The sequence below is a fragment of the Dendropsophus ebraccatus genome, chromosome 1, assembly GCF_027789765.1.
Source record: "Dendropsophus ebraccatus isolate aDenEbr1 chromosome 1, aDenEbr1.pat, whole genome shotgun sequence".
In the NCBI taxonomy this organism is placed as follows: domain Eukaryota; kingdom Metazoa; phylum Chordata; class Amphibia; order Anura; family Hylidae; genus Dendropsophus; species Dendropsophus ebraccatus.
Genome location: NC_091454.1, coordinates 23,672,921 through 23,817,099, shown reverse-complemented (window position 1 = coordinate 23,817,099; position 144,179 = coordinate 23,672,921).

The following is a 144,179-nucleotide window of genomic DNA, read 5'->3' as shown; positions in this document are numbered from 1 at the left end:
TCACACAGATTCCGTGCACACTCCCGCTTGACTCTCCATCCGTCGCAACCGACTCCATTCTATGCTAGGGTTGATTCTGTCCTCCACCCAAAGAAGTGACATGTCAACTTTTTGGGCAGACAACAGAATCCACCCGAGCATAGAAAGAAGCCTATGTGATGGACGGAACTTCAAGTGGGAGTCACGGCAAGTTATCCGTAGTGTACAGGTACCCCATGCTTCTCCCTGCTCAATTTCCTAATCAATGTGAGACCTTTTTTGATCAAAACTTTTGACCTTTCCCTTTTACGTCAAAAAAGATTTTTAAATAGTTTTTTTTTCTTCTTTATAACAGTGCCAGTTTAGCTGTTAGGATTCTGTGACGCAAATCTTAATAGTCCCATCAGTAAGTCAAGGAAATGATATGCTTCCTAAATGAGCTTAATGGAAATCATGTAGTTTCCACCATGGGACCCAGCTGTGCAAAAAACAAAAGTAAGGAATAAGATTTTAAAACATGGAGCAATTTTTCATTTCTAGAATATAAGAATTAGCATATTTTAATTACATGAATAAGTAATATAATATCTCGCTAAATGTGGTCATATTATTTCATTACCGTCAGCAGATACTGTATGTCAGTCTTCTGTCTCTTCCTCTGACCTTCATCATCCCGCTGGGACCTTGACAATTTAATTATTGATTTTCAACTACAAACCTGTTTTGTCTCGGAAAGCACCTTCTTAACGTTTTATTGCGCCTTCCCTAAGCGTCCAGCAGGGCTAACAAGATCAGAGGCTTCAGTCATATATCAGTGACAAGTCATAATAAATATTCTGGGAAAACACTTTTATCCTCAGGTGGTATCACAGTCCCATCACTCATCTTTGGAGCCCTATTGTCACTAAAAGTCTTGAAATTGAAAAAAAAATATATACGCACCGATGAGTGAACTTTTCAATAGGTTGGTTCAGCAGGTTTGTCGAAATTGTATGTAAAGTTCGGGTTTGTCTAAACTTAACTTTAACCTCTTAAGGACCCATGACGTACCGGCACGTCATGGATCACTGTCACTTAAGGACCCATGACGTGCCGGTACGTCATCCCTTTAAACGGGCGCCGCGGCCGGCCGGGTCCCGATCGGGGGAGATAGCCTGCTATAATACATAGCAGGCCATCTCTCCCTGTCGGCATGGAGGGTTGTTAACCCCCCCCATGCCGACGATCGCCGCTATTGGCTGATAAGCCCATAGCGGCGATCGGAACCTTTCCGGGCCATCGGTGGCCCGATGACCCGGAAAAAAATGGCGGTCGGTGCTGTCCGAGGACGGCACCGACCGCCATTACTGTAAAAAGTAATGGTGGTCACGGTACCACCGTCCCGATCGCCGTGAACGGCCGGCCAGCCGGCCGGCCGTTCACGGCGATCAAAGTCCCCACAAGTAATAAATACCTGCTCCGGACCCCTCAGCTAGGTAGCTGAGGGGTCCGGAGCAGGTATTTGTACATTACTCACCTGTCCCGGGGTCCTGATCGGCGTCTTCCGGGTTCCCGGCGTCCTCTTCATCTTCGGCTTCTTCCGTGAGTCCCGATCGTCTCTTTCCGGCTCCAGCGTCGTCTATTTTCGTATTTTTCCGGCTCCAGCGTCGTCTATTTTCGGATCTTGCGCTCTGCTGCCCCCTAGCGGCTGATAAGTGTAATACACGTATCAGCCACTACAGGGATGTTCAGAATGTAGTAAAAAAAAAAAATTTTTTCCCAATTTTTTTTTTTTCTATTTTCCGCACCCTATCGCCGCTGAGTGTTGATCAGCATCGCACGAAAGTGCGCTGCTAATCAGCAACTCCTCCTTTTTGGCGTAGGGTGTTTTTTTTTTATATCCTACTGCCACGGTCTGCTTATAAGTGCCGAACATAAGTGCGGCATTCATCAGCAACACCATTTTTGGCGTAGGTTTTTTTTGTATACTTACTGTAAAAAACACGTAAAAAAACACTACATTACACCACACTACATTGAATAAAGTTTTACACTACACCACTACATACCCCATATACCAATCCCCATATAAAGATGGCCCCCAGGGTGTTTTCGGTGTCGGACGCATACATTATTATTGCCTCCGACACCGAAACAGCCAGTGAGGATGAATGGGGGGTCCTTTGTTCCTCCATTCATCCTCATCCTCCTCATCATCCAGTGACGTGTCTGGGAGTAGCGTAGCGTACGCTGCCCCCCAGACACGTCTTTTCCGCCAGTACCGTCCCAATAAGAGATGACGGTATGGCGTGAAATTCTACAAACTCTGTGAGAGTACCTCAGGGTACACTTACAGATTTAGGGTACGTGCACACTGCGGAATGGCGAAGGATAACCCTTCGTGCATTCCGCAGCTGGCACCCGCCGGCGGACTGATGCAGGGGCGCGTCTCCGCCTGTGTCATAGACTCTATCCTATGCATGGGCGGATTCCATTATCCGTCATTCCATCAACACGTTGGACGCAGAGCGGAATCCGCCCGTGCATAGAATGGAGTCTACGACACGGACGGAGACGTGCGCCTGCATCAGTCCGCCGGCGGGTGCCAACTGCGGAATGCACAAAGGGTTATCCTTCGCGATTCCGCAGTGTGCACGTACCCTTAGAGTGTATGAAGGAAGGGACACTCGAATGCAGCCCCCAGATGCCCCCTTCCCCCCCCCATCCTCGGAGTTAGTGGGGAGATCGTCCGGGAACTGATCTTCCCACTGCTGGATAAAGGTCACCACCACCCGTACGGGGATAACCTTTATACCAGCACCCCCTCTTCCGGTCCCTCGCTGCCCGAGTTACTGTAGCTTGCGGCACGATCCGAACATATCAGAAGTAGTAATAGCGCCCTAATATTTAGCAGCCATGGAGCGGACCCAGCGCTTCTGGATATGAAGGACCCCGTATCGCACCAGGACAACATTTTCCAGGTGACGTCCCCCACACTGGAGAACAGGAGACCCCAGAAGAAGTGCAGAGTGTGGGGTAACAGGGGGATCAGGAAGGACACCATTTTCCAGTGTGCGACCTGTCCTGATCACCCCGGCCTCTGCATACTGGATCGCTCCAAGGCGCACTACACGTCATTGGGGTTCTACATTATCTAAATTCTGTCCCTTATTCCTATTTCAGGGGTCACGTTGATCCAGGGATTATTCTGATCGCCATTATGGAGTCGGGAAGGAATTTTTCCCCTGTGATGAGGCTACTGTCGTCTGCCTCACGAGGGGTTTTTGCCTTCCTCTGGATCAACACAGATTGAGTTTGATGGACACCTGTCATTTCCAACCTTATAAACTAATAATTGGCCTAATACCCCCAAATAAATTAGAATTGTCCCTTTTCCCCAGCTAAGTAGGTATGGCCGCCATTCCCATTAGAGGATGCCATGATGCAATTACAAAGCCTCTGTGCGGCCAGGACAGTAGAAACCCCCCACAAGTGACCCCATTCTGGAAACTACACCCCATAAGGAATCTAACAAGGGGGGCAGTGGGGATATGGCCTCCTGGTGACGGCCACATTTGGGACGTGAAAATGAAAAAAATGGTATTTTTTATTTTCACGGCACATGTCCTACACATGTGCCCATCACTAGTGGGGTCCATATGCTCACTGCACCCCTTGTTAGATTCCTTATGGGGTGTAGTTTCCAGAATGGGGTCACTTGTCGGGGGTTTCTACTGTTCTGGCAGCACAGGAGCTTTGTAATTGCGACATGGCCTCCATCCCCCATTCCAGCCTCTAAATGGCGCTCTGTCCTTTTGGTGACTTGCCCTGTGCCCATATGGCAAATTATGTCCACATGTGGGGTATTTTCGTACTCAGGGGAAACTACCCTACACGTTTTGTGTTCATTTTCTTTTTTAACCCCTTGTGGAAATGGAAAAAAATCAAGGCTAGACCAACATTTAGTGTAATTTTTTAAAAATTTTTACTCTAAATCATTGATCTTGTCTTGATTTTTTCATTTTCACAAGGGGTTAAAAGATAAAAAAAAACACAATGTGTAGAGCAATTTCCCCTGAGTACGGAAATACCCCACATGTGGACATAAAGCGCCATGCGGGTGCAGGGTAAGCCTCCGAAGGGAAGAAGCGCCATTTGGTTTTTGAAGGCTGGATTTGGATGGAATGGATTTCGAGGGGCCATGTTGCATTCAAAAGGCCCCTGTGTTGCCAAGACAGTTAAACCCCCCACAAGTGACCCTATTATGGAAACTACACCCCTCAAGGAATGTAACAAGGGGTGTAGTCAGCATATGGACCCCACTGGTGACGGGCACAAATGTGGAACAATGTGGCGTGAAAATGAAATATTAAATTTTTTACACTATAATGTTGGTCTAGCCTTGAATTTATCATTTTCACAAGGGGTTAAAAGAGAAAAAAACACACAAAATGTGTAGAGCAATTTCCCCCGAGTCCGTAAATACCCCACATGTGGACATAAAGCGCCATGTGGGTGCAGGGCAAGCCTCCGAAGGGAAGGAGCGCCATTTGGATTTTAGAGGTTGGATTTGGCTAGAATGGATGATGAACGCCATGTCGCATTTACAGAGCCCTTGTGCTGCCAAAACACTGTAAACCCCCCACAAGTGACCCCATTCTGGAAACTACACCCCTCAAGGAATCTAACAAGGGGTGCAGTGAGGATATGGACCCCTGGATGACGGGCACATTTGTGCCATGAAAGTGAAAAAATGAAAATTTTCACTTTCACGTCACATTTTTCCACATTTGTGCCCGTCACCAGTGGGGTCCATATGCTCACTGCACCCCTTGTTAGATTCCTTGAGGGGTGTAGTTTCCAGAATGGGGTCACTTGTGGGGGGTTTCCAGTGTCTTGGCAGCACGAGGGCTCTGTAAATGCGACATGGCCCTTGAAATCCATTCCAGTGAAATCCAGCTTCCAAAAGCCAATTGGCGCTCCTTCCCTTTGGAGGCTCGTCCTGCGCCCGCTTGGCACTTTATGTCCACATGTGGGGTATTTCCGTACTCGGGAGAAACTGTGCTACATGTTTTGTGTTTTTTTTTTCCTTTTATCCCTTTGTGAAAATGAAAAATTGAAGGCTAGAACAACATTTTAGTGTAAAAAATACTTTAGTCTTTTTTCAAGCCATATTGTTTGGAAAATCTGTGAAGCACCTGTGGGGTCCAGATGCTCACCGCACCCCTTGTTACATTCCTTGAGGGGTGTAGTTTTCTAAATGGTGTCCCTTTAGGGGTGTTTTTTAGGTTTTGGCACCCCAGAGCCTCTGCCAACCTGAAGTGGTACAGTCAAAAATGACCAAAAATAACGGAGCCATTGAAATTCACTAGGCGCTCCCTTATATCTGAGGCTTGTGGTTGCGTCAAATAGCGCAATAGGGCCACATATGGGGTATTTCTATAAACTGCAGAAATGGGGCAATCAATATTGGGGTGCATTTCTCTGGTAATAGGTTTATAATTATGAAAAATATTGGATTACAATAAAATCTCTGCACAGAAAATTAAAATTTTCAAATTTCTTACACACTTAGCTTTTATTTCTGTGACTCCCCTAAAGGGTTAAAAAACTTTCTGGATGTGCTTTTGCAGAGTTTAGGGGGTGCAGTTTCTGAAATGGGGTGCTTCGTGAGGCTTTCTAACACACAGTCCCCTCAAATACACTTTAAACCTGAACAGTTCCCTAAAAATATCTGATTTTGAAATTTTACTGAAAATTTGGAAATTTGCTGCTAATGTTTTAAGCTTCCTATTGTCTAAAAAAAATGAAATATAGTTTAATAAATGCCGCCAACATAAAGTAGACATGTTGCTAATGCTATTTAATATATAATTTATGTGGTATAACCATTTTCTGTATAAGCAGAAAAGTTTTAAAGTTGGAAAAATGCATTTTTTCACAATTTTTCACGCTATTTTGGGTTTTTTCATAAAGATTCGTTATAAGTATCGACTCCAATTTACAAGAAATGTGAAGTACAATATGTCACGAGAAAACAATCTCAGAATCAGCCGGATAGGTAAAAGCATCCCGAAGTTATTAATGAATAAAGTGACACTGGTCAAATTCATAAAATTTGCTCCGGTCCTTAAGGCCATTTCAGGCTCTGTCCTTAAGGGGTTAAACGAATCGCAGTAAAAGAGCTAATGATATAGCTGTTTTACTGCGATTCAAAAAGTTCGCTCATCATACTTACCTGTCCACGCTCCCCTGACGTCCTTCTCCAGTCCCGTTTTGTCTTCTCGGGCAACAGCCCACTTAGCCCATTCCAGTCAGTGAGTAATTGGATGAGCGGGCTGTCACTTTTGCCTCAGGAGTGACAGCCCCCTCAGCCAATCACTAGCTGACTGGGATGCAGACATACTACCGGACCAGTGATTGGCTGAGCAGGTTGTCATTGTTGCCTAGAGAGTGACAGACTGCTCAGCCAATCACTGACCGTGGGTGCTGTCCCACCCCAGTAAGCCAGTGATTGGCTGAGCAGGTTATCACTGTTGTTAGAAGGCTGACAGCCCACTCAGCCGATCATTGGCCACGGCGCTGTCCTATCCCAGTCAGCCAGTGATTGGCTGAGAAGGTTGTCATTGTTGGCTAGAGAGTGACAGACCGATCAGTCAATCACTGGCCATGGTGCTGTCCCATCCCAGTCCACCAGTGATTGGCTGAGCAGGTTGTCACTGTTGCCTAGAGAGTGACAGCCCGCTCAGCCAATCACTGACTGTGGGTGCTGTCCCACCCCAGTCAGCCAGTGATTTGCAGAGAAATTTGTCACTGTTGTTTAGAGATTGACAGCCCGCTTAGCCAATCATTGGCCATGGTGCTGTCCCATCCTTGTCAGCCAGTGACTGGCTGAGCAGGTTGTCACTGTTGTGCCATGGTGCTGTCCCTTTTCTGTCAGTAATTGGATGCGCATGCTGGAGTCACTGGGACGTGGAAGAGGACACCAGGGGAACGCAGACATTAAACAACAAAACAATTGTTTCATTTTTTGAAAGCGGTCCCTTTAGGTTCGGATAGCAAATTTTATGCCAAAAATTAAAGAGGATGTACCACCAGATACATCCTCTTTAAGCTGTACTGACGGATTGATCATGGGGAAGCCGGTGCCCCGGTCCGTTTTTCAGACCACGGCCTGGTTCTCGTGCACGGCGCTGTTCTATGCACCAGAACTGGGCTGTGCTCAAGCACTGGAGGCCGGCCGGGCAAGCCCCAGTGGGAGGGAATTCCCTCCACTGTATGATGCGGCTCCCTTAGAATGAATGGAGCCGTGTCATACAGGCGAGGAAATTCGCACCCATTGGGGGCGGCCCAGCCGGCCTCCAGTGCTAGAGCACCGGCCGGTTCCAGTGCATAGAACGGCACCGTGCATGGGAACGGGGCCACGGTCCGAAAAACGAACCGCGGCACCAGCTTCCCCGTGACGGCGCCGTTCGATCCGTCGGTTCAGCTTAAAGAGGACGTACATGGTGGTACATTCTCTTTAATAAAACTGGGAAACTGAATTTTTCAAAACGTTACCCAATTTTAATTAGAAGTAAAATTACGACAAAGAGCATCTTGATATGACAAATCATTCCCCCGGTTTTCCCAATAACAAGCCACCAGGTTCTCTGCAAACCAACCTATTTATTTTTTACTTACCGTCTGCACATGACGCAATGCTATTGATTATCTATGTCCTGCTTCTATCGGCATTAGCGTAGAAAATATTTGATCTCTTTCACACTGGTTAAATTAGTGATGAAGCATTAGCAAAATCTTTAGCTTCTTCTGAAAGTCCTAATAATCTGAGTCTGGTCCGCTCATTACACAGATAACTGCGGGGAAACCGACAGAAGATAGATGTGCCGTACTAATGCAATGACCAGTCATTTTTAATCATAAACTCTAACTACACACAGAGGCAAAAAGATTGAGTCTGCTGCCCATCATAGTATCCAGGACACAGCTAGATATACATTATCACTATGGAAATGACTTAAAACTTACATCCATCTTTTTTTTATTATTCTTGATGCAGTAAAATAATAAAAAAATAAATAAAAAAAGCAACTTTGCGGTACTCTGGTGAAAATAAACTATTTTCAAATTAACTGCTGTCAGATAGCGATAATTTGTAAAAATTTTTTAAAAAAACATCAGCTGTTGCATGTCCTGCAGGAAGTGGTGTATTATTACCAGTCTGACACAGTGCTCTCTGCTGCCACCTTTGTCCATGTCAGGAACTGTCCAGAGCAGTAGCAAATCCCTATAGAAAACCTCTCCTGCTCTGCACAGTTCCTGACATGGACAGAGGTGGCAGCAGAGAGCATTCTGTAAGACTGGAAAGAATACACCATTTCATGCAGGACATACAGCAGCTGATAAGTACAATCTGGCACCATTTGATTTAAAAACTATTTATTTTTACTGGAATAGCCCTTTAATTAAAATTATTTTCCTATATATGCCTATATGTTTCCATGGTAACAGACAACAAACCTTTTAGTCATACTCCCTTCCACCTGTCCCCTCCTTTTTTCCTGCTTAAATGTATGTTAAGGCTAAGGAGACCGATAGGTGGAAATATATATGCAGTAACTGACTACAAGGGCTTTACTGTCGTCTGTTACCATGGAAACATGTACACCTGTATAAGGGCTGTACGCATTGATATAAACTCATTGATATAAATCACTATAAACAAATAAGTATTTGCTTAGGTGGACTGTAACGACTGGAGTCATGAATCTGCTGTACCACTGTTAGCGAAGGCGTAAGGAGTGGAGTCTTAGTCCAAGTTACTACGCCTAGTTTGGCTTGCTATCGATGGCGGGTGAGGTACAGCTGAAGAAGCATAGACAGGTAGGCAGGAACACAGCAGGACTTACCGCTGGAAATGGGACAGCAGTCACGGGTAGGAACTAGGGATGGTTCAAACCTGGTTCGGACGGGGTTCGTACGAACCCGAACCCTCCGCAATGATTACCGCTGTCTGCCTGCTCCGTGCAGCGGGCGGATCCAGCGGGAGGAACGCCTGGAAAACTGGGATACAGCCATAGCCACAGGCTGTATCCCAGTTTTCCAGGCGGTCCTCCCGCTGTATCCGCCCGCTGCATAGAGCGGGCAGACAGCGGGAATCCGATGCCGAGCGTTCGGGTTCAGCCGAACCCAAACCTCGGCGGGTTCCGACCTTCCCTAGTAGGAACCATGGACACACAACCAATTAGGGACGTATTGTATCTTTAAATTTAGAGCAGCTGGTGCACGCACCAGCCGAGGAAGTAGGAGACCGGAGCCGGGATATGTGAGGTGTCGGGGGGAAAGGGGCTGAAGAGATGGCAGCATCGGGTCCCTGCATGTGAGCTCTGGCATCCGCCACAGGTTACAGTCGCAGGCAGCGGGTGCAGTGATGGCCGTAACAGATGTAGACTTTAAGAGAATTCTATACAGGATTATGCATGACCGACTGTAATATATATTGTTGAAGGTTTTTCCAGAAAAATAAAAAATATTCAAAGGATCAGCTGTTCAACATCCCTACTGCATTGAGAACAGACCATACTCAGTATAGTGGCGGCACAGAGTTTCTGCAACCTCGCCTCCTATTGGAGTTCATAGGATCCTGCAGAACCCTGACATTGCCGCTTGTTCGTCCTTGACTCGCTGTTTTTTTGTTTTTTTTTGCTTGGGTAAGTTAAAGAAGCAAAAAATTGAGAATAATAATAAGAATAAAGAAAATTAATTTATTCCTGCCCTGGACAGTGAGTTCTTGATTGTAATTTTATCTCTATGGGTCTAGGATCTCTTAAGGCATCTCAAAGTTCATGAGAGGAACAGCTTGGTCTAAAAACAACAGGATCGTAATCACAGGATATTGCCCATTTATCCTCATAAGATGTCATGATAAAGTGACGAAAATTTTATTGGTGACATTCAAATCTTCTCTCTACAGAGATTGGAAGTACATATACATATAAACGTAAACGTACATCTGTCTGTTCTTCTGAGGTGTTTGTCTTTTATAGCATTGCCCATAAAATATCAATTCTCTTAACTCTGTATTGTGTTGTTCCTCTATTATTTTTCCTATATATTTAAATTTATTATTCAATTGAGAACCATTGCCCTCATCAAAGAGATTTGTCCCTATACAGTCTATGACCAGCAGCACCAATTGGACAGTGACCTGCTCCTATGTCGTCAACAGGACCAGAACAGTACCAGGTATGAGACAGGAATTATAGTCAGGCAGATGGAGATGGTGAGGGCAGGCGGCTTCAGAGGCAGGACAAACAATCCAAATGGAGAGAGGCAAACGAGCCACACAGGAAGCGTAATCTAGAGGGCCAGGTCAGGATACACAGGAATTCAACAGGAATAGCGGACAAACACATTTGCTACTTATGCAGGATTGCAACAATGCTCAGGCAAGGAGGGGCAGGTGGGGCTAGTTTAAATAGGTGCAGATGGCCCTGGATTGCCAGAAAGCAGTAGCAGAAAATAGAATAGAAATACAGATTTATGAGCCCCGTTGGGGATAAGGATGAATGTGAATGATGAAAAGCCCTGTACACCCCTCTGTAAATAATTATATATATATATATATATATATATATATATATATATATATATATATATATATATATTCATCTGAGCCTTAATGTGGTTCTTGTAAAAGAGTCGTTTTATTTTACTCCATCCTCTTCAGACCTGATTTAAGTGGATCTTTGATGTCGGCCCCAGAAGGAAGAACTGAACATAAAAAAACAAATAATCTTAACTCTATACAGGTGTTAGTAACATTTCCACCTAATATATTCATAGATCTTTTTTTATTGTCCCCTAGTTATGCTTCTATGACAGATGATTGTTATTATACTATGCTGGATTCAGCCTAGCAATACTATTAAGTGTCTTGCTACTTCCCAGCATTCCCTACCACTGGGGAGAAGCAAATGCAAATTTAATGTTCGAGGTAAGTAAATCTTGAATTCAATTCATAGACAAATAAACATCTGGTTAAACACATTACGCTTTGGTAATATTAACCTGTTTTGAGTCTTCATTGGTATCCACCAATGGTGAATATGATAGTGTTTGCATTTATCATGGATCTCTATAGACTATAAATAATTAATTGATTGAGAGCCAAAACCCAGCACCCTTTCCAATTAGATATTTGGTTCCTTCGTTAAACTAGAATAGCTCCATATTCTATGTTGTTACAACCGCGTCCGCGGCCTTCACCTCTTCCGGCGTCCGCGCAGTCGTCCCTGGCGGCAGCCGGGCTCGTTCCCCCAGCTGCACATGGTCCCGGATGTCCCTAGCATTCTCCTCCTTCCCCCACATGAGTCGGCGTGTGCATCCCCATCTCCTGGGGAGTGCACGCGCCGGCTCTGCTTAGACTTAAAGGAACAGTGTATCCCTAATTGGCTGCGCACATAATCACTTCCCTATAAAGCTGCACCTGTCCTCACATTCCCTGTTGGAGCCTCTGTATGCTTTCCATTGTGCGTGGTCCTGGCTCACCGTGTTTCCAGCTTGTGTTTTCAGCCTGTGTGTTTCCTGCTCGTGTGTTTCCTGCCCGTGTTTTCTGCCCTTTGTTTCCTGCCATTTGGTTCCAGCTATTCCTGATTCCAGCTACCTGTCTGCTGTTCTGGTTCCTGCCAAGAGTTCCCTGTCTCCTGCTGCTCCTCGCCCGCCGCTACTAGCAGCCAAGCAAGGGGTAGCAACCTGGGGGTCGCCTGCCGCAGCAAGTCTATCCCGCCTTGCGGTGGGTCCTGGTAAAGACCATCTGCCCCTTAGACTTCGCTCCCTTGTGCGGTTACGTCATCACTAGTGGTGGTACAGCGGATCCACGACTCCAGTCGTTACAGTACGCTTCAACCATGGATCCCGGCAAGGTGCCTGACGTCCGCGAGATCGTGAAAGTGCTCAGTCACAGCAAATTCAGCAGCAGTCACAGCAGATCCAGCAATTGTCAGCCGCCTTACAGCAGCATCAACAGGTTCCACCAATGTCTCCACCTCCAGTGCAAGTTACTCCTCCTCTTGGTTCGACCTTACGCCTTGCGCTGCCGTCCAAGTACTGTATGCTGGAGACCTAAAGATGCGTAGGGGGCTCGTCACCCAGTGCACTATGTACATCGAGTTCTTGGCAAACCAATATAGCACCGAGCGCTGAAAGGTGGCTTTTGTCATCAGCCTCTTGGAGAAGAAAGCCTTGGCCTGGGCAACACCATTTTGGGACCGAGATGATCCCGTTACTACTAATCTCCAGGCCTTTCTATCTGAGTTCCGGTGTGTCTTCGAGGAGCCAGCTCGAGCCTCATCTACAGATACCACCCTTCTCAATCTTCGTTGTAAAAATCCTCTGTTGAGGAGTATGCGGTACAATTCCGCACATTGGCAGCTAAATCGGACTGGAACAATGCCTCCCTGGTGGCCACTTTCAAAAAGGGTCTCTCTTCCCGGGTAAAGGACGTGCTATCCTATCATGACCTCCCAACCTCTCTTAATAACCTAATTCATCTGGCCACCCGGAAACGTCCGGTTCTACAAGCGAGAGGAGGAAGTTCGGCAAGAATGCAAGTCACATTGTCCTGGCCGCTTGTATAGTCTGGCACCGACTTTCCAGAAGCCGTCCACTCCTGAGGAACCTATGCAGGTGGAGAGAGTTCGTTTATCATCAGAAGAAAGAACTCGCCATCGGGAACAAAATCTGTGCCTTTACTGTGCCAGCCCTGACTACTTCTGTCTGGACTGCCCTCAGCATCCAGAACGGCTGGGAAACTCACACACCTAGGTCCGGTAGGAGAGGCCTCCCTAGGTGTGTGTACTTCCTCTCCATGAATATCCTTCCCGGTAACGGACATCTATACTGCCGGTCAGCCATTTCTGTCTACTGCTTTCCTGGACTCTGGCTCTGCAGGCAGTTTCATCGCTGCATCGCTGGTGAAAGCGTGGCAGCTGTTGGTGGTTCCTCTGGCCAAACCACTGACTATATCCTCCGTCACTGGCGAGACCCTCAGTGATGTTGTCCGGTACCAGACCAATCCTGTGACCTTACAGGTAGGGGCACAACACTCAGAGAAGATTGCATTCTATGTCTTGCCCATTCTTCCTCGTCCATCTTGTTGGGTCTACCCTGGCTGCAGCTTCAAGCCCCCAACCTTGACTGAAAGACTGGGGGAATCTTGTCTTGGGGCCCAGACTACCGCAGCCGCTGTCTGAAGTCTCTTCAGATCCGGCCTCCTTCATCTTCGCCAGACTCCTCCAAACTTCTGCCTGGTCTACCGGCTAAATACCAAGACCTGGCAGATGTATTCTCAGAGAAAGAGGCTGACACTTTACCGCCTCTTTGGCCATACGATTGTCCTGTTGATCTCCGTCTGGGCGTCACACCTTCTCTCTTTTGGTCCCAGAGACTGAGGCCATGGCCACTTATATCAAGGAGAACCTGCATAAGTGCTTCATCCGTAAGTCCACCTCTCCTGCCGGTGCCGGGTACTTCTTTGTCAAGAAGAAGGATGGCTCACTCCGCCTTTGTATTGATCACAGGGGGCTCAACAAGGTTACAGTGAACAATCGCTACCCCTTGCCTCTGACTGTGGAGTTATTCAATTGTCTCCGGGGAGCTCGAGTCTTCACGCAGCTGGATCTCGGGGAGGCCCACATTTTGATCAGGATACGAGAGGGCAACGAGTGGAAGACTGCCTTTAACAGCAGAGATGGGCACTTCGAGTGTCTAGTCATGCCTATTGGTCTTTGCAATACCCCAACGGTCTTCCAGGAATTTGTCAATTATATTTTCTGGGATCTCCTCTATGTTAGTGTCATTGTGTACCTGCATGACATCCTGATCTACTCTACTGATTTGAAGACCCCTATAATTCAAGTGCACCAAGTACTACGACGGCTAAGGGCCAACCATCTGTATGCCAAGTTGGAGAAGTGCGTATTTCATCAGTCTAGCTTTCCCTTCCTTGGGTATATAGTCTTAAACCGTGGTCTTCAGATGGATCCACTCAAACTCTCGGCAGTCCTTCACTGGCTACGTTCTGTCGGACTAAGAGCGGTACAACATTTCCTGAGATTCGCCAATTATTAATCGCACCGACTGTGGCTCTTATAAAGAAGAATGCTGACCACCGATGGCCACCCGAGGCTTAACAAGCCTTTGCCAAATTAAAATCAGCCTTCGCTTCTGCTCCAGTCCTGTCTCATCCAGATCCTGCCAGGCCATTTTCGTTGGAGGTGGATGCTTCTTCTGTGGGTGCAGGAGCCGTTCTCGCGCAAAAAGACTCTTCGGGAAGAACTAGACCTGCGGCTTCTTCTCTAAGACTTTTTCCTGGCCAAAAGAAATTACACCGTAGGGAACCGTGAGCTGCTGGCGATTAAGTTGGCCTTAGAAGAATGGAGACATCTCCTAGAAGGAGCTAAGCATCCGATAAATATTTTTACGGAGAGCAAAAATCTCCTCTACTTCCAGTCAGCCCAATGACTTAACCCCAGGCTAGTCTGGTCGTCCCTCTTCTTCTCCCGTTTTAAATTTTGTCATTCATTTCCGTGCTGGGAGAAGAATGTGAAAGCTGATGCTCTCTCGCCGGCATCAGATTTCCTGGGCCACTCCTCGTCACATCATACCACCTAAACGTCTGATGCCCGTTGCCACCCCTGTTCTTCAAAATGTTCCTGCCGGGCGAACCAATGTACGCCCTGTACTTCGTAGGAGAATCCTAAGATGGGGGCATTCTTCCTTGTTCGCTGGACATCCTGGTACCCATAATACCAGACAGCTGATCTCCCGTCACTACTGGTGGCCGTAACTATCTAAAGATGTCAAGGACTTTGTGGCTTCCTGCTCCACATGTGCTCAAAACAAGTCTCCTCGTCAGAGACCAGACGGTCTACTTCAGTCTTTGCCAATCCCAGATCATCCTTGGACTTATATAGCCATGAACTTTATTACCGATTTTTCTCCCTCACAGGATAAAACCATCATCTGGGTGGTCACGGATCGGTTCTCCAAAATGTTCCACTTCATACCTCTTCCCGGTCTACCCTCTGCTCCTCGCCTGGCCAGCCCCTTCTTCCAGCATGTTTTTCGTTTGCATGACCATCCCCGTCATATTGTCTCTGTCAGGGGTCCTCAGTTTGTCTCCAGGTTCTGGCGTGCCCTTTGTTCCTAGCTCCAGGTCAAGTTAGACTTCTCTTCGGCTTATCATCCAGAGACCAACAGACAAGTAGAAAGAGTCAACCAGGTTCTGGGGAACTATCTTTGTCATTTTGTTTCTGCCCACCAGGACAATTGGTCGAGTTTACTTCCATAGGCTGAGTTATCTTCCAATCACCTGTACTCTTCTTCCACGGGCAACTCACCGTTCTTCATCGTCTTCGGTCGACATCCTGTGCCTCCACTGCCTCTCTCTACTTTCTCTGCGGTATTATCCATGAATGAATTGATAAAATACTTTAAGTCCATTTGGGAGCAGACACAGCAATCATGCTACCAATCGGATGAAAGAACAGACAGACAAAAAGAGGAGACCTGCCATGACTTTCACTCCTTGTGATAAAGTCTGGTTGTCGGCCAGGTACGTTCGACTGAAGATACCAAGTTACATGTTGGTTCCTTGGCCCATTCACGGTCCTGAGGTGCATCAACCCGGTCGCTAATAAGCTCTACCTGCCTCCCACCATGCAAATCACAAACTCCTTCCATGTCTCCCTTTTGAAGCCAGTGGTCCTTTTTCCAGTAAGCCCTCCTCTTCTCCTTTGAAAGCAGTCTCCGATGGCATCTACGCAGTTAAGGAACAGTGCATCCCTAATTGGCTGTGCACATAATCACCTCCCTATAAAGCTGTACCATAGTGTGTCATCCCAGCTCACCTTGTTTCCTGCCCTTTGGTTCCAGCCATTCCTGATTACAGCTACCTGTCTGCTGTTCTGGTTCCTGCCTAGAGTTCCTGCTGAGCCCCAGCCTGCCTGTCTCCTGCTGCACCTCGCCCACCACCACTAGTAGCCAAGCCAGGGATAGCGACCTGGGGGTTGCCCACCGCAGCAAGTCCATCCTACCTTGCGGTGGGTCCTGGTGAAGACCAGTAGCCCCTTGGACTCCGCTCCCTGGTGCGGCTTACGTCATCGCTAGTGGTGGTACAGCGGATCCACGACTCCAGTCATGACAGTAGTGACAGCAATGGGTACTAAAACATTCTACTAAGAGGTTCAAAAAAAAGGCCACACCACCGACATCCCCAATGCCGATGCCTGTCTATTGATGTATAAATCTTAAAGCGATGAACCTGCTGGTATATTCGTTTTAAGAGATGTGATTTTTTTAAAAAAAAATCTTTCTACAGTCTTTCTACAGTTACATTCAATAAAGTCATCTCTATTTCCTATCTCTGCCTCCATGTTTTCTTATCAGCCTTTTCCTTTTTAAGAATTCCATTAACATGAATAAGGACGGATGTTTTATATGTGTATTAGGACTGTAAGTGAAGCATCAAAGGTAGCACTTCAATAAAAAAAAACTAACACAAAAAAACACGTTCAAACAAATACAGCATTAAACAAAAACTTTCATGAAAGCTAAAAAAAAAAAAAAAAAAAAGTAATTATTCTTCCATGCATTTCATTGAGGTAAAATGGAACTCAAATCTTGTCTAATAACTTTAATAATACACGAGTCAACAGAGAGAATTAAACAAACTTAGCAATCGCTTCTCTGCCAATCCATATACTGCTGCTCTGATAAAGCCTTCATCTAAATGGAAATATCTGTGGAAAGAAAAAAAATCCTTTAGTGGTTTTCAGGAACAAATGAAAACAGGGGAATTTATCTATTAAGATGCATTTTATTCATATGGGATTTAGAGACCGGGTTAAGTATGTAAAAACACTAAGTTAGAATTCCACTTAACCCCTTAAAACTGAGTCAATTTAAAATTTTGTGCTTTTGTTTTTTCCTCCTCGTGTTTAAAAGGCCACAGCGCTGGCATTTTTACACCTACATGAGCCCTTATTTTTTGCAACACCAATTATACTTTGCAATGACAGGCTTTTTTTTCCCCTACAAAATATGCTGCAAAAACAGAAAAAATTATTTGTGCAGTGAAACTGAAAAAAAGTTCAATCCTTTTTATCTTGATAGCTCCATTTATCCTATGGGAAAACTAACATGTTATCTATGTTCCTTACGTAGGTACGATTACAATGATATGTAACTTGTATAACTTTTATTTTAATTGAAGGCTTTTAAAAAAATTTAAACTTAAAAAAAAAAGCTAAAAGTTCTTCAAATCGCTCTGTTCCCATCCTTATAACGTTTTTATCCTTTGGTCTATGGGCCTGTCTGAGGTGTCATTTTTTGTGCCATGATCTGTACTTTCTCTCGGTACCTTCCTTGCCTATATGCTTTTTGATCACTTTTTATGACAGATTTTTCTGGATTAAGGCTATGTTCACACTACATAAAACTACGGCCGTAGTTCTCGCCGCAGAACTACGGCCGTAGTTTTGCGGTGTGTGACATAGCTTTATGTTGAATGGGATCCCGGCCGGAGTGTACAAACATCGTATGCGCTCCGGCTGGGAGCCCGTGCGGCGCCGGAAAAAACTGACAGGTCAGTTTTCTGCGCCCGGAATTCAGTGAATTCCGGCCGCAGAAAGACCTGTCAGTTCACACAGTAAAGAAAGCGGCACCGGCTGCTCGCTTCACTGTGGGCTATGGGAAGCTCTGATGCAGGCGCGCGCTGATGCGCCCGCATCAGAGCTCCGCGGCCGGAAAGATTACCCGGCCGGTACTTAAGTACCGTACGAGATGATCCGGCCAGAGACCGGCCGTTCTGTGACCCGGCCAGGGTCACGGAACGGCCGGTCTCTTACCTAGTGGGAACATAGCCTAAATGTGACCAGAAATCAGCAATTGTGCACTTTGGCGTTTTTTTTTGCGCTTACAGCATTTATCGTGTCAGATCAGGAATGTGATATTTTAATAGTTTGGCCAATTATGCACGTGGCGATATCAAATATGTTTTTTTTTAATCTATTTTTATAAAATGGGAAAAGGGGGGGGGGGATTTAAACTTTTATTAGGGAACGGAATTTTTTCAAATGAATAAAAACACTATTTTTTACACACATATATTAACTTAAAGTCCCCCTGGGGGACTTCTAATACAATTGCACTGATGTCTCATAGAGATCAGTGCAGTATACTTAATACAGCGTTGATCGACAGCATGACGCATATACTTGTCATGCATCATTAAGGGGTTAAATAGTATTGCAGTTGTCATTTCTGTGGAGTACTATGTTATTATTAGCTAAAAAATGTGCCTTCTGTCATATAAAAAGACCTTATGTGTCCGAGGCTCTATTCGATACCCATGTTGTCTGGAACTTTTGTACAACACAGGTAAGGCTCCATGATTAACATGGTGCTAGGTAGTTTCATTGTATGGGCAGTATGCAACATGGACACAATGGGGGACACTCAGATTGTGGCGGCACATAGGGATTATAGGCCGTATTAGCAGTGGGGATACATCTATGGTATGAATGGTATTATTGTTTATCATTGTAGTTTTTGTCGTTAGGAATTCACAGGCTAGTTCTGCTTTATGAAGCCTGGCAGATTGGAGAAAGATTGGCAAGACCTGCCTGCTCAGCCAATCACTGAACACAATGGGACACTGCTGCAGCCAACGATTTGCTAAAATGGCAGGTGCAGCTTGTTTTAGACATAAGAGAAAACAGTGACCAGAAGAGGGCAAGAAGGAGCTAAGATTGGAGCTGTGAAGGACCAAGTAGGTAAGTATCACTTATTTAGCAACTTAAAGGGAAACTGACAGCATGAATATGCATGTATCCGTGCTGCCAGTGTCACGGAGGTGGATCTAAGACACTAGGGCTGATTTACTAACATGTTCCCATCAGAAAAATTAAGGGTTTTTGTCCATCATTTTAGTGTGCCGACATATTTGCTAAAGGTGTGTGACACAATCTGACAAAACCCAACATTTTTGTCCAAAAATCTGCCAAGTGGGCGTGTTGTGAATGTTTAATGGGTGTGTCCTTTAAAACCTGCCACGAACGACAGACTGACTCAAACTGGAGACAAGAGTGTCGCTGTCTATGGAAGAAAGTGGCCATGTTTTTCTAATGCTGGATAACCCCTTTAAAAACTTAAAGGGGTTGTCCAGCGAAAATATTTTTCGTTCAAATCCACTGGTGTCAGAAAGTTATATAGATTTGTAATTTACTTCTATAAAAAAAACTCCAGTCTTCCCATACTTATTAGCTGCTGTATGTCATGCAGGAAATGTTTTATTTTCAGTCTGACACTGCTCTCTGCTGACATCTCTGGCCGAGACAGGAACTGTCCAGAGCAGGAGAGGTTTTCTATAGGGATTCATAGAAAACCGAGACAGAGTTCCTGTCTCGGACAGAGGTGGCAGCAGAGAGCAGTGTCAGACTGAAAATAAAACATTTCCTGCATGACATATAGTAGCTAATAAGTATAGGAAGACTTGAGATTTTTTAATAAAAGTAAATTACAAATCTATATAACTTTCTGATATCAGTTGATTTGAAAGAAAAAGATTTTCGCAGGATAACGCCTTTAAAATTCTTTCTGTAGTAGAGCAGCTCCCTTCCACTGACTAGCATGTGCAAAGTGGAAAGCTATAGGCCTGCGTAAGTGAATTAGCTCTCCTTTTACTCTCAGTCAATGCAAGGTGCAAACAGCATAAAAGTACAAAAACTGTGTTAAAAAAATACAGTAAAAAAAGTGAAGTGAAAGCTTTGTAACATAAAGTGAATTGGATTTTAGTGACTGTAATGTACAGTATAGAATACACTGTAATGTAGCTACAGTACTGGTTCCTGAATGTATTACTACCTGCAAGCACATACACTGCCTCCTTCTGAGGTACAAACTACATGGGTTTAATCTATATAAAGGATATACTGTATATCTAATAAATCTGCAAAGGTTATCACTTAGAATTTGTCACGTTGCCAGTCTCCGGAGAACAGTCTACCCATGGCTCATGCCTAAGTATGAAAATAACACTTCTGTGAGTCTGGCTACTGAGTACATTATGAATCACTTTCTAAATAGAATAGACCGAACTGTTGTCATGTTAAATTTAGCTTCTCCTTCTGCTAAAATGTGGAGAAACCATAATAAATGACACAGCGGCCGTACACCCGGAGCAGTATTATTCATGCTGGGAGGACATTGGGAACTTAACAGCCCACGGGTCACCATACTGTTCTCCTCCGACTCCTATTACATTGTGCTATGGATCATTACCCTCCAGGAGAGCAATGCTTCTCTCTGTAAGGTCACAATCCTGAGAGCACAGCAATACACATTGTACTGTAACCTTCTCCTACAGGACAACTCAAGTCACTATACAGAACACTCACTCAAATACATATACAGTTGTACCTTGGTTTAAGAGCGTTTTAGTTTAAGAGCTCACAGTTTTCAAAATTGTGACTTGGTTTAAGAGCATTGCTTTGGTTTAAGAGCTCCCTGTACTGGGTAGGAGCGCGAGTGGAGGAGAGACATGGTCTGCATAGTGTGGTTTATAGCCCTGTACTCTGACCCAGGAAGTCTCCCTCACCTTCCAAATCATGGCAGATCCACTTCAGGCTGGGGCTTACATCAGAGGACAGGACTGTGGAGGTAATCTCTTCATAGCTGTAACCCCTCTCTCCCTGGACAGAGAGCGCTGCATGTATGTGCCCACATCTGCCCTGCTCATTCCTTCATGCCCCCTGCAGTCTCTGTCCGCCCTTGTGTTTCCCATCCTCTCCATTACTGTACAGTAACTTATAATATCACAGATTCTGCTGTTTCCGAATGTTTTCTTCATCTGTTTTACATGTTATTCAGAATAATAAATCACTATTTTTGGACGTGGAACCAATTGTCTGCATTTCTATGATTTCTTATGGGAAAATTTGCTTTGGTTTAAGAGCGGATTTGGATTACAAGCGCAGTCCTAGAACGAATTATGCTCGTAATCCAAGGCACCACTGTATACCCTTGTTAACACTTAAAAAGGGCACTGTTAAGAATTACTCGCTTTATTCATTTATTAATTTTTTTTACATTTTTTTTATATTTATCTTAAAATTATACATATGGCCACTAGGTGTCTCTCTTCCTGTCAAACTTTGGTCCATACTTCCTCCCTGACAATATTTGGTCTTTGTTAAAGAAAAAAAAAAAGAAACACACAGAGCAAACACAGGAAGGTTGTATATCAACAGAGGCCAATTCACCTAGGCTAATTAGATTATTAGCTTTTGCTAATTCTACTATCAACTCTGCAGCCTACCAGAAGACAATGCTTTTTGTTATGCAACAATTCAGTCAGTAAAGTACAGAGGTTTTAGTGCTGCGAGACAGGAGAGCTGACCATACAACGCAAGCACACCCACGATTCTCTGCCAATGAATGTAAACACGTAGCAGCTGTACATATGCGCAGAGAAGACTTGTCCTGCTCTATTCTCACTCAGAAATAGCTGTCAATCAATACCAAGCCATGTCTGTGTTTTTTTTTTTTTTTCCATTTTAATATTTTTATTGGTTTCAAACTTTGTACAAACACATAATGTGCCAACACCTATGGACATGAGAACAAGATTATGCTGTGATAACTAAGGATGGTCCGAACCTGCCGAGGTTCCGGTTCGTATGAACCCGAACGCTCGGCATCAGATTCATGCAGCGGGTGGTTACAGCGGGAGGACCGCCTGGAAAACTGGGATACAGCCTATGGCTATGGCTGTATCCCAGTTTTCCAGGCGGTCCTCCTGCTGTATCCACCCTCTCCACGGAACGGGCAGACAGCAGGAATCATTGCCAAGAGTTCGGGTTCGTACGAACCCGAACCTCGGCAGGTTTGGACCATCCCTAATGATAACACAATGAACATACATTATACATGGTATATGGTACCTACGGCCTACGTTAAGTTCTGAGACAGTATTCTCTCCAGTCCTCTCAGGTATACTGAAATTGCTTAACTTCCTCTCTTTCTATAGTGACTCATACGTATAGTGCTGCAGAATTATCTCTAGCCTCATGACAAATGCCGCAGCGGTACAGTAACCCTTGCCCCTGCTAGATTTGGGGTCAAATTTTTCAACCTTTTGGATGCCTATAGAGAACAGGTTGGGATAATGGTTGATAACAGAGGACAGTCAACAAGTGCGGTTTAGTTCTGGCAAAGCCAGCCAATGTACCTACCTACCAAATTTGAGGTCAAATTTTACAGATTTTTCAGATGCCTTAGGCCCCTATTCCACGGGACGATTATCGTTCGCATAATCTATAACGATAAACGATCTCAAACGACCGCTATTGCGAACGACCTGAAATTGTTCACCCATTTACACGGAACGATGATTACTACTTATGATCGCTCTTGCGGTCGTCTTGTCGTCGCTATTGTGTTCGTTGCTACTACGAACGACCGACCGAACGACGTCTTATTCCATGCGAATGATTCGCGAACGAGCAACGATAAAAGTAGGTCCAGGTCTTTTAAAGCGATCATCGATTTCTCGTTCATCGTTAGATCAATAATTGCTATTCAACCGAACGATTAAAGCTTCCTTCCGAAGGATTTAACGATTATCTGAACGATAATCGTCCCGTGGAATAGGGCCCTAATACAGACAACCTGTGATAATGGCTGATAACAGAGAACAATGGTGAGAGCTGTATACATACAGTAAGGTTGGGCGTATACAAAAATTTATCAATATGCCAAGTGACTGAGACATTCAACATTGAAAAATTCACTTACATAATATAGATGTACAATTTTCTCTTGTTTGGGGGAGACTGGTGAATCTGGGGGTGCCAAGACTGCTAGTGTATACACCGCTTTGGAATCCTACAAATATTCTACAGATGTAGCAGAGCTGTAGTGGTTATTTAACCAGCGAATCTTCTCCCTTGATAACAGTTAGATAACCCAGTATACTTACCTGCAGTATTATATAAAAGCAGCCATAACACATGTTGTGCCAATTGACAAACAGCCCATCATGCAGAGGGAATTACGGCGGTTGTATACTATATCACTCTCTGCGCTGTCCCTGAAGGGAGCACAGTGGTATCATAGCAGTTTTAATATAAGTGGGTTAAAAAAAAAAAAAAAAACTTCTATTGTCACTGCATAAAAAAACAAGAGCACTTTACTGTAATGCCGAAAACTGTATGATTGTGCATAAGTAGGTTCATTTGTGTATCCTTGCAATCTCCGTTTTAAGAGAGATCATGCTTGTTCTCATCTGAATAATATCAAGAGCATCGAGGGCCTATTATTCTTATTAATATTAGTATTACGTATCAGTAAAGCCGATGGCCTGTTCTTTGCTATGGATGATGACCTTCTACAAACCTTGTTTGATTGCAGAAAATCTTCAGCGCAGCCTTGCTTAGGCATATGCTTCCTGTCACTTCAAGAGATTTTTTGAAAAAAACTAAATGATTTTTAGATTAACCCTCCAGACAAATGACATGGTTAGTCTAGCGCCTTCAGTGCTGTTACTCGGCCCCTGAGAGTCCCCTAAAAGTCTGGAACTGAGCAGTTTGGCAAGGAAAAAAAAAAAAAGAATACAATTAAAAACAGTTGAAAAATCTGTTCTTTTTATGTAAACTTGTACTTACCTAAAGAATACAGAAAAGATGTCAGTTTTACCACACAGTAAAAGATATTTAAAAAAAAAAAACAACAAAAAAAACCTTTAAGGGTAGCTTCACACGTACCGTATCGCTGTGTTTTTAATGGTGCACTTTCAGTGCGATTTTTACATGCGAGTTTTGATTTTCACATGAAAATCATGTGCAAATCAAAACACGCATGTAAAAAACGCAGCAAAAACACACCGTTAAAAACGCAGCGATACGGTACGTGTGAAGGCACCCTAAGGCCAGGTTCAGACTATGTAACTGTGCGGCTGTATTTGCGGCTGTAATTGTACAGCGGTATTTTTGGTGGTTCATGCGTATGCTGGAAAGTATAGGATATACGGCTGCACAGTGCACACTATGTATGAATCTACGGCCCGATCGTAAACGGACCCGTAAAAAATTAACAAGACCATTGTTTGCGGCTGGAAACGCGGCCGTGGATTGACAGGCGGTCCGTACGGAGTACTTCAAAAATAGCCGGCAATGATGCCGAATGCCAATGCCTCTAATAGTTAATATATTAAATTAATAAAACACATTTTCTTTGTAATAAAGTCCCTTTCGTTGTTCAATAATTTAATTCTAACGAATCCATCATTGTGCAATTAAATATACTGTTAAAATAAATATATATATAAATAAATGTATATTTATATATATATTTATTTTTTGACAGTATATTTAATTGCACAATGATGGATTCGTTAGAATTAAATTATTGAACAACGAAACTGAATTTATTTCATCGAAAATGTGTTTTATTAATTAAATAATAATTAGTACAGGAAGCTCCATAAGCCGTTAATTCATATTGCCGGCAATAGAGCATTCTGTACTAATCATCACTTTACTTTAATGAAAACATCAAATGTTTCTTCTAATTATGTTATCATAATAGCATTATTAGAAGAAACATTTAGAATTATATGTGCGCTCAGCTGATTGGCTGATCGGCTGAGCGCACATATAATTAGCGGGTCCGCAGCACAGTGACTTCATTGTGCTGCGGACCAGCGAAGAGGACACATCGGGGTGAGTATACAGCTCTCCCCACCCCCTCCCCAGCACTGCACCCCTCCCAGCAAGGAAGGGGGGGTCAGTTAACCCCTTCCTTGCTGGGATGGGTGCAGTCTGACATCAGTCTGGCCCCCAGGGGGTTAAGGGGGATGCAATACATCCTCCCTTAACCCCTTGGGGGCCAGACTGTAAGCAGCGATCTGTAAAGATGCTGCATACTGTAAGGAGCACAACACCGCTCACAATGATGGGTGTTGTGCTCCTGTTTGTGTGTTTTTTGTGTGTTTCTCCCTTTTTGTTTTTCAGATATCGGTATCCTGGGGATTACGTCGGATTCCATGGACTACGTCGATGACCAGCCTTTTTTTTTTTTTTTTTAATAAAATGGTCAATGAGGGGTGTGGGGGTGTTTTTATTTGAATAAAATTTTTTTTTAACTTGTGTCTTGTCTTTATTTCTTTACTTTATAGACTTAGTAGTGGAAGCCGTCTAATAGACGGAATCCATTACTAAGTTGGGGCCTAGTGTTAGCGGGTATAAAATGGCTAACACTAACCCCCTATTATTACCCCAGTACCCAATGCCACCAGGGGTACTGGGAAGAGCCGGGTGCCAGTGGTCCCGGAGCGTCAAAATTGGCGCTCCTGGACCGGGCGGCAGCAGGCTGGTAAGATTTAGGCTGGGGAGGGCCTAAACCAATGGCTCTTCCCACCCTGGTGTTACCAGGCTGCTGTCGTTTGGTTTTTAACCCGGCTGGTTATAAAAATAGGGGGGACCCTATGCGTTGTTTTTTTTTAAATAAATAAATAATAAAAAAAAAATGCATGAGTCCACCCTATTTTTATAACCAGCCGGGTTAAAAACCAAACGACAGCAGCCTGGTAACACCAGGGTGGGAAGAGCCATTGGTTTAGGCCCTCCCCAGCCTAAATCTTACCAGCCTGCTGCCGCCCGGTCAAGGAGCGCCAATTTTGACGCTCCAGGACCACTGGCACCCGGCTCTTCCCAGTACCCCTGGTGGCATTGGGTACTGGGGTAATAATAGGGGGTTAGTGTTAGCCATTTTATACCCGCTAACACTAGGCCCCAACTTAGTAATGGATTCCGTCTATTAGACGGCTTCCACTACTAAGTCTATAAAGTAAAGAAATAAAGACAAGACACAAGTTAAAAAAAAAATTAATTCAAATAAAAACACCCCCACACCCCTCATTGACCATTTTATTAAAAAACAAAACAAAAAAAAAACGCTGGTCATCGACGTAGTCCACGGAATCCGACGTAATCCCCAGGATACCGATATCTGAAAAACAAAAAGGGAGAAACACACAAAAAACACACAAACAGGAGCACAACACCCATCATTGTGAGCGGTGTTGTGCACCTTACAGTATGCAGCATCTTTACAGATCGCTGCTTACAGTGTGGCCCCCAAGGGGTTAAGGGATGATGTATTGCATCCCCCTTAACCCCTTGGGGGCCAGACTGATGTCAGACTGCACCCATCCCAGCAAGGAAGGGGTTAACTGACCCCCCCCTTCCTTGCTGGGAGGGGTGCAGTGCTGGGGAGGGGGTGGGGAGAGCTGTATACTCACCCCGATGTGTCCTCTTCGCTGGTCCGCAGCACAATGAAGTCACTGTGCTGCGGACCCGCTAATTATATGTGCGCTCAGCCGATCAGCCAATCAGCTGAGCGCACATATAATTCTAAATGTTTCTTCTAATAATGCTATTATGATAACATAATTAGAAGAAACATTTGATGTTTTCATTAAAGTAAAGTGATGATTAGTACAGAAAGCTCTTTTGCCGGCAATATGAATTAACGGCTTATGGAGCTTCCTGTACTAATTAATATTTAATTAATAAAACACATTTTCGATGAAATAAATTCAGTTTCGTTGTTCAATAATTTAATTCTAACGAATCCATCATTGTGCAATTAAATAAACTGTCAAAAAATAAATATATATATAAATATACATTTATTTTTATATATATTTATTTTAACAGTATATTTAATTGCAAAATGATGGATTCGTTTAAATTTAATTATTGAACAACGAAAGGGACTTTATTACAAAGAAAATGTGTTTTATTATTTTAATAGATTAACCATGAGAGACATCGGCATTAGTGCAGAGGATCGCAAACCCCGGTAATAGCAATTCATGTAAACTGTGTTCCCTGCTTTCCCAGATGCATCCAGAGGTGTTTGCATCACTTTCTTAAGATTTTATTTGTTATTTTTAGTTGAACCAGATTTCCAAGTAAATGACCGTATGTTTTGAGCCGCATGTCTATTTTTTCCCACGGCCGGAGTTTCATCCGCACATTTACAGCCGCATAAAAAATACAGCCGCACAGTTACATAGTGTGAACCTAGCCCCAATGTGCAAAATTTCACTTCACACTGTATTTTTTTAATGGAAAATTGAACAATGTCATTACATAAAATAATTATCTGGCAGCCGGCAAAGGCAAGGGGGAATTTTATCGGGATTATGAACTTACCTCTCCCCGTGCCCACGGTGAGTGGGGGGATCTGCCTTGGGACCCTCGCCAGGCTCCGATATCTCTGGTGCTAACACATCATGACCTAGCTGATGGACTTGCCCCTTAGCCAGTCAGTGACTCGGGCAGGACGCCGCTCCAGTCACTGATTGGCTAAGCCACCAGTCCATCAGCCGGGACAGTCTTCACAACTCGGGGGAAAATGCCTTCTGCCAGGGGTCCGGAGGCTGGTCCTGTTGCTCACCGCGGGCACGGAGAGTGGTAAGTGCGTCTGCCGGCTGTCAGATTTTAAAATTGGCTGGACTCCTCCTTTATGATAGAGATGAGTGAAATTCAGTTTACTGGGTTAGGAAATTTGAATATTTTTTGTGAATTTGCGAACCGCACGAAAACAGCTAAACAATTGTTTAACTGTTTTGGTGCAGTTTAGCTGTTCACTTATCAATACTTATGTGTACATGCTCCCCTGGTGTCCTCCTATGTGTCTCCGGTGTCTTCAGCTGCCTTTAGCCTGCTTCCAGCCTGGGCTGTCACTCTCCCGACAAGAGGCTGTCTAAGTTGAAGCATGGCAGCACTGGCAATGGGTTATCCCGTCTCACTGAGTAATTGGCTTAATGGGCTGGAGGTGGCTGAAGACACCGGAGACACAAAGGAGGACACAAGGTGAGCATATAAATTTTTCTCCAAAATTTTTGAAACAAAGCTTGCAAAAATCTGCTTTGTTTTTTTGACTGGATTTGCATCACTTATCCTTAGTTAAGGCCTCTAACCCCTTGATGCAAATTCACATTGCCGACAGCTATTGCAACTCCATGTACGTATACGGGAATCATTTAAACTGTCGCCTTCCTGCTCTGATCCTCTGTCCACTATTAATGCATCTAATGGTCGCCCCTGTCCTCTGTTGCTGTACCTAATAGTCTTCATTATCCAAAATTACTGTACCTGTAGTCACCCCTGTTGCTGTAGCTTATATTCATCTATGTGCCCTGTTGCTGTACTTGACCTTCACTCCTGTTACTGTACCTAATCATTGCCTCTCTTCCTGTCTCTGATTATTGTCGATGTTAGTGTACACGATTGCCATTCCTGTTACTGTACCCGATTGTTACGTAAAATCAGTAAAAATTTACTTTTACTGCGTTCACACTACGTATATTTCAGTCAGTATATGTATATTTCAGTCAGTATATTTCAGTCAGTATTGCAACCAAAACCAGGAGTGGATTAAAAACACAGAAAGGATCGGTTCACACAATCTTGAAATTGAGTGGATGGCCGCCATTTAATGGCAAATATTTGCTGTTATTTTAGAACAACGGCTGTTATATTGAAATAATAGCCGTTATTTACTGTTATATGGCGGCCGTCCACTCAATTTCACCATTGTGTGAACAGATCCTTTCTGTGTTTTTAATCCACTCCTGGTTTTGGTTGCAATACTGACTGAAATATACTGACTGAAATATACGTAGTGTGAACGCAGCCTTATAATTATAAGGCTATGTTCACACTGCGTATATGTCCGGCCGCGAAAATATTTCGCGGCCGGACATATACGCGGTAAATTCCGGCCGGAGATTTATGCTACTTGCGGCCGGCTACGTACGGACCGCAAATTTACGCCCGAAGTCTACTTACGCTTCCCGAGCGCCCTACGTAGCAATCTGACAGCGGTCTTTTACTTGGAAAGCTTCGGCTAGCCCCGGACACCCCACAGAACCTTTTGGATCGGCACAAAAAGCTGCAAAAATGAAGAAATCACCACTACGTATGGGACCGCATGTAACGCTACGGGCGTAAGTTACGGCATTTTCGTCCGCAAACAATGGTCTGGTTCATTTTTTACGCCGCCGCGTACGATCCGGGCGTAAGTTCGTACGTAGTGTGAACTGTGCAGCCGTACATCGTATACTGTCCATTATACGCAAACCATGTAAGTCCCTGCTGTCATGTAAGTCTCCTGCCGCTTATTCACGGAACGCGCTACGGCCGGAAACTTACGTAGTGTGAACATAGCCTTAGACTTCTAAACCCTATAACATTGTTAAAATCAAAATGACCTTTACCAAATAATGGTGGCATAAAGTAGACATATTGTTAATGTGACTATTACTATTTAATTTGTGTTGCGTGACTATCTTTCAAACCTAGTTAAATGCAAATCTTTCATTTTTTAATGACATTTTAAAGTTTTTCACAAAGAAAGGATTAATGTATCGACCAAAATTTACTACTAATATGAAGTACATTTAGTCAAGAGAAAACATTCTCAAGAAGTTTAAGTTTCACAAAGTTAGCACAGAAAATGCAACCGGTCAGATTTGAAAAGTACAGCCCATTCTTTAAAGTTAAAAATGGTTGCGGAGTTTACGAAAAAAAACGGAGAGTGCCAAAACGAAAAGAAAAAAAAAAGAAAAAATAATAATAAAGGCCTTTCCCTTATAGGATTAAAGACCCAGCTTTATCCATTTATGTAGTTCTACAGACAGAGAAGTTAACAGACATTAATATAGGAATTCTGAAGAGTGGTACTAGACCGTGACTAACCATGACAATTATGTCTGAAATGTGTCGGCCTGTCTGATGTTTCTATACTGACCTGCATTGAACTTTGTGCTTGCAACATTTTTCGGATCTAAATGGATGTATCTTTCATCGTTACACTAAAGAATTCAATTTCTATGAGGAAGACTGCTGGGGTTCAAGATGTTTCTAGTTGCGGTAATAAAGCTCGGAAATCGGTGCGGCGGCAGCAGACGGTGAGATGACACACAGCACTTTGTCTTGATTTACAGTTCTTCCATAATGGCATTGAACATTACAATTTTTTAACAGTGTAAGGCTAGGTTCACACTGCGTTTTTGCAATCTGTTTTTTATTCGTTTTTTTTTTTTTTCAAAAATGGGTGAAAAAAACGGATGCATTTGCGTGCATCCGTTTTGATCCGTTTTTCCATTGACTTCCATTGTAAAAAAAAAAAACGGCTCAAAACGGATCGTTTTTTTTTTGACGGACACAAAAACATAGCTGACACTACTTTTGTGTCTGTAAAAAAAAAACGGATCCGTTTTGATCCGGTTTTTTTTTACAATGGGAGTCAATGGAAAAACGGATCAAAACGGATGCACACAAATGCATCCGTTTTTCATCCGTTTTTTTGCAAAAAACGGATTGCAAAAACGCAGTGTGAACCTAGCCTAATAGTAAACTTTTTCTTCCCCCATGTTATCCCAATACCGACCTCTGTTTGGGTGCTCCATAGACCCTGAAAAAAAGGAGAAGTCCGGCCATTTGAAAAATCCTACAGCCAGCAGGGACAGAGGATAACACTCTATTACTTACCTATCCCTGTAACACAAAACGCCAGTTCACAGGCCCCTGGGCCCCTCGCCGGAAGGCATTTTCCCCCAAGTTCTGATGATGTCACAACTAGAGGGGAAAATGAAGTCACAACTTGGGGGGGAATGCCTCTCCCAGAGGATTCTGCACTCAGCCAATCAGTGACTGCAGTGGTGTCCTGCCCCAGTTACTGACTGGCTAAGCGGACTGTCCATCAACCGGGTCGGGACTTCAGGAAATCCAGCACTAGAGAGACATGGAATGGGATGAATTCTAATAGCCCTGCCAGATCTGACATTTTTCGAAAAGCCGTTCTTCTCCTTTAAGGCTGGGTTCACACTACGCTATTGCAATCCATTGTTTTGATCCGTTTTTGTAAAAAAACGAATGAAAAATGGATGGAAAAAACGGATGCATGTGTGTGCATCCGTTTTGATCCGTTTTTCCACTGAATTCCATTATGAAAAACAAAAACAGATTAAAACGGACACAAAAATGAGGTCAACTACGGTTTTGTGTACGTTAAAAAAAAAAAACTGATCCATTTTGATCTGTCTTTTTTATATTGGAATTTTGTATCCTGGATAACCGCTTTAAAACAATGTAAACGGACATCATCCCAATGTCACACATATACGCTAAAAAGATCACACCACCTTAAGATCCCCCTCCTTAATACTGAGCATTGAGAGACACTCTTAAAGACAAGTGCTGGCTGGTATCTAGTGCTGGTCTATAGGAAGACTTCCACATGCAGCTCTCAATACATGTATGTGAAACCTATTGTGAGAGTTCCTTGGAAACATTTCTAAGGACACTGCAGGGATAACAAGTAACGCTCAAGGCATCTGTGAGACGATTAAAGGAACAAATCACATGGTCATTGGGAAATGCTGATATTATGCTGATAGACTATAATATAAAGCTGCCATCATTAGGAGGGTCTTCCAGGCAAAATATACTAATGAGCTATCTACAGGATAACACATCAGTCATTGATCAGCAGGGTGCCCTCTGATCTTTTTTTTTTTTTTTTTAGGTTCCTTCACTACACAACAGATGGGGCTGGAGGCAGTTTGTGCCCATTTACTACAGTATGTAGGAGAGGTGATATATATATATATATATATATATATATATATATATATATATATATATATATATATATATATATATATATACTTTTTTGATGATCAGCAAGATACAGGAAATTAGTAAGTTTTTATGAACAATTAAAAATCTCACCCATAATAAGTCTTGGCTATACTGTTAATTGTTCATTGCTATCAGGGATGCGTTCAATGACATATTTTCAAAGATTACACATAAAAGGTTCTACACTCTTCCATAAAGTTTAAGATCCTTCTCTTAACATAATGAGAAATCCATCCTTAATTTTTATTTTCCCGGCAGTCTTTTGGTTTGCATACCCTTTAAGCTATAATGATGTGTTCTGTTAGGAAGCTGAATGCAATGTACATATCGCATTCAGCTTCCTGATCATAGAAAGTATTATGATGTAGGGAAAAAGAGAACTATGTAGCCATGAACTGCCTTAAAGGGAACCCATCACGTAAAAAATGAAAAATCATTCAGCACACTTCCCATACATATCCTTATATCCCCCGTCCCTGCAAATGAAAACGTATAATCTTACTTTTAAACATTGGCGCCCTGTATGGTAATCAGCCCTAAGTAGTCATCTGGGTGGTGGGCTGTGGACAGGTAGTCACGGTCCCCTGGGCGGTCCGGCGATGTTATCACGCTCCTCTGAGCGGGAGGGGCGTGATTCAAACTCCAGTGAAGTTGAGACATCCTCCAGAGATGTGCTGCAGCGTCCAGCGGCGTGCCGACGTTCTCATCACGCCGTATACAGTAAAGAATGGGACCTGCTGTACTGTGCATGTGTGGCTTAATAAGAATGTCTGCGCGCAGCCGGACGCTACAGCACGCCTCCGGAGGATGTCACAGCTTCACTGGAGTTTGAATCACGCCCCTCCTGCTCAGAGGGGCGTGATTACATTGTCGGACCACCCAGGGGACTGTGACTACCTGTCCACAGCCCACCGCCCAGATGACTACTTAGGGCGGATTACTAAACAGGGCGCCAATGTTTAAAAGTAGGTATGGTAAGAAAATGCCGAGGTTCGGGTTTGTATGAACCCGAACACTTGGCATCAGATTTCCGCTGTCTGCCCGCTCCATGCAGCAGGTGGATACAGCGGGAGGACCGCCTGGAAAACTGGGATACAGCCTATGGCTATTGCTGTATCCCAGTTTTCCAGGCGGTCCTCCAGCTGTAGCCACCCTCTCCACGGAGCAGCCAGACAGCGGGAATCATTTCCGAGAGTTCGGCGTATGAACCCGAACCGAACTCGGTTCGGACCATCCCTACTTAAAAGTAAGATTATACGTTTTCATTTGCAGGGACAGGGGATATAAAGATATGTATGGGAAGTGTGCTGAATGAATTATCAGCACACTTCCTGAGCTTAATAGCCATTTTTTACGTGATTGGTTCCCTTTAATTTCCTGTGTAGACAAAGCTTTATATAGAACCTGCCATAAACTGATACTATGGCATAGTACCTTTTCCAAAAAGTGCTCCTATAGAAATATTTGTAGATGCACTATGAGAAAATAAAACCACTTTGTATTATGTTTGCCATGTTTGCAACCCAGGACATTATGTTGGAGTGTTCCATTGCCTATCTGCATCTTTTTTCCATGACCATTGAGTCCATTCTCCACCTTCTTCCTATAGTCCAATGAAGTTGGAAGGCCCATATAGGTTCACACCAAGCAGAAGCAAAGTAGATGGGACTAATCAGGTACTTTTCAGCAACTCTAAGCTATATATACCCTGGCAGTCACTAAGTTGATGAAATTCTTTTTATTTCTTGTTGTCTCAGTAGACACAAAGCCTCAGCTGACGGGATTTCATTTACTTTCCAATGAATGTAAGAGATTCTGTGTACAATCCTGTCTATTTCCACATCCGCATCTTGATATAAAAAAGATCAGCAATGCGCCCATGATATTATTAATAATACGGCAGGAGATTCGCTTATGCATTCAGGGCAGTGCACGCCAGCCGCCACTATGTCTCAGCAAGATTGAAGATAAGAGAAAAGGGCAAGACATTCACGGCTCTGCTAGAAATGAGGAGCTTGTTTTAAAAGGCCAATTAACAAGCTGGAGAAATCTGACACTTTTCTTTTGGAGAGAAATATCCAAAATTATAGCGTGTGCGTATTTGTACCAATTATTCCGCTGTGCTAAATTACTAAATTGTCATTGCTAAGTTGCCTAGTAACTCATTCCATGCCAATGGTGGGTTCAGCTCGAAGACATATCTAAGACATGGGTTCAGGTTTAGCCCAAAGTTCATAGCCAAGACTCCTTCCCTCCTTCTTGTCGTGCACAAGGGTGGAACAACATGATACAGTGGAGCAGCTCACTGCCAAACAGGACCAGGGGGGTAGCTGACATTGGTCTAAAACAACATTTCAGTGAACCTTACTGTGTATGGGGCATCAAAGTAGATTGACAAAATTGCATTGGCAGAAAAGGCAGAAAGGGGGGGGGGGGGGTAATTCTATACTTACTAAGGAAGTTACATGGGGTATCTCTAATTACTGCCAGTCAACTCTAACTACTGAGGAGACAATTCCGTACCCATTGGGACAACTCTCTACTTACTGTATTTAGGGTAACCCACCTGCTGGAGAAGCCAATCTACAAAAAGGAGACTTTTAACTACTACTTTGGCCCCTTAATTCCCACCTGAGTGTCTGTGGGACCACTTCAATCATCAAGTTTTCTTTAACAGAGCCCCACCCACCCCCAACCACCCCCACCCACCCACACACACTCCCCATCCAGCAGTTGTGGGGTACAGTCAGCATGGCTCCGGATACCTGCAACAACCCAACAGTACTTTACTGATTCCCTCCAAACCTATCTAGCTGCTTTCCATGCTGCACATGGTTGTTAGTCTGGATATTAGATGCTGGTCATAATGGGTCATAACAGGACTAGGCTATGTATATTACTTGTGGTATATAACCAGTTAGTATGAATATAAGTATAATTATTAATGATTCCAGTAAAGCTTGACTGAAAAAAGAGTGGTGAAACTTTGTTCTCATAATCCTGGAGGACCAAAGTGCTGCACATAATATGTGTTTTAAATTTATTGCATAGTTTTGGTTATTGTTTGCCATGTATGCTGATTGTTTTCTACCCTGCCAGCTTGTTTTCTTGTTTTTTTGGATGGCCATTATTTGGTGCCAACGAGTGGCCGTTTTATGCAACAAACGGCCAACATTTGCATAAGTTAGACACTTTCTGACACCAAAATGATGGCCATCCATAAAATGTATACATAGGGGGGAGGGGGGAATTTATGAAGACTGGCGTACAAGTACGCCGGTCTTATATTATGCTCCGCCCCCTTCTCCCCGGCAGGATTATATCTGGCCGTTCGGGCTCCCAAACCTGCGCTTCTAGCAGGTGTAGATTTGGATCATGATTTACGCCTGTGAACAGGCGTAAATCATGATAAATGACTCACGGGAGGAGGCCACACCTCCTCCTCACCTTAACACGCCCCTCCAAGCTGCCCCAGCCTGCCCATTTGGGGAGCGGGGCATACAACAGGTGTATGCCAGGGAGAAGGGGTGAATCTGCACCTTCTCACTGGCGAACGCCTCGGGCAGACATTTCATAAATGTCCCCCAAAATGTCCAAATAAAGACATTGGGGTACATTTATCAAACTGGTGTTAAAGCGACTCCGTACCCACAATCTGACCCCCCCAAACCACTTGTACCTTCAGATAGCTGTTTTTAATCCAAGATCTGTCCTGGGGTCCGTTCGGCAGGGGATGCAGTTATTGTCCTAAAAACAACTTTTAATCCTACAGCGCTGTGTCTAACGGCCAGGGCTTACATTTGTATATGTATTAGGCTGGCACAACCTCTCCGTCCTTCCTCCTCACCCTCTTCATTATTAGGAATGATCCAGGAACATTTACTGCTGTTTGGGCTTTGCACAGGTGTATTAACGATCCAGCCCGTGTGCCGGGCTGCCACAGGTGGGGAATAGTAAGCAATCTGCCTGGAGTATTCCTTATGATGAGGAGGGACAGAGAGGTTGTGCCAGCCTAATGCATATACAAATGTAAGCCCCGGCCGTTAGACACAGCGCTGCCGGATTAAAAGTTGTTTTTATGACAATAACTGCATCCCCTACCGAACGGACCCCAGGACAGATCTTGGATTAAAAGCAGCTATCCAAAGGTACAAGTGGTTTGGGGGGGGGGGGTCAGATTGTGGGTACGGAGTCGCTTTAAGTAGAATTGTCTTAGTTGCCCCTAGCAGCCAATCAGATTCCACTTTTCATTCCTCACAGATTCTTTGAAAAAAAGGTGGAATCTAATTGGTTGCTAGGGGCAACTAAGACAATTCTACTTTACACCAGTTTTATAAATCTCCCCCAATGTGTGAACTTAGCCTCAATGTGAAGATTTCAGCGAAATCAGCAAGTTTATGGGGCCGTACTGCAATATCAAACACTACCCATGGAGAGAAGGGGTGCTGTTTCTGGAACAAAGGAGCCCTCTATTTTTAACCGCACACAAAGCCTTAGCTATTCCTAGCGCTGGTCTAAGATATAAAATATAATAATCAATTAAAGCGCATCTATTCTTAGCTTAACAAGAAAGCAATGTATTTTCTGCATGGCTTTCAATAACATGACAAAAAGAGCTAATTGATTTTTTTTCCCTTTTTTATCCTATACCTGGTTACAATAGAAATTCTGATGCAATTAGACCCTTAGTTACCAAGGACCAAAAATATCTTGCTCCATTGCTATTATGAGTGAGCTTTTGCAGTCAATACATTTGAGTAGTTAGCAAATTAGCCGAAAAATCTATATCCGTGATTATTTTGTTCACTTCTTCATTCTCCATAATATAAATTACCTTTACATTATTTTTCTATGAGGAAAGAGCTAATTAAAACCAGGTCTTTCTATGTATTTTGGTCTAGGAATAATATAGTTATTATCAGGAATGAATTACTTACTGTGCAGATCAAAAGGTCACATTTCCTATCGGAAATATGGAGTGGTATCCATTTTTGCAGACACTCCAATGTACATCTAAGGGAAAACCATGTTGGCTTTATCTCCTAATTTGCATAAAACCTTTAAAGCTTATATCTCAGCACTGGAGCGATGGATTCAAATAAGAGTTATATTTTCTGATTCAGGGTAAGAAACCCTGTTGTACATCGCCTTTATTTTAAAGGGGATCTGTCACTAGTTTTATGCTGCCTTCAGTGTCAGACTAAGGTATCTGGGGCCAAAGGAAATGAGCCTGGGTGCCCACCAATGAAGGACCAGTGAGAAATGACACGCCAATCAGTGTTAGTGCAGGTTCTTAAGCTGGGGGCCCATCGGAGGATCCTCCAGTCCTCTAGTAGGCCATTCCGACACTGGTCGCCTTTAGTGAGGCAGCCAGTGTCAATGAAGCAGCAGTGCTAACTACTTAGCCATCATGCTGCCTATGCTGCTTGGGTTAATCCAGGAGTTAAATATTGCTTTGTCCCCACTGGCGGACATATATTAAGTCTGACATACTTACACCCCAATCCCCAATTATCGCACCACACAGTGTCCCAGAGAGGGTGTTTCACCACTGTTTATGGCATGTGTAGGTTGGTATTCTGATTTATATATGTGCTCTGGGATGAAAGCTGTAGTTTGCACTCACACCACTGGGTGTCACTCTATCTTTTACTTTAACTAGCACAGCTGAGAGTACAAAAAAAGTTAACTGTGAACATGTGTTTTCTCATGTATTTTCTACTGTATGCCACTGTTAAGTTCAACTGACCGAGAGCCAATTACTGAGCTGGGTACCTCACAGATTCACTGTCTTGGTGTCTCAGGCCTATCAGAAGTGTAATTCTTAGTCTCCTGATGCCTTTCTGCTCAATCATATGGCTGCCTTAGGATATATAGTGGGAGGTGCAGCCAGTTTAGAGCAGTTAGTTCCCGATTTAGTGCGTTTCTAGGGCGAGACTACAGACAACAGTTGCTCCTGCTGGGGAGTGATTTCCAGGGCTGGCCTAAAGGCAACAACCCATTTGTGGGGGACTATATATGAAAGACTACACTCACCGGCCACTTTATTAGGTACACCATGCTAGTAACGGGTTGGACCCCCTTTTGCCTTCAGAACTGCCTCAATTCTTCGTGGCATAGATACAACAAGGTGCTGGAAGCTTCCTCAGAGATTTTGGTCCATATTGACATGATGGCATCACACAGTTGCCGCAGATTTGTCGGCTGCACATCCATGATGCGAATCTCCCGTTCTACCACATCCCAAAGATGCTCTATTGGATTGAGATCTGGTGACTGTGGAGGCCATTTGAGTACAGTGAACTCATTGTCATGTTCAAGAAACCAGTCTGAGATGATTCTAGCTTTATGACATGGTGCATTATCCTGCTGAAAGTAGCCATCAGATGTTGGGTACATTGTGGTCATAAAGGGATGGACATGGTCAGCAACAATACTCAGGTAGGCTGTGGCGTTGCAACAATGCTCAATTGGTACCAAGGGGCCCAAAGAGTGCCAAGAAAATATTCCCCACACCATGACACCACCACCACCAGCCTGAACCGTTGATACAAGGCAGGATGGATCCATGCTTTCATGTTGTTGACGCCAAATTCTGACCCTACCATCCGAATGTCGCAGCAGAAATCGAGACTCATCAGACCAGGCAACGTTTTTTCCAATCTTCTACTGTCCAATTTCGATGAGCTTGTGCAAATTGTAGCCTCAGATTCCTGTTCTTAGCTGAAAGGAGTGGCACCCGGTGTGGTCTTCTGCTGCTGTAGCCCATCTGCCTCAAAGTTGGACGTACTGTGCGTTCAGAGATGCTCTTCTGCCTACCTTGGTTGTAATGGTTGGCTATTTGAGTCACTGTTGCCTTTCTATCAGCTCGAACCAGTCTGCCCATTCTCCTCTGACCTCTGGCATCAACAAGGCATTTCCGCCCACAGAACTGCCGCTCACTGGATGTTTTTTCTTTTTCGGACCATTCTCTGTAAACCCTAGAGATGGTTGTGCGTGAAAATCCCAGTAGATCAGCAGTTTCTGAAATACTCAGACCAGCCCTTCTGGCACCAACAACCATGCCACGTTCAAAGGCACTCAAATCACCTTTCTTCCCCATACTGATGCTCGGTTTGAACTGCGGGAGATTGTCTTGACCATGTCTACATGCCTAAATGCACTGAGTTGCCGCCATGTGATTGGCTGATTAGAAATTAAGTGGTAACGTGCAGTTGAACAGGTGTACCTAATAAAGTGGCCGGTGAGTGTATACCTTAGTTATCAGCATTTAGGTAAGTGCAATGAAAGCCAAGAACTCTGCTGCAACTGGCTCATTTTCCTTAGGGGTATTCCCGATTTCCGCACTAGTTAGAGCCTATGTTTCTGAATTCGTGTCACTTAGTGCCCATGGAGATCATCATCCCACACTGCGTGCTGACATTATCCTCACCCATATGACTAGTTGCCGACAGTGGCACAAACTCTTGATGGCTGCAATTGGTGTGGAACCTCTGTGTTTCAATACAGTCTAGGTGGTGATATATGTATGAACATACCAAAGCATAATGTGAACCTCCTTCTATATGCAACAGCTATAACTCTCTCTTTGTCACTTTTAACTTCACAGGGACCTCAAGATTATGTTAACTTTACACAGGCCAAGAGACAAAAGTGAAAGTGACTCTACTTTTCAAGACATGAACAGGAGAAGGGTTACTACTATGGCCCAATTCATTGAAGCCGTTCCTCAGTTGACTACTGCTTCCACACTCTTCCTCCCATAGCTTAGAATCAACCAACAGCCCTGACCCATTCCCCTAAACTGTCCTATACCCAGGCTGACAACAAGCTAGTCCATGCGCCACTTTGGCAACAACCCACAGAGTTCCGCAAGCTATGCTCCTTTACAGATAACAAAATTTTTGTTCCTGTACACTGAGCAGCTCAGAGGTAAGAGGCAATGCTGTATGCATTGTAGCTTTCAATTACTACATTTGTTGGACTGGGCACCCTTGTCTTTGCCCAGGCACTTAATGTACTGTGCAGGACAAGGAACTCTTGCCTTCTACATATACTTTGCATGGGCAAACGCAGGGCGGTCAAGGCACTTCTGAATTTGAATGCATGTCTAAAATAGCTTTAATAGTCAGATTTGCCAAATGGAAATCAGAACAAATCTCAGGAAATCGATCATCTCTAACAAATATCTATATCAGCTCATCATCTGCTCTTAGTGATACTCTACGCCTTTCTTGGTGATACCCAGATGACAGCAATGGGTTGCTCAACTGCATGCTAGACAACCTACTATATAGTGTCTTCATAGGAAGGGCCGTATTAAGAGCTGCTGCTGCCCTAGGCACTAAACCTAAAGAAGCCCCATCTTCACTCAAAAATTAGCATCAGGATTTTCTTGGGCGTATTGCCAATAATCCTGTAATCAATGATTAGAGCCATCTGCATATTGTCTGAAGGAATTCTCACCACAGGATTGATAGATTGGTAGGTAATAGCTCCAGGTGTCACATTTAACACTGCCACACCAGACCTGAACAACACCACCACACTGTAAATGGATAACACCGCCACACTAGACCTGACCAATACCACCATACTGTGACTGGATAACACAGCCACACTAGACCTGACCAATACCGCCACACTGTGACTGGGTAACACCGCCACACCAGACCTGACCAATACCACCATACTGTGACTGGATAACACTGCCACACTAGACCTGACCAATACCGCCACACTGTGACTGGGTAACACCGCCACACCAGACCTGACCAATACCACCATACTGTGACTGGATAATCCCACTCCACCACACCAGACCTGACCAATACCACCATCCTGTGACTGGGTAACACCACTACACCTGAACAATACCACCATACTGTGACTGGGTAACACCGCCACACCAGACCTGACCAATACCACCATGCTGTGACTGGATAACCCCACTCCACCAAACCAGACCTGACCAATACCACCATACTGTGACTGGATAACCCCACTCCACCACACCAGACCTGACCAATACCACCATCCTGTGACTGGGTAACACCACCACACCAGACCTGAACAATACCACCATCCTGTGACTGGATAACACTGCCTTACCAGACCTGACCAATACCGTCATACTGTGACTGGGTAACACCGCCACACCAGACCTGACCAATACCACCATGCTGTGACTGGATAACCCCACTCCACCAAACCAGACCTGACCAATACCACCATACTGTGACTGGATAACCCCACTCCACCAAACCAGACCTGACCAATACCACCATACTGTGACTGGATAACCCCACTCCACCACACCAGACCTGACCAATACCACCATCCTGTGACTGGGTAACACCACCACACCAGACCTGAACAATACCACCATACTGTGACTGGATAACACTGCCTTACCAGACCTGACCAATACCGTCATACTGTGACTGGGTAACACCGCCACACCTGACCTGAACAATACAGCAATACCACCATACTCCCCCTTTGAAAATGCACCAGATTTACTGGCAAGTCTGCAAGGGATATGGTAGACTAAAAAATAAATAAAAACAAAACAAAACAAAAAAATTGTCCCCCCCCCCCCCTGGTCCCTGCTGCCCCCCTGCAAGGTGCTGCCCTAAGCACTGGACCACAGTAGCCTAGTGGTAATTATAACGCTGTTCATAGGCTCTATGTCACACACTCCAGCCTAACACCCACTGCTTCTCTTGAGGTGGACTCTTCAGCCCGCAGACCATCAATGTTTCCTGATGAGCAAACCCACTTTGGTCACCACTTCACACATGCAGTCCCAATGAACAGACCCCAGAACAAACAGTTTATCCCAAACCAATAGCAGGACTTACAATACACAGGGGCTTCCAAAACACACCATTTTATCTGCTCCTTTCTGTCAGCCTATGCTCTGTGTGGTTTAGTTCTCCACCATAACAAAGCACATGTCCATGTCAGTGTTACGACATGACATCTCCACCTATCAGCTAAAAAAAACAAACAAAAGTATTCTTGATGTTAGCTGTGGAGGAAGGGCATGGTGGTAGTACCAAGGGCCCACCTTTCTAGTCCCTGCAACATACAACCTAAGGCCATGTTCACATGGCGTATTGTACTGGCCACTCTATGACCCGACCGGGTCACGGGAAGGACCGATCTCTGCAAAGATCATCCCGACCGAATGATCTTTATGGCTGTAGAGTTCCTATGTGGGCGCATTGGCGCGCGCCCACATCAGAACTTCCCATAGCACACTGTGAAGCAAGCGGCCTGAGCCACTCGCTCCACAGTGTTCACTGACATGGTTTCCTACCGCTGCAATTCAATGAATAGCGGCCGCAGAAAACTGACACGTCAGTTCTTTGCGTCGCCACTTGGGATCCCGGACAGAGCGTATACTATGTGTATACGCTCCGGCCGGGATCCCATAGAAGAACATGTAGCATAACTATGCATACAAAACACAGCCGTTGTTGCCGATTGCAACAACGGCCATACTTTTACACTGTGAGAATATAGCCTAAAGGCGCAAAATAGCATATACAGAACTTAATATATACAGTAGAATATGCATACTGTACAATGTATTTACACTGAATACACATGGAATCAATAATAAAAGAGTAAAAACAGGGGAGTCATTGTCAGACATAAAAAAATGTAGCCTCTTTACCTGAAAGGGGGAAAATACTTTTAACCACCCCCTTCCTCAACCCCAATGCAAAACTACAGAAAATAGATCATTTACTGAGATCTAAAGAAACAGTAGACTGATATCTTATTGTTCTTTTTGGTGAGATTACAGTATGAAGTGAAAAGTAAATATAAGGCACAGAATGAAGAGAAGAACAGTGCTTCCCGCGTACTGACTCTCCTATAATAAACACAATTGCAACACATATCGCTTGACGTCCTCAGAGGTGAGTATAGCTGAATGTATAGAATGATGCCAAGCTCTTTGATCTTGAATTGTGTAGAATTTTTGAATTTCAGAAAGATGTTAAAATGAAGGTTAAACACAATGAATGAAAGAAAGACATAGTTATTGTTGTGGTATAGTGTCTGCTAGGCATGTGCTTCAGTTCTGAAATCACCAGAAATCCATATATTTTGAGGGGTCTTAGTTCTGACTTTTGTGGTTTTATTTACGGGTTGAGCTGTTATTCCCAAAATATGTTTTTTTCCCTTAGTTCTTAATCACAGTCCTCCCATCCTGCCTACTTCCTTCCCACAGCACTCATGCTAGTTCCTCGCTCAAACCTGTTGCAGAACATCTCATGCCACTGCAGACTATTACAGTGAGGTTGCAGCACCTGCTGCATCATTCAGCACAAGGCATGATGCTGCCCTTACAGCGCCCTTCCCATAATTGTTCCAATAAAAATATAGAGGGACATTTCTTACTCGAATGCTGGTATCCACAATCTGATCCCCCCAAACCGCTTGTACCTTTAGATAGCTGCTTTTATTCCAAGATCTGTCCTGGGGTCCGTTTGGGAGGTGATGCGGTTATTGTCCTAAAAAACAACTTTAAAACTCGCAACTCTGTGTCAAATTGGCGTTGCCTAGAGTACCCATGCCCTAAGATTGTGACACCCCTTCGTCCCTCCTCCCCGCCCTCTTCATCATTAGGAATGCCCCTAGAACAATTTCTCCTATTCATCACCTCTCTGAACACTGCACATGAGCTGGATAGTTAAGGCACCTGTGCATTGTTCATACAGGTGATGAATAGGAGAAAGGGGCATGTTCTAGGGGCATTGCTAATGATAAGGAGGGTGGGGAGGAGGGATGGAGGGGTGTCACGATCTTAAGGCACAGACTCTCTAGGGCACACCAATTTGACACAGGGCTGCAAGTTTAAAAGTTGTTTTTTAGGACAATAACTGCATCACCTGCGGAACGGGCCCCTGAACAGATCTTGGATTAAAAGCAGCTATCCAAAGGTAAAATCTTTTTTTGAGGGTCAGATTCTAAGTACAGAGTTGCTTTAAATTAGGCCCTTCTCCCTCTTCCTCAGCCAGATTCTCTAAGAGCTACACACCTCTTAGTGAACCCAGTCGGCCCTGTGGCCGACCCAGCATTCCTAGATTTGTATCATGATCTATACCTGTGAGCAGGTGTAAATCATGCTAAACGAGGCATGGGAGGAGGCCATGCCTCCTCCCGCCTTGCCGCCACCCTTCCTGCCCGCCCATTAGGCGAGCCGGGCATACGGCAGGCTTACACCAGGGAGGAGGGGCAAATATGTGTTTACTTCCTGGCTTACGTCATGGGCACATTGATAAATGTCCATCAAAGTATCTGTGTATGTGAGGAGATAGTCGTGTAGGCTGGAGGGGCTGATCAGAGATGGTAACATGTTTCAGATGGGTGAAGCTGGAGCTCAAAGACAAGATCCAGCCAAGTCGACCCACATGGGGCACAGATTGTGAACATAATGTGCAGCCATATTCTTAGATTTTGCTCTTGGCCCCTGCCTTGACCTGTACAATGGTCATGCATACCCAATCTATGAGAAATTACGTCACCCACTCTTCATCTTTGCATTTACTTTCAACTGTGCTCACAATTCACACGACTCATAAAAAATCCTCAATGTTTTTGGTGCAGTGGTTTGCAGACTGTGATGTCTGAACACATCCTCAGTTGTACAGTCTGTGATTTCTTTAAAAAAAATGTGTTTAATTTTACTGAACTCCATAGACTCATCTTAAATTTGTCTGACAGCAATTTAACAGAAAACGGCACTATGTTAAGTCCCCACTGTTGCAAGGGACCTTGCTGCTTTACTAAAGAAAATCCATGTTGTATCTCTTCTATTATTTTTACATTGAATGGCAGACATGGTGTGCTATATGGCCAATTACCATTTTATGCAAAACAGAATTGGTGCCCAAACCCCTCCCGAGAGCCACAACGTAACACAAAGATGAATGCAAAGTGCTGTGTGCTGTGAGAGGGTTATAGAAAAATAAAAATAGTGGCTTGCTATTGCAAATCACATTATTTCTGAAGAGCCACAGGAAATGCATCACCAGACCCTAGGTAGAGCTAACGGAGCTGAAAGGAACAATAGAAACGTTGCACACTGACAATCTAAATCACTGATGGTTAAAATCATTTCCCTCCATTTGATAGTATATGGGATCTGTAACATATTTGTGTAGCATTTACATTGCCAAAAATGAGTCCTTATGCCAGAAAAAGTGCTTTGAACTCTTGGCCACTAGGTGTCTCACTTCTCTGTAATCTGCTGTCCATTGCCTATTGTTAGGGAAATTTTGTCTCTAGTAACAGCTTTTATTGGGACAGAACACAGGAAATAGGGGTGGGGCTTAGCATGGGCTTTGTGTAGGAGAGGAAGAGAGATAAGAAGATTTACCCTGGGTTGGGTACATGCGAGCTGAAGTTTTTCCCATCATTTAAAGAAGCTGCACCATCCATGCAAGCTAGATAAAAACTACTTTCTCATCTCAGAAATAGTACAAGGTCAGTGCTTAATACAACCCCCTTTCTTGCTTTGCTGTCCATGAAATGTCAATCAAGGCTTCCTTCTCATCTTAGCAAGCTGTTTCTTTTCTTTCTGCTCACACAGCACCTTGTAAATCCAGTGCATCAGTAACCCCGTCTGCCTCCACATGCCTTCTATAGTAGTGTTTGTGTGCAATGGAGAGAAACGCTCAGCTACAAGCTTCTCCTGACATGTTCTAATATTCGATGGGGTTATAATTATGTAGCTATTTATAATTATATATATTGAAATCAATATATTTTTCCGCGCTAATAGGTTTCCAAACAACATGTTCACTTACCAAGATGTGCTGATAATGTACAAACTAACTAAACATCAATTAAAAACAGTGGGCTTATCCACATGACTACATTCTTGTCAAAATGCTCTCTTAGGGCCAGTTCACACGGAGTTAAAGTGGCGGAATTCTGCAGAGTAATTCTCCACTGTGGAATCCCGCTTGTCTCAGTCTGTCTGTGAGAGGGCTCGCGTGCCTCCGCTCTCTGCCCCTCTCAGCTCAAAGAACTGACAGAATAGACAGACTGTATGACACTGAGGCAGGCGGGATTTCTGGGCGGAGAGTTCCGCTGCGGAATTCCGCTGCTTTTACGCTGTGTGGCCCGTACACCCCGATACAAGGTGAACAGTTTCATTATCTGTTGAACAGTTATGATATGGATAAACCATCCGATGCCCACTAACCTTTATTGTATGAGACTGGTATGTTCCATTTATGTAGACAACCAGGGGCGGTCTTGGCATTTCTGGGGCCCCAAGCGAAGTTATGTCTGCCCCCCCCCTCGACACGCGTTCCAAAACAATAGACCGCTGTGTGTTGCCCCCAGTAGTATATACCCCTTGTGCGCTACCGCCAGTAATATATACTCCTTGTGTGCTGCCCCCAATAGTATATACCCCTTGTTTGCTTCCCCCAGTAGTATATAGACCCCTGTGTGTTCCCCCAGTTATATATAGCCCCCCGTGTGCTCCCCCCAGAAGTATATAGACCTCCTGTGTGCTGCCCCAGTTGTATATAGACCCCCTGTGTGCTGTCCCCTGTTGTATATACCCCTGTGTGCTCCCCCACTAGTATATAGGCCCCCTGTGTGCTCCCTCAGGGGTATTTAGCCCCCCTGTGTGCTCCCCCACTCGGATATAGACCTACTCTGTGCTCCCCCACTTGGATATAGACCCCTGTGTGCTCCTCCAGTAGTATATAAACCCCCTGTGTGGTTCCCCCAGTAGTATATAGACCCCCTGTGTGCCCCACCAGTATTATATAGACCCCTTGTGTGCTGCCCCAGTTGTATACAAACCCCTGTGTGCTTCCCCAGTTATATAAAGACCACCTGTGTGTCTCACAAGTAGTATATAGACCCCCTGTATGTTCCCCCAGTAGTATAAAGACCCCCTGTGTGCTCCACCAGTAGTATATAGCCCCCCTGTGTGCTGTCCCACTTGGATATAGACCTCCTGTGTGCTCTCCAAGTTGTATATAGACCCCATTCTGCTGCCCCAAGTAGTATATAGACCCCTGTGTGCTGCTTCCAGTAGTATATAGACCCCTCTGTGAAGCCCCAGTAGTCTATAGCCCCCCTGTGTGCTCCCCCTGTTATATAGCCCCCCTGTGTGCTCCCCTCAGTTATATAGACCCCCGATGTGCGCTCCCCAGTTAAACAGACCCCTGTGTGCTCCCCCTCCCATATAGTATATAACACAATAAAACAAACACTTATACTCACCTGGGTCCGGGCGTCTCCTCTTCTCTTCACTCTTGTGGCCACAGGAAGGGTTTTCCCTGCGATCACAAGAGACCGCACTCCCCTTGTCCTGGCGCCGATGCTCCAGTGATGTCACTGGAGCACCGGCACCACAAGGACAAAGCTGCTACTTGTGACCGTAGGGAAAACCCTTCCTGCGGCCACAAGAGTGACTGACAGGAAGGGAGCCAATGTCTCCCGCCCTGTCAGTGCTGCTACATGTAACTATGAGCGCTCATTACGAGTGCTCATAGTTACAGTTCAGATGGCAGCAGCGAGCTCGGCAGCTGCCCTGTCCAGCGGTCTTGAGCACAAGAGCGGGGCGTGGGGGCCTCCCTGGATGTTGGGGGCCCCAAGCGATCGCTTGGGGTGCTTGGTGCCAAAGACCGCCACTGTAGACAACCTATAGAATTTTGTTATTCTTCGTAAGTCTGTAGGTCAACCTAAAACCATTACATGTGAGGAGTGTGCCCCAGAGAGTGGAGCAAACTCTTAGACTCAAACTTGGGGTCTGTGAGGAATCTGTCCTCCATCATCATCATCTCTGCCACAGTTTCTCCATAACAGAGAAGCTCACAGAAAGTTCAGCTGCACCCTATGAATTGGCCTTTTAAGGGGTTAAAGGGGTTATCCAGCGCTACAAAAACATGGCCACTTTCTTCCAGAGACAGCACCACTCCTGTCTCCAGCTTGGGTCGGGTTTTGTTGCTCAGTTCATTGAAGTGAATGGAGCTTAATTGCAAACCGCACCTGAACTGGAGACAAGAGTCGTGTTGTCTCTAAAAGACATGGGCTATGTTTTTGTAGCACTGGATAACCCCTTAAAGCTGTATAAGGTTACCAGAAAGCAAGCAGATATCCCAACCAGGGTTATTCAGAACCTGTTCAGGGGTTCTTCAGTAGACAACAGTAAAAACTTTGTAACCCCCCCCCCCCCACTAAAGAACACTAAAGGGGGGATTTATGAAGACCGGTGTACAAGTATGCCGGTCCTATATTAGGCTCCGCCCCCTTCACCCTGGCAGGATTCACTAAGAGGCGCCCAAACCTGTGCCCGGTGTACTAAATCTAGATAAATCAGGTGTAGATTCGGATCATGATTTACATAAATCAGGATAAATGAGGCGTGGCCTCCTACCGCCTTGTCACACCCCCAAGCTCCCCCAGCCCGCCCATCGAGCGAGTGGGGCAAACAGCAGGCGTACGCCTGGGATAAGGGGCAAATCTGCATCTTCTCCCTTAACGCCTTGGGCGGACATTTCATAAATGTCCCCCTAAATGAACAAAATGTTCAACTTTTTCTTTGTCCAAAAAATTTAAATATTTTGAATGCAAACAAATGACCAGGAAGGGTCAATAGTACATAGCAAATGAATATACAGTTGTACCTCATCGTTATTGACATCCTTCTAAATACTATAATTTTAGAAAACCAATTCAAGAAAAAAAGATTTGGAATTATTATTATAGGCCAATATGTAAATTGATTTGGTTGTGGCTGCCATCTTCCCCAACCTCCCAGTCTATCTCTGCAGCAGCTGTTATACATTTCTTCCAATGCCAAGATGACTATTCGGTCATAAAAAACATAAAACATTCTTGTGGTCCAAGTTGAATTTTACAGAAGATTTACTCTCCGTAAGCGTCCATTCCTTTCGGCGTTGCAATACGGTGGATTACATTTTTAATTAATCGCGGTTATTACTGGATGCATTGAGCTGGAGTAACTCAGTGTCTGGTTTTAAAGGCCAATCATTTCATTTCTATTCTTTAGAAAATGTAAATTATAAACACTCAATGAGCACTATTAACACTATGGGATATTTTTGAGCATTGGGGAGCCAAAGGTATTACGATTATGTACTGTTTATGACCACTTAAAACAGACGCTGTCTCATAATGATGTTGTGGTTACATACTCACCTCTCCCTCTTTCCACTGGGGAGTCTTTTAGCTCTCTTCTCCGGGCCTCCTGACACCGCCATTCTTCTGCTGATCTTTGCGCACAGACTTACTCTTTTACATTTAGAGTTCGCCCAAACCCTTGGCATTTGATTACCAATGGCTGAAGAAGTTGGATGCAGCCCCAATGCTACCTGTAAAACATGGATGCAGCCATAGGCTCTTTCCATGTTTTCCAGAACTCTCTTCAGGACTTGTTCAGCCACCGGTAAACAAATGCAGAGCATTTGGGTTTGCTCATCTGTATTAGGATCCAATTCATACTGCACTATGCACCTATATCAAGCGACCCCTTCCTAACACTTGTGTGTGAGCAATAAGGTTCTATTATAGTAATGTCATGAACCGGGCTGCGCACCCAGCTCCTGAGACTACCGTAGCATGTGTTCTCCATAGCTAATGTGTGCCGTGGCTTCTCTGTCCCCCCGGCTGGCCTAGCTGTCTCCTATGATCATGTGCTAACTGGCGGCTGACACCACCAATCAGCTTTATAGTGAGCTGGGGGCTTGAGTCCCAGTACCTGAGAGTGACTAAACTAGTGTTTATCCAGATTGAATTCCTGGTTTCCTGATTCTGGCTTTCGGCTTCCTGATTTTCCCTTCGACTTACGACTTTGTACTGCACCCACCATCTTTTACCAACCTTGCTACCTGAGTCCATTTTATTGTGTTTGTTTTTCTTTGTCCGCTTTTGGGTTTACACTTGTTTCAGCTAGGGACTGTCACCTAGTTATCCGCTGCCACTTAGGGCAGTTCCGGTAAGCAAGCCGAACAGCAGGGTGGGTGTCAATGCTAGGGCCTCACCTGTCTTGTGTCCTTCAGTCCCGTACCTGCCAAGTGATCTTTGAAGATGTACTTGTATCGGCATCTCTTTTGTCTGATCAGCCTTGCTAGTTGACTATTTTGTCTGCTGCCTACCCTGACCTGTACCCTGACAATGAATGAACATCTCTTGTCCTGAACATTGTCTCTTTGCACAAAAACTTGCCAGCCCTACCTTACTGCCTGAACGACTATGCCTCCGCTACATCCTTCTATACCTCATTACATCCATTTAGGTAGCTGTCTATATGCCCACATTAAGGCTGGCAACCTGGGGATTCCCCACTGAACAAGCCCGCACCTCCTCATGGGTGTGAAGAACAAAGAGCTTCTTAGACTTCACTGCTTAAACTTCACTTGCACAGATAAAGTAGGAATATTGGGAAAGGATGGGGGAGGGGGGCGTAAATGAATCAGGCTCAGGGAGTATGAATATGAGGCTGAGGGGACATTGATAAGCTCGGTCAGATATGAGTATGAGGCTGAGGGGCAAATCAAGATCATTTAGAGCCATAAAGCATTTCAAGTCCATGACTAAATACCTTCAGGTGTGAAATATGTTAAAACCAAAGGGTACTTACCTTTACGAATACTAGCTGATTTTATGTTTGTATGTGTATTAAAGGGGGACTCCGAAGGAAATCATTTGGTGGCAGAAAGTTATATAGATTTGTAAATTATTCAAAACATGCAGAATGCAGGATAACAATGATGCTGAAATGACAATCCACACAGTTATGTAAGAGAGAAGCAATAAATAAAAATCAAGAGAATCCTATGTACAGTATAAGAAGCAGAAACCACTCAAAGAATACAAAGGAGGAAAAAAAAATGCTGAAAGAAAGTGATGAGGAATAAATCAATAAAACAACTTAGTGTTCTACATCAGTACACACAAGACAATGTTCATCTCCAATGTGTTCACCTTAAACTCTTTCTGAAATTCTTTGCCAATTCCACTTATGCTGTGATGAACACCGGGATGAATGTTCCACCCGTATTGATTCTGAGTACAAAATAAATTTGTCTATTTAAGTGCTAAAATAACTTTACACCGACCATAAATGACCCAATCTCATGGGTTAAAAAAAAATATATATATTATTTATATATATATATATATATATATATATATACAGTAACCATTTAAAGGGAACCTGTCTCCGGGGACGCGGGCACAGAGTCCGCCTGAACCCTTGGTGCAGCCCCTAGATACTTATTTTTCTACGAGTTCCGTTCCTGGTGCTGGTCCTGGGACGAAGATATCAGCACCCGAAGCTGTGCGCGCGTGCTGCTGAGATGAGTCCGATGCCCATAGAGAATGACGGCTTCATTCATTCTCTATGGGCGTCGGACTCATCTCAGCGGTGCGCGCGTACGGCTTCGGATGCTGATATCTTCGTCCCGGGACCGGCTCCATGAATGGGACTCGTCGGAAAGGGTAAGTATCCAGGGGCTGCACCGAGGGGTCGGGCGGACTCTGTGCCCCCGTCCCCGGAGACAGGTTTCCTTTAAACGGAATCAACCATTGGGATCAAGTTAATAAAGACACTAGCAGTGTTGAATAGATGTTTTATACCATATTTTATATTTGTGAAACAGTAACATTATATGCAGGGAATAATTCTTTTAATCTGGAACATGGGATATGCAAATCCCCCCTATGTAGGCATTTGGAGTAGAGACCAGATCTTGACTGCTCACAACTCTGCAAGACATAAAATCCTTTTTGCTTGTCAATTACAGGTGGAGACTAGTCACCTAAATAGAGGCATTTGTGCTGTGGCCCGGTGTGCTTCGGTGGTATACAGCAGGTGGGCTCTGGTGTTTTCTCTGGCTAGTGAGAGGTCTATCGATGCAGATCATAGTACTAACTCTCATTAAGGAGAGTTTGTCATAAAGACGTGTGGAGACTTACAAACCATTTCTGCTTCACTGAGAATACTGGGAAGAAAGGATATGCAAAATACAGTAGCTCTCAGACCTCTAAAGCAAAGAGATGTCCCTTCAAGTGAAGTCTCGCTCAATATAGGAGTCTTAGAATATTTACTGGGGATAGACCTCTCACTAGCCAGCCGACACCCTACTCTGCACTGAAGAGGGGCAACAACCCCGAAACAGCTGTCTACAGATGGAAAGTCCTTTTGGAGAGATTGTTTGGCTTGGCATAAAATACCAAGTCAATGTTCTAAAACTCCTAGATTGAGTGAGACTTGACTTGAAGGGACATCACTTTGCTTTAGAGGTGTGAGAGCTATTTTGCATATCCTTTCTTCAAGAAACTGTCAAGGAAGCAGCAATGGTCTCTAAGTCTCAATTGGTCTGTAAGTCTCCATACAACGAACTCTCCTTAATGAGAGTTAGTATCTCTTTGATCTGAAAGGTGGAATAGAAACTTGGTGTCACACCAGTACTGGGACACTACATTAGAACCTAAAGATGCAGACGCACAAAAAAATACACATAATAAACGAACAAAAAAGGATATGCTCGACTGTCCGCACTATCCCTGATGTCCTCCTATCTGTCTCCAGTGTCTCCAGCCGTCTCCAGCCCGCTCAGCAAATCCCTGACTGAATCGGGACACCACAACGGACAGTGATTGGCTGAGTGGACTGTCACTCTCATCTCAGAAGTGACAGCCTACTCAGCCAATCCCTGGTCGAGGTAATTTATCATCTCAGTCAGTCAGTGATTGGCTGAGCAGGCTAAAGGTGACTATGGGGGACACGAGAGATCGGAGAAGGAGTTCGCTGAACTAAAACAGCTAAACACCTGCAATTGTTTAGCCTTATTAGTGCGGCTGGCTTAAAGTTTGCTTCGGTAAACCTGCCAAACCGATCTTTCAAGAAGTTTGCTCATCTCTATCTGTCATCTCCATATCATGTTAAGAGTTCAAGTGTCAATAAAATAGTGCTTAGCTGCAGCTAGCTAGCAACAGTAGTCAACATGGAGAGCAGGCAGGATCAGCAGTAGCCAACATGGAGGCCAGGCAGGAGCAGCAGTAGCACAATTGGAGGCCAAGCAGGAGCAGCAGTAGCCAACATGGAGGCAAGGCAGGAGCAGCAGTAGTCAACATGGGTGCCAGTTAAGGCCCAGCAGTAGTCAACATGGATGCCAATTAAGGCCCAGCAGTAGCCAACCTGGAGGCCAGAAAGGAGCAGCAGTAGCCAACATGGAGGCCAGGCAGGAGCAGCAGTAGTCAACAATGATTGCCAGTTAAGGCCCAGCAGTAGTTAACATGGATGCCAGTTAAGGCCCAGCAGTAGCCAACATGGAGGCAAGGGCAGGCACAGCAGTAGTCATCATGGATGCCAGTTAAGGCCCAGCAGTAGTCAACATGGATGCCAGTTAAGGCCCAGCAGTAGCCAACATGGAGGCAAGGGCAGGCACAGCAGTAGTCATCATGGATGCCAGATAAGGCCCAGCAGTAGTCAACATGGATGCCAATTAAGGCCCAGCAGTAGACAACATGGAGGCAAGGGCAGGCACAGTAGTAGTCAACATGGATGCCATTTAAGGCCCAGCAGTAGTCAACATGGATGCCAGTTAAGGACCAGTAGTAGCCAACATGGAGGCAAGGGCAGGCACAGCAGTAGTCAACATGGATGCCAGTTAAGGCCCAGCAATAGCCAACATGGAGACAAGGGCAGGCACAGCAGTAGTCAACATGGATGCCAGTTAAGGCGCAGCAGTAGTCAACATGGATGTCAGTTAAGGCCCAGAAGTAGTCAACATGAATGCCAGTTATAGCCCAGCAGTAGCCAACATGGAGGCAAGGGCAGGCACAGCAGTAGTCAACATAGATGCCAGTTCTCCTCTCTATAGTAATTTATTTTTTCTCCCTTTGGGAATGGTGAATGAATTCACACAGCTTGTTGCGTTACCGTGGGTCTAGTAGTGTGGCTGCGTCAGTGGCAAGACCTGTTCCCCCTCGCCACTGAGTCGTATCAGCATCAGCTCCAGTACATGAAGCATGGGTATGATGGGGCTCAGTCCTGTGTCTTGCCCACTGACCAGAAAGGTGGCCTTCTCAAAGGGTCGTAGCAAGCGGCAGGTGTCAGGCATGAGCTGCCACTGCCCGAGCTCCAGGTTACACAGGGGAGTCGCTGTGTCCGCCTGCATCAAGAGGAAATCAGTCAAGGCCTTCCTCTGCTTATAGAGCCGGTCAAGCATGTGGAGGGTAGAGTTCCACCGCGTGGCTCCATCGCAAATGAGACGATGGCTCAGCGAGTCAGCAACCTTTTTGCAAACATAGCTATACATGGCCGGTATAGCTGTGTTGGAAAAGTAGTGTCGACTTGGCACCTTCCACCGTGGCTTCGCACACAACATCAGTTCACGGAAAGGTGCCGAGTCGACACCTTTAAACGGCAGAGCCTGAAGCACCAGCAACTTGGCCAGGTGGGTCTTCAGCTTGACTGCTGTGGGATTGCTAGGTGCATATGTCTGCCTCCGGTATAGGGACTCCATGATGCCAGGCTGCCTACTGCTAGCAACACAGGGGCCACCAGCTAAAGAAGGGAGTGAAGACACACTTCCTTTCCACAGAGGAGGTCTGACTCTGTGAAAGGCCCTCCTGACTACTGCTGCTTCCTGCTGCTGTTGACCGTGGGTCTGCCTGGGCCTGCTGTGACCCACTATCACCCCATCTCTCCCAGGCAGAAAGGTGGTGACGCTTCATATGGGCAGCCATGGCGCTGGTGCCAGGATGGCAACTCTTGCCTCTTTTAATGCACTGTCGCACAGGGGACAGATGACCACATAGGTATCCTCCTGGCACTTATTAAAAACTGCCACACAGGCGAGGTGTAGAGTCTAGTACCGACAGGCTGCGAGGATAGGCGGGCGCTGCCGATACTAGGACCTGCAGTGGAGGAGGTTTTCCCAGTGGTCATCTGCTTGTCCCAGCCACGCTTCCGACTTTTTAGTTGACTACTGCTGCCTGTCTGCTTCTTAGTTGTGGCGGGCCTGCTGGCGGACGGATTCCTGGTTGACGAATCGGTCGAATAAGCCAACTCCTGCCGTGGATCCCATGTAACATCTGATGTAGCATCATCCTGTTCCAGAATGATGCTATCATCCTCATCCGACGCCTCCGACACAGCTATGCCCTCCCCTTGATTGGCCCATGACTCTTCCTCCACGTGCTCATCATCATCAAAGAGCAGTTGGCTGCTCATAGACGCCAACAGTTCCCTGGCAGGCAGCGGTTCAAAAGTTAGCGGGATGTTGCTGAGGATGTCATATGGAGGACGTGGGGGAATTGTTGCGTGCCCGTGCCAAGTCAGGGTCGTGTCCGAGGTACCCACAGATACCTGGCTGGCTGTCTCACTACTCATCCTTGTGGACGTCGAAGTGTTAGCCAGCCACTCCAGGACTGTGGAATTAGACGTGTGGACACGATCCTGGTGTGACAAAGGAAGCTCAGGCCTGCCACTGGACCCTCTTCCTGCGCTACTTCCTCTTCTGCCCCTTGAGCCAGACTCTCTGCCCTGCCCTCTGCCTGAAACGCTTTGTAAGGTTTCCTGTTGCCGCTGTGCCATGACTTTATATTAAAATTATTTGTGTCTTAGGAGAACACGTATGTCATATACACTCTCACAAGGAGCCAACTATTGTACTTGGAATATCTGTAGAGACCTTTTTTTAGAGTTTTATTCTCCAAAAATGCACGAGGTATATTTGTGCCTCAGGATAACACCTATGTCATATACACTCTCACAAGGGAGACATTATAGTACTTATACATCTGTAGAGACCTTTTTTTAGAGTTTTATTCCCCACAAATGCAGGAGGTATATTTGTGCTTTAGGATAACACCTATACACTCTCACAAGGGAGACAGTATAGTACTTGTATATCTGTAGAGCATGTTTTTCTTCTGTGCACCCTTTGCTCTCCTATGCCTAATCTATCTATCTTTCACCCTCTCTATTTTTCTCTCTCAATCAATATATGTTTCTCCTCTCCACTTTCCTAATAATCTTGTGGTCTTTGCTTTTGTAAATATCTTCTCAGTAGTCAGTACAGCAGAGTACAGCAGCAGCGTTTTATCACTGACGAGCTGTGTGCAGTAACAGACTCCTTCCTCTCTCTCTCTCTCTGTGCAGACTGCGTCGTGCGGTCATGTGACCGCTCCTCCTAAAGCAATACCACGTCGCAGAGGGGGTGGGCTAGTGCAAGATCCCTGCTGATTGGATGTGTTCCGAGCATCATGGGAAAGCGCTTTTCCCGCCCTGCACATTCCCTGCTTTCTAAAATGGTGGCTGCCATTTTACAAAGCAAGAAAAAACAAAAAAAATCGGAGCGGACTTCCAAAAATCCGAATCAACCGGATTTGGACTTTTGGAAATATCCGAACCGGATCCCATACCGGCTGAACCGGTTCGCTCATCTCTACCTCTCACCCCAACTGCTCCTTGCTCTACATGATTCATGTATAGGGCTTGTCTTGGCATGGTGGGGTAGTGGAGTGAGGAGACATGCATGCTGTAGCTTAGCAACCCCACATTGACAGATTCCTTTTAAGTAATGAATAAGCACTATAGTAGCAATATTTAGATCACAAATTATAAAACACAACTGTGTTTAGGCAACAAAGCTACAAACAGAATATAAAAATAAAATAAATCATTGTACGCCATAGTTCCTATAAGGCGGTGCAAACAATTATTTAGTTCTTGTTAGAATGTCCCGCGGGAGATAATGGATGACTGATAAATCTTTTTGTTCTCAATAATTTCACATGTCTGGATGTACTTTTGTTGGTGTTTTCTTGTACATCCATTGTTTCATTGATAAAACACTTCAATGTGAATGGCGCATCAAACCTGCAGCTTTGAGATAATGTTTTTACATCTGAAGTTCATTAAATAGCTATGTTATGATCAGACACCTCCATGGTGTTCTTTTATTCATATATCTTTTTGTGTTCCTGACATTCAGATGTTTGTAACACAAAGGAGATGGACGTATTATTCAGCAGGAGAATGCAGAATTACAGAGATGAAATATAACCATCTCTATGAACCGTCACTAACACTGCCAATGTTCCATGTGAAAAGACCTAAAAAGGAGACTCCGGGAATTTCAGGTCCCATAATTATTTATTAGGAGTCTATCGGGTTTGTGGATGAATACATTTTTTGCACATTGGTGCTCATTTATGAAATCTAGTACATAGAAAAATAGGAAAAAAGTCATGTCTGCACTTGACCAGGAACATTACAAAATATAATGGTTGCTTTACCGAACTCCCACTCTCCTCCTTCTAAAAACCTTATCCTGCTCCCCACCAAGAAGGACACAAAAACATTGCTTAACAATAGAAAACTATGGCCACAGTAGCCTCTTTATTGAGTAAATAACATGGCAAAAATATATAACATCTTTGAAATAAAAAATTCTCATTACCATCAATGAAAACTAAATATATAACACCATATTTGAGGAGGTAACAGATGGCCCATAAAGCAGTACAGAATATCCCCAGTCTAACCTCGCTGGCTTGGGGCTGACAAATATGCAATATACTGCTATCCCCGTTACCTTTGTGTAAAATCTTCTTAAAGTGACTGTACCACCAGGCCCAGGCTGAAGCACTGGAGGTGGGCCGACCCACCCTTAGTGGGAGGAAACCCTAGCCCCTCTATGATAGGGTTCCATTGATTCTAATGGAGTCACATCATGGAGGGGCTGGGGTTTCTTCCCATTGGGGTCGGTCGGCCCGCCTCCAGTGCTTCAGCCTGGGCCTGGTGGTACAGCCACTTTAAGTGGTAACCACCAAAAACATCACCCAACTTAAATGCCAGATAAAGTGGGGAAGGTGTTCACCACCTCTCATATGTACCTCCAAAACCTCCTCAGTCAGTGTAAAAAAAAAATAAATAAATCAGGTGTTTGCCCAATCATTCTGCACCCAATAACGAGAATGTGATTATTGTTATTATTATTTAAAAAGGAAAAATTAAGCATTGAGAGACCGTCAGAAGGTCACCATCACTGAAGCCTCCACCAATCTGGGCTTTATAGTTCCAGAAAGAAGCTTCTCCTTAGTAAGGGCTGAGAATAATAACTTTCAGACTGTGAGAAACCAGATTCTCTGGTCTGATGAAACTAAGACTGAACTTTTTGAATTCTAAAAACATTTGTAATGTCTGGAGGGAACCAGGAAGTGCTCTTCACCTGCCTAATACCATCCCTACAGTGAAGTATTGGGGTAGGGGACAGCATTGTACTGGGGGTACTGGAAGACCAGTGAAGGTTGAGGGTAAGCCAAATGAACAAAGTATAGAAAAATCCCTAATGATCCACAGTGCCACAGTGATCTACATTCCATTCCACATGATCCACAGTATCCTGAAACTCAGACTGGGCCAAAAGTCATCTTCCAACTAGACAATGAACCTAACCACAAAGGGGGACATTTATTAAGTCCGACGTTTTTTATGCCGGACTTAAAAATGTCCCCGCATCTCCGGCGCTACGGTGATTTATGTAGAGGCGTACTGCCTCTACATAAATCCTGTGCGCGTCGGAGCGCACGGCAGAAAACCTACGCCACCTGAAAGGTGGAGTAGGTTTTCGGCGTATCTTTTACCGGAGCAAAAGATAAATCACGCGGACTCAAATACTTCCCTCTTGAACTTATTTAGTCCTTTAAGATATTTAAAGGGGTTATCCAGCTCTACAAAAACATGGCCACTTTCCCCCTACTGTTGTCTCCAGTTTGGGCAGGGTTTTGAAACTCAGTTCCATTGGAGTAAATGGAGCTTAATTGCAAACTGCACCTGAACTAGAGACAACAGTACGGGGAAAAGTGGCCATGTTTTTGTAGCGCTGGATAAACCCTTTAAAGCTTTTGCTCTTGTCCCCCTTCAACCTTTCTTTCTTTCCTTCAGACTATACAGATTTAGGTCCCTAAGTCATCTCCAACCAATTTTGTAGGCCATCTTTGGTCCAGCTCTATTTTAGCAAGGCGAGGTCTCCAGTACTGGACATAGTATTCCAGAAATTGCACCCATGCAAACCAAACCATCTCTACTGTGAAGAGTTACTCATCACTAATGGTGCAAAGTATCTTCAATCCACTAGTCCACTTATTAATTTTGTATACAATTCCTCATTTCCTCTCCTGCATAGATTGTCATCTCTACCTGGGTCAATTCATCTTCTCCATTAGTGAACAGTTCTTCATCTCCACCGCACCATTGGTGGCAACTCTACCAGTGATAGTGGTAAAATAACCATATTATATTCTGTAGTTGTTCTCCCGGTTGTTGTTTTTTTAAATTTTTTTTATTAATTGGGCACAGTCCTAGCTAATAATCTCACATTTACAAATGGCAACAGCACGGAGGATGAGAAAGCAAGCTTCTTCAGTAGAAAGACGCAGGACAGCCTTCCATTCTTATTGATGTCATCCAGCTGTGCAGCCTTCCTCAACTCCATTCCATTAGGCAAATGAGACTATAATTATCACCCGCCGTATGAAATATTCCTGCTAATGGAGAGCATCTGTTAATATTAAGAAGGAGACAGGAACCCCTTAGAGAACATTACGGGAGCAAAATACGTGCCACTATTTTAGCTGCACGCAATACAAAGATGCAATTGTTCAATGTCAATCTGAATACCTTACCGCAATTACTTGCTGCCAACTTTATTGCATAGTAAAAATCGGTTGCAATTATTCAAAACGTTGGTCATAGGCAAATAGACATTTTAGTAATACATAGTCTCTGCTCAGCACTTTTGGCAGGGAGCAAAGGTTTCATTTAATACTGTGAAGCAATCAGTTCTTATTGTAGACTACATTAGCCGATATAGAGGAGGGGTTTTCAATTAATTCACAGGTATTTATAGTGATGGTATTAGTGCCTATATCAGGAGGGGTAGATGACCTAGTATTCTTTGCAGGCCCCCACGCTCTCTAAGTGCCTAAGTGCTACTAGTGTTCCGACTATTACTCTAGCACACAAATACTGTTAGAAACGTACCACCAGGGATGATAGGTAGAGAAGACACAACAGTGAGCCCTAGTGTTAGGACCCCCAACTGTCCCTACCTACTTACCCATCCAACAGTAGGTGGTCGGTGACAACTGGTCGACTGTCCCTTCCTACGGCAGACAAGACAAGACAAACACTGATCCACAGAAATGGATTGGAAAACCAAGAGGGCAAATACAGTACCAGATCAGCAGAGAAAAGTGCAAGCAAGAGGTCAGAGAATCCAAAATAGAAAGCCATGAGTAGAGGGCCAGAGGTATTCTTATGTGATGTCAGAGTTCTGGTCCAGGGCGTGATTTGACCAGTCCTCTGACCCTGACCCTTACAGTGATTTGGATAGCAAATCCAATAAGTGGGTCCTCACCATAAATGACGGGCAACAGGTATCAAGTTGCAGCCCGTCATTACCCCCCTTAAACACTGCATTTAGATGTAAATAAAAGGAGCAGCACCTGTCACTTAGATTTGCAGTGGTTCCAATCGATTTCTCTGACTGCCAGAGGAATAATACTTATCTCTGTGTGGTCAGATTGGCAATCTTTTCATAAAGTCTGCCTGGGGCAAAAGTGCAGATAACACTGATTAATGCTATTTAATGATTGTACGTAATAGTCCTCTTGGTGGACTTAAAAAGTGTAAAAAAAAAAGAAAGAACCCACCCACCTAGCTGCCACAACATTACCAAGCTAACCCCAACAGGGCCTTACCATCACCGCCCACACAGTCATAATCAAAGGAATGAGAACTCCATCAACATTGGGGGCACCTGTAATGTAATTCACACCATACTGCATTGTACAATCCCTCCTTCTAGTTGTTCCTTTTATTATAACCTCTTTGTAATCACAATTTTATATTTTCCTTCGACACTGGTGAATTCTGCAATTCTGGCATCTTCCTGTTTATCTGTTTATTGATCCATCTACATGAATTCAATTGAATTTCCCCTTGTCGTGTTCACAACTTTGTGTTTGTGAAACTGGTTCATTCATTAGTGTTGCTCAATTTGCTTTAACAAGGCTCAATGCAATGAGGTTGACAAATTGTACTGTAATCTATTGTTTTTAGTTATGTATGGTCTTTATATTATTATTTTACACATGTGTGCTTGGCCACAGCGTAGGCAAAGTGGAAGCTGAAAAAGGTACAATATATATGAATTATTATCAAATATGTCATAGATATCCAATATACAATACAGAATTAACAATTTCCCCATCATAGTGATTCTTCTTCTTCTTTTTTTACCTCTTACTTTACTAGAGCCCAGGCTACCATTTTCACAGTACCCCCTTACCAAGTTGTGTGAGAAGGGACGCTGTCAGACAGAGCACTCTTACCACCTTCATGTCATGGTTGGCTGATTTTGGCTGCTTATGCCAAGTGCCCATTGTACAACACAGCTAGCATCTGCCATATATTAAATGGCCTCAGTTCCTGAGCCTGCTCCATACTAACTCCCTAACATTTTGACGTAAATATGTCACATATTAGGAAGAGTTTAAAGATATACAAAGTCAATGGTAAACCAACTAGCCTGGTGCAATTTATGCCAAAAATCCTATTCTTCAATTTAAAGTAGATCTCGGCACTCACCAGTAGATGCTCAATGATTTATTACGAAATTCACATATTCGTTACAGACACAGGATGTTTCAGCGTGAGACAGTTGAGAAAGTTGAGACAGTTGAGAAAGGCTGAAGCGGAAATGTCCTGTGTCTGTAACGGATATGTGAATTTCCTAATAAATCTTTGAGCATCTACGGGTGAGTGCCGAGATCTACTTTGAATTGTGCTATTGGGACCTGTCTGCTCCACGTGACCACCCTTGTTACCCAAAGAGCCGTCTAAAATCGTATTTTCCCAACATCCTTTTCTTGTTATTAGTACTTGCCAGCACTGATTAGTGTTTTCTATGGGGTTTTTTTCTTGTGGTATTCATACACTTCAGCCTTACTGGAAGTCCTAGGGGTATTTGAGCACTGGGAGCCACTTTAAGCACCCAGGAAGGACGACTGCTACAGGTAAAGTTCTGTTCTGCAGTCTGGTGAGCAGCCAATGTCATTGCACTTTTTTAAGCTATGAAATGCAAAAAAGTAATAAAGGAGGGGGAAAAAGAGTAAAATAACTTTGTTGCATTGTATGGATCAATACAATAAAGGGAAATGAAGGTGAAAGAGAATTTCAATAGAAGCAAGTGATTTATTGTGGCAGGTTATAACATCATAGGCAATTTTCTACCTTTCTTGGCTCCCGAATTATGTTATAGGGCCCATTTGAGTTGTCACTTGAGGGTAATGTTCAAACAGTCTTGATCTTCTAAGTGCTAAACAACGTCTAAAAGCCAATGATAGACTTTGCCAGACATACTGTATGGCAAATATTATGAGTAACTGTAAAGCACTTTCTTGATTCATAGTGTAAAACTTACTGTTATGTGAACATCACTGTATATCATTAAAAAAGAAAAGTTGGGGATCCGTTCAATAGGAGGTGACTTTTCCAAAGTATTGTTCACTGAGAAGTCTCCCATTGCCTGTTATGTCTGTCAGATCCCATACCCAGGTGCTGTCAATGGCACTGTAGTAAAAATCATCGACAATAGAAGGTCTATGAATAAGATAAAGCAAATTTTTGCTAACTTTGTTAAAAAAATTCCCCCCAAAAAAGGTTCCTTCACCTGTCTGCGCTACCCCAGTGTCCTCTTCCGTGTCTTCAGCCGCCTTCAGCCAGCTCAGGCAATTTCCAACTCAGGGACAGAGCCACGGCCAGTAATTTTTTGAGTGGACTGTCACTCTCGAGACACAAGTGTCACAGCCTGCTCACCCAATCGTTGATTAACTGAGCAGGAACAGCACCTTAGCCAGTGATTGGGTGGCCAGTGATTGGCTGAGCGGGCTGTCACTCTTGTGTCTCGAGAGTGACAGCCCACTCTACTAATCATTGGCCATGGCTCTGCTCCTCAGTCAGTGATTTCCTGAATTGGCTGGAGGCAGCTGAAGACATGGAAGAGGACACTGGTGGAACACAGACAGGTATGTGTAGAGTCCTTAAAGTTCGCAAATTTTGTGGTAAAAATTTGCAAAAGGAGAGAACTGAATTTTGAAATGATTTGCTCATCTCGAATTCTAAGGCTTTTCCTCCATATATAAGTAAAAAGAAAGAGACGTGTGGCACTCACCCAAAAGTAGTGGGGTCTTCTATTTATTCATGGACACGAAGTGCAGGCAAGGAAGGGGGAAGATGGCAAGCGGGCACGTCTAGAGAGGCAACAGTTTCACGCTACAGGTGCGCTTTTTCAAGCCCAGTGCAGTGGTCGAATTTTGATTTCCAAGTGCCGCAAATTTTTTCCCCATAGACTATAATGGGATCGAATACTCGTTTGAATAGTCGAATATCGGTGCCTATTCGATTCGAATTCTCAAAAGTCGAATATTTCACTACTCACTTATCTCTAGTTGTTATCATTGTACATATAGTATCATTAGTCAGGTCTAGGTTCAGAATCAACCAACAAGGACAACACCCACGTGAAAAGTGATTTACCTCCAAAGCCACCTCTACATACTATTGCTGGGTCAGACTCCTCACTCACCCTAAATGTCCCAATAACGATATATGTATATATGACAGGTACATAACGATGTAGGCTGAATGGACTAGTCAGAAATGGCGTTCAGAGACAAATTTAACAACGCTTCCTCTGACATCAAAGGATGATGCATTCTCTACAAAGAGATGGAGGAGTTGTGAAGCTGGAGACAATACACATTTTGAAGTTTTTCTGTTTTCAGCATCCTGTCAGGGGTGAATCCCACAAAATCACACTGAAGCCAGTAATATTAGTAATAACACTTAGAAATTTTTATATCTATGGGTAATAATTTTATTTAAAGGGAACCTCTCACAAAAACAATGCTATCTAATCTATCACCATTATGTTATAAAGCAGGAAGAGCTGAGCGGATTAATACATATCTTTGTGGGAAAAGATTCAGTATAACATGTAACATGTTGATTAATCTCTGATCATTCTGTGATAAGGAGTCCAGTGGGCGGTGTCACTCAATGGACTGGACTCTTTAGATGTTGGAAACATCTGAGATTACAATCAATAATTTACAAGTTATACTGAATCTTTTCCCATAAAGATATATATCATTCCGCTCAGCTCCTTCTGCTTCATAACATCATGCTGATAGATTAGGTAGCATGGTAATGGGTTCCCTTTAAATGCAAATTTCTGACATCAAAATACCCCTTTAAGATGCTCTAGACCCATCCGAAGATATTGCTAATACATTTCACCTTAGCACTGTCACCAGAATAAACCAAAGACCTTCAGCTATGTATTAGGCAAATGCTTTAAGGCCAGACATATTTTTCCTTAGTGCTTACATTACATGGTAATAGTTTAAAAGGTTATTACTAAAATGATTGCCTGTTTTCCAATTGCTCCTTGAGACAGGTGTACGAGCGCCACATACAAATATCCAAGCGTACAGCATCAAGCTTCCGTATCACCGGCAGCATCGCGTAATGTTTGGATACATGCAGCATTATCTAAGCGGCCACCAGCTGAATGCAGAACGAGGTTAATATCACTTGTACCAGACTGACTTCTACATGATACAGCACCATCTTCCTTATCGAGCCTTTGTTTTTCACGACGCAGACAAGACCGATTGTTCATTGCGAGGCGTCTTTCAGTCCTATATTTTAATTACAGGAATTTAATTCAATTTTAAAACCCAGAAAGATTTTTTAAAGTGAAATAAGCAATAAAATACCAGATGTTTACTTCTGCCAGCCTGGTCTGCCAAATCTATTTCAAGGTAAAAAAAAAAAAAAAAAGTTTGTAAAGATATTAAAGGGGTATTCCATTAAAACATAACTTTTCATAGGTTGCTACCCGTGGTGTGAATAACAATTCCTTCCATACTTGTTATTATCTATTTAGTCTCTTCCACCCAGTTCTGAGCAGCTGCTTTCTGCTGAAGACACAAAAATCTGTGTTTTTCTCGTCATCTCCCTCTCCTCCCCCTCCCTTCTGAGAAGGCTGATGTAAACAAGTCCCTGACTGGCTTTTTCTTCAACTTTGTAACTTTGATTGGCACGTACCTGCAGCTGATACTGCTGTATCGGCTGCAGAAACATTAACTTTCTACAATTGAATTGCAGGCACTGTCGGGTGTGCCCGCAATTCAATTAACCATTCACTCCAATGTAAAGTATGACCGCCGGCCGTACTTTACATTGTGTGAACAGCTATTGTTCACACAATGTAAAGAAACAAACTTGAAAATAAAGAAGTCGGAACACAACGAGCAGCATTGCATTAAATTCAATGCAATGCCCCGGCTGCAGAAAAGAACGGATTTCATTGCAATCAATGTTCGTTCTTTGCTAGAAAAAAAAATGTTGTGAGAACATAGAAATAGCCCTCATGTATCAAGGGTGGAAAAAAAGAGAGAAAAAAAAGTTAGTTAGCTTTCTTGCTGCACTAGTAATTACCACATGTAGTTGTGCAGGTGGGACCTGGATTTGCAAGTCCTACGCCCTGTCTGCAGTCTACATTTGCTAGTCTGGGTGACTAGCACAGCAGGGAAAAGCACATTGCGGTGCTGAAAGGGTGGGTTCAGACTACACAATCCGTGCAGAACAGTTCCAGCAGATTACATTGCTAGTAGGTGCTCATGGCCGTGTGCCTCTCCGCCCGTGCCATAGACATCATTCTATGCATGGGCAGATATGTCAATTCTTTTGGCAGATAGCAGAATCGGCCCGCCCATAGAATGGTGTCTGTGGAGCTGGCGGAAAGGCGAGTGGCCGCGAGCCTGTACTAGAGACAGAATCCGCTTGAATTTATGCGAATTCCATAGTCTGAACCCACCCAAAGGCTGTGTTTTTAGTACATTAAGGGCCCGTTCACACTACATATTCGGCCGGATCCCTCCTGCTATGATTTTTAATGAGAGGGCTTGCGTGCCTCCGCGCCTCTTTGCTCAAAGAATTGACATGTCAATTCTTTGAGCGGAGAGTGGAGGCGTACAAGCCCTTCCATTCAAAGACATAGCAGGAGAGAATCTGTAGTTTGAAGTCACCCCTCCACACTCCTTGGTTTGGGTCGTCAACACTTAAAGTGCCCAGGGCAGCTTGAAACAGGCCTGGCTACCCCGTAATAATGTACAAAAAATTAAATAAAAAATTGCTAATAGAAAATTAAGGAGTTGTCTACTCTACCTATCCCATGTCCTAGCCCTGATGATGTCATAAGCTCAGTTCTGCTTCAATTATAATATACTGATACTATTGACACATCTCCATCCCAATAATCTGTGAGATATTCTGTAGTCAATAAAGGATTTACAGTAAGTGTGGTATTCAGGTTTTATTGATTAAACATGTAATAACAGACTGTCTAGCAGGTTTTCCATATGAATACATCTCACACTCTAACGCCATCCATCTCACAAATGCGCAAAATGAAGGACACATCAGCAGAAGTGATGCCCTGTAATTGCTAATTACAAAATCTCTCTGACTTCGGGTTTAGATAATCGGAAATCTGTCAAGAGTTAAAAAATCAAAACGATGGTACAGAATCCATCAAAGTAATAAAAGACATAATTAGGATTTATAAACTGTGTTCATCCTTGCTGCACATACTCGAATGGAATTACTTATCAAGAGATTCCTAATGAACATGATACCACTGGGGTAGGATGGATCTCATTAGAAGTGTTATCCTTGAGTTGTCATGTATTTTTGTTAATTATTTCTCAGAAGTATTCATTTTAAAATCTATCTATTCATTTAAAAATGATCTATCTATTATCTATCTATCTATCTATCATCTATCTATCTATCTATCTATCTATCTATCTATCTATCTATCTATCTATCCATCTATTATCTATCTCCTATCTATCTATCTTCTATCTATCTATCTATCTCCTATCTATCTATCTATCTATCTATCTATCTATCTATCTATCTATCTATCTATCTCATATCTATCTATCTCATATCTATCTATCTATCTATCTATCTCCTATCTATCTATATATCTATCTTCTATCTATCTATCTATCTATCTATCTATCTATCTATCTATCTATCTATCTCCTGTCTATCTATCTCCTATCTATCTATCTATCTCCTATCTATCTATCTATCTATCTATCTATCTATCTATCTATCTATCTATCTATCTATCTCCTATCTATCTATCTATCATCTATCTATCTATCTATCTATCTATCTATCTATCTCCTATCTATCTATCTATCTATCTCCTATCTATCTATCTATCTATCTATCTATCGATCTATCTATCTATCTATCTATCTATCTATCTATCTATCTTCATTTATCTATGTGTGCCCACAAGGATGATAAACTTTATGCCGTGAGCTAACAGGGACAAGCAGGGGTGCATCATGTGGCAGGTGGGCATAACAAACCCAGTGGTTCCCTTTGTCAAAATGGTTGCTTCACTGATGCTGCTTCATGAATGAGACCTCTGGACCACAGGATTCTGTCAAAACAATTTTAATATTTTACTGAGTCCCAAATCAGACAATGACCTCTTATACAGCCCAGCCTGCAAAAGTCAAGAAGTCTACGTTCTGCATGCCTCCCTCCTGTGCCAGTCTCTACACTATTACCCATTAAAAAAAATAATAATAATAAATCCTCAGTCCTGCACCTCCCTTTATCTATTCCCTAGTCTTTGTCTACCCTTCCCACATAGTCTCTATGTTCTCTAACAATCTAAACACTCAGCAGCAGTGGGAGATGTCCAGACGAGGCCCTGCATCGGTTTTATCTGTGCATGCAGGATATGCAATGCCTGAACACATAGCCTTTTTCACACTCAGTCCTCCGGCAGCAGGGAGAAGAGATAAGGCCAAGCTGCTCGCTTCCACAGGAGGATCTCAACAGTTCTACATGGTCCCGGATGGGAACACAGGGGGTCTCAAATTACGAAATCTTGCTCATTTACTGATTTAAACATTTTTAAATTGTTAACTTGTTTTGCAAAACGCTCTTATAACATAAGTTACTTGTAATCCAAGATTTCTATGTATACATATTGTCTGTTTGCCTGCTTACCCACCTTTATGTGCAAGACCCTATTTAAATACGAGGGCTGGACAATTATACCAATAAAGCACTTTTTGCCTTGGTCTCAACCCCATTGCTCATACATTGTAAGCTCTTTGGAGCATGGCCCTCACTCCTCCTGTATGAAGAATTAGTATGTAATTCTGCAATGTCGGATTGTCTATGTATACTGTACTATGGAATATATAAGGTTCTATGCTGTATAAATAAACTTGCACTGTTATTTTTACCGCCCCACACTCGACCATTGGCCTTCCGCCCTTCTGCAGTTTAGCGACTTCATTTTGACTTTTGTATCCTCCATTCCATTTTCTCAGCGTCTTCTGTTCTATTATTACCTCTCACATCTATCATTATGTTACATTAATGAGCTTCTTAGAGTCGCACACTTGAATAATTAAAATGCGCCATAACACACTCTTGTTTGCTTGTCTGAAAATATAATACAGAAAGTTACTTCATTTTAATTATCACTTTGCATTGCTTTTAGACTTTGGAATAATTGTACTTAAATAATTGGTAGAAAAAAAGTCAAGAATGTTCGACCTTTTCCGATTTACCTTATTTTCTCTGAAGAAGTCAAACTATGGGATGATAAGGAGCATGGCTTTTTTTTTTTTTTTTTTTTTTTTTGCTCCCTATCTTGGATTGTTCCACCTTTTGCCCTATTCATGTCTTTTATTATTCTTCACAGACTAACTTCAGATGAATAGACCAACATCATCCATTATTGATCATGCAGCTGGTCAACCAATATATAATTCAGCTATTATTACCTGATATATTTGTTCCTTTCTATCTGAAAATTCACAGAATCCTTTCCTTTAGTCATGTGATTACACGGTGACCCCCTGGAAATCGCATGTGTTTCTGTATTCTCAATAGTTGCACCATTGCAGCCAGCAGAACAACCTGTATAGTGAAGTTGCATGGACTGTTCTATTAAAACCCCTCCACAAGAGGAGACAGTTACTGATAGTGATTATACAGCTCCTGTTACACAGTTATAATGAACAGTTCAGCCTCTCTGTCTGTATACTTATAGGAGGAGATTTATCAAACATGGTGTAAAGGGAAACTGGCTCAGTTGCCCCTAGCAACCAATCAGATTCCACTTTTCATATGACACAGACTCTTTGGAAAATGTAAGGTGGAATCTGATTGGTTACCAGGGGCAACTGAGCCAGTTTCCCTTTACACCATGTTTGATAAATCTCCCTCATAGTCTCTTAGCTTATTAAAGGGGTTGGCCACTTTATAGTAAAATTGTTCAGTATACAGTATTGGGCTACGTTCACACTACGTAAGTTCCTCAGAAATCACGGCCGTTGTTACAACGGCCGTGATTTCTGCGGCACTTACATGGTGCTGCAGGCTGAGGGAATCCCGGCCGGAGTGTATACAAATAGGGGGAGATTTATGAAAGGGTGTGAATATACAACTGATATAAACTGCCCACACAACCAATCACAGCTCAGCTTTCAGCTCTGGTAAAATATAAGAGGAGCTGTGATTGGTTGCTGTGAGCAGTTTACACCAGGTGTCGTAGATAACTGACATGTTAGATTTCTGCCGCAGCTATTCGGCTAACTGAGATAATAACTAAAAAGGAGCGTTCCAGGCTGAGGTTCGGATTCGTATGAACCCAAGCCATCGGTATACTAGCTAATAGAGGAGAACCCTGAACAAGGAATCACCTTTTAGTAACTATACTATACTATAGTAACGTGCTGGGGAACAGACCTGCTAACCTCAACTCCCCCTTTAATTTCATTAAAAGTCTGTAAAATAAAAAGTGAGCTGATAGCAGTATTTCTGGTGATTGTGTTGCTGTTACAAATGATCACATTGATGTGACAAGGGAGTCACATATTTTGGAGAATCAATAGAGCAGGAAATTTCTAATGACTCGCTCATCTATAGAGACAGTAGAATCAATTTGCCAGATTGGAGATTTAAATCTAATCAAGGTGTTCATGTTTTGGAGAATCAATGAAGAGGAGACTTAAACAGGAACTGTCGTTTCAACCGACTCGGCAAAATCAATAGAACAAGCAAACTTAAGAAACTTTGTAATATACCTTACCAGACAAAAATAGTTCTTTCTCCAGCTATTAAAGTGTACTTGTCATTATAACTTTCAATATGTAAGTCAATAGTAAATGTAAAATAGAACAACTTTGCAAAATATATTCATTAATTATTTATTTTTGTTATCATGCTGGAAAACAAAACTATACTTACCAGAAATTCTGGTCATGTCTCCTGAAGACAGATTTTTAGTCTTGTGCTGATCTACAAAAAAAGTGAGTAAACATATTACCTGTACAGAGAGTCACGGCGCAATGTGTCCATCAATTACATGACTGCCTTCTCTGTGAGCGCCTAAAGGGGTACTCCAGCGGGGAGGGGGGCATTTTTTTGCTGGGACCGGGGAGGAGGTGGCTGAGGAAAAAGACGTCCACTCACCTCACCGGTTCCAGCGGCGGGTCCTGCATTTCGGCGCTCCGGTCCCTAGTTCCCGGCCGCTTCCTGGTGTCTGACGCGGGGCCGAGACGTGAAGTCTCAGGTCCACTCAGCCAGTCAGTGAAGGAGGCAGTTTTCCAGGCGGTCCTCCCACTGTACCGCCCGCTGCACGGAGCGGGCAGACAGCGGTAATCCGATGCTGAACCTCGGCGGGTTCGGACCATCCCTACCAAAAACCCATAAAAAATCTGCTATGTTTGAATGTGGTCTAAGGGGGTAACTAGTTCCTATAGACTTTATTAGAGATGGTCACATTTCTTCTATATGTGGCTATCATAAAGATCTGATGGGGTCAAGGTCTTCACTAATTTTATTTCTTATAACCTTTATCTGTACCAAAAATCCACAAGAAAACTGTCAAGTCTGAATGTGGCCTAAGAGTAGCACTGGCTTTGGGGGCGTGTCCTGCAGTGCATGGAGGAAGTCACATTCTAACTGAGCTCCTCCTAACTACAGCCCAAAATGGCGGACCTAACAGGCAAATATCACCCCAGAGAACCCTATAACTGGGGTGACTACTTTGGAAGGAATAAGAAAGGGAAAAAGCAAGAAGAAAGCTGCTATCCAGCTGATAAACTTCCTCCCAGCAGCTGAGAGCTCCCAAGATGGCAACGGCCCACCTCGGTCTGATCATGCTGTGCCACAGCCCTCCGGTTCACAGCAGACAGAAGCAAGTCCAGCTCGGTCCCTGCTGGAAGCACTTATGGAGGAGGTAAGCGAGCATCTTATCCTGCTCAAACCAATACTTTCCCTGCCTTCCTCCAACAACAGTCAAGCCTCAGACCGCAGACCATAACAACTTAGCAGAAGTTGCTAACAACTTGGAAGAGGAAGTGGAATCTCTAAAATTTAGCAGATGTAGAGGATGGCTCCCGACAAAATAATTTACTTATTTTGCCACAGATTTCTTTACTGCCTTGTTGCCATCTGCATCCGATTCAGATCTAGTAATAGACAGAATCCACAGGCTTCCTAAACCAAAAAATCTCCCAACTACAACACAGGGGGATGTTATCCTCTGAATCCATTTCTTCCATATAAAAGAAAAAATAATGGAAAATGCAAGGAGAGGAGCTGTCGTCCCTGATCGCTTCAAAGATATTGCTATATTTGCCGACCTATCGGCTGAGACTATGACGAGACGTTGTGCCTTTTCACAAAGCGCTAGAATCCTCCGGGTCAACGAAGTACCATAACCCTTCGGGATTTCCTGTTGTATCCAATTGGTGATCAAACCTTTCAATAGTGGTTGCAATCTGGTCCGATGGCATTGTACGAGTTGTAACAGAGGCTGATCTCTCTGGCGCTGTATTGTCTCTCTGTTCCTTCCATTTTTGTCTATCAGCTGTCGGGACAGGAGGTGGATCACTTTTTAGTCCTTCATATCTGAAGGGTGAAGGGAGTAGAGAAGGTCCAGAACGGGTGCGAGGTCGACCAGAAGGAGAGTTGACAGCTTTTTGTTATGGATATCCTTGCTGTGGTAGCTGCGTCATAGAAGAATCGGCGCCATCTTGTAGTTTGTGAGCCGGGATGAATTCAGGCACTTTGTAGAGTTTTCTGTTAAAATTCTACGGTGGTAGCATGATGGGGCAATCCTCGAGTGTTCAGGGGATACTCCAGGTGAGGTAAAGTAAAGAAGAAGAGGTTTAGCAGGGTTAAGTGGCTAGTTGTAGCTAGGAAGGACAGGAGCTCCTCAGATGTGCGACCTTCCTCTCCGGCTGCAGGCCATGTCCCTAGGGATTTCCTGTTAAACTAATCATTAACAGCAATGCTCCAAGATTCTTGCCAACAAACCTGAAGATGCTATAAAACTCTGTAAAGAGTGGGATCTCCAACTGCGACCACACCAACGGATGGGAAACAAACGATTTCAAGTCTTCCAGTACTTATCAGTAGAGATGATCGAACATCGAGAATTTTTAGGTTTGATCGAACTCGAACCTTCATCATTTGATTCCCGATGCCTTGCCGTTCCTTGGGGAAGGAAGAGACAGCCCAAGTACCGCCTGTAAAACAGGGATACAGCCTAGGTAATAGGGAATCAAATGACGGGAATCGTGAATCAAATGATGAAGGTTCGAGAAGGTTCGAGTTCGATCGAACCTGAAAATTTCCGATGTTCGATCATCTCTACTTATCAGCTGTTATGATGTCCTGCGGGAAGTGGTGTTTTCATGTCAGTCTGACACAGTGCTCTCTGCTGCCACCTCTGTCCATTTCAGGAACTGTCCAAAGTAGGAAAAGTTTTCTATGGAAATTTGCTACTGCTCTGGATAGTTCCTGACATGGAAAGAGGTGGCAGCACTGTGTAAGACTGGAGAGAATACACCACTTCCTGCAGGACATACATCAGCTAAAAAGTACTTCAAGACTTGATAATTTTGAATTAAGTTACAAATCTATATAACTTACTGACACAAGTTGAAAAAAAAAATCCCTTTAAGAGAGTCACTTATCTCCATAGACTTTAACAGAGAGCACCATTTACATTTCCAATATATATAGCCACAAAAGAGTCAAGGCCCAAGAATTAAGATGAGGGTCTCAACCAACCTTTCTTCTGCCCTATATTAAAACGAAGAGCTTTCTGATTTCATCGGAAGCATTATGATAGACAAGTCATGGTGCCCCTTTGTTGTTTGATCACGATACACTCAGGTTGTAATGCAATTTACTAGTTTGTCCATGAAAACAAACAATGAGGGTTTTTAACAAGACCTGGCCTAAAATAAATGCTCTTCTATAATTTGTCCTGCTATCTTCTCCCCACACCTGCCTCGAGTCTCTATGAGTTTTTCCTTTCATTCCATCCCCACTCTGCTTTTCTCTGATTTACAGAAGTAAATGGCTTTTTGCTCCCCCTTTATATATCTCTTCCTTTCATGTACTCAAGCAGTTAATGTTCCCCGGCACTAATTAGATCCTTTTTGTGTGTACGTGTATATGTATTTCTTTTTTTTCCCCCCTCTGTGACGTCCATTCAAGAAACGTACTTTGTTGGAAAACCTGTATGATCTACAGTTTCCACTCAGCTCTGGCTTTTAAGACCATGGAGCTGCTAATTAAAGTTTGATTAGTTTTAATCATAGGGAAAAAGCCAAGGATGTTCGTATTATACTTGGTGTGTGAAAGTGGGATATGCCTACACACAGTATGGCATGCATTATATGTGTCTGTGTAAGGGAGGTAAAAATACATAATCCCCTTTAGACTACTTGTTATACTGCACAATTGTTCAAAGAAAACTTTATTTTTGTGCCTAATTTATCAAAGTTAGCAATGGGTGTGGAGTGGCAGAAACTCACTACCCTGAAATCCTTCTCTTCTGAAGTCTTTGCTAACACAGAACTGTCAATTTGATACTCGGAGAGGGGATTCCTTCTCTCCAATGAATTATTTTACATTTGGAAACATTGAACTGCAGTTTGTTGTATGCAACACATACAACACAATTTTATTTCTTTCCACTAAACTCAGATAATGTTCCGGCCAGCTGTCCCTTGTGTCAATAATTATCTTTTATCTTATTATGTAGGCAGAGCTGCCGCAAGAGTGTAATACCCTTTTCCTACCTTTTAGCTTTTAGTCATCATCATAAACAGGAGCAACAGCAAAGGTTCATTTCTTAGTGTAACCCCTTTCTTGTTATGTCTAATATTTCTGTTCGCATAACACCTTGCAAAGCCAGTGCATCAGTAACTACTTTCTCCCACCACATACTATCTATAGTAGTTTACTGTGAATCATCCCCAGTGTGAAATAAGAAATAGTTATGCAGCATAAAGGGGCCTTTCGGCAACTTAATAACAGCACAACAGCATAAAAATCACTTGACATGCAAGTTTCTAAAATATCTATTATATCTGTGTTTTTTTGTTATTGTGATTGTTTATCTGGATTCAAGAACAAGTTTTTTTAAAATAAATTTGATGAATTACTTGTTGATAACAACCCTCACAGCCTAGATGAAGGGCAAACCTTCAGCAATGGCTCCCTAGAGGTTTCTTCCACAAGAGGTTTTTCCTCTCCTGAGTGCTAGAGTCTTTGTGTGTTTAGGGTTTCTCATATTTGGCCACAAATTATTACCTTTGCATAAAGTTATGTTTTCATAGCATGGAATAAAATTAAAGAATAAATATAAAATGTTTCTTAAGTTTGTGGTAAGTGAGACATAGTATATTTTATAAATGGTTACAGCTTTGGTTTGGCAATTCAGGTCAGGGGTAAGTTTCAGACAAGTTATAGTGGACTAATTTTAACTACTTGAAGATTCCTGATGGGCAACAGTCTGAGCACTAAAAGTGTTCAACTTGTTATAATGATAATGCAATACAGTGGTGGACAAGGTAGTAAGCACAGGAGTGATGGTCTTCCGTATAGTCACTAATGAGCTTAAAGTATAATGGCTCTGTTAGAATAGTTAATGGCTAATGGCTGGATATGCTCATTGGTCTGTGATGTGATTGAATTGCTAAAATTGACAGATAATTTAGTAAACTAACAGTACAGCCGGCACTATGAAAGACATCTCAGACTTCCGTGTGAGTAGTAGTTCAGGTACCAAGCGAAACTGCAGAATGTTGCACCCTGGAGCATAGTCTGGAGACTAGAGACTGTTTATTGAAATAGAAAAAGTTTTCTTGGTCATAAGGTCACAAGAGTTTGAGGTTGTAGAGAGTTCATGCCGAAGCCAAAAATAGAGACTAAGCTATTTTCGCAACAATAAAGCCAGCCTAAAACTGGCTATTCAGAAGTGTGCACCTTGATCTTCATACAACCACCAGGCCTAAAGAATTACTCATCTGGATACATGTTAATGCCATACCATTAATCTTGAAGTGCCTCTACTGATTAAAGCCTGCTTGAGTGATCTTTAAGGACTGTGTATGTCAAGTTATTGCGGTACTACCTCCTACATCTAAAGCCTGCAGGGGTCTAGCATTACACCCCCATTTGGCCCCTCTTACGGAACTAGTTGTTAATGTTTCAGAGGAACAGCACAACACAGGGTTCTAAGAAAAAGTTATGCAGAATTGTTATTTTATGGGAAATCCAAGTATTTTATAGTACATTTAGTGCTTTAAATGTATTATAGCATTGAACAGTAAGAATTTTTTTTTACTTGCTAAAAAAAAAGTAATTGGCCATAAGCAAATATATTCTTAACGGCCATTGCCAGTGGCTTTACGTATGTTAGCAACAAGAGACATCTACTTCTGCTTTACATGACGGAAAATAATGTTCATTTGAAATTGCCTTTTTTGTTTCTCTCCTTCTTTTTTTTCTTGTCCCTCAGGTCTTATTATGGGTCAATGGAGCCATAATGGCTACCCCGCAGGCACTGTTGCATTTTTTACAATAGAAAGTCTACAACTTCTGTATTATAAGTGCAGGTGAGAAAGCTAATAATAATTTCAGGGCTTCACATGCTCGGGAGCGTGCAGCATGAGACACACACAGCCAAAGTTTCCTTGTCTAGCTTTAAACGCTCTTCAAAAACAACAAGCTCGGCTCCATTGAGTAGAAAGTAATTTGTTTCTTCTTAGAATAATTGAACTGAGCTCAGAATAGTCACATTTGTAGCTGCAAAGTGGTTATTGTCGAATTTAAAGGTATTTCTTCTCTGTGTGTGTGAAAGTGTGGTTATAGGAGCCACTTTGGGTCTCTGGGCGCCTCTTTAATCCTTGTAATCCTAGGATAGCCAATAGATAAAAAGAAATATAAGCTGATATTTTCATAAGATAATAATTATCGGATTTAAGTTGTCGTGTACTGAGTGGATTTCAGTTTGTACTGTACAAGGAAGTGTATTTTTGATTTTTTTTTTCAGTACAAAAAGTTTTATACCCAACTGTGAAACAACTCTTATTTGACTTGACAGCCCCATCTCATGATATTATTGGTTCAGGAATCACGAAACGTTATTGTTTTGCTGTTGTGTTGTAGACAGTCATCTGGGTCGCTAAGATATTAAAGAGAACCTTTCACCCCTGTGCCGGGGCAGAGCCCGGCCGATACCCCAGTGGAGACCCTTATACTTACCCCGTGCATAAAGTCCCGCTCCTGGACCCACTCCCGTTGCCGAGATATCGCCGTCGAAAGCCCAGCGCGCGCTCATCAGAGATGAGTCCGATGCTCATAGAGAATGATGGCTCCATTTATTCTCTATAAGCGTCGTACTAATCTCCGATGAGTGCGCGCTGGGCTTTCATTGGCGATATATTGGCAACGGGAGCGGGTCCAGGAACAGGACTTCGTGCACGGTGTAAGTATAAGGGTCTCCAACGGGGGGTTTGCCGGGATCTGCCCCGGCACGGGGGGGTGACAGGCTCCCTTTAATGCTCATAGGCCTCTCCGCTACCATAGAAATCTTACACAGTTAAAGAGGTATTCCAAGAAAAATAACTTGTCCCTTATCCATAGGAAATTATACACAGTTATGGGTGGTCCCAGTTTCTCCTTTTTAGTTCTATGTGTATCATTGTGTTGCATTATGAGTATAGGCCCATAGGAAGAACCTGAAATGCAATGATCCCCAAACTGTTTTTTTTTTTCATGGTGGAATTGGATTACATCTTTTCTGTTTTAATGTACCTAAGTGGAGACCATCACAGTAATGTTCTTCACAACATATAATTTTCTAAATAATTTGGTGTTCCCTTCACCTTCTAACCATATTGGTTTTGGATCCAAAAAGTTTCTCATTGATGTCCTTTGATATACAACATCTGTGTTTTTTATGTGGTTTTTCTCTGCTGCTTATTTCTTAACATTCAAATTAATTGCACATCATACCATTGGAGTGTATTGATCCTCTAAAGAAAGCCTCATATGTTTTTTTTTCTTTTGACAGCATGTTCTTTTGTGTCTAGTCTGGGAAAAATGTGCGTACGCTAATAAGTTTACAATATACTCAATGAACTCGGTATCCTTACATCAAAGAGCCAAAGATAGAGCATCAGGTAACAGACGTTCTGCTTGAAGTTTCTTGAGCTCACTCGGTCAACATGACTGACTGGATTTAGGCAGATCGGTGTTTCTTGGGTCCAGAAAAGATAATCCTACAGTCATATTTGTTAAACCATTGGAGCCTACAGTTGTTCCCAGCTTAGGCAGGTTGGAGCGCACTAATGGGCCTGGGTTACCCAGTATGCAGCTTGAGGTATTGTGTCCAAATCGTCTTAAAGAAGGTTTGCCAAGTTATTTTTAGTTGTGAAAACTATTTGAGGGGCTTATAAGGGACTACATTCAGGAATATGTAGTGGCTAATAGTGTTATAAGTGATAACCAGCATGGTTTTACTAAGGACAGAAGCTGTCAAACCAACCTAATATGTTTTTGTGAAGAGGTGAGTAGAAGCCTGAATGGGAGTGCAGCTGTGGATATCATGTACCTGGATTTTGCAAAAGAGTTTGACACAGTCCCTCATGGACGTCTGATGGGTATGTTAAAGTCTATGGGTTTGGAAAGTTTATTCTGTAACTGGATTGAAAACTGGCTTAATAATCATACCCAGAGAGTGGTGGTCAATGATTCCTACTCCGAATGGTCCCCGGTAATAAGTGGTGTACCCCAAGGGTCAGTACTGGGACCCTTACTGTTTAATTTGTTTATTAATGATATTGAGGATGGAATTAAAAGCAATGTTTCTATCTTTGCAGATGACACTAAGCTTTGTAGTATAGTACAGTCTATGGAGGATGTGCAGATGTTACAGGATGACTTAGACACACTGAGTGTTTGGGCGTCCACTTGGCAAATGAGGTTCAATGTGGATAAATGTGGAGAAGTTATGCACCTGGGTACTAATAAACTGCATGCATTAGGGATGGTCCGAACCCGCCGAGGTTCGGGTTCGGATGAACCCGAACGCTCGGCATCGGATTCCCGCTTTCTGCCCGCTCCGTGCAGCGGGCGGATCCAGCGGGAAGACCGCCTGGAGAAATGGGATACAGCCTATGGCTATGGCTGTATCCCATTTTTCCAGGAGCGGGCAGACAGCGGGAATCATTACCGAGGGTTCGGGTTCGTACGAACCCGATCCGAACTCGGTTCGGACCATCCCTAGCCTGCATCATATGTCCTGGGGGGAGTTACTCTGTGAGAGTTGCTGATGGAGAAGGATCTGGGTGTACTTGTAGATAATAGACTACAGAACAGCACACAATGTCAGTCAGCTGCTTCTAAGGCCAGCAGGATATTGTCATGTATATAACAGGCATGGACTCTCGGGACAGGGATATAATATTACCGCTTTATAAAGCTTTGGTGCGGCCTCATCTGGAGTATGCTGTCCAGTTTTGGAACCCGATTCATAAAAAGGATGTTCTAGAGCGGGTACAAAGATGGGCAATTAAACTAAGGGGAATGGAGCATCTTAGTTATAAGGAGAGATTAATAGAATTACATTTGTTTAGTCTCGAGAAGAGACGTTTAAGGGAAGATTTATTTAAATATATAAATGGCAAGAAATATGGGGAAAAGATGTTCCAGTTAAAACCCCCTTAAAGAACAAGGGGGCACCGCCTCCGCCTGGAAAGACAAGAGGGCACTGCCTTCGCCTGGAGAAAAAAAGGTTCAATCTCCGGAGGCGACAAGCCTTCTTTACCATGAGAACTGTGAATCTGTGGAACAGTCTACCACAGGATCTGGTGACAACAAAAACAGTAGAGGGCTTCTAAACCGGCCTAGACAAGTTCTTAGACCAAACTAACATAAATGCATATGTATAGAACCTATCATTATCCGCCCCCCTATCCTGTATCCATCCCCTCCTTGGTTGAACTTGATGGACATGCGTCTTTTTTCAACCGTATTAACTATGTAACTATGTAACGAATATCTCCTTCCAAGGATCACCCTGCTTCGTTAGTGCTTGGCGTCTACAATGTGGCCCTGGATGTCCGTAAGTTTTTAATGCACGCTTAAATAAGAGATCACGAATTTGGTGAGTGCCCTCATCTTTCTTCTTGTGATATGTAACTAATATCTCCTTTGCTCCAGGGTGGCTTCGGTATCATTTTCTATACAATACAAGATTCTTTTGTAATTATGAGCATATTTATATATACCCTGCATACAATGTCAGGAGCATCCTTATATATACCCTGCATACAATGTCAGGAGCATCCTTATATATACCCTGCATACAATGTCAGGAGCATCCTTATATATACCCTGCATACAATGTGAGGAGTGGTTCCATCTTGCAGAGAGAATACAGCGTTCCTAATCAGCATGCCTTTTCCTATGTGCAATCCATGTGACTGCTTATTATAGACCATGTCATTGTATCCTCTGTTATCTAGTATCTTTTTATTGCCTGCGAGAAGGTGATGGATATTATTTCATCTGTATTTCCCTTCATTGCTAAGGGCATTCTTATAACGGTCTTTGATTAGAATGCATAATGTCACATCATTATTAATTTAGGACCGACCAGATCCACAACCACTAAGAGATGTTACAATGACCTTGGAAAGGTTTACTACCCTCCTAGTGGCCCTCAGTAGAATATGTTAATTCTTATACATACCACAATTATTTGCTGTAATTATGTTTGTTTATTTATTTATTTATTTATATTAGCAAGAGTGTACAGACCATATTGGAAGACCCCACAAAAGCCTCTGTCTAAGATTGCACTATCCCCATTTAAAGGGATACAATGTATACATTGCTTTAAAGTAAATCTGTACGGCAGCCATCCCCCCAAGCCACCGATACCGTTATGTCGTTTTCATTAAGGCATGTCCAGTGACGGGGTCTGCCTGTCTCTTGGGGCCGGTATTCGGGCAAAAAACTATTTTATTCTAGCGTCGTAGCTTAGTGTCAATGAGGCGGGGCCTAGAGCATCTGTACCCTAGGCCTGTAGCACCTCTTTCCTTGCCTTTTTGGCAGGCCCCAGGGCTGGATCTTCATATTCGGTGTGCTGAGCATTCAGCCCAGGGGAGTGTTAAAAAAGAAGAAATGCAGGAAGAGAGGAGCTGCAAAAATTTGCCGCCATTGCTCTGTGTAATAAGAGCAGCAGCAGATTGCCACTATCTCCTTTGAGCTGCCCGAACAATCTAAAGATTATCTGGGGAGCCCACCTTCAGCTCCCTTTGCCCCCCCTTGCACTTACCCTCCCCCTTTCGGTGCGTGTAATAGCACCAGCAGCGAGTGGGGAACGAGGAGCAAGTGAGAGCTGACCTGACAGGTTGGCATTCGCTTGCTACCTCTGATTCCACTGTGTAATCGGGGCTTTAGATCTGATCCTAAAATCCTCGTTGATCCTTTGCTGGGGTAAATAATCATTGATACGATTGTTGTAACAATCGTAATTAATAACTTTCGTTCTGTGTAATACGGTGAACGATTTCAGGTTAACAATAAACAATCTTGTTTGCAATAGTTTATCGTTAATCAGTCAGCGCCAAAATCACTTTTTTTAATAAGACCCTAACTGACCCTAAAAATTACAATGACCAGAGCATATTGCCTTAATTACAGACAAAAAAACAGAAAGTGCAACAGCAACCTAAAGGTGCAAGTGCTTACCGTATATATGCTCCCCCCCCCCCCCCCCCCCCCCCGGTGTACACACGATAAATACCTGCTCTGTAGATATAAAAAAAAATGAGGATCTTAGCAAACTATTTGATCACACAGAGTTTACCATGAGCAGGTTTTTATCGTGTGTACATCGGGGGGAAGTATATACGGCAAGCACTTGCATCTGTCGGTTGCTGTAGCACTTTCTGTTTTTTTTTTGTTTTTTTGTTTTTTTTTGGCTGTACATAAGCCACATGCAGCATGTAACAAGCAGTGTGAACAGAGGCATAGAGGTACTGTCATTTTTTTCCTTTTTTTATATTTCCTTAATACCTTGAGAGATTTATTAATAAAAGCATAGTACTAGTTAGGGCTTTTGGAAAATTGATGTATCTGATCTGATGTTTCTAGCAAAAATGTACAATACTTGTAAATCATGAAAAACGGACTCCCCAATCAATCATCATCTAAAAAGTGTTTGCTACTTCAATAATGTTTTTTTTTTTTACTTTTTAGAAGAAACCTTCCCTATGATAGAAAATATGTTCAGAAATTACCCAATACCTGAACCTGGACTTATGTTTCAGTGATAAAAACGCCTTTCATCTCTCTGATTATCATCCAGGTTGTCTTTTGTCGTTGACAGGTTGTATTGTCTTGTCCATTAGGTAATCTGTCACATAAGTCCGCTAGATGGGGTCCCCTACTGAGCTTCTCTCAGGGATGGGGCTGCTAAAAGACACAGACTTAGGTTAACTGTTCACATGAACCAATAACATTATTGATTTCCGAATGACACATCTCCTCTATTCCCTCGACTGCTAAAGGAGCGTTAATCACACAACAACTCATGAGAAGAAACCTTTCCAGATAAGACTATGGCGTCTCAAGAATATCAAGAAGTATTATATAAAGAACAAGATGACGTAAAAAGCCACATGGAGCTCAATGAACAGAGGATGTACACCTTTACATGAAAGATTGTCCAATTATGGCCTGATAGTGAATTTGTTCCTCAAGCCAGGGAAATAGATATCCTATAAATGATTTGGGGCTCATTGTCAGAAAGGATAGAGCCTTGGCTGGTGCCATCCACTACTCGGTGGTAAGGACTATAGAGGACTTCACTCACAAAAGGACCTGCCTTGTTTTCAATGGGGTTGGGAATTGGGCAAAAATGCATGACATGGAAAACCAAGGACACCAAGAGAACTGTATCTTGGTGTCATTCATTACTGAATGTTAACAAACTGCACAGGACCTCACTATTCAAGCCAATGCACCATCAAGTACATTCGCTTTAAGTGTTGCACATGAATAGAACGGGGCCAACTCAGGGAAGCTGGTGCCACGGTCCTTTTTTTGAACCGTGGCCCAGTTCCCATGCATAGCACTGGTCTATTACTGAGCACCGGAGCTGCGTTACAGAGGGGAGGGGGTTTCTTCCCACTGGGGATGGGCCAGCCTGCCTCCAGTGATTCAGCCTGGGCCAATAGACCGGCTTCCCCGAGTCTTTGCCATTCTATCCATGTGCAACACTTAAAGTTAATGTTTAATCATGAAACAGAAATAGTAGTGGAAATAGTTGCAATGCTACTGTGATTGCGAGTCATTTTTGGTTTTAACTCTGTCCTAAAATTTTGCCACTGCTCAGATTCCCTCAGGACTTATCGTAGGGCAAAATATAGATAGAAAAATCTATAGAATCATGAATAGATGTGTCAGTTTTCGCCTTGTGCATTTTATGAGATTTTAAGCCTTTTACAACAACCTAAGGTCATTATCTTTTCTCTCGAGTTTAAACACTATGAACGTAACAGGAGTGACAGGGGACATATAGATTGTTATCAATATTTATCGGGTGGAAATATGGGAATGAGGTGGCAGAGGGGCCCACTCAGACTCCAGTACAGCACAAATGTCAGGACCCACCACCATAATTCTCCAGTGGGCCCCAACTTCTGTGCTGTGCTTCAGGGCATGAGTGACAGGTGAGGATTTTTTTTTTCATTGGGATACAGAGGGGGCATATATACTACATAGGACAAAAAAGGAATCCCCTATGTGCCCCTACGTAGCATATATGTCCCCTCTTTGCCCCCATGTAGTATATAAGTCCCAAGGGCACAAAGGTGTCCAATATACTACATGGGGACACACAGATAAGTAGTAGCAGCAGTAGTAGTAGTAGAAGTAATAGTAGTAGTCATTGTCTTACGACGTGCAAACAACAAAGAAGAACAGATGACCACATATAATAAAAGAAGTCTAACAGAAATAATCTTACAGGAAAAGGACCAGAATGCAAAAATGATGCTATACATCTATAAACCTAGTGCTAGATGATGACTGCACCACATTAACAGCCTGGACAAGACCAGACCCAGAGACCAGACATGGAAGCAGATCAATCAATACATCTTAAGCAATCAGTCAAGCACTATATAACCCACTGTTTAATGGATCCAATAAATAGACTGACAAATCCCCTTTAACTACACACAGAAAAAACCTGGCATGGACCAAATTTGTGGCAAAATTATCCCTGCCAGCAAGTGAATAAACTAAAATAAAAGTGAATAAAAAAGAGCAAAATACAAAAAACATGGTAGAACAATTTAAAGGTCCTACTAGGAGACCCTTTCTATACAAGTAGTACCTCTGCTGCTAGCAGGTTAAGTTAATACTAGACATGAGTGAACCGGGTTCGGGTTCGAGTCCATCCGAACCAGAACGTTCGGCGTTTGATTAGCGGAGGCTGCTGAACCTGGATAAAGCTCTAAGGTTGTCTGGAAAACATGGATACAGCCAATGACCATATCCATGTTTTCCACATAGCCTTAGGGCTTTATCCAAGTTCAGCAGCCCTTGCTAATCAAATGCCGAAAGTTTGGCTTCGGATGGACTCGAGCATGCTCCAGGTTCGCTCATCTCTAGTTAACACTTAACCTGCTTAATTAAGCAATAAAACTTAGGCCAACATTTATTTTACTTGGACTAGGTTATAATCTCTCGGTAGGTAACTTAAGAAGACTTGAGCCAAGTTGGGGACAACTATTTAAGGAATGTTTAGTCCAGTAAGGATTAGACTCTGCTTATGAAGCCCTATACCACCTTGGCTTGACTGTACTCACAGGGAACTGTGCAAGTGGTGTCACATGACACCCATGGGGTGTATGCAGGAGCGCAGTCACTGATGTGAAAGCTGGTTTACACCCTCCTTTGGTCAGAAGTTGCAAAAAGGAAACAGCAGAGCAGGGGGGCCCTTCGGCTAAAAGCAATTTCCCCAACCCCTTAATTGAGACTTAAGACAAATGGCTCTTGCAGCCAGAACTGGATACTGATACAGATCTTTCTTTGCAGATCCTTCTGCACATGCTACCGGTCAATGAATGGAGTACATGTTATGCCTACAACTGATGCTGGAAACCTGGCAAGGTGAGAGGACACAAGGACAGTGAGCCCTAATGCTAGACCCCCCCCAAGCTGTCCCTACTTACTTGCCTCAGCTAACCGAAGTGGTAGCAGACAAATTGGCAATATTCCCTTCCTATGTAAAAGGTGACTACACAAAACGCAGACAAGACAAACAAACAAACAAGTACAGAGAGTCAATAAGCCAAGGGTAAGTACCAGTCAGGCAGCAAAGTATTAGAACCAAAAGAATAGCCAAGTAGCAATACCAGAGGTCAGAATAAACGAGATATGAGATACAGAGGCAATGCCAGCATGCTCAACAAAGACTAATAGCAAGCCATAAGGTGTGGGTAAGAGACCTGTATATGGGATGTCAGGAATCTGACGCAGGCATGATTGAACAGGAGAAGGAGAAGTTAGAGATAAGGAAGGATGTTAATTACATAAGCAAAACTTAGGACCAAAGAGAACTCAACAGGGGAAGAGATGGGTGTGGGGGAGAATCAATACCAGACTGAGGGAATTGAGCTGGGTTCAGACAATGTACAACAAGAAACCACACAGCACAGACTGAAATAAGACAAAGTTCAGACTGATGCAAATGAAATATAGAATGCAAGCACTAATCATGGCCAAAAGCCCAGCCTCTGCCATATTTTACAAGCAGAGGACAGCGCTGAGGTCTAACTAGGCATGGACATTACAGTACAGTTCTAAGACACAGAAAGTGTTTTGCCGCCCTAGGCAATAGTACACTACAGCCGCACAGAATATGGGATCTGGGAAATGTTCCTAGAGAGGCAGTTCTAGGAACATTCCGAGAATTTCATCTCCAAGAAAAAGTCCATATAGATCCATGTTTTTGATAATTTACTGCATCCTTTCCTTGCTATTAGGCAGTTAAAGAGGAGACTATAGGACCTAATATGAGGGCTGTTCTGAAACCTTGATAAATGTCTTTGCATGATCCTCATGATAACTTTAAGAACATCAAAATCTATATTGATTGTACAGTATAATGTAAGATTCTCTTCACAACCTTTATTCCTGACAATAAAACCCTTTTAATGTATTTCGTTGCTAACAAACCAATGGTTTGATTGACCTAATATCCATTATCCTGGGGATATGGTTTCCATCTGGGTGCCCGATTTTTCTGCCTTAATTTATTTCTGTTCTGGAGTTCAATGATACATTGGGGGCCTGTATACTAAGTGGGTCAATTAAAGTTAATGCGTTGAACACAACCGCAAGATAGCGTGTAAGGCCATTAAGATAATAACAGGAAGCAAGACGGCAGAAGAAAGCCGAGAAGCTACTGTGTAAAATGTGATATCTATCTCTCTCAAAATCTCATCAATGTACCAATAGCTTTTGTCATTTCCAAACTGTAACTGTGCAACCCCACATTAGACAAGGTTGTATAAGATAAGAAGAACATTATTGTTGCCTTCCAGGAAAAAGCGCCACCTTTGTTCATGGACTGTGTCTGATATTTAAAGCAAATGTACAGTATCACTAGCTAGATTGCTTTGGATATCTACATTAAAAGACCAGGGCTGGCGTGGGGATGCCGGTGCCACGGTGCCACAGCATGAAGCACTGGGGGCGGGTCCACCTACCCCCAGTGTGACAAAACCCGCTCTGTGATTTGGATCCATTAGAATCAGTGGAGACGCGTCACAGAGGGGAGGGGACATTGTCACACTGGGGGGAGGTGGGCATCATGCCTGGCTGCTGCTCAGGAATAGACAGGTGTCGTGAGCAGGAACTGGGCAGCAGTTCAAAAAAGGGACCACGTCACTGGCATCCCTGAGCCGTTACTGGTCTGCTCATGTAAAAAAAAAAAAACCACAAAGGGATGTATCTAGTGGTACATACGCTTTAAAGTGAATGCATCTCCAAGATACATTCCACATACAGGGAGCCCAGAATATTAAGTTTACCCCCTTCCCCCAAAAATGATACAGTCTGGCCCCCAAGGATTAAGTGTGGATGCTATGCATCCCCACTTAACTCCCTAGAGGCCAGACTGTTACTTCTTGAGCTCAAAAATTCTAGTACCTATTGAATTCAATGAGGTCCAGATTCAGTTCCAAGTTCTGTTCTAATCTGGGTACTGGAACCTGATTTTTTTTCTGGTTCAACCAAACTAAGCAACCCCAAATATCTACATGTCTGCTTAACACAAAAGATAACTTTTGATACAAGGCTCAATATACAGTACGTCTTGAAAACATTTAGTTATAGGATAATATTAAAATGAATGCTAAGTATAACTGCTGGTACATTGCTGCTCCATTTAATACTAAACAATGGGTTGAAGGAAATTTAATATATTAATAACAATAATGTATTGCATTTATAGCTAAAAGGGCAATTATCACTTTGCATTGACTGCAGCCCAGCTGAGGGAACATATTGTATGCGCCGCACTCTCCGTTATGTAATCCTAAACCTTTCATTTTTTATCAAACAAATATAAAACCTCCAACAAACAGCTCCCTAAGCCTTTATATTTATAAACTGACATTTTCCCGATTTTAGGATCTGCTCAATACCTGTACAAATGAATACATGAATTGATCCTAGAAGCGTATAGGGTCAAATGAGGTGACCAAGGAAAAAAGTTTTACTTTATAAAAGAATGAAAAAAGCTACTTTTTAAGAAATCTATAAAATTGTAATATGAACTCCAAACTGTTTAAATGTTTGCGCTACTGTACTGACATAGAGCAAGCATTTAAACTTCATCATGATGCGAAGAACTCAGAACTCCGTAGCACATCACATCCATATTTACGGAGCTTGTGACTGCCTCCTAAGAACTGAGAACACTAAAATAATCTTGTCACCACTCCGAACAGTTATTCTAACAAAAAAATTAAGCACCCGGAGCAGCACAACACGCGCGTTGACCGGCTTAACTAAGGGTATTGGCTTCAGTTCCCCAGCGTGCATGCACTACTCATCTGGTCATGGTGCATGTGCGATTGGCAAGTGGCAAGTTGGTGTGCAAATTGGTGTGCAATGCCCTTGCCAGCAGAAGCACATATGCATACCACAATGATGACAGCATGGACCAGGAGGCTGGCCAGAAGTAGATATGCACCATAAAGGGGGAGGAGGAAGTAGTGAAAGTGCGGCACAAAGGCCAAGTCACTACTCCTCTTTGACTCGGTGGGAGACCCATGATTGTACAGAATCTACTGCATGGATGCATTTACTACAGGTACCGTGTACACAAGGGGCCAGTCATCTACACTACCTACACTATTAGCACCTCGGGTCCAGTCCGGATGCACATTCAGTGGTGTTCCTTCCACACTTTTCAGCCTAACTTATTGGACGGCAGCTGAAACAAAGCTCACCCTGATCCCATTAAAACATAGAGACCTTGGTGCCGCAAACATTATGGTTGGTAATTTGTAAAATGTCATGATAACATTTATTCCATCTGTAGGTGTCAAACACATTTCTTCCAGAATAACTATGGACATACATCATAGATACTTAATCTCCTTATGGGATTTCGTAGGTGTTACTATATTGATTAAATCTTACAGCCCTAAGATGTTAGTGATAGCCCCATGGGACATGACGGAAGTAAATACTGTATAATCAGAGTCATCGGACTTGAGCCTGAATACAAAATTGATATGATACCTAAATTATATACCGTTCTCTTTCGGTTCCACTTTGCAGTGTTTAAGTAGGACTATTCCAAGACCCAAAAGATGCCATTAAACAAATATCTTGCTTCAGGGCAGGCACAAAATGGGTACCAATTTACTCGTACTGAGTGTCTACATACAAAACAGGAGATATATTGCCTATTTGGAGCCATGACCGGTAAACAAGTTTCAACTCCTCGGGAAGAATTGTACAAAAGGTGCTGAAACAAATCCACTGCCGGATGCCAGGAGAATAATTTACTTTTAGAAAGACGGCAAAGTTCTCAGAAAAGCACAAAGTGGCCAGAGTTATATTGATGTCTTTGTTGAAGATTACAGCAGCGAATTCTGCATATATTTTCGGTGTGAGTCATATGATAACCATCTATTCAAGCTACCTCAGAATATAAATGATATCCATCACCATCCATCAATATAAATGATATCCATCAAACGCGAAAGTTTACAGAGAACAAAATAAAAAGTGGACCGAATCCAAGACCCATGTTGCTATTATTATTACATTATTACACTTAACATAAAGTAAGTGAACCCTTTGGGATTACCTGCATTGATTACCAATAAAGTGTAATCTAATTAACATTTTATTCTTTTTCAACTATTGACATTTTAATGGACAGTGGATGTGAACCCACTGTGGTACCAAACTGTTTAGGCATTGGACAACACCAGAGATGCAAGCAGTACAGAAAGCGTAAGACAGGCATGCATAATCCAAGAAACAAGCATGGATGGTCAGGATACATGGAATAGCAGTAGAATAACAAACATAGGAACCCACTTTTACTCTGGAATTCAAGGATCCAAAAATGTTCAGGTAAGGAGGACCCGGTGGAACAATCTTAAATGGGTGCAGGCAGAAGAGAATTGATGTGGGCAGAACTAAGTTTAGATACTCTGGCCCCTTCAATCCCAGACAAGAAGTTAGCGGCAGAGATTGGGAGAAGCGAGGATGCTGGTGGACACAAGATGACCCTGAATCAGCAAGGGGTGTGGCAGAGGAGTAGGCAAGACCAAGCAGAAGGTGGGGTGCAGTGCAGGCAGGACAAAGACCAGGATGGTACATTTACAGTAACAAAATCAATACCAAAAACTTGTGCCATTCAAGTCTTTTATTTAACACATTAGGGGAGATTTATGAAACTGGTGTAAAAGTAGAATTGTCTCAGTTGCCGCTAGCAATCAAATTCCACTTTTAATTCATCACAGGTCCTTTGGAAAATGAAAGGGGAAATCTGAGTGGTTGCTAGGCACAACTAAGACATTTCTACTTTTACACCAGTTTCTTAAATTTCCCCCATTGTGTAAACATCCAGATTGTAAGGAGTAGCACTGAACACTTTAATGTAATAACCTATTGATCCATCTTTGTAACGCCTGGAGTCGTGGATCCTCTGTACCGTCACTAGCAATGGCATAAACCGCACCAGGGAGCGGAGTCTAAGGGGCCGCTGGATGTGCTTGCTGCGGCAGGTGACCCCCAAGTCGCTACCCCTGGCTTGGTTTGCTAATGACGGCGGGCAAGGTGTGGCAGGAGCAGTAGAGAGGTGATAGTGCTGGCAGTGGTCAATAGGCGTAACCGCAGGTGACAGAGGCAGTGCTCAGGAACAACAGACTAGGCAGCGGGCAGGAACTAGAGACAAGGAGAGCGGACAGGAACAACAGGGAGCTGGGCCAAACGCTATGAGAAGCATGTAGAGGCTCCAACACGAGGAACAGGGCATGCTGGGATTTATAGGGAGTGTTAGTGTGTGCACACCAATTAGGGGCGGACTGGCCCTTTAAATCTGAGACAGCCGGCGCACGCGCGCCCTAGGAGGGGTGGACGCGCGCGCCGACCGGGACAGACGGAGACAGGAGCGGGGCGAGGTAAAGCACCCCCTGGGGCCAAGCTAGTAGCAGCGCCGGGTCCCTGCACATGGACACCGGCGGCTGCCTGGGACAGAGGGAGGTTTTGGAGGCGGCCCGGAACATGGGACGCCGCCGCAGCCGTGACAATCTTTAGCAACCATCACCTCCGCCAATTCTTTCCTTTGGATGCATTTGAACAACACTTCCCTTTCCTTTGTAATTTATTATTATTATTATTTCTGGGATGCTCAGCCCTTTGCAGGTCATGACACAGAATTTTCATAATGTTGAGTAAAGGACTCTAACTTGGATATTGCAAAATCTTTCTTTCTTTCTTTCTTTCTTTCTTTCTTTCTTTCTTTCTTTCTTTCTTTCTTTCTTTCTTTCTTTCTTTCTTTCTTTCTTTCTTTCTTTCTCTCTTTCTTTCTTTCTCTCTTGAAACTTGCATAGTATGTATGGCTATCTGCCTGAGACTCTCACTAAACGAATTACGCTAATAATTTCATTGTATTTTAGATTACTTCTTATTGTATTGAGGGTGCTATATATTTTTTTTTTTTTTGGTGCTGAGCTGCAGTCACAAAGTGAAATGTAGCTTCTCCCTAGCAACCAAAGCTAAAAGGTGAATTTGGAAAAAACAAGAATAGAGCTCTCTGAGATTTACTTATCACTAATTAGGGAACCTGAACAAAAATTAGTAGAATAGAAGTAGTATAAACTCCGTCCTGATAATTTGCTCCTTTACTTAACTGACATCATAGCACTTGTTGATGACTTGATGTTTCTTTATTTAGATATGTATGATGGCATTGATAATTATATCAAACCTTCATTAAAATGACCTTGATGGACCTAAAAGCCTCTCACTTGTATTCGGAAATAGCGTGACTATATAGGTACTATATAGTTACTGTATAGTTATCAAATGCTGCAAATACAAGACTGAAGGATACTGAGCATGTACCCTCTGGCACCCCCTCTGGTTCAGTGTCTTCACATAGATTCCTATTTTAGTTTTGAAATTAACTTTCAGAGGGGCGTGGTTTGTATGGCTGCCTGAGAGGACGTGCGACACAGGAGCTCCCGCCATCCTGCACTTATTACCCTGAAAAACTCCTGGTGCTTGCTCTCCGCGGACCCCTCACCCTCTAACCTGTGTTGGGGAAGACCTGCAGACCCCTCCGGTGTCCTCCAGTCCCGGCTCCGTGCCCTGTACCGGCCCGTCTGCGTCCCGCTCCTGCTGAGGCCTGCTGCCCTGATCCCCGCCGCCCGCCGGAAGTCTCCTGTGGTGCGGGAGATGGGCTACCTTTCTTGGCCGTGTCACGCTGTAGCCGGCCGACTGCTCCGGTGCCGCCGGGTGATAGCCGGGACCCGCTGAGATCGGTTAGCCCCTCACCTCCTGGACCTCGGTCCCCCGCTCCAGCCAGGCGCAGCCACGTGTGCTCGGCTCTGGAGTGCGCACGGCGGGTGTCCTCTGCGGTGTGTTCCTGCTCCCTGCCAGCCAGTGTTCCGTGCGACTGGTGCGCAGGAGGCCTGGCGGACTCCACCAGCGCCTACACAGTAAGACTCTGCCCCCCTGCCTTCTTAGCCCGCACTCTCATTACCACAGGCCCTCATCTACGGGGAGCAGCGGCCATCTTGGTCACGTGGCAGACTCTCTCCATCCACCCCGGCGTCAGGCCCAGCTCCCGTTATCTCTAACCAGCCTGCTGTGCTCTGGTGCACTTATCAGCATTATGGGGGTTACAAAAGGAGGCACAAACAAAGGGAAGCAAGGGGGGAAGAACTCCCAACATCCAGTGGTTATTGCTCCACCAGAGGCAGACTCGGGATCAGAGGCTATGGACGGCATGCCCGCCTCATCTAACCATGCGGTGGTCAGGGGTCAGCCCCAGGGGGCGAAACAGGGGGAGCGCTCCTCCAGGTCAGTGATTATGTGAACAATGTTCGTATTGTTGGCCTTCCAGAAAAATCTGAAGGTGATGACCCGGTGGCCTTCACAGAAGCCTGGCTGCGACAGATTCTCCCTAATGACACCTTCTCTGATTTCTTCACAATTAAACGATCTCAAACTCCTTCACTTCCGAGATCGAGATGCCATCCTGAGGGCTGTTCGTCTTAAAGGAGAAATCATGATGGATAATGCCAGAGTGTCCTTCTACCCTGACTTCTCCGTGAAACTGCGCAAGCAACGCACACTATTCACGGAAGTTCGCACTAAGCTAAGGGCTAAGGGGTACCAATACTCCATGATGTATCTGGCCCGCCTCCGCGTCATTGATGGGAACTCCACCAAGTTCTTCACCTCACCATCTGCGGCCTTGGAGTGGGCGGAATCTGCTCCTGACAACCACCCTCGTGGCTGACAGCGTTAAGGAAGCGGCCGCTGAGTCGGGATAAATGTTTGACGGGACTGGGGTCTCGCGGGGGGGGGGGGGGGGGGTAGGATGTATCCTTCTGTTGGCTTATATAATGTCTTTACTCCCCACTGCAGTGTTGACGGGTCCCTCTGTGGAGGCAGCGTATAATGCGGATGGCGGGTGGGCCGAAGTTAGTGTGTGTTTGGGTTAGTTTAGTGCCTCCAGGGAGTCCCTAGCTCCCCAAGATGGTTCTTAGTTAGGGTCAAGGTCTACGCTATTGGTTCTAGTGTTTTAGTGTTAGACAGGGCTTTGGGTATTTAGTTATCGTTAGAATGTATATGTGTTTTGCTGTATGTGTCTTTGTGTTGTATGTAAGGGAGTGTCTGGTTGGCTGCACCCTCCTCCCCCCCGCCTGCTCACTGTGGGGTCCTCCTCAATTCTCCCCCCCCCTTTCCTCTGGATCACTGGTGGCATCACTTAAAATTCTAAGTTGGAACGTTAAGGGGTTGAATTCAAAATTTAAACGAACCCTGGTCCTTGATTACGTTAAAAAACATTCCCCCCACATTATTTGCTTACAGGAAATGTATATAGTTGGCCAAAAACTCCTAGCCTTAAAAAGGGCCTGGTTCGCTAATGGGTACCATGCCACATACTCTACCAGCTCTAGGGGTGTCTCTGTGCTAGTTGCTAAATCTCTGCCAATTGCGGTCACCCAGGTTGAGTGTGATCACTTTGGCAGATATGTGATTGTCCATTGCACGTACAACTTACTATCCTTCACCCTAATTTCTGTGTATGTCCCTCCTTCCTTTTCTACTTCAATCCTGGACTCACTCTCCACTAAAATCTCTGCTTTTCCCTCAGGTCCGCTGCTTTTTATAGGGGATTTCAATGCTGTTCCCGACCCTATCCTGGACAGGACTAGTGGTGTAGACCCTGCATCCCCCCACGTTCAATCCTGGTGTGCTGCCTTGAACCTGATTGATGTTTGGCGCTGGAAATTCCCTGGGGCTGTTAAGTATTCCTACTTCTCTACAGCTCATAACACTTTTTCCATAATTGACCTTGCCTTTGCCTCACCTGATCTGTTGCCCTTGATAGGGGACATTCAGTATACTAGTAGGGGGATCTCAGACTACTCTGCACTTGTAATTTCCCTGAGGTTAGCTCCACCAACCCCCTCAAAACTGTGGTGTATGCACCTTCGCTGGCTGTCCTCTGAGGTGGTTCAGGGAGCCCTATCTGAGGCACACAAGGTATACTGGGAGCATAACGCCTCACACCCGGACCCCCTAATTCAATGGGACGCATACAAGGCGACTATTCGGGGGGTGTCGTCACTGGGGTGGCGGGTAGAGGGCCATTCACTCACAGCAGGAATCTCACCTCTCATCCCAAATTAGTATGTTGGAGGCTGAATATTTGGTAAGCCGCTCTGAGGATAAAAGGAGGGAGTGGGCCAGGGCACAGAGGGACTTGCTACTCTTGCAAAAGGAATGTACTCGGAAGAAACTCCTTGGCAAGGAAGCCTCACTCTTTGAGTTTGGCGATAAAAACGGCAAGCCTCTGGCGTACCTGGCAAGGGCGGACCGTCCTCCTGTTTCTATCCCTGGTGCCTACAACACCTCTGGGACTCTGGTGTCGGATCCGCAGACTATTAACACTGTCTTTCTAGACTTTTATGCGGATCTTTATTCCCCCCACTGTACTGTACACCCTGCCGAGTATGCAGCTTTTTTTAAATCAGTCCCTCTCACGCCCCTTGGGGCTTCTCAGTCGGAATCCCTGGACTCCCCTATCACTACTGAGGAAATCCTAGAAGCCTTTAAATCTATGCCGGTTGGGAAAACCCCTGGGATAGATGGGCTGACCATAGAATGGTATAAGAATAATGCAGACTCGCTGGCCCCTCTTCTCCTCAGCATGTATAATGACTCCTTGCAGTCTCGGGTTCTACCGGATTCCCTCAGAGAATCCTTAATTGTCCTATTGCTCAAGCCCAACAAAGACACGCTCCTTCCGTCCTCCTATAGACCTATCTCACTCCTGAATATAGATGTGAAAATCCTGGCCAAAGTCCTTGCCACTAGACTTAATGGGGTAATTCAATCAATTGTCCACCCGGACCAGACGGGTTTCATGTCGGGGAGGGCCACAGATATTTATTTGTCTCGGCTGTATCTGAATATTGCGGCCAGTAAAGATGATCCTGTTCCCGGCTGTGTGCTCAGCTTGGACATACAAAAAGCCTTCGACTCGGTTGAATGGCAGTATCTCTGGTCCCTCCATTGGTAGACTCCGCTTTAGGCCGGTCTTTCGGGCCTGGGTACGTCTCCTTTACACTACTCCTACTGCTAAAATCCGTACTAATCTAGACATATCAGCCTCCTTTCCACTTGTTAGGGGAACGAGGCAGGGGTGTCCAATTTCACCCCTTCTCTTTGCTCTCGCCATTGAACCGCTGGCGGCGGCCGTGCGTGCCTCCTCCTCGGTGGTGGGTATCTCCCAAGGGTCCCTGGTGGAGAAAGTCTCCTTATACGCTGATGACACCCTGGTCTACCTGGCTGATGCTGGCCCCTCCCTCCAGTCCCTTATGGAGCTTATAGACCGTTTTGGGGCTCTTTCAGGATTGGTGGTCAATTGGTCTAAATCTGTTTTGATGCCCCTGGACTCCTCCCTCCCCCTGCCATGTAACCTGCCAGGGCAAGTGTCAGCGGCACGGCAATTTAGGTACTTGGGTGCTGAGGTCACAGCCTCTGTAGAGGACTATATGTCTCTTAACCTGACCCCTCTCCTGACGTCTGTGGAACGGAGTCTCCGCAAATGGGAAACGCTCCCACTCTCTCTCCTGGGCAGGATTAATATTTTTAAAATGATCTTCCCTCCTAAATTCCTCTATCTTTTTCATGTCTCCCCTGTGTTTCCCCCTAGGGGATTCTTTACACGTTTGGACGGGTTACTGAGATCCTTTTATTGGCAAGGCAAGTCTCCTCGAATAAGTCTTATCTCTCTTCAGGCGCCCAAGCATCGGGGAGGCCTGGCAGCCTCAATATATGTACCAATATTTTTTGCCCTCCCAGTTAGTATATGCGCACTGGTGGCTTGACTTGGACCTGGGTAACACTGCGGTTGCTCTGGCGGGAGTCTTGCTGGGGTCTTATGAAGGCCTTGTCAATGCCCTGTACAGATTTACACCTTCCTCTGGTTGGCTAACCCCTATCCGTACAGTTCTCAGAGTTTGGTCGGTGGTGCACAGGCTTCTTCCTTCCCCTCTACCCTCCCCTAGAACTTCCCTGTGGCTTATCCCATGTCCTCCCCACCTGTTGAATTTACCAGGTGTGGTGCTGTGGGGTAAGCATGGTGTCTGTTACCTAGCTCATCTTTTTTCCCCTGATTTTGAGTTTAATTCCTTTAATATGTTACGGGATAAATATGACATCCCCCGTACAGCCTTTTCCCACTACCTTCAGTTACGTCATGCAATTAAAGCCCAATTTGGGAACCTAAATGTCCCGCTAAAATTTTCCCTGCTGAGGAGCTCCTGGGCACCACCGACCTCTCTAAGCCCCTGACCCAGGGTTATTTATTGTTAAACCCGCAAGAAGGTTCTTCTTTCCAAAAGGCATTCCTCCAATGGGTGAAGGACATCCTGTCTCTATCGGAGGAAAGATGGAAGGCGGTGATCCCACACGTATTACCCCACGGTGGTTAGTGCCAGAGACCGCCTTATCCAATTTAGGTATCTGCAGAGAACCTATTACACCCCAGAACGGCTCAGGAAAATGGGTGTGTTGCCTTCAGACTCTTGCTTTAGATGCCAGGAAGCGGTGGGAACATTTATGCACGCCGTCTGGGATTGTCCTAGGATCCAGCCCTTTTGGCGTTCAGTTCTCCGCTTCCTATCTGACAAGTTTGACTTCCCATCAGTTTGTACCCCGGCAGTGTGCCTGTTAGGTCTAATTAATGACATTACACAGAATAAGTATTATAGGATGTTTATTCGGTTTCTCCTTTTTTGTGCCAAAAAAATAGTGGTTATGGAATGGAAGAGCACGGAGCCCCCTGCCTTGAGCAGGTGGATTCAATTGGTCAACACTTACGTTCCCCTATTCCAAATACTGTATGAAAGTCGTAAATGCCCAAAGAAATTTAAAAAAATATGGATACACTGGTTGATGCTGGATGCCACAACAGGTTGAGTGCCTGGGTGGTTGGTGCTGGGGGGTAGGGGTGTGTGTGCGGTGGTATGAATGTGTGGGTGCCTGTGTGTGTTGTTTGTCCTATGTTTGTTCTTTCACTGGCTGGGATACAGCGTCTTCCTGTAAGTCTGTTCCGGACGGACTTGTGCGCATAGACTGCTCCTTATACTGATGCTCACTTACAAGACTCCTGTGTTGATTTGATGTTCCTGGTACAATGTCAATTGTTTACCTTCCCAGCTTGTGCATGTCTATGGTCTCTGTTCTTTCTATGCAAAAGTTGAAAAATAAAATCTTTAAAAAAAAATAAAAAAATTAACTTTCAGAAAAATATATATATTTTTTTTAAACGCATTCTGGCCGTAGTGTAAAAAAAGAAAAGAAGAAGAAGAAGAAAAACTTACTTGTCCAGCCTCAGTTCCTTACTACTTCCCTGCAGCTACTAAAGTAGAACCTTCTGGCTCAGCGAATGACTGATCACAGAGGTGTCCTGTCTCAGCCAGTGATCGGCTTATATCTCAAAAGGCATATCATGAATAAATGCAAAGTTTTCATTATGCACTGTTCATTATGCTCTATTTTAACTCTGTTTGTTGAACTTAATGAGCTGTCAGGTTTTGGAAAAATAATATTTATAAATGCAGATTATGGTTACAAACCTTCTACAAATGTCCGATCCCAAAATCTTTCACTCACGTCTGCCTAACAGGCTGTGAACGGAAACAGACAACCAAAGGCTGCCGTTCTTTCGCTTGCTGCTCATTACCCAGACACGATAGTAATGAAATAAAGTGATTAACTCAAGGTCAGACAAATGTCATCAAAATGATCGCAAATTTGTTTTAGTGGTTACTTAAGATTGGTGACTTCAGATGCACATGATCTTATTTATCCATCTCTTCTTTGAATACATTCCAGAATTCTTAATTATAGCTATGCAATGTAAAACGTAAAAATTGGAAGTAAAAAAAGATTTACATGTCCCTTCTAAATTACTAAGGTCATAATAAACTTGGTTGACTGCTGCAGCGGAAATATAGTATTACATGGTGTGAGACCAAAAAGATAATTTTTCTGCACAAGGAGAGTGCCAAAAAGATGTATGGGGACTAATAGGCCATTCATGCACCACTGGGAATTTTGTGAAGAGGGATATGAAGTTTTTCTTTCCGGTACTGCATGATGGTCATTCAGAAGGATTGTCAAATGCGAGTGCTCTACAACGTCTCTAGGGATTCCTGAAAACTCATACACTGTAGCTCTTCTTTTAAAAAAAAAGAAAAAAAAAAGTTTTGTACTTAAACCTGTTGGGGTAATCGAGAAATCTTTGATTGTTTGATAGAATCTGGATCTATTTTCATCGTTGACGTTCACAAAACGTTCGAGCATCGTTCGGTGTAATGACACGACATTTGGTCGGTCTCTGATCTGTCAGGAAAGGACGAGCGCAAGAACGACCGTAAGTAACGATCATTGTCCTGTGTAATAGGGTGAACGATTTAAGATCATTCATCATACTGGTCAATAGAGATCGTTTATCGTTAATCACCGAAAAATTGTCCCATGTAATACCACCACTAACAAGCATGTTGCCATGAAACACTGAGAATGAATGAATTGAATGTTGTCTACAAAGGTGACAATCTACAGATGGGCAACAAGTCAACAAAGTGAATTAAGGGGCAACCAGACGGGTGCTTAATACAACAGTTCAGAGAACCCTGGAGCTCTGAAGCAGGCGGATAATCACTAAACTTCTGCTAACTAAGTTGCATCATCAGAAAAGGCTTCAATCATTGTGCCAGCATAGGAATTGGACCTCCACTAATTTGCAAACGGTTGCCTTCTCCGGTCACATTTTCTGCTTTATAGAACAGACGGGCTTTAGTGTATCAAGTGAGAAACATCAAAGAATAAACACCCTGCAACCATTGTTGGAAGAACAAAAGCTGGTGGTGGCAACGCTATGGTCTAGGAATGTTTTTGTGAAATTCTCTTGGCCACTCATCCATGGCACTCTCAACCAATTTGGGTATTATTTCATCCTTGCAGATCAGATTCAGCCATGCTTACTGATTTTTCTTCCCTGGAGAAAATGGCATCTTCCAACAAGACAACCAGGTGTGTGCAGATTAAATGTATTCCCCTATAGTAGATTGCCCCATGTGTGGTCCCTCTATACTAGATGGCCCCCTATGTAGTCCCCCTTTAGTAGAGGGTCCCCCGTATAGTGCCTTCTTTAGAAGATGGCCCTTTGTGTAATCCCCCTTTAGTGGATGACCCCCTATGTGGTCCCCCATTAGTAGATGGTCCCCTATATAGTCCCACTTTAATACATTGTGCAACTCCCCTAAAGTTGATAAATAGAGAAAGAAAAAAAAAACTTGCTCTCCTGCCTTGTGAAAGTGCCGGACACCTATCAGCTCTCTATCAATTACACGTGTGCCTTAAAGCAAATGTACTATGAGGTACATGAGTTTTTTTTTTACATTACTTGGTAGGTGCCAAGAGCTGGAATCCCAGTGGTGCAGCCCTTTTTGCAAAATGTCACCTGGTCCCCACGCTCACTCTTGCACCGGTCTGACTCTATGCACTGGGGGCAGGTCCGACATCCACAAGTGTGACAATTTTCCCTTCCCCTATGTGACACTTCCATTAGAAGTGGAGGGGATATACGGTAATCACACTGGGTGGCACTGGGCCTGCCTCCAGTGAATAGAGCGCGGCTGACAAACAGAAAAAGAACGGAGCAGAACACGAGAAGTGGGCAGATTTTTGAAAAAAATACCACGCTGCTGGCTTCGACCTGGTATGTAAAAAAAAAGAAAAAAGCTATGTACCCAATGGTACATACATTTTAAAAGCACACAATTGAATAATGTGCTTACATGTGACTCCACTATATATAATGCCCCATTGCTTGCAGTGAAATTTAACGGTTGTTTCCAAATTTCCACAAAACAATTTACAACTAATCAGTAGGCTTCCATACAATCTACATTACTTCTAATAGAAAGGGATTTTCCAAAGTGGACATCCCCTTTAAGTATTATAGAATCCTCAAGCTGTGTTTCCTTTTAGATTAAAATAATTCCACTTAAAAATCTAGAATTAAACCTCACAGAAGAAAAAATAAAAAATAAAATAAAAAATTCCCGCTGCTTTCTTCCATTGACAAAAGAGAATGACTGAGGGGGTGAAGATTAGCTGAAACAATGAGCAGTAAGTATCAAGCTTTACATTGCAGGGAAGGTCCCTGGTTAAGAAAGCTGCCTCCATTTTTTTTTTTTTTTTTTAAAGAGAGTACAAGAAAAGAACACAAAGATATGAGCATTATTGGGGGAAGAAAGAGAAGGGGAGGAAAGAATGAACATATGAAGGGAAAAAGGAGGAATAAAAAGAACTAAAAGAAAAAAAAAAGAGAATTTTTCCATCTTCTTCTGTATGCAACATGTCTCCCCCCACAGCAGATGGCTTGTTATTCTACAAATTGTCCTGTACTTGATGAGGGATGCACACATCCTTATTTAGACACTAGCTTGAATGCATCATGAATTCCAATTGTTACAGCCATTTAATATCAGTCCGACATTGGCACACGGGCTGCATAATGAACTGCAACAAGTGAACTAGTTAGAATATAAATTAGACCTGACTATAATATTATGATAGATTGTCTTCTGAGAACCAAGACCGAAGCGATATCATTTTTCTTACGATAAAAAACAGTTGACCTTTTTCTTACTGGGAGACTATGTTGCAAATTTTTACTTTGGTTGGGATCAGTCTGAGGCTTTGTTCACACAACGTTTTTTCATCTCCGTTTAAAATGACATCGGTCATTTTGAGTCTAAAATAAGGGACGTTATTTAGCTGCATGACCTTCCCTTAGTGCATTGATGGGTGTTTGCACATTATTCTAGTTTGGTTACTAATCGGCCGTTGGATGGGGCTTAATTGAAAAGTCCATTGAATTTAATAGCAAAAACGGAGACAGAATGGTGGCAAAAGGAAAACTGTGTGTGAACTACAAATAAAAAACATCCGCTGTTTGCAAAAGACGTCCGAAAAAAATGTTTATGTTCATTATTTTGACGTCCGCGGCAAAAACGTCAATTTTTCAATGGATTGTATGCATTGGACGTCCGTCTTCCCATTGACTCCAATGCAATGGCATTGCAGTCAGTTAAATCTCGGCAAAAACGGACGTTATTTTAAATATGAAAATCGTCCGCCTTTTTAATATTTTTGACGTTGTGTGAACAAAGCCCAAGGCTATGTTCACAGAACGTCCAAAAAAGGAAAGAGGCGTCCTCTTTTTGTGTTTAAAAAGACGTCCGTTATTGAATCATTTTAAGTGACTGGAATAAAATGAATTGAAGCCTAAGGAATCACGGACATCCTTTTCACACATTGTATTGAATGACGGACGTCTTTTGAGGCGGACACATTCAATACAATGTGTGAAAAAAACGTCCGTTATTCTATAGACTTCAATGCAATTTATTCAGGCCAATTAAAATGATGCAATAACGGACGTCATGTAAACACAAAAAGTAAACGCTTTTTTTCCTTTTTTGGACGTTCTGTGAACATAGCTTAATGGCCATCCATGTAATACATCTATGTTATAAGTGGTTGGCCATGTAATAATTCCATTCAATAATCAGGTTCATGCATCTGTGTGCATCTGTTTTTCCATGGACTTCCATTATTTAAAAAAGAGGATTAAAATGAATCCTTTTTTTTTTAATGTACACAAAAACTTAGTTGACCATATTTTTGTGTACATTAAAAAAAACAAAAAAAACAGATGCGTTTTGATCCCTTTATTTTTATAATTGAACTCAATGGAAAAACGGATCAAAACGGATGCACACAAATGCATCAGTTTTTTCATCCTTTTTTTCTTACAAAAATGAAGTGTGAACCAAGGCTAAAACATCCATTCAGTAATCGGATGTTCAAGTAATCCATCCAATTTGTATGTGGGTGGTCATGTAATACATTCAAATTATAGTTAGGTATCCATGTAATACATCCATTCAATAAATGGGGGTGTCCAAGTAATATATCAAAGTTGCAATTGGTTGGCCAAGTAATACATGCAAGTTATAGTTGGGTGTCCAAGTAATACATCCAAGTTGTAATTAGTTGGCCATGTAATACAGCCATGTATTTTAGTTGGGTGTCTATGGATGGGTCCAGTCCACCAGCAGAAACTTGAGATACTTATGGGGTAGTGATGAGCGAATACTGTTCGATCAAATAGATATTCGATCAAATAGTGAGGTATGCGATCAATCGAATATTATTGTATAGTTCACAGAATATTCGATAAATATTCGATAAGCGGCCAAATCCCCCAGCTTCCGTTTTTTACCTCCAAGTGGTCGAATAGATGTTTTTCAATAATCGAATACTTGTTCCCATAGACTTTAATGGGATCGAATATTTGATCGAATAGTCGAATATTCGGGAGATATTCGTATCATCACTCGCTCACTCGTATCATTCGCTCATCACTATTATAAGGGTCCTTGCTTTTTCCCTTTAGGGTGCGTTCACACCTACAGGATCTGCAGCTGATTTTCTGCAGCAGATTTCAGTTAAATAACTGAACACAGCATCAAATCTGATGCTGTGTTCAGTTATTTAACTGAAATCTGCTGCAGAAAATCAGCTGCAGATCCTGTAGGTGTGAACGCACCATAAGGCTCCGTTCCCACTGAGCAAAGCTAGCGGAATTCCGCGACGGAATTGTCCGCCGCGGAATGCCGTTAGCCTCCCGCTCATAATGGGACTCTATGGGAAGCGCGCGCTGCTGCTCTATACGCGCTGAAGAATGAACATGTTCATTCTTCAGCGCGGACAGGGCAGGAGCGCGCGCCTCCCATAGAGTCCCATTATGAGCGGGAGGCTAACGGCATTCCGCGGCGGACAATTCCGTCGCGGAATTCCGCTAGCTTTGCTCAGTGGGAACGGGGCCTAAAAGAGACTTTTCCTTTATCATGTCTATATGTCCTTTAACCCCTTAAGGACGGAGCCACTTTTCGTTTTTGCGTTTCCGTTTTTTCCTCCTTGTGTTTAAAAGGCCATAGCACTTGCATTTTTCCACCTAGAGACCCACATGAGCCCTTATTTTTTGCGCCACTAATCGTACTTTGCAATGACAGGCTGAATTTTTGCATAAAGTACACTGCGAAACCAGGAAAAAATTGAAAGTGTGGTAAAATTGAACAAAAAAAACGCATTTCTTTTATTTGGGGGGTATTTGTTTGTACGCTATTTGCCCTGGGGTAAAACTGACTTGTTATTCATATTCCTCAAGTTGTTACGATTACAACAATATATAACATGTATAACTTTTCTTTTATCTGATGGCCTGTAAAAAATTCAAACCATTATTAACAAATATATGTTCCTTAAAATCGCTCCATTCCCAGGCTTATAGCGCTTTTATTCTTTGGTCTATGGGGCTGTGTGAGGTGTCATTTTTTGCACCATGATGTGTTCTTTCTATCGGTACCTTGATTTCGCATATACGACTTTTTGATCGCTTTTTATTACATTTTTTCAGGATATGATGCGACCAAAAATGCGAAATTTTTCACTTTGGGATTTTTTTGCGCTTACGCCGTTTACCGTGCGAGATCATGAATGTGATTAATTAATAGTTCGGGCGATTGCATACGCGGCTATAGCAAACATGTTTATTTATTTATTTACTTTTATTTAAAACATGGGAAAAGGGGGGTGATTCTGACTTTTATTAGCGGAGGAGGCTTTTTACTAATAACAACACTTTTTTTTTACACTTATACTAGAAGCCCCCCCTGGGGTTAGGGTTATTCCCCCTGGGGTTAGGGTTATTCCCCCTGGGGGACTTCTAGTTAGGGATGGTCTAGTTAGGGATGGTTCATATGAACCCGAACGCTTGGCAGCAGATTCCCGCTGTCTGCCCGCTCCGTGCAGCGGGTGGATACAGCGGGAGTAACGCCTCGAAAACTGGGATACAGCCTATGGCTATGGCTGTATCCCAGTTTTCCAGGCGGTCCTCCCGTTGGATCCGCCCGCTCCACGGAGCGGGCAGACAGCGGGGATCATTACCGAGGGTTCGGGTTCGTACGAACCGGAACCGAACTCGGTTCGGACCATCCCTACTTCTAGTATAAGTGCATTGATCTCTCATTGAGATCTTTGCTGTATAGTTATACAGCAAAGATCAATGAGATCAGCACTCAGATGCTTTTGGCTGCTGCAGCCGAAAGCATCCCAGTGCCAAGCCGGGATCAGCACCATTTTGGCGATCCATTCCACTAGACACCAGGGAAGTGCTGCGTCCGGTAATCGGATGCAGCTGTCATCTTTGACAGTTGCATCTGATTACTGTATTAGCGGGCACGGCGATCGGACCTTGCCCGCTAATACCCCCGGCCCTGGGATATACGTGGCACCCGGGACCACGGCGGTTCAGAGCGGGGTCGCTGCGCGGCCCTGCTCTGAACACCTCTTGGGGACATATGACGTACGGGTACCTCATATGTCCCTAAGAGGGTAAGGCACATTCATTATTTCAAAAATGTTTTAAAAAATTTGCATGATTTTTAAAGATTAAGCATTCAGAGTGAGGACAAGGTGATTTTAGTGATCTTACTGTTGTTATTGAGCCCTTGAGAGTCCCATTCTCCACACATCAGGGGGCAGGACTAGAGCCAGGCTGTATCCCGGTAGTGCACATACATGGACTTCCTTTGCCTTTTTCCCTCACATTTCTCTGCTATGCCATATGTTGCTGGAGAATGGGGTGCATTATGCTCGCCCTCATGTACCATAGTACACTATAGATGGCACCTGGGGGCGAGATGTGACTCACGAGTTTGCAAGGTGTTTTGTGAGCAGAAAAGAAAGAAACAGCAGCAACAAAGAAAGAAAGAGTTACACTAAACACTGAATTGCTGCTAAGAAGCTTTATGGTTCGTTAAAGATGAGAGAGAATCCTTGATTTACCTTTGTAGGACACTGTGTATCATCTGCAGCAGGCAGACCGGCAGCTTGCAGGCACACAGCCCAGGCTTTCTTAGGCTCTTTCATTCTTTCTCTTGCACATAGCAGATGTTTAACTCCACTTCAACTTTCTGTAATTATCTTGCTCTGTCTGTTGTTAGAGACAGATTTCTTTTGACATCAGGCAGTGGACAGCAGATTGAAGAGAAGTGAGACACCTAGTGGCCAAGTCTTCAGAGATTTTTTTTAATTATTTATGTAGTGAATTATAGTTATGTTAAGAATAATATGGGCTCAATAGAAGGGACTTTTTTTTTAAAGGGCAGTATCTATTTAAATAATACATTAAAGGTCAATCCAGTCTAAAAAAAAACCTCAAACTTTATTGTTGCATTTGCATTTTTTATCTGCAGCAAACTAAGTATTATTTTTGTTCAGTCTTGCAGTAATATGAGAAGGTTCTCCTCGGTTGCACTTGCAGGAACACTCACCAGCTCTCGCTTGCACCCAGAATGTTCAAGGGTGATGAAGCTGGAAGATTTCTGTTTTGGAACCTTTTCTCTATTACTTTATATTCACTTGTTCCTGAATATTTCTTTTTCCAACTGGATTTGGTGACATTAAAGATGATGCATTTCATTTTGGTCATGGTTCGATAAAGTTCTAGTCAGAAAAAAAAATTCTATTGGCATAAGTTAACTCCTTTTCCCGTAGGAGATTTTTGGCAAATTTAAGAGTCATACTTTTCCACATAATAGGCCATATGAGGGCTTATTTTTTATGGGACAAACACACCTTCATTTTATCATAATACATACTGCATAACAAGGGGAAAAAAAAAAAAACTTCTTGTCCGAAATTGTACAAAAAATTAAAAATAAAAATCAGTTCAGCAGTTATTAAAGGGGTTGTCCAGCAAAAATCTATTTCTTTCAAATCAACTGGTACCAGAAAGTTTTATAGATTTGTAATTTGTAATTTTCAATCTGACACAGTGCTCTCTGCTGCCATCTCTGGGTGGGAGAGGAACTGTTCAGAGCAGGAGAAGTTTTCTATGGGGATTTGCTACTACTCTGGGCAGTTCCTGACATGGAAAGAGATGGCAGCAGAGAGCACTGTGTCAGACTGGAAATAAAACAACATTTCCTGCAGGACATACAGCAGCTAATAAGTAGGGAACACTTGAGATTTTTTTAACAGACGTAAATTACAAATCTATATAACTTTCTGGAACCAGTTGATATGGAAAAAAAAAATTGCTGGATAACCCCTTTAAGGGTTTTTGCTCCTACTGTGTTCACTTTTTGCGCTTTTTTACTATCTTTAAAAAATTAAAACTGATTAGAAAAAAACATGGTTTTGAATCACCATATTTTGACTTTTATAACCACATTTTTTTTTGGTCTACAGAGATGTATGAGGGTTTATATTTTTGTGATATTATCTGTAGTATTTATCAGTACCAGACTTGAGTGGATGGGACATTGTATAAGCTTTTTATTCCATTGTATTTAACCCTTTCCCGTCTGCCAAATGCTTTTGACTTTGAAGGGGTTTTAATGTGTACTGGGCTGTTTCAATGCGATCGGTCCTGCACACATTACTGTCCCCAGACCGGGGAATGACTGGCAGCAGTGGTGACGCAGTTGCCTGTCATTAACCCCCTTAAACGCCGCGATACACAGTGATCACAGCATTTAAGGTAGCCAGTGACAGGACAAGGACCTGCCACTGACTGATCGGGACACCTGCAGCATGGCTCAATCGCTTGTACCGGCAGGCAGGGGTAAGTCACTTACCTCCGTCCTGTCGGATCTTCAGTCTGTGGTTAGAGTCTGTCTCACACAGACTCTATGTACAGATAGCCGATAATACCGATAAATAGTGTGCTATGGCATCAGCACATGATCGGATGTTGTCAAAATGCTGACAGCAGATGTGGTGGAGCGCAACAGGTAAGTATACATTACTCTTATGTACTTCAGGCTTGGGGGCTTTTTCGCCTATGGTCAGGAAGGAGGTGGATGAGGGCAATGATGTCCACTTACCTCCCCGGTTCCAGCGCCAGGTCCCGGATCGTACCGCTCTGGCCGGCTGCTACCTGGTCTCTGACCGGGCTTGAGACGTGACGTTTCATGCCCGCTCAGCCAGTCAGTGGCAGAGGCTCCTCTCAAGCCCGCAATTTGGGACCCGGCTCTGGAAGAGGCCCCTTTAAATCAGCCCTGGCAGCATGGCTAATTTATAATTTATCCTCGACAAACCCTTCAATATAAGTAATCATAAAGTGGGATCTCATACACCTTGGTGTGACTGATACCTCTGCAACCTCATATTAGTATGGTGAATAGCATAAATTGCTGAACAAATTTCTTTTTAATTTGTGGTTCTATTCTCGAGAGGCTCCAGCCGTCTGCATGGAGAAGCTGGAAGACATTGAACAGGAGTAAACATAATGAACCATGGAAAAGATGTCAGCCAAGAAATAACATCCTCCTTAGATTAATGCACCAAAAGATATATGACAACAATTGTTTATGTATGTGTTCTTCATCTGAGTGACTTCGAGCTTTTAGATTAGGTCTGCATGGTTGGAACTAAGACGTCTACTAGTCATGGTTTTGTTAACTGTGTAAAAGATGCTGCAGAACAAGACAGAAGCTAATGGGTTTAACAACTATTGGTATATAAAAAGAGGCTGGATCTGAGACTCGGTATGATATAATGTGGAGGCGAGACAGCAGCAGTCTCGCTATGTAAGGCGACAACTGTGCAAAGTCAACAGCACGTATAAATATAATTGCGAAAATGTAAAGCAGACACTTGGGTATCTTGGAAGCGATATCACCAAAGACGAAACTATTCTTGTTATAGCAGCCAAGGCACATCAATCTGCCAAGGGTACCAATCTGTGTTTTTGTATCAGGACTGGTGCTTAGGGATAGCCTCAACTAGTGGCAGCTAAACAAGTCTTCCTGATCCAATTTATATAAGAGAATTCCAATGCCAAGTCATAGAAATGTATCAGAAGATGGCATCGGTGATGATCTGTGAAGTAACAATCCCAGCTGATTCCATTGGAGTTCAGTAAAGCACCTGAACCTCTTTGGCAGTGATTTGAGAATTTCAACTAACTCTGTACCCACAATGTGTCCCATAAACCGCTTGTACTGTCAGATGTTTTTAATCCAAGATCTGTTCTGGGGTCCATTCAGTAGGTGATGCAGTTCTTGTCCTAAAAAACTACTTTTAAACTTTCAGCCCTGTGTCAAATTGGCTTAGCCTAAAGTGTCTGTGCCCTAGGCCTGCACTGCCTCTCCATTTCTCCTCCCCACCCTCTTCACCATTAAGAATTCCCCTGGCAGGATTTCTCCTTCTCATCACCTGTCTGAACACTGCACATTTGTTGGATTGTTAAGGCCCATGTGCAGTGTTCAGACAGGTGATGAATAGGAGAAATCCTGCCCAGGGGGGCTCCTAATGGTAAGATGGAGGGATGGAGGGGTGGTGCAGGCCTAGGGCACAGACATTCTAGGCAACACCAATTTGACACAGGGCTGCAAGTTTAAAAGTAGTTTTTTAGGACAATAACTGCATCACCTGCTGAACGGACCCCAGGACAGATCTTGGATTAAAAGCAGCTATTCGACGGTACAAGTGGTTTGGGGAAGCACATTGTAGGTAAAGATTTGCTTTCATGCTTTAACATTTTTCATATAGAGCATATATGGAGCAGTAGTAGGATGACATAGCTGAGTGTGTAATACATTCTGGAAGGAGAACACACCAGGGTGGATCAATAATCTGGAAGGAACTGAACGTACTAGACTACTCAACAAGCTAAAGTGCCAATCTGCTGCTTTTAGGAACAGCAGGACACCTTTTTATATTAAAAGAAGCACAAAAGAAAGGAAAGGAGAAAAAGCATTGATATGGAGCATGAGAACTTAATCGTACGAAAATGTATCTAATGGCAGGATGACAAATCTATCTCAACCAAGTTAAATCATCACTAGAAATTATTAGTGTTGAGCGGACTTTCCGAACAGTTTGGGTTGGGCAATGTTCTCCAAACCTGAACGCTCGCCATTTGAGAAGTTGGATGCTGCCCTAGGGGTGCCAGGAAAACGTACTTCTATAGATGCGGGATGTTCAGGTTAGGAGAACTTTGCCGAACCCAAACAGCTAGAAATGATTGAATGTCTTGTACAGTACTGGTACAGGAGCAGGACCCCTGTCAAATTACATTGAGCAACAAGGAATAAACTATATGCTTCATTGCTTAGTTAACATTTGTAATGTCCCAGTACAGGTGTTCCACTCAGTTCTATTACACCTGAGTAAAGTATCTCTGTCAGGTATGGCACAAAGAGGATGTAGGAGTTGTCAGTATGTATTTTCCCCACTAGATGTCATTGTCTACAGTATTCTATGTTATGTATAGAGCACAGCTGAAGTTGGAATGGGTTAACTGTCTTATGTCACACATTCTGTTTTATTCTGTCACAGGTGCGGGTTCTTTCCTTCACTTTTTCCACCTTTTATACTTCTTCACTCTACTCTTTTTCCAGCCCACCAATCACCACACAGCTTAGTTCACCCCTAAAAAAGGGAGGTTAGTGCCTGGTGGGAGGTCCTTCTAGTCTTTTGTCAGTAGAGGTGGAGAGCGACTGTGACACTCAAACAAGCTCCTTGTTATCCTGCTGCAGCCTACTTACAAGCATGCAGTGCTAGAACCCCTTGGGAGGCATAGCCGTCCTCTGAGGAAACCCTTGTCCATGCCTGGGATCTTTCTAAAATACAATGGCAGTAACCGCTACAGTTAGGTACTGACCCCAGTAGGACAAATAGCAGAAAAAGCTGACATATCCTACTGTTTGCATGGCTCTTGTGGGAAGTTTTGGGAAGTCTTCTACACCCAGTTATAAAGTCCTGGGGCTAGTACTACCCAGCCTGGCCCTCATTGAACTGGTTAGGGTAGAAGGCGATCAGATAACATATCTAAACATGAGTATGAGTATTCTATTTTCTTCAACTTCTCACCATCTTGGCAGATTACACTGCTACCTGGACAAGGCCCCTAAGAAACATCCCTTCTCCTTCCTCTGCACAACTTACTCTACCTATTGCCACTCCAAGTTGCAACTGTATTGTATTGCACTGAAGTTATTCCAGTAAAGAAAATCCTGGTAAATCTACTGGACTGTCCTATTTTTGTCGCACCTGCACCCACACCTTTGTACTTGGGTTATTGTTCTACCTCAAGGGCAGTGCCCGTTTTTCAGGGGGTGGGTTCCAGCACCACTTCTGGCCACTGTGACAAGTGCCCAAGTGACCCAACACCCACCTAGCTTCCACAACATCGCATAGCTACCCCGGCATACTGCTCATTCCCTGAGCTTGGTGCAGAGTACCTAATGCAATGAAGGGGTGCACCAGCTAGAGGTATACAGCATTTCCAGCAAAGGCACATATTTACTGATATGGTGCGGTGTACAGGAGCAGGGACTTCTGCCTTTAATAATGGTCCCTGTACCTTTATGCCTTTCCTATGGCATTTTATTCTATCTGCATGGGGCACCACCGTGTTCACCCGAAATTAATTAGAAAAATATTGGATGGGTTTTAATTAATTTTTCTCATGCTTAAAATGAATCTGAACAGAGAAAGCAACTCTTGCTTCTGTATTTACTGAGCAGCGAGACATAAGTCATATACCTGCTGCTCAGTACACCACAAAAACTTCACAGTGGAGCAGGTACACCTATCATTTTGACAGAAGTGCCTGCTCCTGTATACTGAACAGCAAAGTATATGCTGTGTAGTTAAACAGTTTTATGGGTAAATAAGTAAATGCCTGGGTAGTAGACTGGAATAACTCACTATATTGTAATTTAACCTTTTTTGTGGAAATTTACAAACAAATTTGATCCAGTAAGGACAGAGATTTCTGACAACTTTAAAATGTGACAGTGAGGCAGTAGGGAATACAGGTAAAGACAGAGATTCGGGAAATAGGTGTATAATAGGGATTTGTTGCAAGTGCAGTCTCTTAACATACAATGTTCAGACAAGATAAGTGTTGTTCTTTCATCTGATATATTTATACCATATGTATTATATATATATATATATATATATATATATATATATATATGTATTTTTTTTTTATAATATTCACCCAAAGTATTAGCTCCCAGTTCCCAATTGTGATTGCCATTGGAGCTTTATTGTAAAATAATCATTATTCAGTGATCGCCAGTGAAGTCCATTGAATAACGGGAGTCCTTGGAGAAAATGTTTGATTCTTATGCTAGAGCATTGCTCTTATGTGCAAACATTTCGATGTAACCCGGGTTCAGCATCTTTATCTATTATACCAATACCAAATATTTATTCAAAGTAAATATTATTGGATTTAGACCCCCTAACCTATTCTTGGGATACCATGAAAAGGTTTATTTCAACGTATGCCACAGTAAGACAGTATTCTGATATACTGTATACCTAAACGTGATATGCATGAGGCTTTTTACAGTGAGGGGAAAAAAAACTATGAGTATATAGGGGTTTTTAGCAAAGAATGGTTTATGGCTGCCATATATTATTTTGTACCACTTGTAATTCTTGAGTTAACCTCCTTTGTAATTGCTACCCAATTTGCAATGTGCCTACAATGGACAAGGCATTAGCATACCATATCCTCTATTCATGACTTTAGGCTAGAAAATATTTAGGCTTAGTATATAAAAGTAGTCAATGAGATACAAGAAATGCAATGTTTCCTATTTGCAACCTATTTTGCATTTTAGGAAAAGGGCATCTTAATCCATCAAGTTCCATTCATTACCCTGGGGTCCAGAAGGCAGAAAACCTTAATTAAGCTTATAGATCCACAATCCTGTATATCTCACTGCAATAACCTTGTATTTAGGCAAAGAGATAGATGCAAAGTTCTAAGACCTTGCTTATCTGAAGCACAGGGGCACCACTCACACCAAGTCAGACATTGATGTATGTTTTCTTTGCTGTAATTTTTGGGGTGATTTATAATTAAAGAAGAAGCCCAGCAAAATTTTTTATTAAAGTATTGTATTGACCCCAAAAAGTTATGCAAATCACTAATATACACTTATTATGGGAAATGCTTATAAAGTGCTTTTTTCCATGCACTTACTACTGCATCAAGGCTTCACTTCCTGAATAACATGGTGATGTCATTTCCTGGATAAAATGGTGATGTGACTTCCTGGATAACATGGTGATGTGACTTCCTGGATAACATGGTGATGTCACTTCCTGGATAAAATGGTGATGTCACGAACCGACTTCCAGAGCTGTGCGTGCTGTGACTGCTGGAGAGGATGATGGCAGGGGGACACTGAGGGACACAGGGTACTGGAGGGACACTGAGCATCCCTCTGCCATCATCCTCTCCAGCAGCCACAGCCTGCACAGCTCTGGGAGTCAGGTCGTGACATCACCTGGATTTGCCCCAGTTTAATTTGGCAAATCTATGTCCTGTCCCCAGTCCACAACCATAGAAAGAGATCTCAGGTGAATGAAAACGCTGGTTCTAAAAGACTTAAGCCTTAACAGCAGAGAAAGGTGTTGAAATGTGAGCAACAGCTGCAAGACTTATTAAATGCTAGAGGAAGCATATTGGACTGATAGAAGGTGATGCTGTGTTAATTATTAATAGTTATTAATATGTGCACTGTATGCACTATGTACACTAAATATATCAATGATGTAACTCATGAAAAGTTTCCAGGCTGTTTCTAAGAACTACCAGCAGAACTGTCAATGCAGCTCTGCAGTACTGTATAACACAAATTGTAACAGGATCAGTACAAAAAAAAGCCATGTATCATGTATCTATGGAGAGGAAAGAAGTCTTATAATATCTCACTTCAGTGATTGATTCACAGATAAGACTGCTAAGAACTGCCCTATAATGTCCTCCATGCTGCTTGTATAGATGTGCTAAAAAGACATGCGCTACTGTTGTACTACTTATAGAGATGAGCGAACCTGAATTATCCCTGAAGCAAATAAGCGAAAGGGATACATGTGATTGCATTGGCAGCCCCTAAACAGGATAGGATATATTTATCAGTTTTAACTTGTCTTAAGGAGATACATTGTAATATGTATATATATATATATATATATATATATATATATATATATATATATATATATATACATATGTTAAGCTTAAATTGCAGGAAGAAAAGCTAAATCAACTGTAGTCACTGGGTAGAGATTGGTAAGTATATAGCTAATTGGCCAGAATACGATATGACGTCATCATATCAATTCGATAAAAACACCCGATGCCAGTGACCGTTTATACAGTTACTGCAAGACCAAGAAGAAAGAGATTGTCTTTCCTTATCGTGGTGGATATTATTGTGCGCAATGGAGGATCTTTACTATAAAGTTTTGAGCAGAGCTTCTGGTTTGGGCGGCGAGGACTGGTTAAGACACTGCCTCTCCTTTGCCTCTGAAGACGGAGATATGATACCTACCAGACCCGCTTTGCCGACCCCGACTGTACCTAGGTCCAGCGGTTCCGTTATGGCCAACATGGAAGCTGAGCGGTGTAACTCGTTTCGTCTGCCCACTGCTGATGCCGGAAGATCTGGTCCGATGACAGGATGCAGCGTCGGTGATGGAGGCGGTTCTTCTAGCGGTGCTGATGTCGGATCCGGAGGCGGAGAGGACTGCGTCATTCGTGGGCGGTCCGGAGGGCGCCGTAAACGGTCTAGGAAGATGGCGTCACCAGTCCAGCCTTCCGGCAGGAGTCGGAACGGGCAATCGGGGAAGAAGAAGAAGTCACTACCCAATAAGAAGTCCGACCCAAGTCCTGCGACTGCTGAGAAAGGTGCCGAGAGGGCAGATGATTTGGGTGAGTGTGGTGCGTTCAGCGCCCCCCCTGAGATGCCGGTTGTGAATTCGTGTGCCGGGCAAGTGGCTGACATTGATAAATCTTTGTTATCCGGGATCGCCACATTATTGAGGATGTTGGGCAATGATAAAATGTCTTGTACTCATGATTCTGCTAAGCTGTTAACTCCCCCTACTGACACTGGTCCAAAATCCTTCAGTGCTGCATGGGTTAATAAGTCTGTTGATTGTGAGATGCCTGTGTTGGACCGTTATTGCTCTAGTGAACCGCAGATTGCACAGCCTATGCCTGCAACGAAGCCTGGTATACCTGAGGTCTGTTTTAAAGAAGTACTGCCATGTGATGTGTCGCCCTTGGGTTTTCATTTATCTCAGTCTGTGAAAGATAAGATTTGGAAATTGGAGTTTGTCGATTTGTTTTCACTGTTACCTCAATTTAAAGAGAGAAGTTGATAAGGATGAGAGCGAAAAAAGGAAGCCAGTGATATACAAATCTTTTAATAATTGGTTACAAGCGTTTTGTATCTACTCCTCCGTTTTGGGTGAACGCCACCCCTCTGTTTGTGCTTCGCTTTTTCAACATGTTGATATAATCTTGGAAGCGTATCGTAGTTTTGGTGGTACAGCGTGGCTTCATTAAGATGAATTGTTTCGTCAAAAGTTATCTGTGTACCCGAACCTGAAATGGGGACAAAAAGATGTCGGGCTGTGGATTCAATTGATGATCCCGCAGAGAAATCGCCCAACAGTGTCTCCTACTCCAACGCAGTCCTTTCGTAAAGGACTCTGCTTCGCTTTCAATGAGTCCTCCTGTAGGTGGGCTCAGTCTTGCAAATATAGACATGAGTGTGCCCACTGTTCGGGATCTCACCCGGTGTCCCGTTGCTTTAAGAAGATGGGTCACATTGTCCAGCAATCATCTGTGGTCAGAGACACGGTTCAAAAAAGCGCAGACTCCGGTGATACTGGACGCAATGCGCATGTGGTCAAATCAGTACCCAAACAAACGGATGGCTGACTTATTGATCTTCGGTTTTGAGAATGGTTTTCCGGTGCCTCCGTATGAAGGTGAGGGCTGTCTTCTTGTTGACAATTCTAAATCGGTTTTGTTCAATAGTTCTGAGGTTGATAAAAAATTGGATGCGGAATTGAGGGAAGGTAGGGTGGAGGGTCCTTTTTCTTCCCCCCCCCCCTTTCCTAATTTCAGGATCTCTCCTTTGGGTCTTATTCCTAAAAAGGAACCAAATAAATTTAGGCTTATTCATAATCTCTCTTTTCCCGCTGGTGCCTCCCTTAATGACTCGGTCGACAAGTCACTTGTTTCGGTTCGTTACAGTTCTTTTGATACTGCTCTTGATTTAATTAGGTCTTGTGGGCGGAACGCCTTAATGTCGAAAGTTGACATTGAATCAGCGTTTAGGTTGCTGCCTGTTAGTCCTGCGGGTTTTAACTCTCTTGGCTTCAGGTGGCGTGATAAGTATTATTTTGATAAATCCCTCCCTATGGGATTTTCCATGTCGTGTTTTTATTTTGAATTCTTTTCGTCATTTTTGGAGTGGGTGTTGATAGAGATGAGTGGTGTAGTGTCTTGTTGTCACTATTTGGACGATTTTCTGTTTGTAGGAGGTCCTCTTTCTGGCGATTGTGAGAAGTTGTTGTCCTTGTTTTGAAACTATGTGTTTTGATTTTGGCGTGCCTTTAGCCCTGAATAAAACGGTTCTTCCATGTACTAGGCTGGAATTCTTAGGTATTGTCGGCCTATACACCGGTACAAGGCACTAGGTACTAGGCTCTCGGCCTATACACCGATGCAGCGGGGGGTTGTGGTTTTGGTGCCTTTAGGGATGGTCATTGGTGTGCTGAGGTTTGGCACCCTAAATGGATTGAGAATGGCGTAACTAGGAACATTGTATTATTGGAATTGTTCCCGGTTTTGGTGGCTCTCAATTTGTGGGGCAGTAGTTTCCGTAATAAGCGGTTGATTGTTAACACAGACAACAAAGGTGTTATGTTCGCCATCAATTGCATGTCCGCTAAGTCTGATTTAGTTGTGATGTTATTACGTCGATTATTTCTGCTGTGTTTCAACCTTAATGTTTGGCTTAAAGCGAAATATGTGCCAGGAACTTCTAATGTTATAGCCAACTCTTTATCTCGTCTGCAGTTTCGTCGGTTCCGGTCTTTGGTGCCAGAAGCAGATCCCAAAGGACTGTCTTGCCCGCCCGATCTTTGGGATTTGATTTGGAGTTAGTGTGTGGCTTCCTGGAGCGGTCACTGCCGAAGAGCACGTGGAAGGCCTATGCTACTGCGTGGATAAGATGGTGTTCTTTTTGTAGTGAGCACGGTTTCTCCAAGCTTTCTTGTTCCCCGATGTGCTACTTGTCCTTTTTGTCTGATCTATTAGCGAACGGTGTGTCTCTTTCTGTTATTTTGCGGATTGTTTCTGGTATATCGTTTTTTCAAAAGTGGATTGGCGTTCCTTCTATTTCTGCTTCCTTTGCTGTTAGACAGTTGTTAAAAGGCGTGCGTCTGTCTAGGGGTCCAGTTCCTGATGGACGTCGGCCGGTTACTTTCCCCCTCCTAGTGCGGTTGTTGGAAGTTTGTAATTGTGTTTGTTTGTCCGAATATGAGGCTGCCCTATTTCGGGTTTCCTTTTCCTTAGCTTTTTTTGGGGCCTTTCGTGTTAGCGAATTGGTTTCCAATAATGTTAAGTCTTTTTCGGCCTTGTCCGTTGCTGATGTTAGGGTCACTATGGATAAAGTTTATTTGTCGGTTAGACGATCTAAAACTGATCCGTCTGGTAAGGGTGCAACGATAACCCTGGGTTCTCTTGTCGGTGACTCAGTCTGTCCTGTCCGCTTGGTTCTCGAATATTTGTTGCTCCGTCCGAATATTGCTGGTTCTTTCTTGATTCATGAGACTGGTCTGTCTTTGTCCAAATTTCAGTTTGTTTCCGTTTTTAAGAAATGTTTAGGGGTTTTAGGTGTGGACTTAAATGGATTCTCTGCGCACTCGTTCCGCATAGGTGCAGCGACCGAAGCATTCAGACTTGGCCTCCCCCCCTGTAATATTAAGGCTATTGGTAGGTGGAAATCTGATAAATACAAGTTATATATTAGACCTCACTTGTCTTTTTGATTCTTTTCAGGTCCGCGCCCTACGATCGTTTGGATTTTGGGACATTCCTTCGTTTACTGGGCACACAGGCGTGCCTCGGACAGATCTTATACAGCTAACTTGGGTTTGGGAGGCGTGTCTGTTTATTGGGCTGGAGTCAGAGGGATGCGCTGGGATAGTTTAGTGGATTTAGTTGAAGGGGTGTGCAGGGTCTGGCCATCGCCCGACATACTTGTTATACATTTAGGAGGCAATGATGTCGGACGTCATCGGACTGATTTATTATTCCGTGACTTTAAGCTTACATTTTTGGTCTTACGTTCTTTCTACCCGAACACTATCTTATGTTTTTCTGAAATTGTCCCGAGATTGATATGGTCATTTCCTGGTTTTGTTTACCTTGATGTAATTAGACGTCGCCTTAACAGGGGGATGGCTAATTTCATGGCCACAGTCAACGGTGTCTGTTATCGTCATTTGGATGTTGAGGGTTTTCTGCCTGGTCTTTATCGGTCGGATGGTGTCCATTTGTCCGACATAGGATTGGATATTTTCAACCTAGGTCTGCAGAACATCATTGAATTGGCCGCGGCGCGGTTGGGCTCATGCTCGGCTGCGCCGGCATTGTTGGGTGGGTCTCCCCAGGATGGTTAGGGGCGGACAGTGATGCTTTATTTAATAGATTACATTTAATTGTTATTAATTTATATAATTATTATTATACAGTTTCATATAGGTCCATTTGAAGTTTTAAAACAAGGTTATATTTAATAAGATAAGGAAGATAAGTGTTTGATATGAGTTCTAATTGAGTAAACCTTAAATAAACCTGTGGCCATATATACCACATTACCTTATACGTTGTCAGTGTGTTAATTTTAGATAAGTGGGGTTGGGCTCATGCCATTTGCACATCACATGGAGCATGCTCGAGTCGGTCCGAACCCGAACTTTCGGCATTTGATTAGCGGTGGCTGCTGAAGTTGGATAAAGCCCTAAGGCTATGTGGAAATCATGGATATAGTCATTGGCTGTATCCATGTTTTCCAGACAACTTTAGAGCTTTATCCAAGTTCAGCAGGCTCCGCTAATCAAATACCGAACGTTTGGGTTCGGATCGACTCGAACCTGAACCCGCTTCGCTCATCTCTAACTACAGTACTAACTGACAGGGTTGTATTTACCACTAGGCACCCGTGGTCTGGTGCCTAGGGCAGCACCTTGCAGGGGGGTAGCACCAGGGAGCAGGGGGAAGGAAACAACTTTTTTTTTTATATTTTTTTTTAGTCACCCACCTGCCATTCAGACTTGCCAGTAGATCCGGTGTCTTTTTGAGGGGGAAGGGGGGGGGGGGGTTGAGGCGGGGGGAGATGGGGGGGGGGGGCGGTATTGTTCAGGTCTGGTGTTGTCATCCAGTCCCAGTATGGTGAAACAGTTCAGGTCTGATATGGCAGTGATAAATGTAGCGCTTTGAGCAATTACCTATCAATCTACCAATCCTGTGTTGAGAATTCCCTCAACAATATGCAGACGGCTCTAATCATTCATTTGATATGGAAATTTTAATTTGTTTATGTTTTAAGCACTTAAAAACCATAAAAAACATGAATCAGACAATGTTTCTACATGTAGAGAAATGCTTGTGGCCGAAACCACTCTCCCCCATGCTCCCTAAGATGGGGCATCTTCAGGTTTAGTGCCTTGGGCAGCAACAGCCCTGCTATCCGATACCACGCTCTTAAAGTCTAGCGTCGTAACTAGGAATTACTGTGCCCCACAAAAAACTTTTGATTGCCCCCCGCCCCCCAGCTACACACACAAATTGTACAAACACACACAAATAGGTACACTACCAGTGGCGTAGCCACCGTGGTCGCGGGGGTCGCCGCCGCGACCGGGCCCGCCACAAGGGGGGCCCGCGGGGCCCCCCGATCAATCACTCTTGTGACCGCAAGCATTGTTTTGCTTGCGGTCACAAGAGTCGGGCTCCGTCTTCCCCCGGCTGCTGCGCGGCTGCCGGGGGTGTCGCGTCTTACCCCCGGCAGCGCGCGCATCCCAGAACTCCCTGCGCGCCTTTGGCCCTGACTTCCGGTTCCGGCGCGCAGGGAGTTCTGGGATGCGCGCGCTGCCGGGGACAGACCAGGAGGAGTGAGAATCAACGTGGGAGCGCGATGTCAGGTGAGTTAAGTTTTGTTTTTTTTATCAGCCTGTACGGGTGGGGGGAAAGAGGGGGCCATCTATAAGGAGGGGGGCATCTATGAGGGTGGGGGGAAAGGAGGGGGCCATCTATGAGGGTGGGGGGAAAGGAGGGGGCCATCTATGAGGGTGGGGGGAAAGAGGGGGCCATCTATGAGGGTGGGGGGAAAGAGGGGGCCATCTATGAGGGTGGGGGGAAGAGGGGGCCATCTATGAGGGTGGGGGGAAAGAGGGGGCCATCTATGAGGGTGGGGGGAAAGAGGGGGCCATCTATAAGGAGGGGGCCATCTATGAGGGTGGGGGGAAAGGAGGGGGCCATCTATGAGGGTGGGGGGAAAGGAGGGGGCCATCTATGAGGGTGGGGGGAAAGGAGGGGGCCATCTATGAGGGTGGGGGGAAAGAGGGGGCCATCTATGAGGGTGGGGGGAAAGGAGGGGGCCATCTATGAGGGTGGGGGGAAAGAGGGGGCCATCTATGAGGGTGGGGGGAAAGAGGGGGCCATCTATGAGGGTGGGGGGAAAGAGGGGGCCATCTATGAGGGTGGGGGGAAAGAGGGGGCCATCTATGAGGGTGGGGGGAAAGGAGGGGGCCATCTATGAGGGTGGGGGGAAAGGAGGGGGCCATCTATGAGGGTGGGGGGAAAGGAGGGGGCCATCTATGAGGGTGGGGGGAAAGGAGGGGGGCATCTATGAGGGTGGGGGGAAAGGAGGGGGCCATCTATGAGGGTGGGGGGAAAGAGGGGGCCATCTATGAGGGTGGGGGGAAAGAGGGGGCCATCTATGAGGGTGGGGGGAAAGAGGGGGCCATCTATAAGGAGGGGGGCATCTATGAGGGTGGGGGGGAAGGAGGGGGGCATCTATGAGGGTGGGGGGGAAGGAGGGGGGCATCTATGAGGGTGGGGGAGAAGGAGGGGGCATCTATGAGGGTGGGGGGAAGAGGGGGCCATTTATGAGGGTGGGGGGAAAGAGGGGGGCCATCTATGAGGGTGGGGGGAAGGAGGGGGCCATCTATGAGGGTGGGGGGAAGGAGGGGCCATCTATGAGGGTGGGGGGAAAGAGGGGCCATCTATGAGGGTGGGGGGAAAGAGGGGGGCATCTATGAGGGTGGGGGGGGGGAAGGGGACCATCTATAAGGGAGGGAGGAAGGGGACCATCTATAAAGGGGGGGAAAGGGGACCATCTATAAGGGAGGGGGGGAAGGGGACCATCTATAAGGGAGGGGGGGAAGGGGACCATCTATAAGGGAGGGGGGGGAAGGGGACCATCTATAAGGGAGGGGGGGGAAGGGGACCATCTATAAGGGAGGGGGGGGGGAAGGGGACCATCTATAAGGGAGGGGGGGGGAAGGGGACCATCTATAAGGGAGGGGGGGGGGAAGGGGACCATCTATAAGGGAGGGTGGGGGGAGAGGGGGCCATCTATAAGGGAGGGTGGGGGGAGAGGGGACCATCCATAAGGGAGGGTGAGGAGAGAGGGGGCCATCTATAAGGGAGGGGGTATAGGGGGCCATCTATAAGGGAGGGGGTAGAGGGGGCCATCTATAAGGGAGGGGGTAGAGGGGGCCATCTATAAGGGAGGGGGGCAACATAGGGGGAGAGGGAATACACAGAGGGGGGCATATATTATTAGGAGGTCACATAGAGTCAGGGCTACCCACTAAATGAGGGTGTAAAGGGGACAGTACAGATGTGCAGTGTGTAGAGAGATGGAGATGGTGTCAGAGTGTGGAGCCTAATATGTCTGTCTGGCAGATTCTGTGGATTCGTGGCTCGGAGAAGTTCTCATAACGGCCTAGGACGGATGGAGAAGATGATGAAAAGGAAAGAACTCCGATCAGAGAAGACGTCCCCTGTGAGTCACCTGATATATCTGCACTGTAATGTATATGGTGTATAGAACCTGTGTAGAGCTGGGGCCACCTCTATATGACTGGATGAGGTGATTTAGTATACTGGATTTGGTCAGTAACAATATGGTGGTGATGGTAGTGGTTGTGGTGTGGCAGTAATGTTTCCTTCCTATATACTGGTATTACTGGTAATATTGGTCTCAGTATACAGGATTTGGTCGGTAACAGTATGGCGGTAATAGGTAATATCTGTCTTGGTGTGTGTGTGTGTATATATATATATATATATATATATATATATATATATATATATATATATATATATATATATATACATACAGTGGTACCTTGGTTTAAGAGTAACTTCGTTTAAGAGCGTTTTGGTTTAAGAGCTCACAGTTTTTCAAAATTGTGACTTGGTTTAAGAACATTGCTTTGGTTTAAGAACTTCCTGTATCGGGTGGGAGCGCGAGTGGAGAAGGGGCATGGCCTGCATAGCGGGGTCTACAGCACTGTACTCTAAACACCTTCCAAATCATAGCAGATCCCCTTCAGGCTGGGGCTTACATCAGGGGACAGGACTGTTGGGGGTGGGTAATCTCTCCATAGCTGTAACCCCTCTCTCCCCGGACAGAGAGTGCTGCATGTATGTGCCCACATCTGTACTGCTCATTCCTTCATGCTCCCTGCAGTCTCTGTCAGCCCTTGTGTTTCCCATCCTCTCCATTACTGTACAGTACAGAATAATAAATATATTTGGGGTGCGGAACCAATTGTCTGCATTTACATGATTTCTTATAGGAAAATTTGCTTTGGTTTAAGAGTGGATTTGGATTACAAGCACGGTCCTGGAACGAATTATGCTCATAATCCAAGGCACCACTGTGTGTGTATATATATATATATATATATATATATATATATATATATATATATATATATATATATACACAAACACACACAACAATAGCATCACTTGGTCGTGAAAGGAGGGGGGGGGGCCCAAGTTGGCCTCTCGCACCAGGGCCCAGGAGACATTAGCTACGCCCCTGTACACTACATACAGCAGATACACACAGGCACAAATACATACAGACAAATAGGGACACTAGATACACACATGCACATATACATGCCATGGCCCAGGTTGCTGGAACTGATCTTGGGCCTGTTGGTGGGTTCTGGTGTTTTGGAGGCAACTTGTCATGGTGGCCAGGAGTGGTAACACCAACCCTTGGACACATGGCAACCGAACTTTGGTTTGGAAAGATTTGAGGTGCGAGGTGTAGGTGCAAGTCCGGCTGCAGAGGTGACATAATACCACTTTAAGCAACTTTTAAACTTCACTTATCAAAGGTATCTTGTGCAAAAACAATCACAAACATTGCTCAAGTACTTAATGCAAAAATGAGCAATAGAATTCCAACAGGCAAAACAGATGAGTTGATAGAAGAAAACAGAAGAACAGAAGAAAAGAAGAAAAGTACCCTGTCAGGATGTGGTGTAGTGTTTTTGTAGTGTTTGAAATTATCCTTGTACTTACATATGGATAAGTCCCAGTTATCTCACCTAACCGCCTTCTGTGCCACAGTGTCGGGTTTCCATCCTGATGGGTTAGTTGGCTTATAGAGTCCTTTCTTTTAAGCTAAGCATCTGTCAGTAGAGAGCGGCTTTCTGACACTGTGCTCTACTGCAGGTCCAGTCTTGAAGTGTCCAGCCCTTTCTTTAAGGTGGTTAACTGTCCTGTGTTATAAAGTAAATCTACGGTATAGGAAAGGGGTGAGACTCCCTTGTCTCCGGCTTTCCAGGGGATCTAGTAACCCATGAAGGTTGGGTAGCTTGCTCTCTGGAACAGGTCTGCTCTCCTCTCTGTCTGGAACTAGATTTGAGAATAGGTGTAGCACGCCCTGTAGGCAGGCACTAACTAACTAACTAACTAACTAAAGAGAGGTTGCTACAATAGAGAAAGAAGTGTGTGTAGCTAAACCTAGGGTTACCTGTAGCTGTGCTGTGAGAGTGTGACATTTAGTGGTTGGAGTAAGGAACAGTGGCCTCCTGTCCTAACCTGTGACACTAGAGTGAGACACTTCACCCATGCACCCACCCATGTAGTCCCCCCATATGGTATCAGCCCTTCCACCCTTTGTAGCACCCATATATGGTACAAGCCCCCCCCCCAGACACACACACACACACACACACACTGTGTAACCCCCATATAGTATTAGCCTGCCCACCCCCATGGCGGTGGAGCTGACATATAGATATATGGTGGAATTTAAAAAAAAAATCCCTCAATGGGACTAAAAACTGAAAAATAATAATAATAATAATATAAAAGAAGCTAAAAATAATCATAAAAATCATCTAAAAATATATTTTTTGGTAAAAAGAGAAGTTATTAAATAAAAATCCCAAACGATCACTGAAAAAAAAACAACTTCTATCCGTGTGTTAGCCTATGTAATTTGTAAAATAACAGTAAATTGCATCATTTACCACAAATGACTCCTTATCCCAGAAAAACAGCCTCAACGTCTTGTCACTTGGTCTCTCCCTTCTCTGCCATCTACTGTCCACTTCCTGTTAGGGGATTTCTGTCTCTAGTAACAAGGAGACTCAGGACAAAACATGGCACGTGGGGTTAGCTACTGCTATGTGCAGAAAGGGAAGAAGCCTAAGAATGCTTGGGATGAGTGCTGGTAAGGTGAGCAAGCCTGCTTGCTGGAGATGGTCCACAAATGTAAGTCAAGGCTTCCTCATTATCTATGACCACCAACATAAAGATCAGGATAGTTGTAACTTCACCGACGTACAGGGACCACCGTAGGACAATTTAATACGTAACCATTATTAAAAGTATGGTCCACAAAAACACATATATACACACCTAAATTCGTGCTCTATATATACAGTGTAGTTTCCAAGTGGACACCTACTGGATGAGGGTAATTAGATGGTTTTGAGCTAAGGAGAGAGGAGCAGCCTAGGAGGGAAGGTGCACCCTATTCTTCTGATGATTATTATCTCTCCCTGCCTTTTGGGGTGCCCACCTCCTTAACAGGGTGGCCCCAACCTCGATGATGGTCCCTCTCCTACTGTCAGTGCCCAGGAGAAAACAAAAAACAAAAGGAAAGGAAAAAACTAAAAATATTAAATGTGATAAAGTGAAAACAAGTGGCAACGCTAAAACCACATAAAATACAGCAGCGATATTATATGGATGTGAAAAGTCACGGTTGGAAAAGATCAGAAAAGATCATCCCGGATGGTTCTTCCGTGCTCAATGATCTTTAGCGCCGCAGAGTTCTGATGCGGGCGCATCCGTGCGCACCCACATCAGAACTCCCTACTGCACACTATGTAGCGTGCGACTGGGGCCGCTTGCTCCACAGTGTGCACTGAAGTCTCAATGAATAGCAGCTGCAGAAAACTGACATGTCAGTTTCACGCGGCGGTGCTAGGGATCCCGGCTGAATACTATGTGTAGTAGGCAATGTATATATTTTCGTAATAATGACGGCCGTTGTTGCAATCAGCATTGCACCAGCAGTAAGTCATGGCATCACAGTCAGTGTTGTGCTGTTCTGTGATTGGCCAGACAACTAAGGGAGGAAGTACCTCTGTGTGTACCACTAATAAGCAGCCCATCTCTGGTCCCACAACTTGGAGAGGCTCAATAACAAAAGTGAGAACAATAATAGCCCCTTGTCCTTACTGTTAATCTAACAAAAAATGAAATGCTAAAGTATACAATATGTACCAGAACACAGCATAAAATAATAATATATCTTTAAAAAAAATTAAAAATCATCCTCTTAAATGCAAAAATCCGCAATAAAAAAAATCATCTAAGCAGAAATTGACGGCTTTGTGAATTTTCTTTTTCAGTAGTTACATGTTGACCTTTGTTGGTGTTCTTTTTCTTCTTCTTTTTCTTCTTCTTCTCCATCTTCTATATAAATAAAATTCACGTAAAGAGAGACCTTAAATGTAAGATGGTCAATAAATCCCATAGATATTTTTTTATGTTTTTTCAAGCTCTTTTTCTTGTTATGAGACATTTTATGGGAAATATAATACATGCTGCCTGCATGTTTTCTTGCCTTTTTATTTTTACTATGTCAAATTTATCTTTAATGACAATTTATTTTATCACTTTTGCTTACACTACATTACACATTTTATAAGGTTAATGTTATAAAGTTGGCTACGGACAGTGTTAACACTTGGGATTTGGGATACGTTTTATGACTATAGTTTTTTTTTTCCTATGTGACTTTTTAATTGTTCAGATTCATTTTTGAACCAGCTTTACTAGTGTAATTAGTAGATTTTCATGTAGCAATCTCTCCCCCTAGTGGACAGCAGGTAAATAACACTTGGTCGTTTTTTTTAATATTTTTTTATTTCCCCCACATTGTTACACCATAAACATTGTTTGTGATTTTCATTGCAGAAGCACAACCGTCTTGAATCATGGTTAAAAAGTAACCTGAAAAGGTTACAATATGTTGGCAAGAGTGGGAAGCTGGCCTGATGGTTTGAAATAATGATGACTAATAGGTCATCTTTTATATCTTCCCCAGGAGTGGGAGCTCAGATGTAACAAAATGAGTTAAACCACGACTTCTGTTTTGGTAAAAGAAAGTTAAAAGTGAAAAATCTACCTGGTTCTATTTGTTACAGAGAGGCAGTGGTAAGGGGTAAATATAGAGAACCTTGGTCAATAGTTGCAGAACAAACTGGTAAAAAAGCAAACTCACTGTTCTTTTCTTTGAAGGGCAGTACACTTCATAGTTTCAGTTCAACTTAAGGGCACAATAGGCTTGCTGGGTGCAATATAGTCTAGGTGGCGCTATATGTGAACACTTTAGAAAACAACTATAAGTCCTCTGAACAAATAATGTGTTTGTGTTCAGTAATCCTGGAGCTGGAGTGCTGTAAGTGACTACCAGGCAGGCAGCTGATCCTCAACTTATTGTCTCATGACCAGTGCATCAGATTTAGCAACAGCATGCAGAGATAAAGATTCTGTGCCGTAAGTCTGCGGTGCTGCTTGATCGCTCTAAATCAGTACTTTATATGACCAGGCAGCCAGTAGTGGATTATCATAGGTCAGTTTAGTGTGTTGGCCCGGGGCCCTGAGATCCTGGGGGCCCATGGCCACCCAATTGTCCCTGCTACAGTTCTGCCATGATTTGCAAACAATCGCTGCTTTTTTACCTCGATTTTGCACAAATCAGGGCATCATAACATTATAGTTACAGTCCAGGTTGGGGGGGCCCAGGCTTGCTTTACAGCCCGGGGCGTATGGTAAAGTTAATCCGCCCCTACAGGCAGGCATCCGATTATCAAATCATTGTCTTATCAGTGTAGCTGGACCACAGTGATTCTTGTTCTTCTTCAACCAACTAGGATCCTCCTCCTCTAATGTCTTCTTAACACCATGTTCTGTCCAAGATTAGCATATATTTTCCCATATGCCCTACATGTTTTTTCAAAATTATCATGTAAATTTTGCCTTAAAACAGCTCCAAAGTACTAAAGTACTGCAGTCTAAGGGTTGTCCTGGCCCTGGTCTTGGATCCCTGAATCCTGTGGTCCAGAGCAATTTAAGTTCATCTGAGATAGAAAATTCCAATAAATTTTTGAGGGTCCAGAACAAATGTGTTTTTCTTGTTAAACAAGGATTGCTTGGAGATCTTAAATGACAGAACCTCAAGAGAGTTCTGGACCAAATTGTTGGGGAGATCTAGGTTGAGGAGTGAGGCCTCCCCAACTAGAGTGGCCTCACTTTCTGATCTCGGAGCTCCCAAACCATGTGGTCCAAGCCTTGAAGCCAGGGCTCAAAAATTTGGGGAGGATTGTGACTACCTCCACTTAAAGTGTCAATGTTCTGGCATGTAAGGTCCCAAAGGAATTCAGGTACAACAAAGATAAAAGATGGAATTGAAGGGTCCAGAATCGAAAAAGGGTCTATTCTAACATGGGGTTTCCATATCTCTAGTTAAAACACAAAAACACAGAAAAATGAAACAGCTCACCACAATGGCAAGATACAGACCCACTACAGAGATGAAAATAGTTAAAAATAATGAGGCTCTTGTTACCATTTGCAAACAGTGTAAACCACCCCACCATGATAAGGTGGCCTCATACCGGTGCAGACCCTACACTGTACTATGGCCCTCCATGGCGTATAATACGCCTATGCTCTGGGCATGCAAGATCTGTCTTATACCTGCAAAAATAATTGCACCACCTGGGTGGGATGGGTGGAGTGCACGACCAAGTAGAGGCAGCCACTCCCCCCATCTGGAACACAGAAAAAAAAGACAAGTTTGGTCAGCTCTCCTAAAACACCATTCACACTAGGCAGGAGCACATTGCTATGACATTGTAAACACAAAAACACAGAAAAATGCAACAGCTCACCGCAATGGCAAGATACAGACCCACTACAGACATGAAAATAGTTAAAAGCCAGAATCAGAATGCAGAACCGGAAAAAGGGTCTATTCTGACATGGGGTCTCCCTCATCTCTAGTTAAACCCAAATTTGAGGCCCCCAGCAAGGGTGGCCAGTCACATAGTGGCCTTACTTCTTGGGCCAATTTTTTTTATACTTTTTAAGCCAAGCCAAGACTATGGCATGTACAGACCTTGGTACCTTGAGGGTCTCGACTGCATGGGTTAAAAAAAAATTGTTTGGGAAGCAAAGTAATTTGTCCCCTCCTGATTCGATTTTTCTGAAGCATGTGGTCCAGACACTCAAGCTGGTTCTAAAAAGGGTAGGAAACCAAGATAGGAAAATTACATTTATTTTAAGGGGTCCACAAAGAATGGTATTCTCTTTTCTATATTGAACCCAGCTTTCTTAAGGACCTTACATAAATTTTTCTATCTTGGTTTGCTCGGGGACCTCTTGACCTTCAAAATGGAGCTCAAAAAGATAGCATTTTGACTACATCCTCTGAAAATCACAAGGTTTTGGCATGTAAGATAGTAGAATCCCATTAATTCTGAACCCCAAAAATGAATAAGATTTTTCTATCTCGGGTTCAACCTGGCTTGCTTAGGGCGCTAACATTCCAGAACACCCAGATTTTTACTTTAGGTAGCCAGAACCCTACTCTATGTTTTTGAGCTTCAGCTCAAGGACTTTGAGAGAATTGGGGCTGGGAAACAAGAAGAAGTTGTCTCATTTCCGGATTAAGTTCTGCTGAACCCTGCAATCTACACCCTTGTTCTGGGGATCAAAATTTATTGCAGTATTGTCACTAGCTTTAGTGAACATCTTGATGTTCTGAAATATAAGGTCCTCAAGCAAGCCCCATTCAACAGAGATAGGAAAATCCAATGGTCCAGAATGAATAGGATTCTCCTATGTCGATTGAAACAAATTGCTTGGGGACCTTTAATTTCAAAACCCTGAGATTTTCAGTGGAGGCAGCCACAACCCTACCCTATTTGGCTCAAAGGTCTGAATCTTATGTTTCAGGGCAATCTGGGCTGGGAAGCAAAAAGAAGTTGCCTAATTTCCAGACCCGATTATCCTGGACCATGCAGTTTAGACCTTTGAGCCAGGGTCAAACAATAAGGACAGTGTTGTCACTTGGGGTTCTGACATGTAAGCTCCCAGAGCAAGCCACGTTCAACCAAGACAGGAAAATACAATTCTTTTTTGGGGGTCCAGGATAAATGGGATTCTATCTCTGTTTAACCCGAGTTACTCCGGAACCTTACATGACAGAACTCTGAGATTTCCAGTGTAGGTAGCCATAATCCCCACCTAATTTTTGAACCCCCAGCTTGAGGGTCTGGACTCCATGCTTCAGGAGTATCTGGGTTAGGAAGCAAAAAGAGGAGATTCTCTTATCTTATTTCCTGACCTGGTGCTCCTGAACCTTGCAGTCTAGACCAACGAGCCGGGGCTTAAAAAAATGATTGTGGCACGTGACGTATCTTAGTGAGCCGCGGAAATATGGGCCAGGAAGCAAGAAGACATCTCCTTCCTGACCCGGTTCTCCCTCCTGACCCGGTTCTCCCAAACCATACAGTCCAGAATCTTGAGTAGGGCAGCATTTTCACTACATCCATTACAAAATCTTGGGGTTCTGGCATGTAATTTATCAAAGCAAGCCAGATTTAACTAAGATATGAAAATTCCATTCATTTCAGAGCATGCACAATAAATGGGATTTTTATCTTGGTTGAACCCGAAATGCTTAGGCACCTTGCATGCTGGAACCATAAGATTTTCAGAGGATGTAGTTAGAACCTTCTCCTAATTTATGAGCCCTGACTTAAGGGTCTGGACCGCATGCTTAAGAAGAATCAGGGATGGAAAGTAGAAGATGTTGCCTCACTTCTCAACTCTGTTCTCTTGAACAGTCTCAAAAGAACATTGTCACTACCTCCTGTAAAAATCTTGAAGACCTGGCATGTAAGGTTCCTGAGCAATCTGGGTTCTGCTAAATCACATTTCTTTTGTGGTGTCCTTTATGAATGGGATTGTCCTATCTCGGTTTAATATTGTGTGGTATTAGTTTACCTTCTCTATGTCTATCTCCATGTTTTAACCCTAATGATCCATGGACATAGTAATTGCAATGTGTTAACCAAGGGCTATAATAACATGAAGGGATAGGTAATGCTACTGTGTTTTACAGCATTATTGGTAAGATATAGATTTTCTATAAGTTAAACTTTTCTCCATTGAAGACAAAGTTAAATAGTATAAGTACCATCTTTGCAACATTAATTCCAATACTAGGACACGTTCTGGCTACCTGCCATCAAGTAAATCAAATCTGTCTATATATAAAATATCGACCTTCAAAGGAAGACAATGACAAAATAGTTTTGCTTAGAGTTGGGAAATGAAAGGGTGCCCAGGTTAAATACATTATATTCTGGCGGCAAGACCAAGCTTGGTGTTAGAAGTTAGATAATACTAGACTTCTGTGTTATCAATGAGAGCTAATATTTTATTAATTGTCTTTGCTTTTTATCACATTGTAAATCTAGAAGATCAGATTTAGAGGACTATTAAAGGAATAGAAAAAACATGGAAAATTTCTCCACGTTAAGTGGCATCAAAGCTCAGACTCATTCAATCCAGTCTGAGCTGTAATACAAAGCTCATGGTCTGATGTGTCTAGCTTGTTTGCATAATGTTTGTTAGGTAAGCTGCAGATACACAAGTTCTGTAGTAAGTAGGTGTCCCCAGCAGGTGTTCTCAGTATAAAGATAAGTAGGTGCACCCAGTAGGTCGATAGTTCCCTCATAGGTAGATACAGTAGGCTTTCCTAGTATAAAAACACAAAAAAAACACCATGGGCATAGTTTACTAAAATGAAAGTACTATTTTATTGACAAAATTCATCAATAGACATGATAAAATATAATAAAAAATTACCACAAATCAGTAGCATCCGAGCACAAGTATACTAATGTTTAGGCTGAGCTCTGTATTTAAGTGCAATGATAGCTTGTAACCCTTGATATGACCTTCCAACTGTCCGTGCTGATCTGTCCCAAAAAGTTTTTTTTTTTTTTAAACTATCCCCTTCTCAACTGCAAGCTCAAGAATTTTTTGTATTTCTACGAAACAAGAAGAAACCAACTAGGTTATGTGATAGTTTCTTATACTAGTATTTGTCCGTCAATGGACGCATAGCTTTCTGCTCATATTTAACTGTCAGATGTTTTTATATGTTGTAGTTTTTATTTTATTTTTTTACCACATTTAGTACAATTATACCTGCTATACGGGGGTATTTGCTGTGATCCTTTTTTTGAACGGTGGCCCGGTTCTTATGTACTGCATGTACTGTATGTACCGGGCCAGGGGCCAAGCACTGGAGACTCCCCAATGGGAGATAGCCCCCGCTCCTTTAAGACGTGGCTCTATTGATTCTAATGGAGCCGTGTCATAGAGGGGCAGGGGTTTCTTCCAAAAAAAAGACACAATGGCACCGTTCTATACATGGGTGATACTTAAAGCAAATGCACCTGATGGTGCATTCGCTTTAAAAGGAAACGATCAACCTGCCGATATGTCCCTTTTGCAAGTTTCTTACCTTCATCCTCTGCGCCATTTCCATTTGGTTTGTAGATTATCCTTAGGCTTACTTTGAAGCACTGGGGGGAGGGGGGGGGGCAGTAGTCTCACCATTAGTACACCAATCCTGGGTATTAGCCAAACTACACAGAAACTGTGTTGAGGATGAAGATAAGGAACCTGCCTTCATCCTCAGCACCCTGTGCACTAAAGGAACGGGTTGATAGTCTCCCTTTAAGGTATTGTCTGTTATCATAGTCCACCTTTGTTCACATTTTTTGGGAGACTACAACTCAACTTCTAGCAAACCCTGACAGCTGCAATCTTTCTCCATTCTAGGAATTGTGGTTTGTTTGTTTTTTCCTGAAAATTTATAAGCCTCAGGGGTTTTGGTAGAAGAGAACAAAGTTTCTGGATCAAAAATCCTGATATTAATCTAGCTGTTATATATCTGATTTGACATCTGGGTTGTAGCACTTTTCATCTTGCTTTCAATAAAGAAACCCACATCAATCTATTTTAGCAGTACAATGCACCATGCCATGCATATGAATTGGCTTTTAGCAAATCCTGTTCATATACTTCATAAAAACGTAAAATGAATATAAAGCATGCTAAAGATTTTAAACCCCTTTATCATTTTTACCATTTTGTAATCCATGCCGAAAATCCATGAACCTATATTTTTCTTTCAAAGCTAGATGTGAACACAGACTAAAACCTATTTTAAAAAAAAAGTTTAGTTTTTTTTTTTTTAAATATCTTAATAGCTTCTAGACTTAGGGGGTCCAAATATGTGGCTGAGGAGTGGGAATCAGATGTGGAGGGATGTTATATGTAGATATGAGCGAATTTTTCAAAGGTTTGGTTCGGCAGGTTCAATAAACTTTAATGTAAAGTTCGGGTTCGTGCCAAACTGAACTGCACTAAAACAGCTAATTGCTTCTCATTTTACTTACCTTTCCTCACTCCCCAGAAGTCCGTCTTCTCCGGTTTCTTTATTTTTGGTGACAGTCCACTCAGCCAATCACTGGCCTTGGTCAGCCAGTGATTGGCTGAGCAGGCTGTCACTCTCGTCTCTAGTGTGACAGCCTACTCACCCAATCACCCAATAATGGTGTACAGTGTATGGTGCCCATCCCATACCCATACAGTAGGTCGCCCAGGGGTTAAGCTGAAGTATAGCTGTTTAATTAGAAGCTGCTTTAGTTCATAAGATATGTATGTCTCAAAATTTCTTGCAAAAATATCTTATTTATATTTAAGTATTTATTGGGCATTGGGTGTGTTGGCAAACTTTTGTTTTATTTTAAAGCCCTTAAGACTTCTAATATCCTGTATGTGGCATTAAACTGTGGATTTAAACATACTGTTATGTGTCAAACATCTTAGCGAGATGCAACTCAGAGAGCCTGTGCCCAGGATTTTTTAGGACCCTAGCAACACCCCTACTTACCAGCGCCATCTAGTGGATCTGTTTCTTGGTTAACTATTCTGCACTGTTCTGGGTTCCCTGCCATTACTACCAGGCTACTGTCCCAATGCTTGGCACCAGGACGGCCTGCCCTGCCTGGCCACCTATTACCTTAACCAGAAGAACTTTTGTGAAGTGACCTGGTATCCTCTGACTGGAGAAGTTGAACTTTCTAGAGCAAGTTTAAGGGTAAAAATGCCATTACCCGGGGCGCTGGATACTGATGTTTAATCAGCTGGTTGGCTCTGGTGTTTTGTAGCGGCTTATCATGGTAGCCAGGAGTGGTAATATTTGGGCACTGCACCGGACCTTTGGTAGAAGTAGTGCGCGGTGCAGGGTGCAGCAACAGAGATGACAGAGTCCAATTTAAACAATGCTAAGGCCAGTAAAACTGGCAGAATTCCGTCATGGAATCCCGTCAGTCTTCGTGTCATACAGGCAGTCTATGGGAGGGCTCGCATGCTTCCTCTCTCCAGGCCTCTCCGCTCGGAAGAATTGACAATTGAATGTCAATTCTTCCACAGGGATAGAGGAGGCGCGATCCCTCCCATAGACAGCCTGTATGACACAGACTGGCTGGATTCCATGACCGAATTCCACCAGTTTTACTCTGTGTGAACTGGCCCTTAATTTTACTTGAAAAAATATCTTGAGTGCAATACAAAAATATAACAGTGCTTTGCAATAAACAATAGATATCTCAGTTGGTAACTTGAGGTGAAGGTAAAGTGGAAATAAAGCTGTAGCAGAAGATAGGGGCTGGATGGGAGCCCTTGCCTGATTAGTAAGTACTCTGCTGGGATGTGTGTGAAGTGTGTATCTAGAAGAAACTCCTTGTACTCACGTTTAGATAAATCGATGTTATCTGACCACCTTCCGCCTGCACAGTATCGGTGACTGTCCTGTGAAGTAGTACAAGTCCCAGGTCTCTAGCTAATGAGTAGAAATTTTCCCACGTTGTTGAGCTAAGCCAGTAGAGAGTGGATAACTTGCATCTGTGCTTTACTGCGGTTCAGTCCCACTGCCTTTTCTCTCTGGGGGTGACTGTCCTGAAGTGAAGAATCTACGGTGTATGCAAGGGTTATTCCAGTAACTCCGGTTACCCCAAGGTTGGGTTCAGCAGTGCATGACTGCTGTAGTCTCTCACCCTCTGGAAGTAGACTATACAAGGACAACCCCTGGACTAGAACTCCCCTGAACAGGAAGCCCCTTATCTTATATAGGGCTGTGGCTAAGGAACTGTGTGTAAGAAAGTGTGTGAACAGGCTAAACTTTCTTACCTGAACTGCAGCTATGCACAGGGGGAGTGAGACACCTAGTGGCTGGAGCAGGGCACAGCAACTACATAACTGAGCTGTGTCAACTGACTGAACTAGTAGTACTGTCACCTGTGCTCTGTCCCCCAGTGCTGTCCCCATTGTAATACTGTCCCCCTGCATTGCCTGTCCTCACTGTAGTACTGTCAGTTGTGCTCTGTCCCCCAGTGCTGTTCCTATTGTAATACTGTCCCCCAGTGCTGTCCCTATTGTAATACTGTCCCCCTGCCCCCTGCATTTCCCAGCACAAAAAAAACCCAAAATTATTCTCACCTAATCCTGATGGGTCCCTCTGTCTTCGGATTTTGTACTCTCCAGCCTGTCATCGCAGGGACGGGGGCGGGGTGTCAGATGCGGTGGTGGCCTGGCCAGATGACAGTCTGGGGGTAGGGGGCGCGTGGTAACCACGCTGGGTGAGGTCCTGGGGGTGTCACCAGCGCCCCCTAGCTGTTGGTGCTCCCTGCCGTCGAGAAACGTCCCTGTTTTATTCATCTGCTAATTGTTGGCTCTATTACACAGAGGATAGCAGCCTGTTCTGTTTATAATCCTTCCAATAGGATCTATGAAGCCTGTCTTATGCAGCAAGAAGCAGAATGGGGAGTGCAGCGATTAGTCAGTCTCTTTCCACACTTTGTTCTAGTGACTGGTGGGGATCTGCATTCCCAGACCCCAACACATCAAAGCTTTTCAGTTCTTTTCTTGTTAACCCCTTAACAACCCATAATGTAAATTCCATCATGGCGCCGCTAGGGAACTTAAGAGAGGGGTCGAGACATGACACCGTCCAGAACCGCCGCAGTCCTGCCTACTGGCTGATCTAATGGATTAGTGGTGTATAATGTATACTACACTGATCTCTATGAGAGATCAGTGAAGTTGTTTTAGACGTCCCCCAGATTGACTTCTAATTAATGTATATGTAAAAAAATATATATATATATATATATATATATATATATATATATTAAATAAAAAATTTAAGGAACATTTTTTTAAAGGTTTTAATTTATTAAGAGCTTTCAAATAAATGAAAAAGTTATGCACCTTGTATATCATGGTAATTCTATTGACTTGAGGAACATAGATAACATGTTTTTTTATATATTTAATTTCACTGAACACATTTTTTTTTCCAAAGCATTTTTTATAGAAAAATTAAGCCTGTATTTGCAAAGTACAATTTGTGGTACAAAAAATAAGGTCACATGTAGCTCCGTAGGTAAAAAATTACAGGTGTTATGGTCTTTTAAACACAAAAGGGAAAAAAGTGCAAACATGAAAATTGACTTTGTCCTTAAGGGGTTAAAGACTTTTTAAGGTGGCATTGACAATTTAATTTAATGCCATGAATGTATAGCTGAAAACTACTTGTCCAGGTTAACCCTATGAATGGTGCCTTACATGAGTCATCCTTTAGCACTGAGGAAAGGAAAAAGCCACTATGGAGGTAACCTCTAAGGAACCATGGTTGAGGAATTATCCTTTTCTTGGCTTTGAAAATGAATGCCAACCTGTAACTCAAATGCATATTAAAATTGTACATGGTAACACATTAAGGCTGGGTTCACACTACGTATATTTCAGTCAGTATTGTGGTCCTCATATTGCAACCAAAACCAGGAGTGGAATAAAAACACAGAAAGGATCTGTTCACACAATGTTGAAATTGAGTGGATGGCCGCCATATAACAGTAAATAACTGCCATTATTTCAATATAACAGCCGTTGTTTTAAAATAACAGCAAATATTTGCCATTAAATGGCGTCCATCCACTCAATTTCAACATTGTGTGAACAGAGCCTTTCTGTATTTTCAATCCACTCCTGGTTTTGGTTGCAATATGAGGACCACAATACTGACTGAAATATACGTAGTGTGAACCCAGCTTACAATGCATATCAAACAAATAACTAGTGAGGAGCGAGTACTAAAATGCTCGGGTGCTCGTTACTCGAGCCGAGTATTTCCCGATACTCGAGTGCTCGTTTCGAGTAACGAACCCCATTGAAGTCAATGGGAGACTCGAGCATTTTTTGAGGGGACCCAAGTTCGGTAGAGGGAAGGTCGTGTGAAAACCTGTCAACCTCAGAAATTGATGGAAACACAACGGAAATGGACAGGAAACAGCAGGGGCAGCATGTATGCATACCTTTGAGGCTGCCTAATGGTACCATTATGCCTAATTCTGTGCAACAGCCTGGTTAAAACAGAGGTAGGCATAGGGACCACCCAAAAACTCAGCTTGACACAGCATGACATTGAGAACACAGGAAACCATTAAAATAGAGGTAGCTTATCATGAACCACCCAAAAATTCAGCCTGACACAGCATAGCGGTGAGGACAGAGTAAACAAGGTCGAAGCGGTAGCCAGTCAGCCTTCCAGTATGGATGCCAGTAAAGGCCCAGCAGTAGTCAACATGGATGCCAGTTAAGGCCCAGCAGTAGTCAACATGGATGCCAGTTAAGGGCCAGCAAAAAGGAGGCAAGGGCAGGCACACCTAGTGAGGCTCCCCAAAACTAGGCCAGACACTGCAGGGCCTTGAAAACACAGAGAGCCATTACAAGTGAGTGAGGAAGCTAGTGAGGTTCCCCAAAACTAGGACAGACACTGCATGGCATTCAGCACACAGAGAACCATTACAAGTGAGTGATGAAGCTAGTGAGCCTCCCAAAAATTAGGTCAGACACTGCATGGCATTCAGCACACAGAGAGCCATTACAAGTGAGTGAGGAATTAAGTGAGCCCACCCAAAAATTGGAGTGAGTCCAGGGGCTGGGATATGTAGTGGACATGAACCCGGGTGCTGACAGCTAACTGGCTAGGCCTGCTCTCACTCACCACTCACCATCAAGAGTACACTTGATGCATCTCGACCAGGGGTGGTGAGGCCCCGGCCACGGCTAAACCAAAAAAATAAAATAAAACAATGTCAGAGCATGGCAGTGAGGACACAGAGAACCATTAGAAGTGGTACAGAAGCAATACAGTGTAGCGCCCGCTAGTTTAGGGGGGGCTTGACGGTGCTATCTGGTATGGGCAACAACTGTACACATTTTGTCTCCCCAATACAATGAGCAGTGAAGTAAGTTCTATGCAGGATGCACTAAAAATCCCAGCTATACAGTTCAGTATACACTAGTTTAGGGGGGGGGGGGCTTGACGGTGCTATCTGGTATGGGCAACAACTGTACACACTTTGTCACCCCAATACAATGAGCAGTGAAGTAAGTTCTATGCACTACAACTCCCAGCTATACAGTGCAATACACACTAGTTTAGGTGGTGCGCAAACTTCTGCTGTTCTCCTTTGATTACAAAGGGCTGGTAAAGCACAATGGACAATATCACTGCAGAATGGTTCGATTCGAGGTTTGGGCATCAGCTGACCTCCATGTCTTTGACTGCTACTGCAGCATCGCAATTCGCTATTTGCCCTTTCATTGTCCCTGTCATTATGCTTTAAAGGGGAACTCCGGATAAGAAAAACTTTCTATTAAAAGTACATTAAAAGTTATATAGATGTGTCTATACAATGTATTACCATTTCTGTGCGGTTCTGCCACACTGGTAGCTGACAGAAATCCAGGAAGTGAAAAAAAAAAAAAAAAGGCCTCTGTGCCAATTCACATTGTCTCCTGCTCCCTCTGCTATTCCCCCCTAGGAGACAAATCTTACATGCCTCTGTCTCACACTGTGTGTGTTTGCTGATGATGCATACAGGGGGCAGGGCGTGATGTCACAGGAGGCTTGGCTGGATAACCCAATCCCCTGAGTGATTCACCATCTCTGACCGACCAGAAGCAGCTGCTGCACTAATTTTACTGATTGTAATGGGTGGGGGACTGTGATGGTCAGCTGAGGGAAAACATTGCATTCTGGGAAATGCCAAACCAGGAAGAACAGAAACAAAAAACAGAGCAAAAACCAATGGATTTTTGGTAGTTTCAAAACTGGGATAGACAGCTAAGTAATGCGTTATGCTTCTGCAGAAGTTTTTTTTTTTTAACCTCTACCCTTTAAGCTACTGAAGGGTGCAGGCAACCTCACAACCTACATATTCAACACTAAGAAAGCAGAGCATACCTACTGCAAAACCTGTAGGGTCCAGAGTTTCTACACACCTTGCTCCAACCCTGATGGCTATGGCCAACAGATCTTGCAAAAGGTATGCTGTGTCTTCTTAAAGAGGTAGTGCAGGCTAAAGAATTTTTTTACTAAATAGTTATACAACAATGTAATGTGTGTTATTTAAGTGAATTGCCCCCTTCCCCATGTTCCTCCACCCCCCACCCCCGACTGCGGACCTGTAAGTGTGATGCACTAAACTTATGGAATCACTGTCGACCCCGGCCGCCATCTTGGGACGCCATCTTGGGACTGCTCCAGCCCTCAATCATGCCAGCCCCCCTCCAGCGCGTCATCAGCTGCTCAGCCACGATTGGCTGAGCTCTGTTATGCTCAGCCAATCACAGCTAAGCAGCTGATGATGCGCTGGAAGGGGGCCGATCACCTGCTTAAATGCTGCTTAAATCCTGCTTAAAGTCTCCCATTGACTTTAATAGGGTTTGTTACTCAAGTCGAGCACTCCCTCATTGAAAAATTTAAAATTCTTGACACAAGTAACAAGCATTTTAGTGCTCACTCAATACTTCAATTAACAAATACAATATTACATGCAACATTATACAGGTAGTAGATAAACAGTCGTAAAATATTGATTAAAACAGAGGGGATGGGGTTTGACTGAATTTCCTCATATTATTTAGGAGCGGGTTTCCTAACAAGGCGACTCAGAAAAAAGAGTAATGGCACAATATTCCATTAGATGGCAGCAAGTTCACATAGATGAGAGCTGAAATCCATCTCTGAAGATTCCCACTACAGCTCCTATAGTATTTTACTATGAACACTAAAAAAACATATGGAGTCACTATAAGTTCACAGAGGGAAATTTAAAATCTTTGAATTATTATAAAAAGCCAATCCTATATATATTTCTGCCATTGTCAAAGTTTTCCTTATGATATGAGGGAGACATAACAAACAGGTAACACATGGAGCACTTCCCTTGACTCCCTATGGCCCTTCTGCCCATTTGTTTACAAAGTTTCCCGAACAGTACATTCTATTGACTTTCCCCCTCTTCCCCCTCCTATTACGCTCTGTAAAGTGCCAAATAATACAACCGTACTATGTACAGGTTACCACACCAGAATGCAGAAGAAACACCATCCAATCATTAAAGTGTACCTGTCACTTTAAAAACTTTTGACTAGCTAAAAATGTTGATCATTTTGGCCCTCTGTGCAAGCAACCAAGCTAATCCCTTAGACTTACCTTGGTCATCCAGTCACACGGGACAGAGCTGAGAGAGAATGCATTTAGGGGCAAATTTACCAATATGCGCTTTATTTTTTTTTTAGATACGTCTAATTAAAAAATTTGCCAATTTCCTGCCACTGGATTTATCAAGAATTGCACACCTCTTGATAAATCCAGGGTATTGGAGGCAACTGCGCAACAGGCTAAAAAAAGACTATGCCAGATTAGAGCTGGCATAGATTTTCAGCTGTTTTTTTTGGATAGTCTGGGAGCTAAAATGCTGTGCACCCTTACTGCCCATATGGGGAACATGGTGCAAACTTTTTTTTTTTTTTTTTTTTTAAAGCAAATTTTTTGAATAGGTGGGATCCTACCACAAAGATTTGTGCAGACTCCTCTGGCTTCATTCTAGCAATTGTTCTGAATACCTAGCTATATATTTTTAATGTCTCTATCTTCTTGACTATGTCTAGAACATGGCCGCCATACTGGATCAAAGGTGAACTTTTCCAATGTATAGACTTGATCAAACCTCAGGAAAGCCTAGGTTCGAACATTCATGAACCTGCCGCATTTGATTGCTGAAGCCTTCCCAGTCCATGGGGAAGGAGGAGACTGCCCGGGTACCGCCTGGAATTCCGGGATTCAGCCTACTACCTAGGCTGAATCCCGGAATTCCAGGCGGTGCCCGAGCACTCTCCTCCTTTCCCACGGATCGGGAAGGCATTAGCAATCAAATGCGGCAGGTTCGTGAATGTTCGAGTTCTATAGAACCTAGGATTTCCCGACCTTCGATCAACCCTAGTCATGTACCATATCAGTGAAGAACAGAATTGTCTCAGAAACTGATAGCCACAATCAGATTTTCAAGATCTCTTTTGGTTCTGAAGTCATCAACACAGAAAGTTGCTTTGTGTTCAGCTTCAACTCTGTGTTCAGTACCGTGGACAACACATGACATCAAATATCGGCACATCACAGGAAACATTCTGGTCTTCCCTGACATAGTACATGACCACCTTCCAGTTGGAAATTGGATGCAGCTTTCAGATGGGGCCATTTTCTTGACATAGCCTAAAATATAGACTCCCCCCCCCCCCCCCCCCCCCCCCCCCACCCCCCTTACCCATTAGCTGCTAGGGTATTCAGATACAGTAAGTCATTTTTCCCTTTTGGTTTTTAAAAGAGGTTCTGGGGGAAAAAAAAATTCTACATTTACATTCAAATTAGCTGAATTTCAATTAATTTAAGCCTAAGTGGGGGGTTGATCAAAGAAAGGTAAAATTGAAAGGTCCATTGGATTACGTTCACGACACATGGAAATATGGAGATGCATCATGAGAGTATCTAGAAAATGTAGAGAAGAGTTTATTTTTGCCTGGCTGAGGTCAATTCTTTTTTGAGCTATTTGTACTGAATGTGAAGACATAGCTCGTACATTCAGCTCCCTTTTTTTTTTTTTTTTTTTTTACTTTTCATCAATTTTCAGCTTTAATATCACAGCAGCGGTGTGGCACGGCCCCAGAATAATGATAAACCGAGCAAAAGACTACAAATACATTATCTGTAAACGATTGTCTTTGTGCCTTGGGTCTTGGCAATTATATTTAGCAGCCGATCAATAACCTTAATCTCAAGACAGAAGTAAATAAGAAGTTAAAGGATGTCATTGCCTGATGAAGTACTGAATCAGAGCAGGCATCTAACTGTGTAGAACTGTTATAACTTACGCAGCTCTCAGTAGATGATTACAGCAAGTGCTAATGTACCATCTTGTAAGTACTCTTTCTCAAAAACACATGTTTTTTCTGTATATGGACTTCGGATTATGGCTGTTTTGGTAATTTGAAGGTTTTTTCCCCACAATAAATATTAAAGGGGTACTCCGGGCGGGGTTTATTTTTAGGGTATAGCCGGGGAAGGGGTGGAACTAGAGGCTGCCGGTCACTTACCTCCTCGGTTCCAGCATCGGGCCCCGGATCGCGCGGCCCCGTTCTCCAGTCCGGCCGCGGCTTCCTGTTGTGAGCTGCGACTTGAGATGTGACATCTCAAGGCAGCTCAGCCATTCAGCGGTCATAGCGGAGTCCCCCCTTGGCCGCTGAATAGTTGACCTGCCCTGAGATGTCACGTCCCAACCTGCAGCTCAGACCAAGAAGTGGCGGCCAGTTGGGAGAACGGGGAGGCGCGATCCATGACCCGCTGCTGGAACCGGGGAGGTAAGTGACCAGCGGCCTCTATTTCAACCCCTTCCCCGGCCATACACTAAAAATAACCCCTTCCCGGGGTACACCTTTTAATGATGTCATTGCCTAACTAGTTGAAATGAGCCCAACCCAGGCATTAAGACTGTATCCGTGTTTTCCGGGACTCCCTAGGGCTTCATCCAACTTCTTCAGCCACTGCAGTGGCAGACAAATCACATGGGCAGCTGGTTCAGCTGCACAGGGGCCCAGGGTGGTGAAGGGGTCCGCTCATACTGCAGTACAGCACAGACGTTAGGTCCCTCTGGATAATTCTCTGCTGGTCCCTGATGTCTGTGCTGTGCATCTTTCTTCTGTGTGTAGGGGCCACCGGGCCAGTGCCACCTATCTTTCTACCACTGAGCTCAGCGTTATTCTGCTCATCCTCAGATCCGGCAGCCAGTCAAAAAAAAATTTTTTTTTTGTTTTGTTTTGTTTTTACTGGGGGAAATCTGCACTGTATACTCCCTCCCGACTCCAGTGGCAACCAGAACAATTCCTGGATCAACGTATCACCGGAAATCTAATGCCCATAACTTGTAATATTATATTGTTCAAGAAAAGCATCCAGGCCTCCCTTGAACTTATTTAATGAATCGGCCATGACAACATCATGTGGCAGAGAGTTCCACAGTCTTACCGCTCGTACAGTAAAGAACCTGCGTCGATGCTGATGATGAAATCTTCTTTCCTCTAGACGTAGAGGATGCCCCCTTGTCATGGTTACAGACCTAGGAGTAAAAAGACCACTACAAAGATCTCTGTACTGTCCATTCATATATTTGTACATTGTGATCAGATCGCCCCTAAGACGTCTTTTTTCTAGCGTAAATAACTCCAAGCTTGATAACCTGTCCTGGTACTGTAACCCACCCATTCCCTTAATGACCTTTGTGGCCCTCCTCTGCACCCGCTCCAGTTCAGCTGTGTCCTTCTTATATACCGGTGCCCAAAACTGTACACAGTATTCCATGTGTGGTCTGACCAGTGATTTATAAAGAGGCAAAACTATGTTCTCATCTTTAGCATCTATACCTATTTTGATGCATCCCATTATTTTATTAGCTTTGGCAGCTGCTGCCTGGCACTGATCACTAAAGTTGAGTTTACTGTCCACCAATACCCCCAGGTCCTTTTCGGAAGTAGTTTTACCCAGTGTTTTATTATTTAGCACATAACTGTACTTATTATTTCTATGGCCCAAGTGCATAACCTTACATTTATCCACATTAAACTTCATTTGCCATTTCACCGCCCAAGCCTCTAGCTTCTCCAAATCCCTCTGTAATATGATATTATCCTCCTCTGTACTGATTACTTTACCCAGTTTAGTATCATCTGCAGAAATTGAGATTCAACTCTGTAGCCCCTCAACAAGATCATTAATAAAAATATTAAAAAGAAGTGGACCCAACACTGACCCCTGTGGTACCCCACTAGTAACTAAAACCCAATCTAAATATGTTCCATCAATGACCACCCTCTGTTTTCTATCACACAACCAGTCACTTACCCATTTGCATACGTTTTCCCCGAGTCCCAGCATCCTCATTTTCCATGCGGCACAGTATCAAATGCCTTTGAAAAGTCCAGATACACAACATCCACAGCCTCCCCCAGGTCCAGTCTATAAATTACCTCTTCATAGAAGCTGATCAGATTAGTCTGGCAGGACCGATCCCTCATAAATCCATGCTGGTTCTGCGTCATAAGATTATTTTCATTAAGATACACCAGTATAGCATCTCTTACAATCCCCTCAAATACTTTACCTACTATAGATGTTAGACTTACGGGCCTGTAGTTTCCAGGATCACTCTTTGACCCCTTCTTTAATATTGGTACCACATTAGCTATACGCCAGTCCTGTGGATCAATCCCTGTCGTAATAGAATCTTTAAATATTAGGAATAATGGTCTGTCTAACACAGTATTTAATTCTTGCAAAACTCTAGGATGGATACCTTCTGGACCCGGTGACTTATGGATTTTAATGTTTTTAAGGCGTCTCCCCACTTCTTGTTGTGTTAGACAGGTGAGATGGGAGGATTTATATAATCCCTAGTCATGTCCTCTGTTATGGGATTCTCCTCTGTGAATACAGTAGAGAAGAATGTATTTAGTAGATTGGCCTTTTCCTCTTCCCCCTCCACCATTACAGATTATTTTTGAGGGAACCAACATTTTCGGTTTTAAGTCTTTTGTTGTTTATTTAGGTGAAGAACATTTTGGGATTCGTTTTACTTTCTGTGGCTATCCTTCTTTCTGTTGCTATTTTTGCTTCTTTTATTTGCATTTTACACATTCTATTCTATTATATCACAGGCCAGTTCTAAAAAAGTTCTACCCTATGAGATGTCAATTTTTCACAAGTTCTTTTTCACTAATAGGAGGCTAGTCTCAGCTCCCTGTATAAAACTGCTAGCTAGTTCCTGGTGGGGCAGATTAGTTAGAGTAGGAGTAGTCAGTTTTTCCTGGTGTAGCCTACTTGAGTGTTCCAGAGAGGGAGTTCCCTTCAAGTCCTGGCCCTTGTGACCAGGTACTCTAGCCTGCCAAGGACTATTTTCACATTTGTCTTCAACAGTTTCCAGGATCCTGCACCTATGGTCTGCTAAAACCCTAACAGGGGCAACTGCTATTTTTTTTCTTTTTTTTTTTCAAACATTTATTTTATTTTCAAATTTTCCACATAACATTGGCGCAGTATACTCTGGCTGCAAAGGTAGGTGAAATATACTTAATACAGTAATATACATAGTATAGTGTCAGATACACAACATTCTGTCAAGGGTCAACAAAGACTGCTTCAACAACAACAAAAAGAAAAAATGAACCCTCCCCTCCCGCCACCCCACACCCAACAACCCCCCCTTTCCTCCCCTACTCGCAGGAATAGGACCCTTCATACATCATCCACCTTTTCTCAGTGGTGCATGCGAGGTCAGAGAGCCGCAATATCCCCTTGGCCCTCCATAAGGTGAAGAGTGTATTATGGCTTCCCTGCGGAAATGCCGGCTGATGCCACAGATCAAGAAATGCGCTTACCTGCCAGGGTATCCCCAGAAGAGAGCGGTCTATCTGCCAGGCCTTTATAGAGTCTCGGAATACCAGATTTAATTTGATGTCACGGGGCAGCTCTCCA